The sequence below is a fragment of the Thermobia domestica genome, chromosome 7 (assembly GCF_964235325.1).
Source record: "Thermobia domestica chromosome 7, izTheDome1.hap1.1, whole genome shotgun sequence".
Lineage (NCBI taxonomy): Eukaryota > Metazoa > Arthropoda > Insecta > Zygentoma > Lepismatidae > Thermobia > Thermobia domestica.
The window spans coordinates 262,927,620-263,071,798 of record NC_137460.1 but is presented as its reverse complement, the minus strand read 5'-3'; the positions used below and the strand labels follow the sequence as shown (position 1 = coordinate 263,071,798).

General features: G+C 35.3%; 1 protein-coding gene across 1 annotated transcript; it reads left to right on the top strand.

Annotated features, from left to right (window-relative positions):
* The first annotated feature begins 79,604 nt into the window (after positions 1-79,604).
* Positions 79,605-127,166, top strand: LOC145690876 (uncharacterized). Its single transcript, XM_081766276.1, has 2 exons — positions 79,605-80,108; positions 124,505-127,166. The coding sequence occupies exons 1-2, from the start codon at positions 79,750-79,752 to the stop codon at positions 124,983-124,985; spliced, it is 840 nt and encodes a 279-aa protein (XP_081622402.1). The 5' UTR covers positions 79,605-79,749; the 3' UTR covers positions 124,986-127,166.
* The last annotated feature ends 17,013 nt before the right edge of the window (positions 127,167-144,179 follow it).

The following is a 144,179-nucleotide window of genomic DNA, read 5'->3' as shown; positions in this document are numbered from 1 at the left end:
CACAGCTGTTTGTGTTTGTTTTGGATTTAAACGTCTTTTGAGATTGTTATTAGGAATGAGTGTTTAGTTTTTCGAATTTTTTCCATCTAGTACGCAAACCCCACACATCTATGGTATCACTGTTTATTTCCCCATATTTCGGTAACCAAGAGGTGTAGCGAAATGTGGTTTTCGATTATCTAGTATTTGTAACGTTCTCTGAAAGATTTCGTAGACATATGTTTCAAAATATTTAAAAATTTATACATTTGGTACCCCATGATACCCCCGAACCCCATTGGGGTACCTACCAAATTTTGCATAATAATACATTTTCAATTGTTATTACGCCTGAATAAGTACTTTTTCGAAATTCATCGTTGTTCTACCCGAAACCCAAAAGTCCATACCCGACCTCGCTTTATTCATACTTGTTAACAATATTATTCAACGTCGCTCGTTCATTTCGGTGGTTCGTTCTAGTTTCTAAGTAGAAGTTTAGTAAACGTATGTAACAAATACTTCATTTTTGCCGTATTCTTGGACTAGCTAATTCATTCGTGGTTGCCTCCTATCAAAGTCGTCGTCAGACTACTGCACCCTTTCTTTCCGTCTCGTCTTGTTGCTAAGCAACAGTTCGTCTTGCCACGCAGTTAGGTGATGTCAAAAGCTAAAAATAACTATGACCACCCATGCATTGGAATTTTTAGAGACGACGTTTGTCCATTGTGCTGAATTTTGGCTCCTTATATGGGAAGGAGAGAGGAACTCTTGCGATCTCCGTCGCAGACAAAACGTACATACATATATGCACATTCGTTTGTTGGCTGAGAGAAAAATTCTTGTGAGCACTTTTATGCGAGGTTCATTTGAAAAGTTAAAAATTTCTTCTTAAAAATTGACTGAGCTGAACTGTATGGTTACACAGTGTTATTTTTATACCACCGTGATATTCATTAAATTCGTAAGAAGTACCACAGATATAATAACTCAATTACAATATAATATATCAATAGTGAAAAATAAAAACCCGGTTTCAAATTTAAAAAAAAAAACGAGGATTAAAACCCCAAAATGCCTAGGGGTCAAACCTATTCAAGCCATCAGGCTTCGGCGCCGGTACGTTTCGACGACACCGTTTCGGCGCCAGCTCAGTTCGTCGAAAATTTTATGTACGAGGGCACATATCCCACTTGATTAATATAAGCGCCGTGTTGAAACGGTGGCGCCGAAATGAGCGGGTCCGTCAGACTTTAACGCAGCACCTAGTCACAATTAACCACACACGCATTTAATACAAAAGAGAATGCTAAGACTGCGACTATTCGCCGGGAAAAGCAATCGCAGAAACCTTAAACGTGTTCACCTCTAGTGTTTGTGATTGTATTACGTGGTGAACTTTTTGGAGTTCCAATTCAAAATAGAATCAATTCCCAACAAACGTATTCATTGATTTTTCGCGTCTGAAATGTAAAATGGCGACGGTTCTCTACATGCTTTCAATTTATGCTTTAAATCATGTTCACTTTCATACGCGACCCCCTAAGAAAATGCAATGTTACCAAATAAGCGTTTTCACGAAAAGAATTTCATAACACTAGACATTTAACCTGATCAAAGAAAGCATTTAACCTGATCGATGTTTAAGAACACACCCCTAGAGTCAGCAGTGCATGAAAACGTGGCTTTCACGGCAGAGTCGCACGGTCCGTACTTACCATGATTTTTAGGCGGAAATATTGCAACGATTGTTAATACTGCTTGTAATTTTTTAAGTAAAACGAAAATTTTGTAAATAATAATAATCTCTTTTAATAAAAGATAAATAAATTTAAAATAATTCGAAAATCCTCTAGTAGAAGGCAGTAGCTGACTGGCGAGAATCAGCCAATAGCGATATGGAAGTAAGCCATGCAACTCTATATTGAAGGGCATGTATGTGTGAACTGGAAACGCCTTAACTGGTAGAGTTTGTTGGGACAGACATTTCAAATTGGGTCGTTCACGACAAGCCTGGACACATCTCATTTTGGGTCATTGAGGACAAGGTTGGCCAGCGACAAGCCTGGACACATTCCTGAATTTGTCCAGGCTTGTCGGGATCGACCCTGAGAAGCTTGGACATATCTCAGTAGTCACCAGATGCGCTCGCCCCCTTGCCCCTCTGGCGTCGTCCCTCCAGCAAGTTGCAGTTATAATGATATAACCCCTTCGGTTCCTACGTCCACATTTATGGAAGCACATTAACCTTCTATGGTCACTCTGGGTCACCCCAGATGAATTATTTTTTATTCTGATTTTCTTCTGTTGTTTTTTGAAAAGTTTTCCATCCAAGTAAATTCAATTGGTAACACTGCCTGTTGTTATGGCTGGTAAACTGCGTCAATTGCGAGCTTTGTGCTATACAAGACGCTCGTAAAGGTGTTTGGGATCCAACGCAGCCCAGTGTGACCGGCGCGTAAACGTTTGCTTCTTTTATTCGCTTTTTAATTCCACCTGTTTCCCTTTATTTCTGACATTTCTATTCATGAAATATGGCTCAGAGTAAGTTTAAAAAAGATGAAATACTTGAACTTTCGCTTGACAATAATGAGAGTGGTATACAAGATTTTAGTATTTTCTTGAAATACAAGGGCCAAAGCGTTGACTTTTTCAGGACCAACTGCTCGAATGCTGAGCCAACAATTTAAACCTCAGTAGTTCGGCTCCTCATTAACGTAGAAGGATGATTTAGATGTCTGTCTCTTCAGAAAGGATAAACCTTTCCAATGGTGTGCGTTTCATTCACATAAAGGTCTCACAACGAAAAAGTAGGGGGCAAATTGAATCATTTTGTTCCCCTCTCCCTCAGCATTTAGAGAAGAAATTCTCTCCCTAAAAGAGCTACAAGCATAAAACCATGTGTATAGCCATTGGGCTTGCGAGTAAGAATCAGAGGGATATTGAATTTACCCTTTTTTCAGTATATATTTTTATAAAAGTAAAACATATTACCTGAAAATTGTAGGACGCTTCCAACACTATTATTTGCAATACGCCAAAAGATAATACCACATTCACGCCAGACATTCGGAACAATCATATAAAAAATGAAAGATGAAGATACAATGGCAAAGGAAAAAAAATCGGAACAACGTACGTATGAGAATCATTCTGTACATATATATTGATGTCTACCCTGACTTTGGCAGCCCTAGCGACGTCCCTAGTTGTCACGAAGATATGAACAATACCTTGCTAAAAAATGTATGGGACACAAATTCTAACAAGGTAACTTTTGTGCCTCCTGTGCCCAACCCGTATATGAAGAAGAATGTAAAATTCGGGGAAAATACACTTTTTCAAAGTTTGTAAAGCTATGGCAACAACAGGGTCCGAAATCCCGGGGGACGGGGGGAATATTCCCCCTACGAAAATTGTTATGCTTGCATTTCCCCCCCACCAAAATCTGTAGGGGGAGACCTTAATATTAGACTAGAGAGAGCGATGGAAAGCAAATGTCATAAATGAATAAAAATGAAAAAAATATTGTCATGGTCACACCTTCTAAATTGTGCTAAAATAAATCTGTAGCTTATCTATGAAACAGATTTAATTGTCTTGTAAGGGGTTTCTTGCTAGCAATTAAGGTACAGACAGATAAAACTGTGGCGACTTTGGCTAGGTTTATTGCTGATCAGTTGCGTGCAGAATTGGTAAAATTTGTCAAAGACACAGATTGTTTTTCAATTTCAGTGGACGAATCCACACATAGGTTTGCAGATAAGCACTTGCTGTTATATGTGGCATATGTGAGCGAAGAAAATTGTTTTATTCTATGAAACTTGTTTTATTTATTTATTTATAAATTAGTGCCATTAGAAAATGCCGATGCAAAATTCTTGAAAAGAAAATTATTCAAGTATTTTCCGAAGATTGCATAGATTTTTTTAAAATCAAAGAAAAGTTTGTTGGATTTGCTTCGGAGAGGCTCCAACGTTTACCGGGAGAAATGAAGTGTTGCCGCTCGAATTAGCCGTTTTTTTATGACTAATACGTTAGACATTTCAATTTCAACTACTGCATCAAAGTCCCACTATACATGGTAGTCTACGAAACTAATTTAACCTTGACGGAAATTCTTATAGATGATAATTTTCATATTTTATCAGCCTTTGCAGTGACTGCTTTCAATACTTCTACAAGATAAACTTTCCTGGTAAGTAGAACTGAATTTATCCGCCAACATTATAGCCAAAATACAGTTACATGTTCTATCTTACCTTGGAAATTGAAACTTCCGCTTTACTGCTCATGGTTTTTACGACAGAAAACTGTGAAACTCTTTTCAAATTTTGTGCAAAGTAACGCCCGATGTGCCAAGTAACCCCGTGTTATTGTGCTTCAAAGTAGTTTTATGCAAGACATCATAGTTTTCAATAAAGAGTAGGTTATATATCAGTATTTGGTTTAACTTAACTGGGGAAAAGGAAGTGCTATGATGATGTTATTAATTTATTCTTGCTCTCTCTCTGTCATCACGTTAGGAATATGAAGCTCGATTCGTATACTAATTTATAACAGTAAGTTAATATACACTTATAACTAACATTATGGAAAAGAGCACTATAGATGTGAAAGACCCCAAAATATTATGAAGAGTAGAGATGAGAAAATGATCAAATAGGGCCGCTATCAGTATCAAATCCATAGTCTTCTGGCGCAGTAAATGTTGTTCCTTGGTATTTATTTTGCTTAATTTTTATAATAATAGTTATTATTATAATTACGATAAGGAATTGGAAATGTACCGGTAATAGACATTGAAATCGCAAGATTGTGTTTTTTTATTTATTCTCATCAGTTTCTTATTTCAAAATTTTTTCTATATGCGTTTTTTTTTGAAGTTAGTGTTATTTCGCCTGGCACCTGGTAAAATACAAGTTTGTACAGTATTCTAATAAGAATTTTTACCTAATACTGCGCAAAAAATTCGTATTGTGTATCATTTGTTTAACATAGTATACAAAAGATATAACAGAAAAATATATATTAAAATCATGACCTGTTGAGTAATCGAGGACAATACATAATGATTCCAATGATGTGTAAAAATATTTATAACAATCTTTGAAAGATTCACCACTCGAAATCGAAAATGGCATCAATAATCACTACAGTTTGGGAATACGTCTCAAATAAATAAAAAGCTAAGAAATTGTTTGTGATTATATATCTAGTCCCATTCATTGTGTAAGATCCTCGAAAATTTTAAGTCATTTCACTTGTCTTTTAAATGGTGTGATTTCAAATTATAACTTTTATGGTGAAAAGCTGAATGCACGCCATTAATAGATCCAAATTCAAAACATGTTACAAATAAAACGATTGAGCATATTTTTATAGCTCTTACCTACGATATTCTTATCCTTTCCTAGACTGTAGAAAATAATTAATTATTTCACTCATCGGATAGCGATAACGTGATCTGAAGTGAAACGCTTCCACGTTAGTTCCTCCGAGTGTTCTAATCAATGGAATAAATTTAGCTGTTAGAATAGACGTATCACGCAGCTACAGTTTCACTTGCAATCGATCAGGAAGGAGAAAATATCTGTTGACTGGCTTTACAAAATTTCATCTGAGCTGTAAACAATTCTATAGAAAGACCAGATTGAGAAATGGATGATCATTTCTTTTATCTCAAAAAATAGAAAGAAAGAATAGATGTTTCGATAATCTAGTTTGATCTACTTATCCTCCTAAATATGATTTTTTTTAACTATTAACTTTCAGAAAAAAATAACCTGCACAATGGTGCATGTTCGACTGGTATTGTATATATTGCTGATTCTATTTACCTGGACAGTTGTGCAGGTCAGGGCTAAAAGGGTTAGAAATGGTTATTAGCAGTCAGCAAAAAGACGTTACATCTTTAAAAACTTACTTAGCGTGAGATGAAGGAAAGAAAGTTTACATGTTATGTATATATAGTTAACACTTACAGTAAAAAGACATCACATTTTTTACATAAATAATGAAACCGATATGTCTACTATAGGCGGGTCACGTCGCTTGCGTCAGTAAGATGCATGTGAAATGTAAAACTTTCGTGAAAGGTTGGTGTATCAAAAACGATAAGATAATATTATACAATTTGACACTCTAAGAATGGGCTATAATAATACAAGTTGGCATGGTTTAGTATAGTATGATATCCAGTTGAGAAGTTAAATGTGTGAGATGTGGGACTTCGGTTAAGGTTAATCACTGAGTGAATGAGTTTCGTATATTCTTTAATGAATACGAAACTTTAAAGTGAAGTATATATTTTATTTTTAAGCTTTTAATATTTGCTGCTAAAATTACACAAGGAAAATTACTATGAAAACTTCAAATGAAGGTCACGTTTGTTGCAATCAATTGACTCTTTCGGCCTTCATTCACAATTTCGCGAACGTATGCTCACTACGTTGTACTTTCCTATAACCAGCGAAACAAACATCTGATCACGAATGTGCTACCTCTGCAAAAGAATGTGCAGAAAACCAATGCTTAATCTCAACTTTTAAATTTCACACATAGTACAGTAAATACAACCAGGACCAAGCTTATGCTTATTGTCCCTGGTTCATTATATACTTATGCTTATTGTCCCAGGTTCGATATTTTTTCCCAAGAAGTATGTAGATATACTTCCCCATATAAGTAGATTGCTCCATATAAGTAAAGAAGCACGTTCGGAAGGAGTAAATGCGTAGTTTGAAAGAGAAATGACAAAAATACTTTGTTTTCTAGTAAACAATTTTTAAGTCGTATACTACAAGCCTTTTTGCTGTTTGTGACGTTGCTCTTGTTAAAACATCTAAAGAAGTCTATAAGTTGATTTGAGGTTTACAGCTTAATTTCACAATATCCCCTTGAAAACGTAGTTTTTCTATAATTCTTTTAATGATAGCAAAATTGTGATCACTTGAGTGCATCAGGCAAGGTGTGATGAAGCTCTGTACATTGCATATTTTATATCATATGGTAAATTTATGTATTATGAAACCTGCGGAAATTGCCCGTTTTCTTCTTGTAAGTCGTAGATCACTTGCTCACTGTTATAGCGTAAGGACACCTCCCAAGCATAATCCACTCACCATTTTAAGCGTAAAATTTAAATGTGTTCTTTTACTCGTAGGATCTTCATTCTAGTGACAGTAACGTAAGAAAATATAAAAAAAGTTTTCTAAATGAGTTACATGTGTGGCTAACTGGAGACATGTAACATATAATTTCAAACGGTTCTGCCATTTTTGTAGCTAATACCAGATTAGGTTGATGCCAAATTTTTTGTACTTAGGTGTAGTATGCAAATTGTTCGTCTTCTCTCTCTTGAATATTTATTTCCGAAAACAATGCTGCACGTGACACTTTTTTTTTAAAAAAAAGCTAGTGTGCCAGCTGTCCTTTCTCTATCAAGAGAGACCACTGAAATTATAATATTTGAGGCACAATTTTAATCCTCTTCCCGCCTTTTGAAAGAACGTAACGTAATAAAATGTCACTTAAATGGACACGCTCAACATATTAAATATTTATTTCAAACAGTTCAGCTCCCTGTATTTTATAATGTGACGTATAACATATTGCTTCAATTTTTCGGTATTCAGAGTGTAGCATTTATCTTTACACTCCCTTTTTACTTTTAGCATAAAAAAGCAATAATGACTAGAGTGTTTCACGATGCTAATAACACTCGAGGACATTGTTTGCAAAAGTCCTGTAACAGCAGAATTTCAAACCTATTATATATTTCGATTTTTGCTAATGGCATTACAGCAGATTGTGATAAATTCTATGTTGAGAGCACAAACATAAAAGCACTAGTAATTATGTAAGAGTAACGAAGATGCTGTTGGGTGTCCATATTACCTTAACGTTGAATTCTGGAATCATTATATCATATATTTCAATTAAGTACATAATGATAACAATAATTTACAAACTCTATGCTTCTCAAATGTATTTTTTAATTAGAATGTATGAGTTGTAACTACGTCGCTACATATCAATATAAACAAAATTTTACTATCTCAAGGTATCAGACTATATAAAAACGCAACCTTAAATTGGTATACTTAATGAAATCACGTATCTTGTGCAAAATTTTAAAAGTTGTTATATCGTTTCTTTGTCTCTTTCTAATCATAGTGACAGTTTCTTGTAGCTGCAATTGCATAAGTTTCATCCGATTTTTAAATTTTCTGACACAAAGAGTAATAATGTTAGTGACAACGGATCTCTATTTTCACTTATAATAAATGTTTTTCCATATAGCACATAATAAGTATTTTGGTATGCACCTGAGTTAACTCTGATATCGTATGTATCGTGTCGGGCATAAGTCTTTGACCAGGTAATGGCGACTTCTTTGAAACAAATGCAGAGTGTGAGAATTCAACCTGCCATATCTGTAGTTTCGTGTGTGCAGAAGATACTTACTTCTTTGTCATTATCGTAGTGGGTAATGGTGAGTGGTGAGTTGTAGTGGGTCGCGTGCTGTTGACCCAGTATCGACTGCCCCACCGACTCAATGACCAACTCCAGCTGTGGCACTTTCCGGAATATCCGTACAGATTTTGGAAAAGTTCCAAAGGATATGTAATTGTTACATTTTAGGTTAAGGTATTGCTAGTCTGCTGTTTCATTTTTGAATGAAATTACGATTCGCCATGATTTTTTCTACATATTGTTTTTGTGAGAAAACGTTAATGAGCAATAGAAAATACTACTGTTTTTCGATTCGGATTGGTTTGGGTTAACAGCTTTAAAATGAAACCACTTAATGTCCAACGCTTATGCCTGTAAGGCTAAGGAGAACTATGATTGAAGCAAGTGATGATGGACGATTTGGTGGAATGAGGAATTGCGAGTGTCCCGAGAAAACCCACGACCACTATTTTGTCCCTTTCAACCTTACTTGCCTTGGAAACGAACCAGGCACCCCACCCATCTGATTGATTAGTAAGCGCGGTCTCACTTTCGATTCCCGATGGGAAAACCTTTGAAATATACAATGCCCTTGGTGTATCCCTGCCCTTCCTGGTTACTGAAATTACCTGGAGAACGAGAATAACCGAATAGAATAGAGACACATTTCAGAGATGCTTTCATTCTTTTTAAAATTTAATATTGAATTCTCTGGACTGCACTATTTTATCATGACCAAAATCAGTGATTCATGGTTAGTAAAACATTGGATTCGTAAACGTTTGCATTTCCTACATAGACGAGTGATTCTTCACTCTTACTTAAAAGAGCATTATTAGGGTAGTGGCTTGAGTATTCGCTTCGTGTATAATGTATCCGCGGTTCGATTCTCCGTGGACATTCAGAAAAGAAATTATAATTTAGAATGATCATATTTCTGATTTTTAATAAATTGTAGAATTGTCGATTTCTCTCGTTCTTGCAAATTACAGTTGTAACGGCTTCCTTCACAGGGAAAAAGTAATTACGTGACGCCACAGTCTACAATCTCGATTTCTACTGTCCGAAAACTTCGCTTGTTTCGCAAACAATTCATGAATAGAAATGGGTCATTTTTCAGGCCTAGTTTGAGTCATAAATTTTCCTAGAACGTCATTGTGTAATTGTTACTAAGTGTTTTTGAACGCTTACTAGAAATAATATTTTCGTTCGTCATTTACAAGAAGTTCCGTATATTCGGTCAAGAAAAATTGATAAATAATAATTATTCCTTTTTATATATATTTTGATTATATATCAATATTGCGCATACATAATCCAATGTCTTTAGTAGTGTAATAACCTAACTTCTGGGCCAAAACTCTGGCCAACCCATTTTGGAAATATCTTTTACCAGCACAGATTGAGTAGGGTGAGATTGAGCAGGTTGGTTTGCGCATAGGCTTTTATGCCATTTAAAATCATAAAAAACTTACATCTAAAACTGCATTACACTATACATAATTATATTTTTACTCTATCGCATAATGTCCTCCTGATTGTTTATAACTTCTAAACCATTTTTTGAGTGTCTATAACTTTCAGCACACCCGTTATCGCAGTGCTTTGACCAGAACATAAGGATAGCGTGAAGTATTTAATATATAGAATGCTAAAGTGCGTTGAGGTTAAAGCTAAATACTGTACATTGCGTCTATAACTCCTAATTAAATTTATCTATTTATATTGCTCCCTTTGATTAGCTAGACAGTTTTAGTTTCGTTCAAATTGGTTCACAGATGGCAGAGATGGTTATATAATGAGAAGTTGAAGTTTAGAATGTTGCACATTGAAGTTTAGAATGTTGCACGAATGTTGCACATTGATAGAATTGATAATTGTATATATTCTCTCATCTGACTTGCTGCTACATTTATATATACACTCTTGCATCCACTCTTCCTAAAACAAAGAGAAAAGATATGTTACTTGCTTGCATCATCATACTCTCGCCCACACTCGCATTCTCTCAAGTCAACCGGAGCAGATGTAATATGTTTTCTTTTTTTAGCAGCTCTTGGACTTCTGCCAAATGTATATCATGCTTCTCTTACTGCTAAGCTTGAGAAAAACTTCCGGCACTTTTCTCTGGCGGAGTGTCTGTCTGCTTATATTTGAATCGCAGTCGTCAGTCAACAAAATTTGCAAATATAACCGCTACCAGGTTATTGAAGTATTTTTTTGGACGCTCTGTATATTTCGTAAAGATAGTGATTAGTATTTTCGATTTATACTTTATTCTTCGACGCTGTAAGTTCTTTCTCCATATTTCAGTGCTTCTCTCTGAGTTATTATATGCAAAGTATATTGTCTATAGTTATTGGGAACTGAATTAAGTGCTTTCGTACATAAGACGTGTTACTAATAAGCTTGCATCTACTGTTGCGATTTTATTTACAACTTGAACCAACTCTTAAATTATACTTATATTTTTTCTGCTATTTTTTCTGCTACATTCGCTTGCGTTGTTTACATTTAGGGTTTGCTACGAACTATACTTTTAACAATTATTTAATTTTATTTCTATATTTGCCATTATTCGTTTTCCTAATCATATCTATTGTTAAGAAACCACGCTCTTCTTTCCAACACTTAATGCATATAGATTGTAATTTTTCAAACGACATATCAGATCCAACAAATTCATCATATATATTCACATTGTCCTGTCTAAGGACACAAAGAAAGTTCAAGTTACGTCTTATTAACTGTGTCGGTACTTTAGAATATGTTTGTCCGAGATAGAAACAGTTTAAATCCTTATGACGACCTCGAGTAAAATATTCTCTAACGTAGTTTTGTTGTTCTAAAATGAAATCATCAAACACTACCACAGAATCATTCTCACATTCATCTAATGGAATAATGTATTCGTTGTATCCTCTTACTACTGCTATTGTGTCTTTAATATTACATTATATATCTCGAAAAAGTTGTATTACCCGTCGGTATTTAGATTGATGTAGGCTTTTAGAATAGATATAAACATTTGCATATTTAATCATTCAGATGCTAACAAGAAATTATCAATCATTAGCGTTGTTTTTCCGCACCCCCTAGGTCCAACTATTAAACATCTTATATCATCAGGTAAAAACACACTGCTCCTTTTTTCTTTGTGGCTCTTTCTGTTAACCTTACTTTAATATCCAAATTATCCATTTTATTATTTATTATATAATAAATGAAAGTATTTAATTTAAATTGTTATCCATCTGTATTAAACATGTCTTTGCACTATCCATTTGGAAAAAACTTAGAAATAGCTCTTGCAGGATTTTATACCACATACTTCACTCCAAACATTACAGAAAGAAGTAATATATTAACATTTTGTAGTAACATTCCTGAGTATTCTCAATTTTCAGAACAACTCATAGTTCAACCTGCTCAATATAATATAAAAAAATTAGAAAAATATATTAAATTTTCCATACTCCACCGATGCTTTTAAAACTATTAAATTTACTGAGGGGCAAAGAGAAAAATAGAGTTAAAATTTTTAACGAGCATTGTAACATTATCTCAGATAGCAGTAATACCGTATTAGGTTTTAGTGAGGAAAACTTGGCCGAAAACACAGTACATGTTGAAGATAAGGTGCCAATGTTTCATCCATTCGATACTATAAATATTCACTGTGATTCAGCAGAAGGTGTGATTTTAGAACTTAATGATACAACGAAACAGGTTTAATTGCAACATTTAGAATACAGAATTTAGAGAACCAATTATATATGAGCCTGAAGAAAAGATATTTTTCCCAATACATCACAACAAATTTAATAATCCAAAGCTTTAATTCGATATGAGAATGGTGATTTGATTGATTTTGGTGGAGTTCGTATAACTGTTCTCGTCGCTGTTAAATATATATAAATTTTTATATAATAAATAATGGATATCTTTGGTAATTTTAAAAGTGGCGTAAGTGATATTAATATTAGTGAAGATAATTTAAAACAATTAGAGAATTTAAATAACGTTGTTAACGTAAAACAACTTAAGTCATTAGAAGCCAATATTAATAGTCAATTAGAGGACGATAGAAAACGTTATGGAGATGTATTAAAAAGTTACAAGACACATATATCACGAAAAATGCGGTTGATGCTAAGATTTATGCTACACAAGAAGACTTTCAAATGTTGAAGAAATACACCGAAAAATTAATAATGCAAAAAGAAACTATACCTCTATTATACCGGTTGAAATCTAAAACCGTCAAGGAGCCAATCTTTAATTCTTTTACCAATCTGTTTGTTCAAATTATATTACACGATGAAATTTCTTAAGCTTTAATCCAAGTTTTAAACATTGTTTTAAGTTTCGATTGTGAATTACATATTTTTCCTTATCGTATAAAAATGTTAACAGTTTTGGTTGTTTTGTACCAGATCGACGCATGTTTTGAGATGCTAATGGGTAGTCTTTGTGATAGTCATGCAATTCTTTAGGATATTCAAGATCAACTTCTAATATGTTACACGCATCAGAATCATCAGGTATATTTGTGAAATCTGTTTCTCTTATCTCCTCTTCACTTAACCATCAAAATCCCTTAAATGGCAAATATTGGCTCATTGCCCATCCATACAAGTTGTTAGCATCCAAGCACATTATGTATAAATCTTCTTTATTCTCACCGTAACTTTCCATATACTTATTGTTTGCTTTTATGTATCTTTTACTACATTGTGAAATTCCTCCTCTTATACCTTTCTCTATCATCAGCGCCATGCCATTATATGTTAATAATTCTAATTCTATATTTGTCATCTTTAACATTCCATCCCAAGCTAAACCAGGTGCTGTCATGTACCAAGCTGTATCAAGACCATAAGCTTTAAGACATGTTTCTCTAAAGTTCTCAAATACATCTGCTAATAACAACACATCAGTTTTACCATATAGGTCATGGTACTTTCCGAGATTATTAATTTTAAATGTTTTCCGCACTTTCTTCGTATGTTTATAATTCTCATCACTTATGTGTGTGTTGGTAAGCTTGTTTAAGAATGCTTCCTTTGGGCTTAATTGTCAATGTCTAAACTTTTTCCAGTCACTAACATAATCGTACGAGTAAACACCTTTTCTTGTTACAAGGTTAAATTGTTCTTCATGAGGGTAGAAGTGTTGTGTGAGAGTCATTTGTTCTCTTGTTAGGTTTGATGATAATTTGTCTAAACACGCCATAAATCTAAACGAATATATGAATTTTAATTTGATAGTTCCATCTTTATTACTGAATGAAATGTAGCTTTCCTTGTTATTAGGTATTAAATCAAATGTTTCTTTATTACATCCAAGCTCTTTAATGCATAAATGTGAGTCGTATCCTGTTGTGTATAATGATTGGTACAAACCTTTTGAACTATAACTTTAAATTACAATTATTACAGAAAGGAGCTATGAACTCTCCTGTTACATGATCATGACGTTTAACTTTATAATTCTTTTAGTGTATTTTTCTTTACAGTAATAACAAAATTCGGATCTTATTAAACTCACTTCTCTGTTTCTTTGTTAAAGGTAATTCATTATTTTGCTTATAAATGTTAGATATCATTTTAGCTTCTTTCTGTAATTTATTTAGGAACCTTTTATCTGCATTTTTACCTCTAAACAAATAGGTTCGGTTTTAGTTCCATCTTTTTTTTACAATGTAATACAAAATCCAGAAGATTTATGTTGTTGATATTTTTTGTATATGGTTTATTTTCTGGATAACATTCTTCACATCCCATAACCTTATGCAATAAGCATTCATAATCGTAGCATGAAATAAGCATAGATTACAAAAGCCATTCTCATTGTATACTGATAATTCTTAAATTTAGCAAATGTGTTTTCTTCAGGCTTTATTATTTTTATTGCTTTATTTGATGAACAATCTTGCTCATGTTTATCTAATGCACTTTGTTATTAAAAGTATATCAAACATCGATCACAAAAATTTTCGAGCTCTCCATTTACTTATTTGAGTACTAATTAATTTACTTAAGTCTTTAATCCAACAATAATGTGTTTTAACATTTTCTTCAACAAGTTTTTATATATATAATAAATTCACATGTTTTTCTTTTTTGGTCTGTGTGTGATGTAATATATAGATTGAATAGTCTATCATAAGCATAGAAATTTATTGAAATATTGAGTAATTTTTCGACTTTTGAAATATCGCTTAGTTTTACAGGAAAATGAATATTTTTTAGTATGGATTCTAAGTTTGACAATAGTTCATCATTTTTTGGTACTCGTTCAGGATGTGAATTTGTAGGACATAAGGCACTGCATAATGAGTATAAGAAGCATTTTTCGTCTTCATTTTTACATTAATTACTGCCTTTTTGTATTAAATCTGTTTAGGTAATTCTATGTGTGATGATCCTCTGTATGGTACATATTTAACGATTGCTACTTCTAAAAAGTTAATGTTTATAAGAGCCCAGCCAGAACTTCAAGCTTGAAACTCATCCATTCATGTTCTTAATGCTTTATTTCATATTAGTTAGTGGTTCATTTACATTGGTTGATTGAGATATTACTCGGTTTTCAGTATTAAAATAAAACTCTTGAATTTCTTTTCCTTTCTTATATTTAGAACTTAAACATAGATTAATTTTTAATGAGCCATGTTTTTGTATGCTGAGTTGAATTATTAATTTTCAATGAGCCATGTTTTTGTAAGCTGAGTTGTATTCTGTTTAATATAGCTTTAGATATTGTTTTAATATTGTGTTCTAATGGATCTTCTGGTTTGTATTGTGTTGTGAATCTCCATGTTTCTAATTTTGATTTAAATGTAGTATTTTGACGATTTACATCGATTAGCATTGATTCAGATTTGACTTTTGGTTCTTCAAATACTTCTTTTTTAAATGGAAACAGTTTTAAAGCTCTCTTCCTACCTAATCTCTTAGGTTTTTGTTTTTCCAATATGTCTTTTTTAAATGGGAAAGTTTTCCTAAAGTTTAATCTGTTTTATTCATCTTCATGTTCTTTAATACGGTCTATGAGTTCTCTTTTTCCTTAATCGGGAATAACTTTTGATCCCCTTTCCTTTACATAAGTTTTTTTTTTAATTCCACTACTGTGTGATCAATTAAATTCATAATTACTCTCTTGTTTTTATTATACAAAAATAATTTTTAATGATTTTCGTTATCTAATACAACAGCTAATATTCATGTGACGTAGGAAATCGTGATGTCTATTAGCATACTGTATTAGAACATGGCTTTTATGGGAATAACCCATGAAGGTTACTAATGATCTAATGAAAACTAATTAATTTTTATTATTCTTTTTTTCAAATCTGCCTCATCATCTTCATCACTAACATTTGTAGGCTCAAGTTCTTTGTCACTATCATTTGTGGTGCAGTGCTTTTCATCACTATCCCAATTTGATTCTGGTGTATATCTTTCTAGTACTCCACTCTTTTTCTTTTAAGAGCATTTCTTGTTCTTTTAATATTTGTTTTTCTAGTTGTACTGTTATGAGTTGAAGATCTTGATGAATAAGGTTAAGTTTATTCTGAATCAATTCACATTGCTTATCCATATTGTGGATGGATCCGATAATTAATCATTTTTAGTATCATTTTATTGTTCATTGTTTTGAGGTTAATCTGATTCGAAATCTCATTATAATAAAGTCATGTTGTGTTTAATGAAGAACCAGAGAAAAAGTAAACATTATCATGGAGTAAGAAATTACGCATGTGGTTGTTATTGTTTATATGTCGTCTAGACATAATGTGTATATTATGATGAAAAGACAGAAATTAAGAAAAGAGCTTGTAAGCTCTATGATGATGTAAAATATCTGTGTATTCAGCTTTGTTCACAGAATACATAATTTCGGATATGACGTAATATGCAGACTAGCAGAAATAAGCTGTCTGAGAATTTTGGACATGGCACAACAATGGAGAAACGAAAGTTTTCCAACAGCTATGACATTTTGACGTCACTCCAAAGTTGAGGGGACACATTCCATCGTCTGGAAGATGGAATAAAAAGCTATTCTTTGTTGGATTGTGATGGGAGTTTGGATAGAGCGATTCAAGCGTGAACATCCTAGAAAGAAGGTGAACGAGGTGCGTGAAACCTCGGTCTCAGGTTCGAGACCAGACGACCTCCAGTTGTCGGTTGACAGCCGGACACCAGACATCGAGTATCCACTTCCAAATCATCACCCATGGTGCAGGCTACAGGAGTATCCAGGTATGTCATCGGTGTGTTGTGGCCTATGTTTAGATTCTCAGAAGTGTGTAGGTACTGAGTCTGAGAGTGTCATGTCATATCCAAACGCTAAACAACACACATCACACTTAACTTATTAAATCAGAATATAGTTGTTATTTAAAGTTATTTAATGTTGGTCATTGACTATAACCTCTCGCCAAATTATGGTTTATTCCTGTCCATTCCGGATAGTGGACGGAAGCGACCTAACTGCATCACTTTAAGCATTTTTCATCCCCAATATTATAGGCACAGATGCAGGGAGGTTGTCAATATTTAATAAATACAGAAATGAACAAAAATGAATAACTATTTTCATATTATTATAAAAAAGGAGGTTATGGAAAATAAAACTATCCCCCAACTTAAGCAATAATGTAGAGAGAACGGAGTACATGGTTATTCAAAGCTTAGAAAAGCAGAAATAATAGCCTTAATCAACGAGCACAGAAATAAGTCTTTAGCAACAACTGCTGCAAATTCACAACAACCAAATAAACAAGATAAAACAATGATGAATAAAGATGAGCTTATAAAAGACATGATTCAAAAAAAAACCCTGAACATATTGTAAACTACTTTCAGAACCCGCTTTGTAGAAATATAGTTATAAATGCACTTATTAGTCGAAAATTCAAAGAATGGAAACAAATTTTAGAAATAAAGAACTTACCCGATGACTTTCTACTTACCTTCAAAAACAAGATACATTGGTGTTCAGTTACATCAACCCATAAACTGTCACTTCCTTTTATTGAACGCTATGAAGAACACATCAATTGGTCAGATTATCAAACCGGAAAGACTTAGTTAGATATGAAAACATTATTAATAAGTATAGCGATAAACTTTTCTGAGACAAATTGTGTGATTGAAGGTATGGTTCATGTTGTTATCATCATTTAAAACCAGAATTCGTACGAAACCATAAAGAACATACAAGACAACATATTCATTGGGAAGACTACACGTATGCATACGCTCTACAAATGAGTGAAGATTATGTTAATGAATTTAAAGAAGTTGATTGGCTCGTGTTTGTTGAAGAAAATAACTGGAAAAATATTCGCAAAAACAAGCTATCGAGGTTTGGACACAATTCCAAGAATACTTACTTTGGAGCAAACTCTAGCAAAACAGATTTGCTTAAACTTACATTCCTAAAAACCTTAAAAGACAAACTCTGTTGGGAGATGTAGTTTCCCAGGAAAAGAACTAACAGCCTTCTTGAGAGAATTTGATTTTGTTATCGATTGGGACGATATTACACCACTGCTAGATGAAACACATGTGAGAAATAACAAAATAAAATTTACTGGTCAAGTGTTAGTTTACACGATAAAAGCGAAAAATTCATTCTCGAGTTCGAAAGCAAAGGTAAAAAAATGAAATCTTTGAGTTTTACGTCCCACGGTTATGCCGGTTAGGCTAAAGGAGACGGTGATGATGAGTAATGAATGAAATGGTGGAATGAAGGGAGTGGGAGGAAACGGGCGAACCCCGAGAAAACCCACGCACACGGTGTTTGTCCAGTACAAAGTTAACTTGGAGGGGGCTGGGATCGAACCCGGGACCGCAAGTACCAGAGGTGAACGCTCTACCACTGAGCCACCGCGGCCCGTCGAAAGTAAAGGTTTAGAATAAAAACAGCATAATACGCACTTGTTGCGATAGGAAGTTCTCAGAAAACTTTCTAACGAAAATCACAGGTAAGATCGATGTATTTAAATTCTTAAGAGTAAATAAGCATGTTCACGAATCCCTCAGAAACAAACTAATGCTACTCTTAACAGGTTTACATTTAATAGAGAACTCAGAAGAATGCTCAGTATGAAAAGAAACAAAAACTGAATTGTGTAAAATGACGTGCAAGCATGTGTTCTGAGTTAAATATATGCTTACCTAGTTAAGAATTAATAACACTTGTCCTTTCTGTAGAACAGTTATTATACTTAACAACAACAACAACAACAACAACAACAACAATGAATATCCTGAAGAAAATCCTGATTTCGATAATCTTTTTTTTCTGTGGAAGATTGGAAATAATAACATCGAAGATTGATGTTAAGTTTTTATGCAATGATAATCATAAAAGTTATATCGAAAGTTTTTACATAGGATTAGATGTTAACCGATAATAGAAACAATCAATTTCTTTAACCAAATCTTCTTCTGATAGGGACGTCCAAACTCCTACGAATATCTAATTCTTTTTGCACTATGTTGAACAACTTAATACTGTTAGGATCTCTAAACTTTTCGTATATTATCTGATGATCTAGATATTTTTCTTCTGCCTCATTAGGAGGCTTATATAGACTTCTCTTTTGGCATCTGATAGCATAATAAGGAAAGGATCATTAAGCTTGTTCTTCTTGTATACGATTAGGCAGTTATCTTTTGAATCATCATCTGTATATGGTGCTGCTATTTTTTAAGCCCTTGTTCTTAAGACTTAACTTTTCCATCTATATTTCTATATCTTGCATTCGTGTTTGGAGTAATTCGTTGTTAACTCTATATTGCTTAAAGTCTTGGATGAAATACTCTTCGATAATATCATAACACTTATTGTAAAAATCTTTAGATAACAAAAAGGCAACAGCTAGAAATATTTCTTGTGTATATAAGTTCCACATATGATTGAAGTTGCTTCTTTGTTTCCTCCTTTCATTAGGTATGTGGAAGAGCAATTCCTATAATTAGAGAAGTTGGTTAATTCTAGCTCATAGTATCTTATTAACTCTTGTGACTATTTTTTAACCAATTATCAAACCTCTTACCACCATCTTGACACAACTTAGTAGCATTGAAGTATCTGTACTCTAATCCACAATCAGTTTAAAATCTCCAGAAATAGCATACCAATAATTGTCTTTAATCTGTTCGTAATAAATAACGTTTAAACAATCCATAGTACTCGTATTTATTGTTTAGAAAATATCTTTTAACATTATTTCGTTACCTGCTAGTTGTACTGTATAAGGTGAGTTTTTGAAGGGGCCCGAATTCGGTCCACTTAGTTTGTTATTGTAATATTCTAATATTTCATTTGGACCTTTATTTTCTAACGTTTTTTAAAATGTTCTACCTCCCATTGCACACAATTTAGCAGCATTGAAGTAACCTGTGTTCTTATCTATAATCAGTTTAAAATCACCAAAGATACCATACCAATAGTTATCTTTAGTCTGTTCGTAACATATCTCATTCAAACTTTGATCCATACTAACCTATTATGGTTATTATTCCATAAAAATAGTATTTAAATTTATACTACAACATTACTTTTATCTATCCAGCTATTATGTGAATCATCAAATACTAACCATTCAAGATATGCTTTGTCACCTTTCTTTCTCAACACCTCCACTAAGTATTCATCTTTATGTTTCGTCTTTAATAGTTCTGGTTCGTAAAATCTACCTTGCACATCCTCTACTTTTAAAGCTTTAATTCTATACGTAGGTGCATTAGATGGTATAACTTCGCTAATAACAAATACTTCTGTTGACCAATTAGGTGTATATCCTTTTTCAAATAACCCTTTCGATTTACTTATTTGCTCATTCTTTTTATTAACTTCTATATGCTTTAAACCAATGGTTCTATGCATACGATTATTATACTTGTTAAATAGTGTTGGTAATATTTCTATCCATTTATAATTTCCTTGTGTTGTAAATTTTTCCACATGTTTTGTTTGAGAGTTTTATTGAATCTCTCAACAACAGAAGCTTTCTTATCCCTATAGGTTGAGTATTGATTAATCTTATTTTCCTCCATCACCTTCTTAAATTCTTTATTGTAAAACTCTTTGCCTTGATCAGTTTGTAAGTTACTAGGTTTTCTGGTTCTTTATAGGGATTCAAATGCTTCTATAACATTTTTACCGCTCTTATCTTTAGCAGGAAGAGCTAAACCATATTTCGAAAACATATCTATAATCGTTAGCAAATACTTATAGCCTTTCTTTAACTTGGAGATACCTTTTAACATGCCACTATGTATTTCCACAAGATATGCTTGCCATAAATCATCTATACCTTTAACAATAACATTTAACCTAGGATAATTCTTTCCGGAAGGTTTGTGAATTTCTTCTATAATGTCTTCTCTAATACCTTTATCTTGCTTTAGTCAATCTTTCTTTTTAACGAATTACGATTTTGTAACACCACATGCTGAACCAATACCTTTCTTACTATATCTTCCATTCTGTTTTTTTTTCTATTCTAATAGTGTTTTCCTTCGTACCTGTTGATTTCTTACACTTAACACAATACATCCTGTTTATTATATAGATATTTAAAATTCATCATTACCTAATACTACCCTCATAACATTATCATTATCACTTGATTTGTTTTCGTATTCATCTTCATCCTCTCTTTCTACATACATAATAAGCATTAATGATTTGCCTTGTTTCAAATCAGAATCTTTGGATGGTCTAATTGTTAACTGATCTTTTATATTAAAGTGTAATGGAAAACTTTCAAATAGAATGTCATTTAAAAATGTGTCTATAAGTTATGAATTGAAACTTGATTCTCTATGCATTAACTACTTCTATAAAGAAATTTGTAGGCAGCAGCTAAATTATATACAAAAATGACTGGTTTCTCAACATCATCTTTTGCCAATCGACATGGTAATTCTACAGTTTCTTTTCGTGTAAACTCTTCGTTTACTTATTCAAGCTGCTCTAATGATACAACATATTGTTTATCGATAGCATTAGATACATTAACCAATCTTTTATTCTTAAAATCAACCCAGTATGTATAATTTGACGTAAAAATTTCTTTTTTACTTTTAATGTTAGATGTAAGTTTTAGATCTAAGTATTTTATGATTTTAAATGTCATAAAAGCCTATGCGCAAAGCACCCTGCCCAATCTCACCCTACTTAATCTGTGCTGGTCAAAGATATTTCCAAAATGGGTTGGCCCAGGAGTTAGGTTATTACACTAGTGTCCTTTACCCAAAGAAACAGTGTTACTTCGAAAGGGTGTTGTGATAAAGACAAATCCTTCTTAGGTTCTGTTCGATTTTCACATTATCCAGTAGCTGACAATTTTTTCCTATGTTTTCTTTGCATAGTATCTCATAACTAAATTCATCCTTATATAGGGTTAAAAGAAATTATTTTCATTTCCGTAACTTCAGTATGTTTATTTACATTGCTGTAGGACGTATTATTGTGGTCTCGAATATTCAGTAACAATAATATAGATAACAGTTTCTGTATGAGGACACATTGTATTAAAACCTGTAAAATCGCCCGTAGCGTTAGCCAGAAGTTACGAAATAGTCGTGATTGGAGAGAAGTGTCAGTACCAACAGGACATACTCTCTCCATACGTCCCTAAAACTAGCTAAATGTTATAACGGAAAGTTTCCCTAGAACTAGCTAAATATAACGGAAAGTTTCCCTAGAAGTAGTTAAATGTTATAACGGAAAGTTTCGAGGCAAATTACGTGTAGAAAGTATGGATTCTGAACTCACAAGAGCCGTAAGAAAAATATTTTTTTAAGTAATGGTTATGCCGGCTAAGCTACAGAACACGACGATGATGAGAATGAAAGAAATATTGAATAAAGAAAGTAAGAGGAAGCAGAACACGGAGAAAAAATATACTCACGTTGTTTGTTCAGCACAATGCATACTAGGCGGGAGCTGATTGGAACAGGTTGTACCATTAAATTTACAACACTTCAATAATAATAATAATAATGCTATAATAATAATAATAATAATAATAATAATAATAATAATAATAATAATAAATGCTATTAAAAGTTTTATAGTTGCACTAAAATTTGGCAAAACTTACTTACTTAAACGTAGGGGTTTCGAGGAAGGGGCTCCGTACCTTCATGAGACACCTGTACAGCTACTCTAATTTAAACGAAAGCTTTCTGCTAACATTTCGTGTAGAAAACATTCTACTTTGCGTCCAGGAAAATAACTGTAATAGAAAGATCTGAATATAATTGAACACTAAAGCTTGTAATAAACTAACGTGTGGAGTTTGCAGATGTAATTATAAAAGCTTTGCTACAAAAATATATACACAGACCATAATTCAGTGAGCTCTGAAGTACAAAGTAACAAAGTAATATATATGATTCAGTCTACATAGCCATTGTTGCTTAAAGAGTGGCATAGTCTATTTCTAGAATCGAGAAAAGACTAGAAATGTTTACGATACTTTTCGTCTCGTCTCGATTCTCATCTCCAAAGCATGACGATAGATTGAGTTAGCCTTTTCCCGTCCGGAATTAAAATGTTAAGTCTCATCCCGATTTTGTTTGGTTTCTTTCTAGAATCGAGATATGAAATTCGTCTTTTCATGGGCAACGACACAAAACCAATTTCTTTTGGCTAATATCAGGTTTCTGCTTGTAATGGTATGACCTGAGCGATAATAAATTTTTAATTTTTAAATATTTTTCCAGATTATATTTATTATCACTAGTATTATTCCTGAAAATTTGATAGTTCAAGTGTTGAAAGAAAGGAGTATTTATTTATTTATTTATTTATTTATTTATGTATTTATGACTTCTTTTACGTGGCGAAGTTAGGCTCTGCAGCCTTCTCCGAGCACTTAATCACGTGCCTACATTATATATATTTAAAAAAACACCAATATATAGAAAATATTAACAATTACAAAAGAAAAGTATTGAACCAGATAAAAAACAATATACTACTTAAGTAAAAAAAAAATGGTTAAGCACTTCAAAACAAAAATTGAAAAATAATATATAATAGGGGAAACAAAAATAACATGGAGAAACCAAAAATTGCATATTGCATATAGCGGTACTAGAAGTATGAATAAGCTGTACAAATTAACATAGGTTTCCTATTGGTTGTGTGTTCATATGTGGGTTATTAATAATCTTGTAAAACGAAGATGCCTCATGTGCTACCAGTGTCCTTATCTTTACTTAAGAAAAGGGAATATACCGATTTTTAAATTTGGCAACTGTGGAAACGTTTTGTATTAATTGAGGTAAACTGTTCCAGAGGCGTGTAGTACTTACTGTGAAGGATTTTGAGTATGAATCAGGGTTGTGACTGGGGATGGAGAGCAAGAAATTATCTTGTCATCTTGTGCTTCTAGTATGAAAGTCTGATAAATTTTAAAATCTACGGGCTAGATACGATAGTTCTGACGTAGTAAGTATTTTGTACAATAGGGTAAGATTATGTAAATTTCTTCTTGCGACTAACGTCAGCCATGACAGTTTTTCTATAAAAAGATGTGAGATGTTCCCTGTAAGTTATATTAAAAATAAATCTAATGCAGGCATTTTGCACTCTTTGCAAGCGCTTTCATTGATTTTCTGTTAGATCAGAATTTACTGAGTCGCAATAGTCAAAATGTGGGAACACCAATATCTTGACAAGTTTGATCTTCAAAAAAATTGGTAAGAAATTTCTTAGTCGATTTAACGTACGTGAGAAAACAAGAACAGAGAGTTAATTTCCGAAGCTATAATATTATTCATTGTTTGCAGTTTCATGGAGGCTGGTATCGTACAGCTTTGACAGAAAAAAAGTGTTCAACTCATCTGGCGTATAGTTAACTGCGTTCTTGACTATGTTTCTCCCAACACCTAATATTTTAGCCATTTCCGAAGAGCTGTTCCATTATTTTGGAATTCAAGTATTTAATAGGCAAAGCGCTGTTTTGCCTTCCTTACTTCTTGAGTGCAATGGTTTCTTAATATCCTATTGTTTTCGAATTTTGTATTAGGATTTATTGTGCTATCGCTGGAAGGATCACTATTTTTAACATGTCTCCTGTATGCTCTATAAGTATTATCTCTCCGCGCCATTAACGAACGTAATTCATCGGTTTAGCATGGTGATGGGGTTCGCGAAACACGCTTCTTAACTACAGGGGCGTGTCTATCATACAAATTTATTATTAAAGAATTATTATAGAAGTATTCAAATATTTGAATGTAATAAAGCGTGTGTTATCGCTGATCAATCGCCATCAACATTTCTAAAGTAAAAAAAAATGCTCGACGTGTACTCGATCGAAGAACTTCCAGATTACTGGCCAGCGCCTAGACCACTGAACTACAATCACTACGCTGTAAATAATTCATCTTTAGTCTGGTTACGTTAAGTTTCTCCGCCTCACCTTGGAAAGTTGTATATTATTTTGTTTCTTCGTTTCAAAATTCGTTTCGTATTCCTCTTATGATGACATAAGTGAATGATCTTCCGTAGAGTTTATATTAATAAGTTCAGTTGCTCTTAAACCTTTGGTAGGCAAGTTTGTTTTTTCTCCACATGAAACTACAGATAAGACAGATTTAATTCTCGTACTGTGCATTTGTTTTAGAGCAGCCACGGTCAAAGACTTATGACAGTCACGGTATAAATGATGGCTCAATATGATATAGCGAAATAAACTACAGCCTCTTATTTTTAGAATAGAAAGATATGGAAACTACTCAGTGGTACTCCATTTCATATTTGTACAATATTTCATGTAATAAAACAAATTGAGTGTAACTTTATCATGAAATATAGAGAATGATTAATTTTTTCTTTTTTTTCTTTTTTTTGCTACTTAATAATTATCTACATTCACATTTCCTTGTTTGTTGAATTTGTTACAGGCGCGATAACGTATTACCTTTCCACGGAGAAGACGATACGTGTATTACATTAAAGGAAGCCATTTCTCTTTCAGATGAGGAATCTCTTACTTCGATGCAGTTTGGCAAGGGGTTTAATCCATCACTTTTGTCAAGCCATATTCTAGCTCAGGAGACTGAAAAGCGTCATACCTACCGAAAGAGTGAAAAACTCTTTAGTCAAAGTTCAACTTTGTCAAGCAATAACTTGGTGCACACAGGTCAAAATCCCACATCTGCGGAGTATGTGGAATGGAATTTATTGTATGTTCATGTTTGGCTACGCACATGTTAAATCGTACAAGAGCAAGGTTACACACATGCCAAGAGTGTGGTTATGCGTTTAAGCAACGTTCATATTTGGCTAGACACATGTTAATCCACACAGGAGAAAAACCTCACACGTGCCTAGTGTGTGGTAAGGGATTTAAACGACGTTTACATTTGGCTACACACATGTTAATCCACACAGTAGTAAAGCATCACACGTGCCATCAGTGTGGTAAGGGATTTAAATATCGTTCAAGTTTGGCTACACACATGTTAATCCACACAGGAGAAAAACATCACACATGCCAAGTGTGTGGTAAGTCATTTACTCTTCGTTCATATTTGGCTACACACATGTTAATCCACACAGGTGAAAAACCTCACACATGCCAAGAGTGTGGTAAGTCGTTTACTCTACGTTCACATTTGGCTGCACACATATTAAACCACACAGGTGAAAAACCACACACATGCCAAGAGTGTGGCAAATCGTTTACTCTACGTTCAAGTTTGGCAACACACATGTTAATCCACAAAGGTGAAAAACATTTTACATGCCAAGAGTGTGTTAAGTCATTTACTCGACGTTCAAATTTAGCTAGACACATGTTAATCCACACAGGAGAGAAAGTTAGAGCTGTCAAAGGTGTGGTTGGGAATTAAGTCTACGTTGAAATTTGTCTAGTCAAATGTTAATCCCCACAGGAGAAAAATGCCACGAGTGTGGTAAGTCATTTAATCGACGTTCAAATTTGGCTTCACACATGTTAATCCAGACAGTAGTAAAGCATCACACGTCCCAAGAATGTGGTAAGGGATTTAAACATCGTTCAACTTTGGTTACACACGTTAATTCACATAACATATAAAGCTCACATTTGCCAAAGTGTGGTAACCATTTAAAAGACGTTCAAAGTTGGCTACACACATGTTAATCCACACAGCAGCCAAAATCTCACACGTGCCAAGAATCTGGAATGGAATTTATTCAACGTTCATACGTGTTAAGCCACACAGGACGAAAATCTCACGAATAAATGTTGACAATGATTTCGTCTACGCTCAATCCTTGCAAGGCATTTCAATACACAAGTGAAAAACCAAAGAAATGCATAGAACGTAGTCTGGCATTTATTCAAGGTTCACATATAGCAAGTAATCCACACAGAACAAGAGTCTTACACGCGCGGAAAATGTAGAAATACATTTACTGGCAGTTTCCATTTGGCAAATCGCATGGTAAAACACATAGTTCAATAACCACAAATATGCGAAGGAAGTTCAATAGGATTTAGTTTTGGATTAGCTTTGGCAAGTCACGTAACTAGACGTGGCATATAGGAAAGAATTTGCCGCTCTCACAAGTTAAGTTTTGGCAGAAATATTATGTGCACGATAAATACACTGTTAAAGAGGACTACAAGAGAATTAAATATTAAAGGACTCAGACCACACTAAGCTCTTCAAATGTACCTGCCTTTTGGAATGGATTATTAGTTGTAAAGGACAAATTGTTAAGTCCGTATTTTGGGGGCAGATGTTACGGGAAATTGGTTCCGCATCTACTCTACGAATGGCTCTTCTGCTTTGCCGCCACAGCGATTGCTGCATAGTGTAAAGGTGGCTGACGCCGACAAAGATTCAAGAGACGATTTCACAAAGGAACATTTGTCTAGAGATAAAAATTCTAAATATAATCCCTGAGAGTTCTTATATGTAAGGGAGATAAGAGCAACAAGTTTAGGCGATATCAATATTGAGGGTGCACCTTCCTTATCAGCTACAAGTGTAGATCCAGCTGAAAAACATGTCAATTCCAACACTACGACCTTCTGGACCATCTGCATTTTAGCTGCATCTTGCTGGCCGATAAATGGTTGTGCAGTTCCATTTTCACCGCATATATTTATATTTCCCGTTTCCACGACATTCTTTCATGCTTTTTGATAGAAACTATTAGGCGAATTGAAGATAAGAAGCGATCATAAACTTAAGTCTTCGTCCCTTCCACATGGGTTAAACTGATCAGATAAACTTTACGTTAAAATCGTATTAAGGTTGTATGTGTCAAAAAATGAATCACTAATAATATTGAACACGATTACATTCCAGTTGTTGTCGTCTTTGATTACTTTACCGGAATTCGTGGTGTTTGTGCGAAAAGTGGGTCTGTACCAAAATTTCGACACAAATATATTCTACTCTTTTTCGCCCACAGTCGTATCTGAAGCGCGGGATGATGATATAAAGTGAATGTGCATGTGGGTATTTAGAAATGAAGTTCGAAGCTATGTTTCGTATTCCTTACTTATTCTCTTGTATACTTAGAAGTTTTTGAGTATACTGACTTACCAACTTTACACTCGTTTGATAAGAAAAGTTGTTAAATCAAGTTTTAAAATTTATTGAAGAACGTTCTGTTTACCTTATAAAAATCTGGTACTGTAAGACAACGTCACACCTTTCAAAACGAACCAGCATACAAAATTTTACACCATTGTATTAATATATTGGTAATTCAACACATTTCTATAAAATTTAAAGCGTGATCCTGTAAAATCAAGCAATGATGAGTTAGCAACTTCTGATTTGAGTGCGTCATATAGTTCGCGTTCAAGATTGGCAAGACAAATTTTAATATACACCAGTGGGAAACTTCACATATACGAAGAGTTTGGAATACTACTTGGTCTATGTTCAAGTTTGGCAGGACATTTTAATACACAGATGAAACTCTCACACTCATGGCAACACACAGGCGAAAAGAAGATTTATATGAAGCTCACGTTTTACAATGCACATGTTAAAATGCACAGGAGAAAGTATATTATTAAATACTAAGGAGAAAACAAAAGCGTTCTACATGTGTAGAAAGCGCATAATTAAAGTTTATATTTCCCAACAGATATATTAATACAGATGGGGAGGAACTGCTCATGTCAAGACTATGAAGAACGGTATAATCGATGTTCAATTTTGGGGAAACATGCTATCTCATACAAGTAAAAGATGGCTTTGCATTATTGTGAAAAGCGTTTACATGAAGTCCATATTTTGTTAGTGGAAAGACATTGTAAGACATGTGAAACTAGTTACTAAAAAATCATGTTTGTACATAAAAATTATATTCAATTTACACACGTGATAAAATATACAAATGCGAAAAATCTTAGTTGTCAAAAGCGCGATAAAACTCGTTCAATATTACGTATCAATCTCACGCACTACCAATTCACGTTTCCGCTCGCGACTACGACAATTCGGCCGTGATTAATTATTCAACATTTCTCAGCATTGTGCATGATGCAAAAAGTATGTTTTGGAATATTTAGGTTTACTAAATTAAGACAAATCATTGTTGACCAAAAGTATAAGTTCAATTAAGCTACAACACTGCTAAATATGCGTGGAAACAGTGAACAAAACACAAAATAGCATATTCGAACCAAACCAATATCCATGTCACTCAGCTTGTTGTTATAATGCTGATATTTATTGCAGAGCAGTAATGATTGAGCGCTTTTGCATGTTTCTCCACAATATGTAGACTCAAGGCGGGTTCAAAGTTAATCAACATCCACTTCACTGCTCTCTTTCTGAGTTTGCTGGCATGTATTGCAAGTAGTGATAATTGTTGACTGCATTCTGAACATGTTTTTTTTCCACAATCATTACATTCAAGGCGAGGTCTGTTGCTTTCCCTTGACCCCCAGATGTAGCAAATATCTCTTCGGATTGGTTACACTGCTTCATCATCGGTAGTTAGTTTTCTGTATTGTGCCAAGCACACCAGCATTTTTTTTTTTTTTTTTTGCAAAGTTGATATTTTACGAGGAGCTTTCAGGTTTTCGTTTATTAATTCTAAAGCTAACACGTATAGATATGGGTTTGTATTACTTTTTATGTTAGGGCAGTCAAAAATGAATTAGCGGATGCAAAATAATGAAACTTTTATTTACAGTTTTATGTAAATGCGAAACAAAAAATCTCGTTTTGGCTCCCTCTGACGACAGAATGGCCGTCCACTCTCCACTACCAACTTTGGGATTGCACTGAACGGAAAGTAATGCATTTGATAATTTTCTCGCAGAGGATTGATATGTTTAGAGTAGCGAGATATTACTTTTGGATGACACATTACTTTCTAATCCACATTTACAAATGGAAGAGAATCGGGCTGTTTTCTAAAAACACGGAAAACAGGTTTCCCTGAAACATCTATTAAAAATGAGCGAAAGTGGAAAAGAAATAATATATGATTTCGAACACAGAAAGGTCCAGCTTATATTGTCCTGGCCAGAGGCTCTCAGGCCGGAGTGAAAATAAGTGTAACTCATCCTCTGGAGGAGTGATAGATAAATGAGATAAAGTGAACGACTAAACGGATTGTACAGGGAGGTACGTCGTATATGCAGTTGAGAATTTATTTCAAAAGAATTCATTAAAATTTCTGTTCTTCCCTCAATCTGTGCTCCTGATACAACATTGTACTTCAAAAGACGTATGCTAGAAGTTTTGGACCTAGATCTAATAAAATACCAAAATTGTTTAGTGTTGTTGATGCTGGTGTCTGTTTTTTTTTTTTTTTGTTGTTTGTTTGTTTTTTTAGACCTAATCTGGGTGTTTGCTGCATCTCAAAAGCTATTTTATATTAAGTCGTATGTCAGAAATTAATTTAAGATATGTATTCATTTGGAAATACACACCACAGTTCCCAAAGCTTTTTTTTATTTCGTAATGTGTAGCCACTCTGTTCGCCGTGCCTCATTGGAAATTTCATTGTTTTTACTTTATTGAACAGTACAAAGTATTTTTGTTGTATTAAAGACATGAGGGAAAGAATCCAGTGCCTCGTCTATTGTTCAATCTAATAAAAGTGTCCACTGTATTACCTGTTGCACTTTGCAAATTTCACCCAAAGGGGCCTTCCTTCAGTCAGGTACAAACTTTCTTTTTGAGTTGGATTGCTGGCTTCTGGGATTGGGAGTAAGATAGGGAACGGGCAACTCGCGGTCATGGGGAAGGAACTCTTTATATGAGATGACGGATTCTATCAGAAAAATATACATGATATAATTTAAGCTGCTATTTTTACGCGCGTTATGAAGATCGTACAATCCCAAGTCGAGTGCTTGAGTAGAATGTTCGACATAGGAATGTCATTTGTGTGATGTTATCCCATGTTTACTGTAGATCCATATGTAAGCCCAAGTTATAGTCACAAAAAATTAGAAATTTTGTCACCTTGTGACAACATTTGGAAATGATTCGTGGCATGTTTCAATTAAACTTTGAGGACTGTACGTATATGGTCTGCAGAAACACCGGACGAAGTTTGTTTTGGATAGACTTGCTTGGGCTCAAATAATTTCACACTCACGTACGAGATCATTCTGTGCTCTGCTGCCCTATTTATTTTAATACTACAAATAATCCGCCCCTGTGGTCTTGCGGTCGTTATTCTATGTAGAGAATTGGTTGAGAAAAGGCATTCCACTGTTCCTAACCAATACTTTCAGACACGTTTCAATTACCACTAAACAGCCATATTCCAGCAACTAACTAATATTCATACCGCAGTCCGCAAAATTGATTATAATGCATTGTACATTTAGATAGTATAGTTTAAACGTGGTTTTGTTCACTGCACTTTTGATGAGCATTCTTCTGTACATCACCACATTAAACGCAGGATATGGAGCACCTGGCGGCACACTTCTCTAGCGTGCGATCACGTTGTTCTAGTCACTCTTACTCTTTTCTTGACATCTGGGTTGAACATTGTAAATCATATTAATTGAGTGTTCTGAAGCAATAAGTGATAACGGTATTTCACTGCATTTCCAGCTGGAGATACTGTCAAACGCAGACTCTAGCCGTAAACTTACTACTACGTTCACAATGGAAATGAAAAAGCACAGAAATAGCACAAATATTTTTTCCCAAGCAGGAACAAGAACTTTAACTTTTCTACGGTTTGATGGCATCTTTTTGAACTTTATGCATAGACGATCCTAAGTACATACAAAGATTTCGTATTGCAAAATTTTACACACAGATTTACAGGGCGGATAGCCGCATCATCCATAATTTATTAAAATTATTTGATCCTCTAACCAAAAGTTTTCCAAAGAGCTATCCTTGTTCGACTACCTAGTCCTACCCTGGAGCTATACCAACGCATAACTTTCCCCATATTACAGTACTATATCGAAAAACTAAATCTCATCTATATCAACAAACGCTTCCAAACTCAGCACCCTTTATTCATGCAATATATAATACCTCACTTTAGACCCCACACCAAATTGCTATCACCATACCCCTTGTCCCTAATATTTACGCCCTGTTAGTACACTTTAACCTCGTGACATTCGTTGTTCTTGACCCTACAGTGGTAACGTGAAAGAAAATTTCATGAATGGTAACACTTTGCCTCCTGGACCCAGGACAATTTTTGCCTGATAAGATGTGAACTAGGATTTAAATTTCTATTATAGTTACAATATTAAATACAAACACCAGATAGTGGATACGCTTTAAGCGAAACTGTACATTCACTTTATTGAAGCAATATCTTTCTTGTTATAATTAAGCTCGATACCAATGTGACTATTTTATTGCCTAAATACCAGCACTCAAAATAAAATATTTAATAGCTAGAAAGAAGTAAACAAGGATTTCTTCTAATAGGGGTGTATTACACATAAGGAATCTCATTATGTTCCATATCGAAAAGGCGAGACTTCACGAGAAACTAATCAATTTCTTTATATTCATAAACTATTAGCATTTGGCAACCACACTTTTCGAAACGTTCATCTTTTGCACAACGATGAATATTACACGTTCAGCACACAGCTCGCAACATTCTTCACTCATTATATTCACTGTTGTCTCATTATGTTCCATATCGAAAAGGCGAGACTTCACGAGAAACTAATCAATTTCTTTATATTCATAAACTATTAGCATTTGGCAACCACACTCTTCAAATCGTTCAACTTTTGCACAACGATGAATATTACACATTCAGCACGCAGCTCGCAACATTCTTCACTTCGATTTTCATGCCACTTACAATGGTTCGTATGTGCAATTTCATGTATCTCCACTCGAAATCTCCACTATATTTAACTTCATAGTGATCATATATACCTAGATATTTGACTATGACTTTTATTTATAGTTCTCAACATTCCTTTCTACTTACTTCATAAACTCATATTTGAACAATTATTATACGAGGAACAATTTCACACATTGCTTATCAGTAAAACGCATCTCACTTCCAAATTTAATTGCAAATTTACCGGATATCAACTCATTCGACACGATAAGAAGCTTCCGGCTTGACGCGCCATCAGCGGCGTGACAATAGTATTTTATCCTTACACATGGTATAGTATTGACTCTCCATCTAATATTTCAGAACATCTAATCATAACTATTTATTACAGATCTTTATGTGTCACAATGACAGTCATCTATGTTCGACCAGGTCGTCCTATTCCCCTCCCATTCCAATATATTTCTAATAATTTCCGACATTACATGACCTCTTCCAGTATTAACATCCATAGCCGCTCAGACCGAGAGAAACAGCTTATAACAATTTTATTCCTGCCTCCACTACATGCTTCATTGACCCATTACCAAACCCAATCCGTTGCTGATCTAACACTACTCCTGAAATAGTGATCACATGATCTCTCGCCCGCAGTATTTTCATCTACATTCTAGATCCTCTGGGAAGTGAACATGTGCCCATTACACTCACTCAAAAAGTTTCAACTACTCCCTCCTCCGTCTCAGCACCCTCGACTAATACTTCGCTACTAAACTTACTAAACTCATACACTGTCAGCGGCTTATCCTCCTTTTACTAAAAGTGAATTTAACCCTTTGAATACCAAAACTGGGTCAATTTGACGCAGATTTTTATAAAGAAATGCCTCAATATCAAAAAGATGTAGTGGGCTAATATTTTTGGTATTCTTTCATTAGCAACCATTTTTACTTTTGGAAATCATTTCAGCAGAATTCATATATATAAAAAGAAAATACCCCCAAAAATGGCAGAAAGTGTAGCTAGGTCATTTTCACCCAGCCTTGGATACCTCGCGGCACGGCCTACAAAAATATCATTTTATTATTATTATTATTATTATTATTATTATTATTATTATTATTATTATTATTATTATTATTATTATTATTATTATTTTGCTGATTGAAATGAAACCTGGAATAATCACTTCCACGTTCTACCGAGCTTTGATTGGGGTAAGAGTAATAGTAAATATTATTTTATAAAACTCCTTTTTTCCCACGTCCACACACCACTACATATTTCCTTCTCACCAATTGTTATTATTTGGTTTAGTTCCCTAAAATATCTGGTTTTCTTTTCAGAAAGCAACTTGATTCTTCACCCCTTAAAGTATCTAATCCGTCACAAGCTTGTTTGCAAAGCGCATTGCAACAGCAAACCGCTCTGCAAGAACTGTCAGGTGTAATCAAAATACAATGTGTAACAGAATTTATTCCTAACAAAGCGTATTTCTATATAAATTTTTAATGTTACAGTACTATAATTTAAATATTGTTTGAAAGAATCAAGAGCCGCCACTGACAGTGTATACAGCGTATGAAATTTACTGTAAGAAGCACGAATGTGTCAAAATAACCCACGCTTAGTACTTTACCTAACATTTTAGGTTTGGTTCTCTAACGGTTAATCCACTCTAATCTCTAACACCAATCACTCAAATCGCAATTGAGCTTTTCATCCCTCAAACCGCATAAATATCACCTCATCATCCTAAAATTCCTCCGCGCTACTTTCGTCTAGTTAAATACTCACGTCAAATCTATACAGAATATGTTTGCACTGGCAACCACGAAGCTCTTCAGCATCATAGAACCCTCCACCGAAAAGTGTATAAATTACGACAGTGGATTAGATCCTGAAACACAATTTCTGCCTTATCACACCCTTCGCAATATTAGATGCGTTTCAACGCGTTAGCTGGTAAATTTACCCAAACCTCTTATCCTCTCTTACATCACGATCAGGAATTGTACAGAGACCAAGAAAAAGCTAAAACATTTGCTTCCTAATTATAGGAGATTTTTACACCTCTATCATTCACTTAGCATTTTAAGCCTAATTATAATCCTGTAGCCATTTCAACTTCAATTCACCACATATCCATCTTCAACGCAACGTATATACTCACAAAGCACTCACTACCTTAATTTCTACCACACAAATCACTAATTTCATCTATCATAAATGTTATAATGACCCTGAAATCAATAACATCTATCGACATGTAAGACAAAGTCCACGAATACTGCTCAATCTTAAAAATCATCCAAATTTCTCTTGTTTTTTAAAATCAACAATAACGTCCGATACAGCTCAACAGAATCTTCACCAAAATCCTAGGGAAAAAATATCGTCAAATGACTTTGTCGCAGTACGTTTACACCCGTAGGTGAGGACAATACTCAGTCGGTATCAAGAGAATAAAAACTAACCGGGTAGAAAAGAAGAAGAAGAAGAGAGGAATGGTAGGTGTTTTCGGCCGACTGATGTGCAAAAAGGCAAACTGAAAGTATTAAGTTCTCCGGGCTATAACGAAGGCTGTGTTATTGTGAAAAGTAAATATAGACAACGTAGATTGTGTCAGATATATAGTCTGTCAAATATATAGTAGTGTAAAGATTGTGAGTAAAACTTTTGTGACAGTGGGAACAGTGTGCAAGTAGTTCATAGAGCATGCACTTGTGTAAGCTAACTACGTAATTCCAATAAATCAAATGTGTAGAGGAATGTACATAGTTTATTACAACAAACAGTCATTAATTTATAACAAGGTAAGTTGTGTTTCTGCACTGAACTACCATAACAGATTATCACACGCTAATCACGCGCAAAAGGTGAGTATAACAGCGTGTACCTGCTGCAGTTTATTCATACGTTGATTTACTCATGTTGTTACACGTGACCTTCACGGGCTGTAACTTTCATCTACCGACGGCGACATAAAGATTATGTTCGACTCAAAACTCACACATATCCGCGTGTGAATTAGTGCTATAAGTGTGTTTACATCTGAACGGTATTAGTGTGACAGTGCATCGAAGTTACTAAAGCCAACATTAGGCTTAGAAGTGGTAAATTATACAGTGTAAGTATGGAGGCGAGTGCAGACAACCAAACAACGACAGAAAACATGGACGTTCTTCAAGTGTTGCTGAAAGATATGGCCGAACAGTTACACTCATTTCAACAAGACGCAACAGTAAAGTTGCAATCACTACAACAAGGTAATGAAAACATTCGCAAAGAAATTGGTGACCAGTTCAAGTCATTCCAAGAAGACACAGCAGTGAAGTTACAATCATTACAACAAGGTAATGAAAACATTCGCAAAGACATGGCTGACCAGTTCAAGTCATTCCAAGAAGACACAGCAGTGAAGTTACAGTCATTACAACAGGATTTGAGTACCGACATTATGTTAGTGCAGGCTGAATTAAATAGTAATCAAGAAGAGGTGAAAAATCAATTACAGACACTCCGTGAAGAGATATCTGATTGCCGTGACACTACAGAAGTGCAGATAGCAGGCTTACGCTCCGGATTAAACGAGGTAAGTCAGATTATGCAAACAGTGCAAGAAGGTGTCAGTCGATTGTATATTGAAGTGGAAACACTGAAGACTACTAGCAACGAGTTTCAGGATCAGCAGCAGACAATGAGGAAGGACATGGAAGAGATGCAAGTAAATCAGGTGGAAATTCAGAAACGTCAAGGTGAACAGGAACTATAAATCCAAAATTTGAAGCAGAAATTTGACCATATGGTTAATCACCAATTTGAACTACCCAAAACATCGAAAGCGACAGAGGGACCATTGAACCAAATCGTTTATCCAAGCCCAGACACTGACTCAGAGGGTTCTTCGAATCAAGATGGGTTAGTTTCACGATGTTGTAGAAATAGAAAACACCGAAGACAGGAATCATCACACCATAATATATCAGAAGTAAATTCAATAACCCAAGATGGACGACCGAGTATTTCTGTGTGGTCTAATGACGAATCGCCAAACATGCCCAATTGGAACAATGACCGACCATTTAATGGTACACCCAATAAAAAGAAAAGAGTCTATCCAGGAAAAGTCGTAGAAAATATTAACCATAAGGAACTACCGTGTTCAAAGGTTTCCAGTGGAAGTGTAACGCTATTGAGAATGAGTGATATCAAGCATCTTTCACGCTTCTCAGCTGAATTTAACGGTCCCTTGGTATCGTCATTTTTAAGCAAGATTGAAGAAGAAGCTAAAGTTATGAATATGTCCCATGCCCAGTTACTAAGTATCATCCCATTAGTACTTGACGAACCGGCACAGTCGTGGTTCAAATTACAACCCAAGCCATTTAAGACTTACCAACAATTCAAGATATCTCTTTTAGATACGTTTCAATCAACTCAGGTTATATCGAGTAAGTTAGCAGCTTATAAGAACACTAAGTTTGACCCAAGGGTGAACCAGTCTGTGAAGCAGTTTGCAATCGAACAGTTTCAGAAGTTGCGTGAATTGTGTCCTACGTTATCGGAAACGTATCTGTTATCAGACGTCACTGCGTTACTACCATGGAAATACCGTGAGGTGTTTGTGATTAAACCGGCACAGTCTTTCCCCGAATTTTTGTCTACTATCGAGCGTGTAGAGTCTTTACGAAATTGTGAGATGAAGAACCGTCAAGATAAGAGTTACCATAAAGCGAGTCCTAAACCTAGTGTACACCAAGTTGTGAAGAGCAAGCCTAGCAAGCGGACTGCACAAAGTGACGAGGAAGGAGGCTACCAACAGCAGAAGAAATCGACGCGGGGCAACAAACGCAAGGGGAAACGATTTCAGCGGAGAAGATACAAGAGTGACGGATCGGCATCCGAAGAAGGGATGAACGAAGAGATCAGGAACCAATTTGAAGTAAGATCCAGACAAAGTGATCCACCTGCGGTTAATAGCCTTTTGAGGGACAATAGTAATTTAACCCATCATGCACAATGGAATCAGACGGAACACATCAGAGGAAAAAACGGCAACCAACCGGGAAATGCATCGACCGTGGGTTGGTAGGCCCGCAACCCACGCCCACAGAAAGGCTTAGTGCCCCTCAGCAGAGATATCTAGTGTGCTTTTTACATGCTAGGAGTAACTCCGAAGAACGAAGTGATGTTGAAGATGATTATGATAAAGGACGGGTAGAAGAGGTGGTACACTCAAGTTCAAAGATTAAGGTTAAGGTAAACGGAGTGACATTAGTCTCTCTCTTAGACACCGGAAGTGAAGTGTCATTGATGACTCAAGAAGCGTGGCAAAAGGTGAGTTATGATGTGTCTCATCCTCGGTTATTTCCTGCATCGGATATCACTTTAGTAGATTACTCGCGTAAAGGTAGAAAAGTTCTTGGTCAAATTGAAATCTTGGCAAACATCGAAGATATTGAAATGAATATACGAGTCTTTGTTGTTAAAAAGATGAGCCAGGACTTGCTATTAGGATTAGATACCCTGGAGAAGTTAGGAGCCATTATAAATTTCCGAGATAAGACTGTAATGGTGAAGTCGTTGACAAATGACAGTATATGCAAGATGATACCTATATTACCAGATGAAGAGAACGCTGAAGAAGTCTACCTGTGTCATAATCAGAAGAAGGACAAGTCATGCCAGCCATTGTATGACATGCCCAATGAAGAAGAGCTGAAAGAAGTAGTTCGGAATGCAGACGCCTTAGATGAAGACCAAAAAGGAAGATTATTTAATTTACTTAGCGAATATCGTGATATATTTAAGGATCATCCAGGACGTTGCAGAGGTTATCAGTATAAGATGGAGGTAAAAACGGATGGTGCAATTGTACGCCGGCAATATCCCATCCCTTTGAAGTATCGCCCACAGATTAGACAAGAGATACAGAAACTTTTCGTAGCAGGGTTAATCCAGCCCAGTGAGTCTATACATTGCAATCCGATCCTTGTCGTCCCAAAGAAGGGAACGGACAATATAAGAATGTGCTTAGACCTCCGTGAAGTGAACAAGCACGTATCGTTGAAACCTATTAAAGCGGATCCTATCGAAGATATATTTGCTAAGATTCAGTATAAGCCCTACCAAACACAAATTGATCTCGTCCAAAGTTACCATGGGATACCATTACATCCCGAGTCCAGACAGTTTACCGCTTTCAATTTCGAAGGTGAAAATTGGGAATTTACCGTCGTGCCCTACGGTTATACTAATGGATCATCGGCTCTGGCTTTGGCTTTGCAACACGTGCTACCGATCCAACAACTTGGTTCATCGTTTGTCAGGTATATAGATGACCTTCAAATTGCAGACGACAGCTTCGATAAACATCTAAAACACCTCAGGATATTATTCCAAGCTATTCGTGAAGCCAATCTCAACCTGAATTTAAGGAAATCAAGTTTTTGTCGAATGGTTCGCCGTTTCCTAGGGTATCTTGTAACACCGAAAGGGATAAAGAAGGATCCGGAAGCCATCAAGCCAATACTTCAATATCCTCGGCCCACCAGTATAAAGATGCTACAACGCTTCTTGGGGTTCCTGCAGTACCAACATCGGTTCCTAGAGAATTTAGCTGAAGTAGCCGCACCTCTGTACACTCTCCTGAAGAAAGGCAAGAAATGGAGATGGAATGAAGAATGTGAGCAGTCTTTCGAGAAGTTGAAGCAGATGGTAGGCGAAGATGTCATGTTAGCCCATCCTGATTTGAATAGTGAATTTATTATTAGAACGGATGCTTCACATGTTTCGCTAGCAGCATCCCTCCAACAGGTTCAGTGTGGGAAAATGAAGGTGATACACTATGCTAGTCGTATACTAACACCGGCTGAAAAGAATTACTGCTCTTCGGAACTTGAATGCCTAGCAATAATATTTGCAGTTCGAAAGTGGTCCAAATTACTGCTAGGACATAAATTCAAAATTTTATGTGACAACCAAGCCCTGTCCTGGTTAAGAAATGCTAAGAAATGGAACTCGAGGTTGCTCAGATGGAGCGTGGAACTGCAGCAATATGATTATGAAGTTGTGCATGTGAAAGGGACACACAATATAGGACTAGATGCTCTCTCCCGAGTAGCAGCCAAAGATGAACAAGAATACCACATCCATACATACCAGACGTTTAGAAATGAAGTTCTTGCAGTCAAACCACGTGAACTACAGGATGCACAGAGAAAGGATGAACGACTCTTACCTATTATTCAGGCTTTGGAAGGACACAACGACTCGGAAGATAAACTCAGGAGATATAAAGAACACTATCAAATCGACCATGGAATACTAAGGATAAAGGACTATCACTTTCCTGACAAGTGGAGAATATGCATACCTAAGGTGTTGGTGCCATGTGTAGTGAAGGCATACCATGATAACGCTGGACATTGGGGATTTGATAGAACATTGGCCAAAATCCAAGAATCGTTCTACTGGAAGAGTTGCAGAGTTGACGTGAAGAACCATATAGCTAATTGTGATCATTGCATGAGGATAAAACCTGACTATCACCCTACGGCTCGTTTGTTGAAACCCATGCACCCTGACAGAGTGCGACAGTGGATTTGTTTAGATTTCTTAGGTCCTTGGCCTACAAGTCATAATGGCTATAAATACGTTCTAACTGTAACAGAAGGATTCACAGGTTATTTGGTAACTTATCCAGTTAGAAATGCAAACACGAACGCAGTCCTACGTAGTCTGGAAGATTACTTTAAACATTTAGATATCCCTGAAGCAGTAGTATGTGATAATGGCATGGTATTCAAAAGCAAGAAATTCGTAGATAGAATGGACCAATGGAACATCAAAGTTCACTATACCACTAGATACCATCCCCAAAGTAACTACGGTGAAAGGAACCACGGAGACCTGGTTAAGTTGATACGAAACTTGTGTAGCAGCCATCATGACAAGTGGTATTATCATCTCCAACAGTGCGTCAGGCTGATGAACCATGCGATTTCTAGTTCACTGGGAACGTCGCCAGCTGCCCTGATGCTGAATATAGATGACAATGCAGCAGCCAATCGCTACTTCGGAATGCAAGAACAGATTATTGATCACGAAGTGTATCAGAGAGACTGGAAAGGAAAGTTATTAATGGCCAGCATGAGAAAGAAGTATAAGATAAACCGGGACAACGATCGCCATAACAGCCAGCAAAAGCATAGACCCATAGTCCATAGAGGAGACCTTGTTTTTGTCCGGCAGCATAACTTAAGCAACTTACCTCAATTGAAGATCAAGAAATTCTTCAACATTTTCAAGGGTCCTTATATATGTAGAGATATTTTAAATGATAAAGTTCTTCTTCTGGAAGATCCACAGAATGGACAAACCTTACCACTTGAATCCATGGACAATGTGAAAATTTGGAACCCAACCCCAGAAGTTAAAAGGAAATGGTTGGAGCGGAGTGAGCAGAACCACAATGGACGTGTGTAAATAGTAATTATTCGGACAGTCCAGAAAGTAATAAGTTGTATGTAAAGTGTGTTATTAGTGATTTTTCGTGTATCTTGCTTGTCTTTTCTTTGCTTATTGTTCGTTTAAGTTAGTATGTTCATGTCTTAGTTTAGCAGTATTTAATTATGTTTCATACAGGGTGTCACTAAAGTAAAGATATTGAAAGATGTTTATCCACAGTAAGGAGTGTGGGTTCGAATCCACAAGGATTTATTGATCATCGTGGAATAGCCCCGCTGGGCACCATTTGTCGCAGTACGTTTACACCCGTAGGTGAGGACAATACTCAGTCGGTATCAAGAGAATAAAAACTAACCGGGTAGAAAAGAAGAAGAAGAAGAGAGGAATGGTAGGTGTTTTCGGCCGACTGATGTGCAAAAAGGCAAACTGAAAGTATTAAGTTCTCCGGGCTATAACGAAGGCTGTGTTATTGTGAAAAGTAAATATAGACAACGTAGATTGTGTCAGATATATAGTCTGTCAAATATATAGTAGTGTAAAGATTGTGAGTAAAACTTTTGTGACAGTGGGAACAGTGTGCAAGTAGTTCATAGAGCATGCACTTGTGTAAGCTAACTACGTAATTCCAATAAATCAAATGTGTAGAGGAATGTACATAGTTTTTTTACAACAAACAGTCATTAATTTATAACAAGGTAAGTTGTGTTTCTGCACTGAACTACCATAACAGATTATCACACGCTAATAACGCGCAAAAGGTGAGTATAACAGCGTGTACCTGCTGCAGTTTATTCATACGTTGATTTACTCATGTTGTAGCACGTGACCTTCACGGGCTGTAACTTTCATCTACCGACGGCGACAACTTCATGCTCATGTTTCTCATTACCATCTTTACCACACCATCAAGCAGGCTCCCGCCCACAAATTACCATCAACGATCAGCTTCTGCGTCTCCTCAGCTGCATCCGTAAGCAGTATAATACCACCAAGCCATTCTGCCTGGTACTCTTTAATTTAGAAAAGGCATTTAATTACGTGTAGCGTTAGGGTTTGCCTTCAAACCTGTTACACTTTCGCCTTATCGCATATATCCGTTTTATTTACAATTTCTTGTCTGGCCACCGTACTTACGAATACCTTGATCAACAGTCATATCAAATTATATTTATGCACTCAGCCGTATTTAAGGCTCTTTACTATCACCCTTATTATATCTGTTTTATGTTGTTGATATGCCTCTTTCCCCACAAAATATTCAGTTCTTTTAATACGCTGATGATACAGCTTTTCTTGCAATTTGCAGTATTATACACTAAGTAAACAACGTTTTACAACCAATAATACAGACGTTTGGTCTGTGGTGCAATAAATGGCTACTGAAATCCATTGCTGTTAAAACCCGAACTACAGTATTTCTGGCCCCTAAGAAACGCTCCAGATTTCACAGTAATTCACTTCCATCACTGTTAACGACAACTTTCTTAGAATCTCAAAAACTGTTAATACTTAAGACTGACCATAGATAGACACCTCAGATGGAAGACTTATGTCCAGGACATCAATAGACAGGCATACATTCGACTCAATCTATTAAAACGACTTACTGGCACAATCTGGAGTAGTTTTACAAACCTACTCTTAAACACTTATGTAGTCTTCCTTCGACCTGTGATTAGTTACGGCCATACCGTTACGTCTCGGCAACTACCCCCCTTTTTTTATCAAAAACTTAAGGTTCTCGAACATCACACACTCAGAATTCTATACCATATCAATCTCCTGAGCTCTATGCTCGCGTGACTTTTCCATACATTTGGTTCCATGTAGAAAAGCTTTGCCTCAAATACTTCCGGAACGTTCCATCCTCATCGTCCACTCCTCTCCGATTTCATCAATACCAATATCTGTTTTATATCGTTCACAGCATCAGTCATTCTACCTTTTCCTCGTCTTTACAATGTGTCATTATTCCGTACCACCGAATCATCAAGATCTTCCCCTTATCAGAAAGTTTCTTCTCTATCACCCTCCACACAATATCATACAATCATATTCTACACAATAATTCCTTTGTCACTAACAGAGCTACCCATCCCTTTGAATAATGCTTGAAGAAGTCCCCGAGGGAGAAGAATATCCTATATCCGTCATTTTACATTATATTATAGTTTGTCTCGTCCAAACGCACCTCGTCTCATAGATTTCACTCAACAACGCAATATGACTAAATGTAAATCCAAATATTTTCATCATGATGTCCATAATTCATTGTACAATTTCCTTTCTCCACCATCATTATGATTACGATTGTAAAAATCGTAATGTCCTATTTACTCACGTTGTTTATGACATAAAATTACAAAATTTTGAAAATCCCTTAGACCATCTCTAACTTCTTTCTCGAAATACCCTTCACTTCTCTTTCCCCCATGGAAGGCATAACCCTTGAGCGGGTGGTTATCTAAAACAAACATGCGCCATACCTTTACGTTATAATTTCAATTATTATGTTATTTCTAAAGGGTGTCTTATAGGTAATTTATGTCTTCAAGCAAAGTAAAGTTCTTTGTTTATACCTTTATCACAAGACTGAAGTTGCTGTAAGACCGAAAGTAAAATTTTGCCCAAATATGTACCCCGCTGGCACTTTCAGATAATGAAATGTTTATAAAATTTCGTATCAGGGAGCGAACACAAATATAGGGGAAAAGTGTTAGGTTTAGGACAGTTGGTTATGTGGGACAGTGATATACCTCTCTGGTGATTTGTGTTAAGCTATAGCGGTTGCTAGCAGATGTGGCGGCTACGTTTAAAGAGCATTGCTACCAGGTTCTGAACGTGCACAAGGTTTTAGAAGCAAAGACAGATTTTCCTTCATCGCTGATAACTATTATATCAGATGTATATTATAAACATATTTCACAATATGAGGAGGTAGTAGAGGATTTGATATAAAACTAGAGAGTTAGGTATTGAAAGTATATTTAGAACATTTTTATATGATTCTAATACCAGAGTTCATAGCTTTATAGTGACAGTAGTTAAAATGGGTATACAGGGAGGATTATGACATGATGAGTTGAGGAGGATTGGGACACTGTCCCACTCCTCTCTACTCACAAGTGTGAAAACATTGGGTACCTTTATTCTAATTCCTGTGTTTCCGCTTGGCTAACGCTATGTTTATTTAGTACTTTTTCACATCGGTGTTTCAGAAAAATGCCACGCAAGTGGAAGAAGATAAACCTAGACTAAATACAAACAACAAACAGTGATATTCTGCTAGCCGTAAAGATAGTAATATAGAAAAAGAAGAGTATTTGAGAGGTAGCAAGAGAACACAACATATTGAAAAGTACAAGCAAGACTCAAATGGAGATGCTGTAATATTTCAAGGAAATCTTTTTTGTGAGAAACTCTCGTTAGCTCAAGTAAGACGAACTATGGGCTTAGAACGAGGCACGGACGAACTTTGACTTACGCATATGAAAATGCCTTGAAGAAGAATATGCCAGAATTTTAAACTGTGCAGAAAAGTGCGGGATATAGCTGGCTTAAAGGTTTTATGGATCATCGCCCTCAGTTATCTCTGCAATCCCTGGAATCAAAAGTTTATCAAAAAGTACCAGCTTCAATAAGCAGAACGTGGACGACTTTTTAAATAATTTGAAATTAGCATATGGGAAATGTAACTTCGCTCTGAAGTGTACTTTTAACTGTGATCAAACTGGATTTAGTACCATACACACAACGCCACCTGTGATATCTTCACGAGGACAGAATCAATTCGGACAAGTAACTTGAGCGGAACGTGCTGAACAAGTGACAGTCCTATGTACCTTCAATGCAGTTAGGAATAGCATTCCTCAACTTTTGCTATATTCGAGAATAGGGTACAAGAATTTCTTCCTGACGAAAATACCACCTCATAGCTTGGTATTAACAAGGATCACTGGATGGATGATTGCTGAAATATTTGGTGTTTACTTAGAACACATTAACCAAATTTCAAAATATTCGAAAGAAAATCCAATCATATTGCTCCTCGAACACCACGAAAACCAAGTAAACATCATTGTGGGAGAGAATGCTTACCAAAATGGCGTGTTTATTAACATTTTAACCCGCATTGCAGTCAAACTGCAACTCCTGGATGTTTCGCTTCATGGACCTCTGAAGACTCATTACAATCGGGTGTGCAATGACTGGCTGATTAATAACCAAGGAAAAACTATTTCTCCTCATTCTATTGATGAGTATATAGGACGGGTATACCCCTGTGCTATGACACAATAGAATATCATATCTCGATTAAAAAGACTGTAATATACCCTTTCAACAGTGGTTCTTTTACAGAAGACTAATTTCTGATATCTTTAGTAAATGACCGTCCAAATCCCTCGTTGAACAGAAACACACCGTTTCACCAGCAAAATCTATAGACAACCTTACCACGCAGAATGTTGCTGTCATATCTGATGGTATGGACCATGGTTCATCAGAGCTTCTGCCTCAAAGCTCGCTTAAATTAGCTATCCAAGAAACTACATATGTTTTATTTTGCAGCAATATCTTCCACTGCGTTAGTATCCACTCAGAATATCCGTCGTTATCCGAAGGCTTAGGATAAATGAAACCAACCCCTCTTAATAAAAATAACCCCTCTTAATTAAACCGACCGTGGGAAAAAGAGGAGTGGTCGAACAAGAATACTAACAGCAACTCCAGGAAAGAATACTAACAGCAACTCCTAAATCCCTGGGGACAGCCGGAACTTCTCCCCTACCAAAATTGTTTTGCTTCCATTTCTCCCCACCAAAATCTGTAAGGGGGACACCTTAATATTAGACTAGAGCGAGAGATGGAAAGCAAATGCCATAAATGAACAAAAATTAAAAAAATATTATCATGGTCACATCTTCTAAATAGTGCTAAAGTAAATCTGTAGCTTATCCATGAAACAGATTTAACTGTCTTATAGGCTGTAAGGGATTTCTACTAGCAATTAAGGTATACACAGATAAAACTGTGGCAACTGTTGCTAGGTTTATTGCTGATGAGTTGCGTGGAGAATTGGCAAATCTTCTCAAACAAACAGAATGTTTTTTTCAATCTCAGTGGACGAATCCACAGACAGGTTTGCAGGTAAGCACTTACCGTTATATGTGGCATATGTGGGCGAAGAAAATAACCCTTATTTTATTTATTTATTTATAAATAAGTACCATTAGAAAATGCCGATGCAAAATTCTTGAAAAGGAAATTATTCAAGTATTTTCCGAAGATAGCATAGATTTTTTAAATCTTAAAAAAAGTTTGTTGAATTTGCTTCGGAGGGGCTGCAACGTTCACTGGGAGAAATGAAGGGTTGCCGCTCGAATTAGAAGAAGTGTCAATCCATGTCTAATTAGCGTACACTGCATAGCATATCGAATGAATCTTGTTTCTGAAAGAGATTGTGGTGTTGCGAATGCTGTTCACAACTTTTAATATTTGTTAGACGAACTTTACAAAGTGTTCAGTAAGCCATCTGCAGCTGAAAAAAAAAACTTAAAAGTATCGCATTAGTCACAGATGCTGCAAGACTGTTAACAATAAAAAGAAATATGTTTTACATACGTAGGATTTTAAATGAGAGGGTCGCATTACTGGCAGTCTTGACAGATTTTTCTTGTACAATGTAATTTGTACTTTCGAAGCGTGAAAATATTGACCATTTCATTAAAGACCGCTCTAAACTTTGTGCTATTTGAAAAAAAAACTTTCGGAGAAAAAAAAAACATTCTCTTCCTAGGTATCCTTCTGGATATTGCGTCCATTCTGTCTATTATTAGTAAAACGATGCAAAAGGAGACAGTTTCGTACAATGAAATAGAGAAAATAAATTCAATCCACAATCCACGTTCTTGAGAAATGCATGTGAAATATTATGCTTACAACAGTCTTTGTAAAGGAAAGCATTTAGTGCACTGTTGAAACCATCTGATACAGGGAGTGATAATAGTGAGTTTGATGAAATAAGGGGCCAGGGTTTAGTAGACAAATTGGAAAGCATATTTCCTTCAAATAATGTACTAAATGTTTTTAGTGTTTGAAAATAAAGATCGTAATAGCTTGAGTTGTTCACACGGTAACGTAGACATATATAAAGCAGCTCAACTGTTGGAATTTTTGCAGTATCAGAATGGAAAGAGTAGAAGTCAATTTCCACGTTGGTAAATGACTTTCCAGTTCTTAAAACCTTAGCGCCAAAGTTCCCTCAGTGCCATTATCAACTGCTGCCTGTGAATGTGGATTCAGTAATGCTGATAATATTAAAAATTCCGACAAAGACAGTATGTTGGCGAGTACCTTCCAATCTTTATTGACAATAATTAAACTTAATGGACCTCCTTTAAAATTCTGGGATGCTGTTATTGTGACTGATACGTGGCTTTCACCTGTATAACAAATGTCCAACTCACGTTACACACGGAAACAAAAAGTGAAGATAAGTTTAATTATTCTCTAACGTAAGATCACTGGCGCAAATCCTGGAGGGATAAGGGGGACATGTCCCCTCCAATCTTGGAACTGTGTGACTGTTCCCCAATAAACCGATTTGAAATGTCGTTTTTGCGAAAAACGTGATTTGTGGCCGTTTCCCACAAAGGAAAGTGAGATGAAATTGATGTCCCTCGAGAAAAAGCCTCAAATCAGCCCGTCTCCCAATGTTGAAGACACCTCTGCTCTCTGATCTTCCACAGGACTGGTTTTCAACTTCACAAATATTTTGAGCATCGCTTAACAATAAAAGAAAAAGAAACGATCTTACTTGTTCCCCCGATGTTGAAGACAGTTTTGCGCCGATGCGTAAGATACGTTATTGCAAACTATATTTTAGGTTTATAAATACATTACCACAATCATTCAATACTCGAATTATTGTGGCTCTCCCCGCTGGTCTAGTGGCTAGCACGTGCAACTTACAATATCTTGAACGATTACGGTGTTTAGAATTCCACATCTCATAGCGTCGCTCCTGAAAAGGGAAGTTAAACTTAAATCAGCAAATCAATCATATTATTGTGCTTGTGTTTTCATCTTATAAGTTAACGATCTACGAATACCCGCCAAGGCTAAGGAAGACGGTCACGATGAGGAGGGTTAAGAACGTGAAAGGAAACGGAAGGACCCCGATAAACCCCCACACAGTATTGGTATACCACAAGCAGAGCCTGGCGCGAGCTAGGACCCATCCAGGTATCCCACGCAACTGAAGTGAGCTCTATACCGCTGAGGAAACCCGGCTTTTCGTTGTGCTTTCAAGTACTTGTATTGAAAACATATCTGTTATTTATAATATAGTCTATTCTTGTTAATAATACAATATAGATACGTAGTATTTTTTAGACTTACATAGGTGACTGGATATCTGAACGATCAAACTGAAACAGTAAATACTTAGGGAAGAAACAGTAATTTCATAAAAGTAATAAAAACTTTACTCCGGCTCTATAGCTCATGGAGATATACGGCTCGCCAGGTGGAGAACTTCAACATCATTGGTTAGCACATCGGTTCTCAGGTGTTATTATTTCTGAATTTAGCTCTCATACTACTATTTTCGTGAATGAGTTCCTCAATATATGGTAAACACAAGGGGACTGTACTCCCACGGGAGTCTAACCCTGCACCATCCTCACCGAAGTGCAGTAGATATTGAATGCAGAAGATAAGTTTACCAATTTAGGTTAAAAGAATAAATAATATAACATTATTAAGGTATTTTAAATAACAATAACGACTTGTTGGAACATTTATTACTATTATCATTATTACTATTAGTAGTAATAATCATAAAAATAATAAAAATAATAATGACAATAGCAATAATAATAAAAATAACAACTTGTAAATAATAACAAGAAAGGTAGACAATAGCTGACTAAACTTTATCCACTAAAATGACATCGTAGTGCTGAGTTATATGCAGATTCAGAATTAAATAAGTCAATGGGTGTATGCGACATCTCGTTGTATTAGTTTAGGAAGCCGGTAGAACAGAGAACATTGAACTATTGAAAGTCTAGATCATACTATGTGTTACGTGTTTCTCTGAAGGGAATTCGGAAATACGTCTATAATATAATAATAAATAGAATACCACCAGCAGTGCACCCCGGAATATTTTTCTGAAGAAACGACTGATCTACATTCGTATGGTGAATTGAACATCAATACAGCCCACCGCCGTAACTTAGATTTTTTTCGGGAGGGGGATGGTAAGCATTAATATTTGTGCCCACTAGAAAAACATCCCGTGGGCCCTCCCTCAAAATTAGAAAATAGACCCTTTTTCCATCTTTATCTTGCTCTTTGTGGGCCTCCCGAAGCCTATGGACCCTCCTGCACGGCAAGGTCTGCGGGGCCGATAGTTATCCCTCTGGGCCTGTTCCATACATGACAAATTAATTAAGGGACAATATTGACATATCTCAAAGCCGTACGAATAAATATAACTTCTAGGGCTACTACTAATAGGGTGTTTTTTTTTTAACTGAAGTTGGCCCACGACTCATTTTTGTTTGTGCTGTTTTGTTTATGTAATATAGTGAACCTGTTTGATACTTCATTTATCATTTCATGTTCGTATCGTATATGGATTAAAAATATTTGTCTTTAATTGCATCCCCTTCGAACGGCGGGGAGCTACCCTGCGGAGAAATTACCCTCCTACCCCCACAAGTTAAGACCCTAATAGAATCCACTATTTATGAAAATTGTTTCTAGCATTTTCATCTCATTTAATGAAGGTATAACTAACACTACAATTTTTGTTCTTCTACATTACTCAAACATTTGTTCTTGCTTTTCACATGAGTTAAAAAAGTTTCCTGATAAATGTTCTGTGCTGCTGCGAAGACTACATTTAAGGTGTTTGTGTCGGTTTATATCTGGCGCAAGCACGTACGTTTAACAATAATCACGTTGCTGTGAGGGCGGACAGGCTATTGTATATAATATCAAACTTCGCAATTCCATTTCATAGGTGTATAAAAAAGAAGAAAAGCAGCACCTACAGGTTTCTTTCTTTTATTCTTCCTATCTCTGCGTAACATTTAATCATGACTGAATCATTGAAAGACTTTAGCGTCTTTTAAGGCAAAGATCTGCATAACCAGTTAACCAGAATAAACACCTTTGTTCAGGCTTTTGATCCAAATGAAGGCAGAAGCCGCGGGTGCTCAGAGATAGAGCGTTCACCTCTGGTGAATGGGGTCCCTGGTTGGATCCCAACTCGCGCCATATGAACTTTGTGGTGGACAAACACCGTGTGCATGTTTCTCTCGGGGTTCTTCCACTTTCTTCATTCCACCATTTCATTCATTTCTCATCATCATCGTCTCCTTTAGCCTAACCGGCATAAACGTACGACGTAAAACTCAAAGATTTCCAAATGAAGGCACTATCGAAGAAATGTGTGCACGCTTAAAACATCTAAATAGCATCTGGTCAAAGCAGGAGGAGGTGCAAGATACTATTGAAAGTAATCAAATTGAACCCGGAGCAGAAGAAAACGTCCATGCAGTAATTTAAAATACTGTATATACTGTATTTTTCTTTAGAGACCTCAATACAAGTACTTGTTTCAAAGCATGAAAATAAATTCTACTGTTTTGCAAAATTTGATCCGCCATATTGGATCCACTATTTTGAAGATTTCAATTAGGATATCAAGTTCGTGATCAGTGAGGTCAAAAACCACAGCATGCCCATTTTTGTACACTCTGAAAGTGATTTTGAATTTTGGCCACGTTTTTAGCATTTCGTAGCACTGTGCGTCTTCGCAACACACAGGACAGCTCTTTAAACAGGTAGGGAAAGCCATCAAATGCTGTTATGCCTTTTAAGACAATTCTTCACACTCACAGCGCACAAGCAACCAAAAGTTACAAAGTTCATTTTTTAAACGTTTCTCCATGAATTTCCAAGATAGTTCCAAAAGGCTGTTCTTTTCTGTGTTCGAGACATTCATACTTTGTACGTCACCGATGTACGTCTACTATCACCGACCCGAAGCTCATTTTGAAAATTTAAAAGAGATATTTGGAAAAGACAGACATAATTTCAAACTTTATTAACCAACCCTCGTATATAAAAGAAACAATCTCGAAGCTTTCTTCATCAGTTTTGTATTTCGTGCATCTGTGTTGGTAGGTCTATTTTGATTCTTACGGCCATATATGGTCGAGGAACAAGGAGTGTTCACGTCATAGTTACATGCTTGGTAAATGTCCTTTTGGATCTGATTTTGGGACAATCACTTTCCACCTACGCACTTTTAATACCAAAAGCTCATTGGACAATAATTCTGATCCCGACGCTAGCAGCGAAAATCGGGATTTCCTCGTTGACCATATACAAGCTTTGGTTTGCTAAATAGAACTCTCACTGTGTGTTTAGTACGCGTGCCTGTTTGTTGCTTCGAAGAGCACCCACCATAGCGAGTATGGTGCCGTCTTCTAAAGATAACACGCTCTCCCCTTGTATGGGTTGAGCTTCGCACGTTGAATCGCCGTTGCCATATGTGAGAGTTGATTTTCAGAGTTTATCAACAGTGATATGTTACACATCTGTGCAAAAAGGTCATCCTAAGAGTGTGTAGAAGTATCATGTAAAGTGGCTCGTAATACGTGTTAGCACTTTAACATTCGTTTGTGGCCTCAACTCGGATGGTCGTTTTATTCCTGGCAGTAGGGAATTACATTGAACCTTCAAGACTAGTTGACGCAGCTGCCAGCTTATTTCGGCTCTAGTACAGGAACTTTTGTAGATCTTCTTTACATCTAGCGAATTCGACGCCAGGACCCGAGCGGTATCAGCAGTGGAACAACTGACCGGTCGAAGATTTTTCAGTTGAGTAAGTGAAACATTAATTATTCGAGCCACTTTTTTATTGAAGGAAAGCAAATAGAAATGAAATGAAAGGTTGAAACAATCAAATAAAATTGAACAAAAGCTACTTGACCGCTTGTAATCTCTTAATGTTCTCTTAATTTGTGTAATTCATATTCAGCAACACATTCTTTGCACAGTTTAATTAGTTTTTTTTATTTGTATCGTAAAGTGGTTTCTTTTTTATTCGTTAATATTTGTTTTGAAATCAATTATTTTCACATATTTCTATTTTACGGTCAACCGTATGTGCCCAACTTCGGGTTTTCGATAAGATATAAGTGCGGATGTAATTGTGATTTGCCGTAGTAAAGCTGGGGTGAATGCTTAGGTTTATAGAATTTTAACAACGGGAAAAGAATACGATTACAAAGACATGGCGACCATGACAGGACAAAATCATCAATCTTCGGATGTAATTGTGCCCGAAGATACTACTGATTTACTTGGTAAACCCGACAGTATTTAGAACAGGTACTGTCTTGTTTGCGTGTAGAATCCAGAGTTTGAGTCACGTAGTATATGTAGCAGACTAGTTAAATTTAATTTCCTTGGAAATTGTTCAAACTTGTGAAAAAGGAAAGAGAGAGAAAAGAATAAGCAGGCTTTAAATAACATAAAATAAATTTAATTACTATAGGAATATTACTAGTATAAGTTTTTCTTAAGACATTAAAATATAACATTTTTATCTTTGTTCGCAAAATTTTTCTCCCGTCAACTTCCAATATTACGCACAGATGAATAAACACCAATCAGCTGATCACAGCCGACCACACACCAATATAGACATAACCTTCTGTTTGCACCTTTATTTATACTTATGCTAAGAATATTGTGAGAAAATAATTATAGAATACGTGTTAAGATATGTTAAAATAAATTAATAAGTTTTGAGAAGTGTCGAAAAAGAGAAGGCCTTGTGCAATTGAAATAACGACACATTAGTTTCAGAAAGTTGTTTGTTTACACTTTGTTGTTGAAGTTAGACATTCGTATTTTTCACTTTTATATTGTGAATTAGTTGTTTGTAACTTAAATAAATATAGAGAGTAGAATTACATTAGAACAAATTCAAGCATTGTTAGGGAAACAGTCTGCTGAATTACAGCAGAAACTAGAAAATAACAGTGAACGTTTAGAACATAAAATTGAAAGCAATAGCGAACGAGTAGATGAATTAATAGGCGAATGCAAACAGTCAATAACAGAACCATCAAATGAATGTTAACAGTGCATAACCAAATTAGCGAAAGAATGGACGTAGAATTGAGTTGAATTAGAAAGTAGACTTGATGGTTTGAGTAGTACGATTACTTATAACTGAATTCAATAATACGATTACTGAAATACGTTTGGAATTCGCTAGCCTAACCAAACGCGTTGAATCACTTAGGGAAGAATATAGGAAAGGTATTGAGCAATTGCAGGCATCCATACAAGCGGTAGAGATTGAGAGTAGAGAAACCACCGAGGCCCAACAGCGTGATATTGATACTTTGAAAGAGGAAGTGCAAGGGCTAAAAGGCCAAGTAGAGAAAATAGAAGAACCCCAGGTGCTCACAGACAGAAAATGCGAGATTGTTAGTTTTTGTATGAATAGACAGGAAAGTGCCGTACGCGAATTAAACGGACATGTAAAGGAACTCGCGGAAAAGACAGGTGAGATAGGTGAAGAAGTACAAGGGCAACGACAAATTCTAAAACTGAACAGTGAACGGTCAGATGGAACCGAACAAACCTTAGAAAGTTTCAGGGAACACCATAAAGCTACTGTTGAAATGATAATGGAGCATTTTGAGAAATTGCCAGCTGTTATCATAAAATCCGAACATGATCAAGATATTACTCAGGAAATGCATAGATTAGAAAGAGTAAATAGTGAGTTATTAGTACGACAGGAACATATTGATAAATTGCGACAATTGCATATTGATACACATACGTCACAAAGTAAAGAGAATCAGTTCGATCATGAGTACCACGCCTCAGATTATCAAAGTGAAGGATTCGAATCCGACGGCCCCCTCGTGTATTTATGAATATGTAATATTTGGCATAATTTGAATGAAATTTGTCTTAACATCCTCATATATATATATATACATATACCTTCTGCGTGTGAGTGCCGCCCATCCAAATATACAGAGAAATGGGCGCCCTTGCGTAGTACTATATACCTAGGTACTTGCTAGAAATTACAGAAGGCTATTCGCTTTGTACCCACCCATTTTCGATTCTGTGCTGCCACCTGGCGTATCATACTGGAATTATGGTTTCCTTACAAGGGCAGTGTTTGTCTGACCTGGTATACTAGCAGACAAAGTTACTGTGTGTTTCAGATGTAAAGCATCACGGGCAACAGCCAATGGTGCGCGATAATCAGCGCGGTGTTGCCGGATCATGGACTCCCCTTTCCCTTCTCGCTCTTCCTCCAGTTGAGATTATCATACATACATTGGCAACATTATTCGCAATGTAAATATACTATTCCAGCAAACTCAAGAATTTTGACTGTGCATCCTAGAAGTATATATAGCAATTAAATTACTTACCCATTAACTTTTCCAGTGGATATGCTAAACACTCGTCTTCAACACTACTTTCACTATCGTCTATGTCAGTTAATATTTCGTCATTGTCTGAACCTGAGTCTTGTAAATTTATTATCATGGGCTAAAAAAAATGTAAACACAAAAAATAATTCTTCGGGCCTGATTTCATAGCACTGTATTTTTTATTTTTTTATTTTTTTTTAAAGAAAGCTCCGCACTTGTACTCGGTTTGCTTAAAGACATTGTCAACTATAATTTTGGAGAATAAACGAACTACCACGAAAGAAAGGAACCCAGACACTGATGAATTCTGTTTGTGCTAGAAGAGGAGTTACGTTCCTACACATACACAACTAGCACCTTTCTTTTCTTCTCAGTTTTCATAACAAACAACATTCTTGAGCTTAGTCTAGGTCACACAAAAACAATCCGTCTGATTCCTAAGCAAGTCCATATGATCGAGTTTGTTTTGGGTTACGATAATTTACGACACCATTCAGACGCCTAGTGCTTTTGAATCCCTGCTGGAGGAGGAAAGAGGGAATAAGTGGTCGCATATATGTGAGGTAGTGAAACGTGAAGGGAAAAAATAAACAAAACATACTGCGTTTTTTCTGTCGAATAAGGAAGAATTTATCCCGAAGTAAATTTCAAAACAATATTACGAACTTCCCATACTTTGTTCTTACGATGTTAGGCATATATATTATAAGCGTGTGTCCTCCCTCACTCCCATTCCATTTTAATTTTTCCCAGTTACTCTTGTCTGAATTGGAATAAGGCTCCATGAACTGTACGTTGACGCAAACTTTGTGTTATAGTTTTATCTTTTCATTGAGTTGGCAATACTGTGTGTGGTGACTTGCAATGCCTTTTCAAAGCACAAAAGAAGAAAAAGCAGCAGTAACACTATAAATATATAGTTCAATTAACTCCAACATCATCGATGCTTATCTTTATCATTTTTAGTATTGTGATTATGTAACTTTGATAGCGAATAAAAATGATATTTGACAATATGTATATTGTCTATGAAAAGGTGCTATTCAATAATAAGCGTAGTTAGCATCTGGCGTAAGAATACAGACGCGTGATGCTAAACGCGCGAAGTGCACTCTGTGCCGCCATGGATGATTGAATGGACCAAGAAGTGCAGTCCGTGTTACAAAAGTCGTTTATTTAACGAATCATCGTTTAAAATGTTAGTGAATTAGTTATGCCCGAGAGAAGAAAGCAGAGATGTGCGTCTACGCGTAAAAAACGATAGTTTACGTTTACGTGTCAACAATGCGTAGACAATGTAAACAACGTAGACTATGTAGAATATGTCAACAACACGTAATTTAAAATGGCGTCGTGGACAATAAAGGAGCTTTCTTTTGTCGTTACCTTGCGAAATTGCGTACAAAATAAAATACCTAGACCAGCGAATAGTAACTTTCGAATACAGCAGCTTCAAGACTGAAAGTCCACAGGTGAGAATTAGTTTTGTACGTTTCATTATAAAAGCAGTGCTCGAAGTGGAAAATCTAAGGAAGTGGTATGCACAGACAAATGATATAGGATTCATTCTTCTACCTTTCTTAAACACTACAGCAGCATCGACAGCGCAACTCCCGCTTTGTCATCCGTATCACTTTCAGATCAGATAATTCCCTCTACTTTTTATGTTAGTCGTTTCCCTAATCTTTCGCTGCACCGAAGTAAAACAACTGAATGAGGAAATATGAACAAACGAGCAACGAAATTCTTCCTTACATTTGATCGTGGTTGTCTACATAGTCTACACGAGAAAAAGTGTAATGTAGATTACGTATAGATTACAGTAGACAATCGCGTAGACGTAAAATTATAGTTTACGGCACATCACTGGAAGAAAGGTAAATGCCCTTACTTAAACGTGAAATTTTAATGGGATTATCAACTATATTCCAGAGGAACGTTAATTACTTAAAGTCGTTTGAAACCACGTCGTAGAACTTATGAACGAAGAGGTTTTCATCAAGAAAAGAATCTTTAAGTTTCGCAAACAAGCCTCCCATCAATTATAGTAAGATTGCATGAGTTGCTTGCAAGTGTAATTCCATTTGCAGTACCATTAATTTATTTAATAAGTGGATTGTCACAAATTTCATCATGAGCCGAGGTGAGTCACTATAACCAGGATGAAGACAGGACTATCAGACAAGAAAGAAGGCGAGACCACAAGGAATTAATTTCAATCTCACCCTATTTCCCTCATTTTAATCCCCTGTTGGTGAAGTGAAGTGATAATAGTGAATTAACGTGTGTTAGATGGTTATGCGCCACTAAGCCGGCAATTCATAGGCAAAAATCTATTATTTCTATCAAAAATTTATTCCTCGTTACCTTTTTTTAAATTTTTTATTGAAATCCGCAATAGGCTAAAGATATTCAAAACGTACAAAAATTTATTAACAGAAATTTATTGAAAAAGGGTGTACGTAAGTAATTTCATACGTGAATTATTTTTAATCAAATAAATTCCATTTCATATATTTGTTTGTTTTATGTTGTTGTTTCAGCATGAATCACTACCGTATGAATTACTACCAAGATTGTGGGTGTAAAATTCAGGTATTTGTGTTCACTCTGAAAATGTTAACGGGCGTGCCGAAGACTGTGAGCACGCGCAAGTTCAACCTCAATCAGACTCCATGTTGGTTCACGATCCAATTAGAGGTTTGCCTCCCCTTTATTCTGGCCGTTACCAATAGTGGAGTGAAATGCTTGTTCCCTTTAACCACTAAAACCACAATAAAAAAGGCGTACCGGACAAGATACAAACCCAGGCTGGTTACAAAAATGTCTTCCCCAACAGGGACAGGCAGGAATCGAACCCGATCGGGTTACAATAATGGCGCCCGAACAGGGACCAACGAAAATCGAACCCCCTTCCGGCTATAATAATGGCGCACCGAACTAAGACCGAACCCCTAAATTGAAACTAGTGATTAATGTACTGGAACGTTTGGTAAAACTACATAAAACCGACGCTAATTGTATTTTTGATTAAGGAAAATCGTAGTGTCTTTTTAGTGCTATTTAATTTTGTTGTTTTGATAGTAAATCAGTCACCATGTACGGGAATGGAAAAATGATACCTGTCATGAAGGAAATGCCAATAATTTTAAAAGAAACAGAGTATTTAATGGTAGAAAGGCAATTCAGATATAGAATTGAACCATTTACATTGCTAGAAGTTGAAAATAATTTGAAGGTAGATCAGGAAGTATCTAAAGTTCGTAAAAGAGCTAAACAGGAAGCCGCAAAATTTCTTTTAGAAAGCAATATAGAACACAGGACTGAAATTGAAAATTAAATTGTTGCTAAAATGCGTGAATTACGCAAATCTGAGCTTTAAATCAAAATCTCTTTCTTTGTCAGATATTAAACCTAAGTTGAAGGTCCACTATGAAATTTCAGAAGTAGAAAGGCATTGCAAAAACAAGATTAGCTGAAAGGATTTATAAAAAGTATCTAAAGTATCATAATCTTAGTAGCAACAAGGATTCCAGTGATGACCAGAAGGTAAATTGTAAAATAGTACCACCAAAATGGGTTAAGATTGTCGATCCTCCTGAAACTGTAACATTTCCGTATCCCTCTGTAAATGTTAAAAGGTTAGAAAATATTTAAATTTACGAGAGGCGTAAAAGGAAAAGAGAACCATTGGAAATAAAATTTGCTAAAAATAACTTAGAATTGGTTAAACATGAGTTCGTAGGTACTTTGTTCCCTTAGTTCGAAAAATATACGCACGTACAGTGAAAAATGAATGTGTTGAAAGTTGAACTGTTTTGCCATGTGTTAGTTCTCAGTCACCACCTATTTTAAATCAAGCTAACATTGAATTTCTTGACAATAAATTTGGACAGGTCGAAGAAATATCTGATGGTAAATTAAAGGTAGAAAAAGAAATAATTCCTGTTGTTAATTACGTTAACGTCGAGTTAGGCCAAGCCAAAGAATTTGTTTTGTCTCTTTCAAATAGCGTTAGTATAAATAAGAGCAAAGAGAGAAAAGAAAAAATAATGAGCTCAACTCATCTGTTGGAAAGATTTCTCAATTGCAACCACCAACTATCGAGTTGGTCACGTCTAGTCCAACTGTGTGTGTGAGTCAGCGGTTGGCTGCTTCAGCTGTTGTTTGTTTTGTAAAGGAAAGAAAAGCATTTATGGGTGCAATGCGTGCTCCACTACTTAAAGGTATATGAGAGTGTTAATAAATTGCGTTGAAATGAAAGCGAGAATAGCCCATTCACGCAGCCTTGTAGTGTATTAGATTTATTAAAGCAAAATTGCGTCTACGACACCTTGCTAACCAGTAAATTAAAGTGCGTTCCCTTTAACAAAACTTGTTTATTTTTTGTGTCTGTCAGGGTTGATGAGATATGTAATGAGAAGAGTAGTTCTTTAAGCTGTGAGTTGAAAGTTAAAAACATACAGATAAAACAAATGAATTACGTTACCTTTTGCATAGTCACTTGCACTCAAATAGTGTATTTAGAAGATAGTAAAAATGGCTTTAAGTTAGGTAGGCTTAATGGTAATGATCATAACTCAGTAACGTGGGAAAAGAACCTAAAAACCTGTCAAGAAAATTTCAGTAGGTTACGAAACGTTATTTGTCAAATGGTAAGGAAATATAGTTTACAGATTCGATATGGCAAAAAGCACCGGCAATATAAAAAGAACGTACGTAAAGTCAGACGGAAACTAAAAAGAGTTAAACGTATGCTGTATTGTTTTTCTAAATTTTGCAAGTTTGTTCGTAAATATTCTTTGAAAATTAAATGTCACAGTCACACCAATGTTCAGACAAGTGATCGTAAATGTCAAGTTGTTTTGTCGCACCATGGTGATCAAAATTTCAAATCAAATCCTGCTGGTAACTTAGAAAGTAATAAGTTAGTAAAAGGATCAGGTGCTGACCACTCATCACCTGCAGTCAAAAATCACGAATCTTTTCATTAAGAATGTCGTAATTGGGCGAACAAACCCCTTACGTTTAAGCAATTTGAAAATGAATGTGATAGCAAAATTAAATGTCAATCACCAATTACTTTCAGTGATGTGCTATGAGTTGATCATACATCACAACTAAGGTCAAACATACAGGTAAAAGGAAAAACCTTGTGAAACAAAATAGGCAACTTAGTATTCATTTTGAATATAGTGAAATTGGTGCACATAGAAAAACATTACAAAAGAAAAGTAATTGTAAGTCAAGCAGTAACAAATTAGTTGATTTCTTTGCTATGCAGGAATCATACATGTTGAGAAACCAACTTTCTGTTTTGAGCTACTGCTTTCTAAGCTAACCAGAATTGGTGAAAACCACATAGTAGTTTATATATTTACATTAGTTGTTTATTGGCAAATGAAGTTTTTCTAAATTGTTTTTGTGTTGAAAAAGCCTCGAGTAGGTGTAGGATAAACCAAAAAAATTCGTTGTGCCGGACTGCTTGTATTTTATGAAATCGACGCTTGCAATGAGTTTGGTAATTCAGAAAAAAGTTATATGATATAAGTAGGCATCTGTGATCAGCGATGCGACTTCCAGATGGCCGTTGATGTTTTCTTTTCCAAAGAAATGGAAAAACCAATAAAAATGTATGCCAAGTTATTGAAATGTGGTTCCCTCCCACTTTTGGGTAATATTATATTTATGTAACGCCCGGAGTAGGCAATTTTCGTATTATACCCTTCTATATTCTTTTTAATATTAACTTTTGATTCTATCATGAACCCTCATCCCGGGGAGGAAAATAAATAATGATTTTATTGTGGGTAGGTATGTTCTAAATTTAGGAGGGCAGACACTTTAGAAAGTGTAATGGTCTGACAAACCATCCACTGCTCAGTCCATTCTTGGTCAAGTTTTAACCAGAATGTAATAAATGTAAAATATTATGATTAATTAGTATTGTTGTAGATTTAAGTAAAAATTTTTCATACCGTAACCAATATTTTGAAAATATTTACGTGTGTTTATACTTGAATTTAATTTGTGTGTTATATATTTGTTTCATAGTAGTAATGATAATTAAAATAATACTACTAATAATAAAAAATGAAAACAGATATACGTTTGTTGTCTCAGGTTTCCAATGTCTTTGAAGTTGTTTTCAATGAAAGTAAATATTGAAAATGAATGCTTTTTGATAATAGTAAGAAAATTAATTCATGTTATACTCAAGAGTACGAGGCACTACATTAGTAAATATTTTATGTTATAATAATCATTTAATATACTTATAAGTATAATATTTTTGTGTTTAATGGTATAATTATCAAATATACTATTTTGAAAGAAAACAACAATAACCTTGTTTGTTTTGATGTGTTTGATATTGTGGCAATTCAGTATTTTAAAACAACAAATATTAATATAATAAAAGACATTGATAAACTTTATTAAAATTTATTGCCCAATCGTAATCCGAAATTCGTTTTGTATGGCCCACGTGTTCGTTACCGTACTTCCGAATGGACTTTAAAATTTTTTCGTTATATCATTACAAGAAAACTTGATTGATGTTAACCCTTTGAAGACCAGTGGAAGAAATTTGGTGACAATAGTGATCAGTGTTGCAGGGTTCTGTTTGTTTTTCTGCTTCTCTCAAAACAAACGTCCTGTCAAGAGCCTATGTAACCATACGGTTCAGCTCAGTGAGTTTTTAAGAAGAAAATTTTTAATTTTCAAATGAACCTCGTATAAAAGTGCACTCAAGAATTTTTCTCTCAGCTTACAAATGAATATGCATATATGTATGTGCTTCTCGTCTGCGACGGAGATCGTAGTGTTCCTCTCGCCTTCCCAAATAAGGAGCTAAAATTCAGCACAGAGAACAAACGTCGTCTCTAAAAATTCCTACCTATAAGTTGTCATACCTATTTTTAACTTTTGACATCACCAAACAGCATAGCGAACCGAGCTGTTGGCTAGCAACGCGAGGAGACGGAGAGAAAAAGTGTCTTAGTCTGATAAGTGCTTTGGGTGCAACAACTGCTAATAACTACGATAGAAGATATTACGGACAAGTAAATACGCAATATTGCAATTAGTTTAATATTTTTAGTACGATGTAAGTGCGATACCACAGTACATTTTAAAGGTGCTTTTAGAACAATAAAAAATTAATTGCAAGAAGATTTAAGGTCCCAAATCATCTGTACATGATTATAAATTCAAGGATTGTTCAGCTACTAGGATCAGCAAAGCAGTGAAATACGTTCTATTCATTGCAAAAAAGATGAAAGGAAAGCAACCCGGAATCTTGAGGACATCCCCCCTGGAATCACCAAAATGATTAACCTTAGCCCCTAAGTGAGTGAACAGTGCCAGTGAAATTGTGGAAATCAACGATGTAACATAATACGACCAATAATTCGTGACGTCCGCGTCATCCGCGTTCATAATAATAAATGGATCTAAATTAAAATAATATCATAATAATCAGTTATCCAATTGAAGTGCCAAAAGCAATGTAATATTTGTTCGTGAAGTTTAAGTGTTAATTAAAATCAAAAGTGAAAATTTGAGTACCCTTTCAAAATTATTATCATGGTTTAAATTTATATTTGTTAATTTTAAGAAACAATCTAATTTACTTTTCTTTACAGCACGAGTGGTTAGCGCCTATGCAATGTAATAATTTGTACATTATTAAATTGCATCAGCGCTGAAAATACAATTAGAATCTACTTTTATGCTGGTTCTCTAAAACGCTTTAGTTCGAATTCCGAATCATGTGTCCAGTAGTTATATGGTAGATTTAGATGAATGATCCAAATTGTTGTCAAATACTAGGGGAGACATATAAGTTGTAGATGATCGAATCCCGGACCATTGTAAATGTCCAAGCCCACCTAAGGGTCTGTGGGATCCGAACCACGTACTGTTATAAAAGGCTTTACTCCGACAACGGACACATAAGGATCGAATCCAGTACTATCATAAGAAAGGCGTACCGGACAAGATACGAACCCAGGCGGGTCACAAATATGTATTCTCGAACAGGCATAGGTAAGAATCGAACCCCCTTCCGGTTATAATATATATATATATATATATATATATATATATATATATATATATATATATATATATATATATATATATATATAAATGAATCAGATTCCAAAGGCGTGTAGCCACGGGGGAAAAGGGAGTACTGTCTTTCCAAACTATTTCCAACTCCAAAATGAGGTTCGTGGTATGTGTTTAATAAATGTATATAATAGTTAATGCGAATGAGGGACGTTTATAATAAAATATGAAAATTAAAAAAAATCAAACATCATCAATACGATTTCTGTACCTAATTAAAACAACTAAAATTAACCATGTGCTTTATATTCTCATTTCCCTAATTGGTAGAACACCGTATGAACTCTCTATTAGATTATTGCATAATAATATTTGAGTTGATATTATTTCGAGTTTTTTTCCTTTACGATTTTAACCCATATAAATAGAAAGTCAGATAAACAGACTGCTATAAACAGCATTTGTTTTCTTATGAATAACTTATTGATTCATCTACAATCCGGTTGCAACTCAGTACTGTCAAGATCCGTCTTTTGATAAGGTAGCGTCGTGAAAATATAACATGTGTATAGTATGTATGGTGAGTTAAAATATGCTTTCGTATTCTGAAAGAGATCATTTGTTCTCTTTTAAATGTGTGAAAAGCTTTCCTCCTCCTGAAAGTAATGTTCCCCTACAACAACCTGCTGGTTACACCCATGATTATTCTGTAATAAAAGTTGAGTTCTATTTCCAAATTGAAGAAAAATCCACTGGAAATTAGACGCGGGACTCATCGCTCGTTTTACTAATTGTTTTATATGGAAACCTTTAAAAGCGTGTATCATAACAACCAGTTGACATAAAAAGATGTAGTTTTTCACGTATGTGTTCGTAATTCGTCGTAAAGTGAGCAGTTGAAGTGCTAATACAATATTTCTAATAAGCGCCTCTGGTATTGTCAAGATTCGCAGTAGCGTGAGAAGTCAGCGTGCAGGACTGCTTCTCGCGAATTGTCAACACCGCTCAAAGCCAATTGGACGCCGCGTGAAGCCAACTCAAGGCCATGCCGCTTATCATTTGAAATCTGCAATAAAGATGCTTTTATCATGGAATCTGGGAAGTCCTCAAAACTTTCCCTTCTGTTCTTTGAGATATTTGTTAGAGATTTATGACCCTGTTACCTGAAAATCAACGTTGCTACTTCCCTCTATTGTTCCTTTCTTTCTATCCTCCATTCATTGCTCTTTTTAAATGCTGAATTTTGTTGTCTATGAAAGGTTACGGAAGTACGGCAACATTGAAGATAATGACAGCGCACGTGCTGCTTAAGATCAGCCCTGGGTTGAGTGGGGGGAAATGTGTAGTGTTTGGGGCAAGAGATCTCTAAGTTTGTCTCCAATAGTTACTGTAGATGCGTGAGTGATGGTAGTGACTGTTATCAAATGGCACAGAAAATCAACGTCCTATTCCACGAGACGCTTACACATACACACAAAAGCCAGGACCAGTTATTGTTCTCAAGTGGAAAAATTTTGTTAAAATACTAAATTGTTCGCACTAAATATCTTACGTCGTGGAACAAATCACAATCAAAAGTAGCATTTGAAGCAAGAATAGGACGTATATTAAATAAAATTAGTATACGCAACGGGAGTTCGACAGTCAATCAAACCGCAATGGCATACAGAAATACAAAATTTGCTATTTCCGCTAAAACGATAAAGGGTAATAATTTAGTTTCCGGGGGCGGGGTATAATCAGCAACGAAACATATAAAATCTATATATCAATCGATTCAGGTTGACAAAACAAATCGATCGGTACTAAATTTAACTACTTCAGGTTAACCATTTCCGGTTTACATAGCCTAATTTAGTTTCCGGGAGTGGGGTATAATCAACAACGAAACATATATAATCTATATATCAATCGATTCAGCTTGACAAAACAAATCGATCGATATCAATTTTAACTACTTCCGGTTAACCATTTCCGGTTTACTTAGCCTAATTTAGTTTGCGGGAGTGGGGTATAATCAGCAACGAAACATATACAATCTATATGTCAATCGACTCAGGTTGACAAAACAAATCGATCGGTACCAAATTTAACTACTTCCGGTTACCGACTTCCGGTTTAATGAGCCCAATTTAGTTTCCGGGGGTAAGTTATAATCAGCAAAGAAAAATATACAATCTATATATCAATCGATTCCGCTTGACAAAACAAATCGATCGGTAAAAATTTATCTACTTCCGGTTAACCATTTCCCGTTTACTTAGCCTAATGTACTTTCCGGGAGTGGGATATAATCAGCAACGAAACATATATAATCTATATATCCATCGATTCAGTTTGACAAAATAAAACGATCGATACCAACTTTAACTACTTCTGGTTTGCTACTTCCGGTTTACTGAACCTAATTCAATTTCCAAGGATGAGATATAATCAGCAACGAAACATGTACAATCTATATGTCAATAGACTCAGGTTGACAGAACAAATCGATCGATTCCAAATTTAACTACTTTCGGTTAACCATTTCCGGTTAACTGAGCCTAATTTACTTCCCGGGAGTGGGGTATAATGAGCAGCGAAACATATAAAATCTATATATCAATCGATTCAGCTTGACAAAACAAATCGATCGATACCAAATTTAACTACTTCTGGTTTATTACTTCCGGTTTACTGAGCCTTATTTAGTTCCGGGGGTGGGGTATAATCAGCAACGAAACATATACAATCTATATGTCTATGGATTCAGCTTGACAAAACAAATCAATCGATACCAAATTTAACTACTTCCGGTTTACCACTTCCGGTTTGTTCATTTGGTCTATAAATTAGAATAAAACCTATACTCGTATTCAAGCCTAAAAACTGGCGATATTTTGTCGCTGAAGAAGAAAGCTTGACGTATAAAGGGCTCATTTTACTAGCTTAGTTCCCCATCAAACCTAAATCCGGCACTGATTGTGGCAATTCCACCTTGTTCCAGATAAGGAGATGAATGTGTAACCCTGGGATATCTGGTTCTACTGTGTAACTTTCCCTTCCTCCGCAATCATTAGTGGCAATTGTTCCGTCGGCTTTCTTTAATACAAAAGCGCGAGGCTGACAGTCTTTGTTAAATTCGTAGATGATCTTATACCTGTGTCGAATGTTTTTGTTTATATTGCTTTAACTTCTGCACTGCTTTAAAGTAAATATTTACCTGTAAATTTTTCACCTTTTTTTAGAAAATAAAATAACGCACTTTTTGCACACTGTGCACCTTTAAAAATCCGGTCTCTAGTAATTATCCATACATTGCATGTTACGATGCTACGCTCGTAATTTAACATCTAGATAAAATATGTTAAATGTGTTATCGCGATATATGGGCTGTGTTTCCGTTTTGTCGCTGATTTCTTGAGAATTCTTCTCTTAAAAATTTGAAGTATATCCCTTTCTCTTTGATATGTTTTATTTTGGCTACATTCCTGAGATCTCTAGCAAGCTTGTTCTTGTTGAACTTCGCTGTAGGTAAGTTATGGTTGATTTGGTGTCTGTTGTTTTCCATATAAAGATAAAAATGTATTAGATTGGTATTTGATGACGATTTGTACAAATCATAGGCTAAGGTTAGTCGTTTCGTCTGGCACGGATAATGGCTGTCTTTGCGGAATTTCTGGCATGTGCCTGACAAAATCTTAGATTTCTCTTCAGTTATCTGACTAAGGTCAATTTCGTGCTCATTCAAAATAAACAATAAAACTTGACACTTGGAAGAAAAATATAGTTGATGGATTGGATTTCAGAGGTTAAAATATAACGAATTTTAATATATATGAGACAATTAGTTATATTGAAATAAATACCGTATATCGGTATTAAATTAGCATATAATCAACTGTTCTAATTCTAATTCAAACATTTTATAAGAGAATTTATTTCCTACTTACATATAGCTCAGAAACAACTTTATTATTTATTACTACGTTGAAATTAAAATTCTCCCTTGGCAATCTGTATTGTCAATACTGGTGATAAATTAATCTTCAATAAACACGAAAGCTAATGTTACTAAGAATCCAAAGCAATTAGTTCTACTTGAATCATTTTCCTGTACAAAGGCATGTGTTGGTGGTCAAAAGTAAATTTGAAGTTTTTAATAATGCACTCGGCGTAAAGGAGCACAAACATCCCACAGTCGTATCCATTTGTTTGTCTAGGAATGTTTCGAATACGTGAATTAATTATATAACTTGCCATATCAGTTGTATTTCCCAATTTTTCAACAATGAACTGTAGATAGTTTCTAACTGCAATGCAATATTTTCTGCCGAGTCCACCTAAAGAGTCGTAGTACGAAATTGTTCTTTCCTCACTGTCAACAACAACTAATGCCCAATGGTTTCTATTTACATTTACCGGAAAGAAGACAAAACGCCGTGAAAGAAGATCACGTTCTAGAGTGAAATTTGTCCATACTCTTTCGTAGTTTTTAGCTCCGTAAGTGCCAGTTATCATGTCGATCACAGGACAAGCTTCAGCATATGTATTATCATGCGTCTCTTCACGATAGGAGAGAATAGTTTCAATTACATTATCATTCAACCAACATTTGTCTTCTAACAACTTTAGGTCTTTGACAAAACATTGCGATCTATTACCATTGTATATTAAATACTCGTCATCTTTTGACGTACATTGACTTATTTTTATCATGTCTTCTTTAGTTATTTCAGGAACTGGAAACGGCCTTACACTTGATATATCACTTTGATCACTTTCTTCAGTATCGCTTCCTACTGTAATATCTTCACTCACATCTTCTTCTTCGTCTACATCAGAATAAGGCCTTTCAAGACTTAATCCCTTTCTTCCGAAACCAGCATACACTTTCACAATATCGTCCAAAAAAATTCGGAAGTTAGGACCATCATCTAACTTATTATCTACAAAAATTTGTCTTTGGTAAAGATATTCAGCTATGTAGTTGTCAACCATCTTGATGTTCTTAAATGCTTGCTGGGGAATGCTTTGCTTCAGATATCGCCACATACTCTCGCAAGTATTAGTAAATACTTCTTTTCTAACCCATTCGCCTTTCGAATGGTTAACGGTGTCGTGTTTATATTCCTTTTCATACAAACGTTGACTAATTTTAGAATAGACTGTAGCTTTATTAGAGTAAATTGTTGACCTCGGAGCAATGTACTTTACAATCAAAGGATCTAAGGTTTCGGTTTTTCTGTTTCTGACCCTAATAATGAAAGCTCTACCTTTTTGCTTAGGATTCTTCCTACACCGCACTCCACCGAAGAAACAAATCTTTTTTTTTTCTGACTTTTTGAAAGCCTACCTCGGTTCCCTCCTTTGTTTCTTTTTCGTCTATATATGAAAGTCTCATCAATTTCAACAACTTCTCCATCTCCACCTATGGGACCATGAACTTCATAACTATTAAAAATACAAGCACTGGCCACATCACGACAAAAGTTCAACCAATCACACACAGTCGAAGATGAAAGTCCGTTATACTTAATGATCTCTGAGTTGGTGGATTTTACTACAAAACAAAACACAACTTTCAAAAACTGCAGAAAAGTAACATGTGATCCTTCAAATATAGTGTTCATAAGTGGATTGAACTTACGCTTGCACAGCTCATAATGGTAACGGAAGCCAAGTAATTTCGCAGGCTCGGACCATTCTATCATGTGACTGCTTGTGTTGCAATTGGGACATTCAGGCACTGAAGACGATCCTCTCCTAGGAATGATTCCAATCTCTTCACATATTATTTTTGCAAAGTTTTCTGTTGGAATTTTCCTTTCAAAGTTCATTAGGTGCAACCCCTCAAATACAGATTCCCAATGCCACACACTTCTTTCATTGCTTGACAGTCCTTTCTGTTTCAGTATCATAATGAAAAGACTTATTTTAGTACAATCGATCAAAATTTCTTTAACGAATTCACCAAATGAAAACACAGAAATGTGTGTAAACTCTTCTAAATATATGAACACACAAAAACTATTATGCTGACAACTAGACAATTTTCAATCTCAGTGTGTCTACTCAGAACGCCAAATTTCAAATGACTTCTGTTACACGAGACGAGAAAAATAAAAGAAAAGAATTTGTGTTCAAAGTTCTTTACAAGTATATTGTTGAGGTGTCATATTTCTTTCTATCTACAACGTAGCAAGTATTAAAAGGGCGACGCAGTTATCGGCTTTCCAGTTATTATTAAAGGAATGGAGAACAATCGTGCCCCTGCTGAACTTTCGCGTTTCATATATTGTAATACCGTAAGTGCTGTTTTACTTCTTTTTTGCCAATGAGAATGCCATATCATATTGCAAACCTACGGGAAATTGTTCATCTAAATATTTAATATTAATTTTAAAGAATAATGAAAATTTTCAAGGTTATTTCAGATGACGAATTACAACAGGAAATGTTATTTTCTTTAGAAATAAAAACAATCTGTATTATTTTAAATCTTCCAGAGTAATGAGTGAATACTGACAAGGAGACTTACGGAAGTGTCACTCACCGATTTGAATGAAACTTGCATACTTGTAGAACATCGAAAAATAATCGACATGTATTTTTTTTATTTGGGCAAAGGTGCTGGTTTAAGAGTAAGAATCACCCTTTGAACGGTAGGGGTTGTCTCAAGCATAGACAGAAAACAATCATTTAATGTAGAAGAAAACATACTACCAGGGGGATTTAGAACAGCTTATGCAGATTCTGACGTCAAAATTACAAAATTCAAAATCCCGGGTCCAATACGGTGGTTACAATTACAAAAGGTCATCTTGGTTTGAAATGCTCTGTAGTAAGAGAGGAACAATAATAGTTGGCAGGGTTTCCGCAAGAAGTTGCTGACCGATTTGAAACTCTTTTCTCTACGTACTTTAACGGGATGCTTGATTAAAATGCGTCTCTGCACCTCTCATTATTAGAGATGCTTATTTAAAGTGAGTCCCCTTGCCCAGTGGTGGATCTAGAAGGCAAGAACTGGGGGGCCTGCCAGACCCTAGACTATGTTAACTATATCATGAGTTTACTATAAACTTTCAAAAATATATACATAATAGCTTAAATTATTTTCGACACTCTGAAAACTGGGGGCGGCAGGCCCTGGGAAAATGGCTCTGGGATACATCCGCCTCTCACTACGCCAGAACTTCATATGTCCTCAATTGTTATAATTATGAATTTATCAAGAAAGCATTTTACAACAAGCATATTCCGCAAAAGAAATGTGTAATGTATAATCATCGTTTACATCACGTACGCTTATGACAGAAATAAAAGTAAACAAATCGTAAAATGCTGCAGAATCTTTGAAACAAAATGTTACGGGATTTTCAAACGCAGATGAATTTTCTTCCAAATAACCGCTTTTGTGAAACGCATACCTAACAAGGTTGGCAAATCTGGAGAGAAAACTATTATGAATCGGTGGTAGGTTCTTAAAGATATTATCACGGAGATGTAAATTTCTGTTACAGTTGTAGAGAAGGACAATGTCAGAAAAATGTCCCATGAAGTTTTTCCACGGCCTAAAGAAGAACAAATCAAAAGGTTGAATCCTATGTATAGAGACTGCAATATTTATGTATTTACATATTACATTTTTGGTTAATTTACGTACATAATAATATATTCGTATTTTGCATATTAAAGGAAAGGATACAAATATAGAATACAATTTACTAATTAAGTAATTACTCGTCACCAAAACTGAAAATATCAGCAAAATATACTTCAGAACGTCAAGTTGAATATTTACTACAACACTAAGAAGTTGCAATCGTCACATGAATTAGCCTAAGATAGATAGCAATGATTTACTGATAACATGTGATTTTTTATGTTTAAGTAAATGGGTCTAAATATAGAATACTTGTAATTATATATTTACAAAACTCACCAAGCTAACAACATCCTCGTTCATATCCAAAGCATTCGACGTGGCATCGTAATTCACACATGTAACACATCACTCATTGCTTTCTATGATTATCTTGTGGGAATTATCCACCGCAAAAAAACAAAAACAAAAAAAAAAAACATTCTGCATCAGGACTATTGGGATAACTTCATCGTATGGCTGAGAAAAGTCTAAAGATGAGTCTTCGAAATTGATATTACATTCTTTTGATCGATTGGAAGAACTCTCCCTGTGTCGTTTTAAAAGTGTGTTACCTTATTCACGATATGTTGAGGTAGCTGTGCGCTCATTTGTACTTTTTTCCTTGTCCTATACGTGTATTGTTTATTATTTGCATTTTATTTTTCTATTTGTTGTCTGTTGGGCTTCTTTCCTTCTGCTGAAGAGCATTTTTACATTTTAAAGATGTCAAAACTGCAACTGTTTCTGTTTCTCTTCCTCTGCTGCCTAACTGTTTCTAGGATTTCGAACTGGTATTACTTGCTCAGGACTTATCAGCCATTTAGTTTTAGACCTCTTCTACCATATTCTTAGCGTTAGTCTTCGTGAATATATAATATATTCTTTCCATTAGCAATAAATATTTCACTAATTTTAATTAGCGGATTTTCCAATTCTGTAGGTAATACAGTTTTGCGTCCAAGTTTTGTTTTTCCAGCTCCCTGAAGTATAACGTCCGGATTTTTATTTGAAGCCTAAATAGAGTAGATTTGGGAACAATAATATTTCGCCTATAATATCGTCTTTCGTTCTATATAATATTTCGCCTTTTTAGATTTGTCATTTTCTTAGGCCTACTTCTGACCTCTAAGATGGCTACTTGCCCATTGTTTCAGATGACAGTCTTTCACTTTGGATGTAGGCATATCTGTATGATACAAAAGAAAACGGAAAAAAATAGAAGAAAATCGTGAGAGATACAATTATGGATTACTATTCCATGTTTATCACCCCATTGGTATTCCATATATGTATTCGCGGCACCTTGGAATGTCACATGTTGTAGCAACATACAAAACACTTCAACTCTTTTGTGCTTTGTACGAAAATGATCATCGACATTTGCCAAAATTCAGAATGCAAAATGACAACAATTGAACTTCATTAAGAATAAAATTTACTCCACTGAAAACTTACTTACAGAAAACTCAGAAACCAAAGAAACTATCAACAGCTGTATCACACTGGTTCTTTCATCTGACACTTTCTACTCAGATATGGCGTAATATTTGTAGCTCTATAACTCTAAACGGGAAGTGGTTAACCGGAAGTAGTTAAATTTGGTATCGATCGATTTGTTTTCTCAAGCTGAATCGATTGACATATAAATTGTATCTGTTTCTTTGCTGATTATACAACATCTTCGGAAACTGAATAAGGCTCAGTAAACCGGAAGTGGTAAACCGGAAGTAATTAAATTTGGTACCGATCGATTTGTTTTTCCAAGCTGAATCGATTAATATATAGATTTTATGTGCTTCGTTTCTGATTATACCCCACCCCTGGAAACTAAACTAGGCACAGTAAACCGGAAGTTATTAACAAGATGTAGTTAAATTTGGTATCGATCGATTTGTTTTCTCAAGCTGAATTGACTGATATATAGATTGTATATGTTTAGTTGCTGATTATACCTCATCCCGGAAACTAAATTAAACTCAGTAAACCGGAAGTAGTTAAATTTGGTACAAATCGATTTGCTTTATCAAGCTGAATCGATTGATATATAGATTGTATTAAATATATGTTTTGTTGCTGATTATATGCCATCCCTGGAAAATAAATACGCTCAGTAAACCGGAAGTGGTTAACCGGAAGTAGTTAAATTTGGTACCGATCGATTTGTTTTCTCAAGCTGAATCGATTGATATATAGATTGTATATGTTTAGTTGCTGATTATACCCACCCCGGAAACTAAATTAAACTCAGTAAACCGGAAGTAGTTAAATTTGGTACAAATCGATTTGTTTTTTCAAGCTGAATCGATTGATATATAGATTGTATATGTTTTGTTGTTGATTATACCCCATCCCTGGAAACTAAATTAGGCTCAGTAAACCGGAAGTGGTTAACCGGAGTTAGTTAAATTTGGTACCGATCGATTTGCTTTTTCAAGCGGAATCGACTGATATATAGATTCTATATATTTCGTTGCTGATTATACCCCACCCACGGAAACTAAATAAGGCTCAGTAAACCGGAAGTAGCAAACCGGAAATAGTCAAATTTGGTATCGATCGATTTGCTTTGTCAAGCTGAATCGATTGATATAGAGATTGTATATGTTTTGTTGCTAATTATACCCCACCCTTGGAAACTAAATTTGGCTCAGTAAACCGGAAGTCGTAAACCCGATGCAGTTAAATTTGGAATCGATCGATTTGTTTTGTCAGCCTGAATCGATTGATGTATAGATTGTATATGTTTCGTTGCTGATTATACCCCACCACCGGAAACTAAATTGGGCTCAGTAAACTGGAAGAGGTTAAGTGGAAGTAGTTAAATTTGGTACCGATCGATATGTTTTGTGAAGCTGAATCGATTGATATTTGGTTTATATATGTTTCCTTGCTGATTATACCCCACCCCCGCGAAGTAAATTGGGCTCAGTAAACCGGAAGTGGTTAACCGGAAGTAGATAAATTTGGTATAGATCGATTTATTTTGTGAAGCTGGATCCATTGATATATATATTGCATATTTTCCGTTGCTGATTATACCCCACTCCCGGAAACTAAATTGGGCTCAGTAAACCGGAAGTAGTTAACTGGAAGTAGTTAAATTTGGTACCGGTCGATTTGTTTTGTCAAGCTGAATCGATTGATATATAGATTGTATATGTTTTGTTGCTGATTATACGCCATCCCTGGAAACTAAATTAGGCTCAGTAAACCGGAAGTCATTAAACGGAAATAGTTAAATTTAGTATCGATCGATTTTTTTTGTCAAGCTGAATCGATTGATATATAGATTGTATATGTTTCGTTGCTGATTATATCCCACCCGCTGAAATGAAATAAGCCTCAGTAAACCGGAAGTAGTTAAATTTGGTACCGATCGATTTGTCTTCTCAAGCTGAATCGATTGATATATACTTTGTATATGTTTCGTTGTTGATTATACCCCACTCCCCGGAAACTTAAAAAGGATCAGTAAACCGGAAGCCGTTAACCGAAAGCAGTTTTTTTGGTATCGATCGATTTGTTTTGTCAAGCTGAATCGATTGACGTATATATTGTATATGTTTCGTTGCTATTTATATTTCACCTCCGGAAACTAAATTAGGCTCAGTAAACCGGAAGTAGTTAAATTTGGTAACCATTGATTTGTTTTTTCAAGCTGAATCGATTGATATATAGATTGTATATGTTTCGTTGCTGATTATTATACCCCACTCCCGGAAACTAAATTAAGCTCAGTAAACCGGAAGTGGTTAACCGGAAGTAGTTAAATTTTGTACCGATCGATTTGTTTTGTCAAGCTGAATCGATTGATATATAGATTCTATGGGCCTTTTTCAGAGTCGTTTTGACGTGTGATTAGTGTCATACTAAAAACCTTGACTACTGTAGCAAACATTACTAGTCGAACTCTTTAGTATGGCTCTAATCAGGCATCAGAACGACTCTGCATAAGGCCCTATATGTTTCGTTGCTTATTATACCCCACTCCCGGAAACTAAATTAATCTCAGTAAACCGGAAGTGGTTAACCGGAAGTAGTTAAATTTGGTATCGATGGATTTGGTTTGTCAAGCTGAATCGATTGATATATAGATTATATATGTTTCGTTGCTTATTATACCCCACTCCCGGAAGCATTTTCGCCGATCCCAAGAGGTTCGTCCAGTACATGGCTGAAGTAGCACTCTTATTGGTCAGTACGGATGACGTCACAAAGATCCAAGTTCAACCTGCTACTATGCGTATTGCTTTCGTTTCTCTGTTTTGTGTGTGTACGTGCTTAAAAACAGAGAGAGGAGATTATTGCAATGTATTTCACAAGTAATAATATTATTATAATTCTTGATTTATGTTCACTTCTTACGCGTGACAAATAAATTATCATTAAATAAGTCTTCGTCCAAATAAAACTGTTATAAAACGCACTTCACATGAATGTTATTATTGACTACAATTTTAACATTTTTATTAAATCACAGAGACAATATTAGCTGATGGTGCTCACAATGAATACACTGGTTTCTTGCAGAAATCTTGCACTTTATTATGCAACATCTCCATGATTTCAAATTTACATACAGAACTTGGGTTCCACTCAATTGATGATGTCAAATTGAAAACGTCTTGGCCTTGTTATCATACTTTTATCATGTACGTACAAAAATGTTTCTCAGATTAACTTTACATTACACGCTCCAGTTCGTCTTTATTTGCATTCAAATGTAGGTTTGGTTTAGAAGTATTTTTCGGCAAATAACGTTGTAGTGTGGTTATTGATAAGTCATGCTCGGTTCAATTGCACGACAAATGCCCACCAAACTCAATACACGACCATTATTAGCTAGCATTCTTTATGAACCATATAAGGATACCAACTGGAACATACAATATGAATTGAATTATATTTCGTTGGAGTTTAGCATCCCTTTCAACTAAGGTTATAATGAGACATGGACCTACTGCTTCACGCGGATTCTGAACCACATGGGATTACGCCGGGAATCGAATCCGGATATCCTGGGTTAAAGACGCGTGTTAACGATATAGTCACTATATAGTTCCAGATAATGTAAAGTTAACCCTGCTTTTCTTTAGAATGAATATAGCAGGATCAATTTTTTATTGCCTTAAACTTTAAACCAGTAGTTCCCAAGGGCCAGCCTTCTGAAGAGGACTTGAAGAACAAGCGAGGGATCACAAGCTGACTACAGAAATAAACTATAAAATTGTCAAAAAAAAAAAAGGAATAAAACAGATATTACGTGTTTGATAATTTGTCTTTCTTATACTCCCATTCGAGACTTTTAAGTAATTAAACATTTAATAAATATAAACAAATAAAAACAAGGGGAGTGGTTTGAGGTTTGGAGACCCATTCAGCAGGAAAGCTATATGAGACGTTAAATTACAGCTTAACGTAAAATCCTAACTACATAAGTTCTCGCCGAAAATCAAACTAAGGTCTCTCGCGCCGAAGACGTCTATGCTAATCATATTGCTACGAGGAAACTAGAGATGAAAATATGGTTATGATTGCATTATCGGTATATGGTTATTATTATTATTATTATTATTATTATTATTATTGAAGACTTGAGATTTCAATGATGAATCTGAAATCAGACAAAAAAGCACATATGGCCAATGAGTGGTAGAGAGGTTAGCAAGAAGTATAGAAGGTTTAAGAAGGAGGCGCCAGGTAAACGGTTGGGAACCACTGCTTTAAACATTATCACACTTTATAATCTCGCACTTGTGCTTCTTGCTTCGCCCTGCCCTTGTGTGGATGTGATGCAAAACTAGCTTGTACGGACCAGTCAGCACATATTGACCTGTATTTTTCGCATTTGATGATATAATTGCATCAGGAAACCATTATCAATAAAGACACGACAATAACGACTGTTACAAAATATGTCTCCACGTCCAATGCACATACGAACTGCAGGAGTTATTTTTTAAAATTATCTCTATACGAAACTCGTAATGCTTAAATGGGCCTATTCCATCAGTGGATTTTCATTCTTCTACGAATGCTTTCTAAAAGGATTTGCTTCATAATCCACTGTGAAATGTAGGAAACCTAAGAAAACAGACACCTGAATAGCACATGGAGTGAAGTTAAGAGCAAGGATACCAGATCTGAAAACACTAGCTTTAAAAAACACTGTAGACAATTGTATGTTGCATTTACTGCAAATTTTGAAATCACATTCCAAAAACTGGCAATTTACAGGAAAGATGTAGTAATTTAGATCTGATTTTCAAATTAAATTTAGCGTTCCTTTCAGCAGAACCCTCACGAGCTTCTGCGGGGAGTCTAACACGGCCCTCCTGCGCCAAAGATGTGTACGCTATCCATCTACTCTTTAGGAAACTATATGTAGTAATTTAGAAATGGAAGAGAATATCTTAGGAAATAGCTTGTCTATAAACTGAACCATGTAAGTATAGTCTTACAAACTTATAAACAACAACGCTAGACGTCTTCGGTGTGGGAGACCTGAGTTTGATTTCCGGCGAGAACTTATGTAGTTAGGATTTTACGTTAAGCTGTAGTTTCCTAAATTACTAGCTCATATAGCTTTCCTGCTGAATGGGTCTCCAAACCTCAAACCACTCCCCTTGTTTTCATTTGTTTATATTTATTAAATGTTTAATTACTTAAAAGTCTCGAATGGGAGTATAAGAAAGACAAATTATCAAACACGTAATATCTGTTTTTTTCCTTTTTTTTTGGACAATTTTATAGTTTATTTCTGTAGTCAGCTTGTGATCCCTCGCTTGTTCTTCAAGTCCTCTTCAGAAGGCTGGCCCTTGGGAACTACTGGTTTAAAGTTTAAGGCAATGAAAAGTTGATCCTGCTATATTCATTCTTAAGAAAAGCAGGGTTAACTTTACATTGTCTGGAACTATATAGTGACCATATCGTTAACACGCGTCTTTAGCCCAGGATATCCGGATTCGATTCCCGGCGTAATCCCATGTGGTTCAGATTCCGCGTGAAGCAGTAGGTCCATGTCTCATTATAACCTTAGTTAAAGGGATGCTAAACTCCAACGAAATATAATGCAATTCATATTGTATGTTCTAGTTGGTATCCTTATATGGTTCATAAAGAATGCTAGCTAATAATGGTCGTGTATTGAGTTTGGTGGGCATTTGTCTTGCAATTGAACCGAGCATGACTTATCAATAACCACACTACAACGTTATTTCCCGAAAAATACTTCTAAACCAAACCTACATTTGAATGCAAATAAAGACGAACTGGAGCGTGTAATGTAAAGTTAATCTGAGAAACATTTTTGTACGTACATGATAAAAGTATGATAACAAGACCAAGACGTTTTCAATTTGACATCATCAATTGAGTGGAACCCAAGTTCTGTATGTAAATTTGAAATCAAAGGAGATGTTGCATAATAAAGTGCAAGATTTCTGCAAGAAACCAGTGTATTCATTGTGAGCACCATCAGCTAATATTGTCTCTGTGATTTAATAAAAATGTTAAAATTGTAGTCAATAATAACATTCATGTGAAGTGCGTTTTATAACAGTTTTATTTGGACGAAGACTTATTTAATGATAATTTATTTGTCACGCGTAAGAAGTGAACATAAATCAAGAATTATAATAATATTATTACTTGTGAAATACATTGCAATAATCTCCTCTCTCTGTTTTTAAGCACGTACACACACAAAACAGAGAAACGAAAGCAATACGCATAGTAGCAGGTTGAACTTGGATCTTTGTGACGTCATCCGTACTGACCAATAAGAGTGCTACTTCAGCCATGTACTGGACGAACCTCTTGGGATCGGCGAAAATGCCTCCCGGAAACAAAATTAAGCTCAGTAAACCGGAAGTGGTTAACCGGAAGTAGCTAAATTTGGTACCGATCGATTTGTTTTGTCAAGCTGAATCGAATGATATATAGATTGTATATGATTCGTTGCTGATTATATCCCACCCCCGGAAACTAAATCATTCCCCGATAAAGATGGATGGATAGCTTCTGAAACACGAGAATTGCGGTACGTTCGAGTGAGCTACACTGGCGACAAAAGATCTCACTTGAACGAAATCTGAACTAAAACAGTATACATCCGGGTTCCATTTACTTTCCTCTGGCTGCTATAAAAAAAACAAACAATTGCCGAGAGAGCGATCGTGACTAACAGTGATGCCAATTGAAGGGAAATTTCCCTTGGCGCAGGGAAATTTTGAGTAAATTTTGGAGAAAAGGGAAAAAGGGAAATTGCTTGTAATCTCTCAATATTGCAGGGAAATTTGAACCTCTCTTCAGTCATTTATAGATTGAATGGGCCTTATGCAGAGTCGTTTTGTAACGTGATTAACTAACTAACGTGATTAACTAACTAACGTGACTAACTAACGTGTGAGTTCGACTAACATATGTTTCCTGCAGTAGTCAGACCTTTAGAATGACGCTAATAATGCGTATGTGTATGTGTATGTGTGTGTGTGTAAGTTTACAAATTTTCTGGTGACTGTGCGCACAGAATTATAAATTCTTAAGAATTCCGCATCTCTAAACTTTGATTTAGTTTGTATTGTGCTTTCGAACATTCCTCGTGTACAGCCAAAGACAGTAGCAGCTAGAGTTTTCTTTGTAACTGTTCGTATTCGTTTCAGTAAATATGGGAATGCTGTTCTTAAGTAAGTACATACCAAACATATATTTAATATTTTCTATGTATCTTAGGTTACATTAATATTAAAATCTATAATGATATCTAGGATAAAAATTAAATTTACATTATTTATTTTATATTTTTGATGATTTATTTAGGTTGTCCGTCCTGATCGAGGTATTTATAGGGTTTTTCCTCAGTCACATCAGGCAAATGCAGAGATTGCACCTTTAACATAGGTCCTGACCTACACCTTTCCATATCCTTTCCCTCCTCCATCGCGACGCCTTAGATACCTAAACAATAAATCAAGTTCAAATTCTGTATAAGCTCAAAGGAAGGCTGTCAGGTATCTGCTTGTATGTGGTTATAATGTTGGGGTGAGAAGGTGGAAGCGAAAACGATTAAAAATACGTTTACTAAAAACAGTACTTGAACAGTTTGGATGAAGGGAAATTTTGTCCGGAAAAGGTAAATTCTAAAGCTTGTGAAGGGAAAACGGCTCTGAAGGAATTGGCATCACTGGTGACTAAGGAAATAAGCAACTACAGAAGAAGATTGGAAATATAAAGTTGATTTTGTGAACGATCTTGTAAATCTTTTCATTAACACTGGCAACATAAAATATACGGGAAGTATAAGAATAGTGTTAAATTCTTATTTTTCAATTCACAATGGCTGGTGAGGCGTCTGTTAAGTTGGAATTCTCGTGCAAAGAAGAAATTGCTTTTGACTTACCTCAGGAAGATCCACTCGAAGGGAAAGGGTGGACACACGAACTGATGACTGACAAGAAAGAGTTAATATTATCCACAACGGAAGGAGAGGAAACAATGGACAAGGATACAGCTATGTGTTCTTTGGATGTGGAACTAAACGTTGATAGAGTGAAATCAGAATTAGCAGTAGATCCTGAATTTGAAAGGGATATAGAAACGCCTAGAAAAATAGTGGTTCAGGAGACTTGCGCATCGTACTCTAATGACTCCCAACAATTAACAACAAAAAGTTTAAATTCATTTCGCCCAGAAAGGTAATGTTCAATTTTTCATATACTAATTTGCTCAGATTGATAATACGGTTACATGCGTTCGGAAAGTTTGTTTGTTAAAAGCAATACTTCACGAGAAATATTTAGGTATGGGGGATATCTCGAACGTAAGTTGGTAATCTACAATTTAGAAATTACATGGCACATATAAACAAGCTGTATACCAAATAAAAATAAGATCGGTACGACTCATACAAATCTTATATAGTTCATATCTTGATGAACTAATTATTTCTTTATTATTGATTACACATTTCTCCCTAATTCTTGCACGTATTTAAAATATGCGTGCTCGACAATATTGTTTTATTTATATAGAGACTTATGTAAAATAAGAAATCGTGAGAATGGTATTTATCCTAATATTTTCCAAATTTAATCGTGGAATGTATTATATTGGAACAAAAACTATGGACGTTTGTGTATTTACTTAGAATTTAGCTCAAAGGTGTCTAGCCTCATTTTTCCGGAGGGATTCCAAAGACATTAGCAAAATACAAGATATAAAATATTTTAACCATCAATGGATGTTCATTAATTGTAGAGGTCCATACATCAAACCATTCCATAGCTGCACACATTTCTTTCAAGGAAGTCGACTTTTTAGATTCCCAGGAATTATTTCTAGAGTATGGACCTAAATTTCTCAATATATAATCACTTTAGAAGCTTAGTGAACGTACATGATATGTGAATTATTGTACAAACAACGCTAACCAGCATGTGCTAGATGGCCGGTAAAAATAAAATTGCTATGCAGATTAGTGCATTACGCAGAATGTTGGTAAACGAGGATAGCGCAAAATTCTGTAATTAGGATAAACTTACATGTCTTACGTGTTGATTGTGTTCCTGTACGTTCCTAAGTATTTTATAGGTAACATCCTGAAATGCTTTCTTCGCTTGTATATTTGTGTTTCAAAATAACACAATATAATAGGGACGTAATTCCCTAATTATATGGATTACTTCCTTCCCAAACGTTTTTCTAGTTTTGTGTCATGTTTGCCACATTCAGTTTTCGCTTACAGTGGTAACTAGCTACCATAACACGGGGTTACTTTGCACATCGGGCATTACTTCCCACAAAATATGAAAAGCGATTCAGTACTCTGTTAGAAAAACCATGAACTGTAAACAGATTGGTGGTAGTTCATATTTTTCTCATTGGGTGTCTGTGTACAGTCATATGGTACTTTGTTACTGTGGCGTCATATATTCCGTCTGCTTGTATCTGTGTATTGCGGTGAGCGGGTAATTGAATTTTGGTTTCATGGCGACGATCGTGGCAACTATTCTACAATCAACTTTACTGAATAAATAACTTACTTCTTTTCATTTTTAGTAGTTTAACAAATTTGGATTTGTGCTTTTTACAATTTAGAAATTTATAAAAAAATCCCTAGGTGGAGACTACAAAGAAAGTTTCAATTCGTTCTATTTCAAGCCCTTTTCACTTCATTTTTTTTTCTTTTTATGGCGCTGCTCTGAGCCTATCCTAGAAGTATGTATTTGACATCCAGCTATTCCTAGTAGAAGAGGCATGTAGCTCGCGAGTATTTTTTTCTTTTTAAATGAAGAAGAAAGTATTAATGTCCGTACTGACAAACAATGAAAGAAATTTTGATTCGTAGCATTAAACTTGTTTCAAACTTCGTGATCAGAACGGCTCCTACTCTGCGGATGGTATAATTTGAGATCGTTTCATTTCTTTCAGGCGAGTGAAATGAATTGAGGTCTTATTTTAATTAATAAAGGAACGTAAGAATATCCCGGGTACAAACCATGAAAAATTTCCCAACCATTCTATTTTTAACATCTTTCAAACTTTAGCTCCTATTGCCAGTTATTTTGCTTCTAACTGCAGTGAATGTAATTTGAGATAACGTCTTTCTTATTAGGTGACCGAAATAAATTTTGTTACTCTGCTTTTAGATTTTAGATAGAAGTGAGAATGGCCATAGATACAAGTCCCGCAGGATTTTTTATTTTTTTTATTTTTATTTAAGAACAATTTTTGAATAGAAGATTAAGAATAGATTTATCAATACAAAATAACTATGCAAAGTATCTGTTTTGACAAAATAGAATCTTAATATATTTAAAAAATTTGCCCGACGTCGGTTTCTTCTTTTTGGGTTCCCTTTAAAGGGGGGTGGTCATTATAACTACAAATCGATTTCTAAGTAACGTTAGTTTCAATTTTTGTTATGGAGCAGCAGCATTTTATCAGATAATGTTCTCGTTGTACTGTTGAAAAGGGTATCTTATAAACGACTTTTCGTTCTTCTACAAAGAACTGTAGAACTTCTATATATATCATCATTATTATTTAAATTTATTTCAGAGCGATGTTAAATCAAATTTCATTGTGGGTTAATGAGATGTACACATAAAATGCCAGCGAAGCGTTATTTATTTATTGATAAATTAGCCCTGTACAGTCCAGATTAAGAATATCATAAATACGATATTATTAAGTACATCCCGCCTTTAGAACAAAATTTCTTATTATGATAGAAAACTACATCGTATAAGCTGCATTTCATTCTTGAATTTAGGTTTACATTAGTAAAGTACGATGATGGTTGAGTCCAAGTTTTTATGAGACATAGATTTAAACTGCTTTAAGAAAGATTATTTTAAACTTTTATTATCTTTATTACACGGGAGAATATATTCTGTGATCCAATCAAAAGTGCAGGAACGTGTGAGTACAACGAACGAAGACAGACGAAAAGGTTATGGAGCTAATGGTTTATAGTTTACTTGTGTATCAGTTTTCTGATATATGTTGTGTTTCCACGTATTTTTGCCTTTCTAGAATTTACACTTTTCTCAATTTTTAAGATCTTTTCACACCATTTTAGATTGAATTCCACCAAGATATGAGTTTTCTATTATTTTGTCAGTACTTGTGTGTATTTTATATTTCAAATGAAATTGACGTTTGTTCGATTTGCACTTGCTTATTTCTCAAAGCTCATAGGATACAGGCGTGGGTGTCGTTTTTAAGCTTGTGCATCACCCTTTATAAGAATTTCCATTAACAAACCTGGATTTCTTTAATTTGTACTCTGGTTTTCTTTTAAGATTTTAGCCTGAATTTTCCATTTTTTGTTGACTATTTACAGATTTGTCTAGGGCACTTGCCTCATGCCTTTTTCTTCCTTGTAATTGTCTATTTCCGTTGCTTTTCTTTTCTTGTTAGTTATAACTCAGTAGGTTACAAAAATGCATTTTAAATGTTGCATCGTCCTTGAAGATTAAACTCATTATTTTTCTCCTTCGTTTCCTTCTGCTTTTCAACCCTTAAGAGAAAATATGTGTCTGTGAGACACCTATGGTTTTTCTTTGTATTACATTGGCAACACTGATTCACTCAATGTATCGGTTCTCTTCATACCTACCCATTATTTTGTTGTATGTGTGTCACAGTAGTCCATTGTTGGCGTTAATGCCTGAGTGAACATTTATTGATGATCTTAGAAAACCTATGGTGTCTGAGAGGCACACATTTCCATTATCGTTTATATTTTTGCCTCATTATTGGACACACATTTCCTGAAGAGAGTTTTTCTTTCAAAAATTTTTGTGGTTAACTTTTATTCACCATGAAATAAAAGCTATAGAGCTCTTGAAACATACTATTTTGTTTGTATGAGATTTTATGTATTTGCAAAATATAGACCTAGTACCTCGAGAAAGAAATTTAAGAATGAAACTGTAAGATCAGCAGATACTTATTTCACGGCAAAAATTCCAAAAATTGCTGAAAGTAGAGAAGGAATTTATATTATTGTCTTCAGTAGATTCTGACTGAGACGCCTAATTTTTTCCTGAAAGTCTGGAATTACCTACTGACAGTTAGGTCGATACCAATTCTGATACAGTGCCAGGTGTGAGGTCAAGTAGTAACAGAAGTGTCAATGTGAGCAACCCTAGTGAAGTTTCATGTGATAACGAAGGCCTTAGATACAGAGGTAAAAACAGGCTTGTTTGGAATTGAAATGAACCACTAAGAAACCGAAGGGTTCTTCATCAAAACATAGTCAGAGGGATGCCTGGTATAGTCACTAATGTAAGAAATCTGGGGAAAAAAATCCTGTCTACTTTATGTGATGATGGTATAATTCAGGAGTTTTCAATATGAAGTTGAAAGAAAATTGAAACAAATTTGAAGTAAATTAGAGGAAAATCAAACTACAGATCTACTGACTTATCTGAAAATAAAGCCCTTATTGCTCTCCTAATATTGTGTTCTATTTGTAAATCAGGATACAAAGACACGTATTTACCATATTCAAGACACTTTGGGACGACCTCTATTTAAAGCTACCATGTTCGTTAAACGTTTCCAAGCTCTTTTGGACAAATAGCACATTTGAACAGGGTAGCTACATGTGGACAAATAGCATATTTGAAGGGTAGTAATGTGTAGAATTATAATAACTTAAAATTTGTCAGTTTTTAAATTTATGTACTATTTTTATTTAGATATTGAAATATTTTCCGAATTTATATTCCAATAAAACCGAGTTAATATATGTAATTCTTGTTTATCATATTTTGCTCGAAGTACAAAATATAAAGTTTCATTATTCTACATTACACATACGTTTTTTAAAAGAAATATTGCTTTATACATGTCCGTGTCCCACAGACACGCACTTCCTGTAAGCGAACAAAAATAACGTTTCCTGTTAAGGGTTAAGATATTTTCTGAATTTAAAAATTACTCTAATAGCATATATTTTACAAAAATGGAGATCCTAAAAGAGCTGGGAGTGAATCAAAAAACTAATCCTTCTTCTTTGTCTTCAGTTAAATATAATGTTACTATTTGGATGAATCCTTCGCGATTAATTCCAATCAGTATTGTCCTAAAATCGATAAGATAAAGCGCAAGTAAAATGGAATTAAAACAAGAAGAAACAGCTGGCAATCAACAAGGATATCATCTTAAAGTCTCTTTTTGGCTTTCTTTTCATTCTTCCGAATATCTCTTTTCCATTTTGTCTATTGCCAAACAACATCTGGAACTACAAACATGTATTATAACGAACATTAACAAAACGGAAGTGATGTTCACCTGTTCCAGGTTATTTCGAGAGAAGATAATTTTGTTTATAACAAATTTTCGTCTTCGTTTGTAAAGATTTATAATTTGTGCTGCAGTAATGTATGATTTTTTTTCTTGTTTTCCTTGTTTTTTTCTTCTCCCGATATTCTTTACTGTATATTGAGCTAAGTTCTGAAATTAATTTTCTATCCATTTGATATTATCCCATGTATCTGCATTAGCTGTTTCTAATATCAATAATGTTTTCGTTTTTACCAGGGTCATAATGAGAAGCTGTGAGGAGCGTAGACATAAAATCATTAATAATGCGCACTGACTGTAACATAGGGACGTTATTTCATATGCGTATTTTTTATTAAATAGGCTGATCAACAGTAGTATGTGGAGTATTATTACAAACTACTGTAATAAAACGCTGTGTTTAAACGCTCAAAATTGTAAGTGAAACGCAGCGAAATGATAACTATTACGTAATAAGTTACTAGGTTTGGAAACACCTGCTCGACACACAGGTACCGTAGTGAGTCATCAAAATTGCCAGAAGGCCATTTTATAACTTTTTCGTTTGTATAGAAAAGTTTAATCGAATATTTCTGATTCAGGCCTTCACATCCGCTCACTTTTCCATTTTTACGGTATCTATGTTTTGTCTACCGTTCTCCGCAGCTTCGGTTTATGACACAACGTTGGTACGGACGACATCGTGATTTGCCGTAGCAAAGCTGGGATAAACGCAACACACAAGTGAGAGAGAGAAAGCATGTGTAAACTTTTTGGAAAAACAGCGAAAATCATTATGAACGTTACGATTATATTTACAAGGTTCTAACAACGACAAAAGCCATGATTTTATGGCCACAGGAATAACCCACGCAGTTAAAAGAAAGAAATAGAAGTGTAAAGATATTTCACCAACACTAGCCTCCACTAAGCACTGGCCAATAAAATTTAAGATATCTACAAGAAAAGTAGAAAACAAATTATTATTAACAAAATAATGTGTTTTGAGAGTAAAATATAGCTTGTACCAGCCGATACTTGAACGCGGCTTATTTTAAAAAAATAGCATGACCTAGTTCCGACGTATTCATGCGAGAGCTTGTAAATGTTATTTTCGAAGTTTTATTTACGCTGTCAAAACATTACATAACAAAGCTAAGAAAAGTCATTTCCGCATATATTATTGGTGAGAACACCTTCTTCAAGAGGTGGAACTAGCTACGTAGAATTATGAAATCAAATATGTAAGCATCCTTAAAGAACTAGTGTGAGTACAGTAAATTTGGGAAATCACTCATTAAATCGTCGCTTCCACCATGTTCACCCCAACGATAGGTAGGTGGGCAACATGGAAATTTTGAAACTCTTCCCTACCTTGGGAGTTGAAGCAGATCAACAATACGAGAGGAGAAGACATGTAGACTTACTTGAGGGACCCGTTTTCCTATAAAAGATTTTTCCCATTATCTTTTCAATTAAATATTAAATTACACACCTTACAAATTTCGGGAGGACGTATGATAAGTGGCCCTGATGGACAAGCAGATGTGATTGTAAAAATTAAAACAACCAACATTTAATGAAACAAAGATTCAACCAGCAGAATTGATTGATAATAATGTTGATCACAATATTTTAAGAGAGAGAGAAAATATGTCAACACTTATAATATTCCTGAATTACATTATGAGCTTTTAAGCGTATTGTTGTAGTTACATCGTTAGCGTCAACCGTTGGGAAATGTCATTACAGCCAGGGGACACCCACAAAGAGGTCCACCGGACCCGAACCCTCAAAATATATATATATATATATATATATATATTTAATGATTGTGTTTTGTCTGTACCAGGGAGCACTCATGGAAAGTCCATCCAATTTGGATCGCATAAAATCTTAGTGACTTGACATACATATGTGCACTTCCTTAATAAAACTATACTTGACTTAGCAGTGAAATTATTATTCGTTTATTTCCGACGAACAAAGAAAAACTTAAATATTTATATTGGCTAATCAGTAAGCGCAAGAATTTCTCTAGATTAGGGAAATTTCCCTCAAACTACGAACACTGCTTGTTATTACTGCGATACCCATGTAACTTTTACAGCACGAAACTACAATATCAGGTTATAAGGAACATATTTTTTTCTTTAGCATAGGACGAATACACTCCCTTTTCGAAAGCAAAATATAAAAATTGTTCATGTGGTGCACAATTTACGCTACTTGGAAATTATTTATGGTTTACTCGGACGCAGAATAAGGTCATGTCTGTGTCTTGCAATATTGTACCCCTCCCAACTTTCGACACTCTGAACAAAAGTTTCTGGGTGCACACCTGATTACAGTTTATACCTTAAGAATGTAACTACAAACTTCAGTTCATAAATAATACTAATACTAAGAAGAAGGAGGAAAAGCAACAAACCATATTGAATAGTGACTTTTGAATGGGAATTATATGCGTAATTGTTTCAGTTTAGCAGTTCAAGAGTTCAGCTTCTTTTTTTCTTTCCTTTCTGCTTTTTAGTGTACCTTAATAATTTGCTCTGAAAATCGTAACTGTTCAAACATTACTACAGTATGCTATAAATAAAATAATAACAATAAGACTGATTTATCACACATATATAAACAAGAAAAAATTACTACGTCAATAAGTGAATTACTTGAAAGAATATAAAAATAATTTACGTTAATGAAGCTATCAAATAAAAAAAGTCGCATACAGCTCAGGTCGGGAGGTCACTATACTGCCCACTATCACATTAGTCCAGGTATTTTATTACATTCAGGCACGAGACCATAGACCCATATTAAAAAAAAAAAGTCGATAGGCGGACGAATATAGACATTATTAAACATGTCGAATGCAAGCATCATTAAAATTGTTATGTGTAAATTGAGGTAAATTAATAACATTATTTTCATCCAGTATAAAAATTCTGGGGAGGGCCAGCTTTGCTTCTAGGAGGAGCCGGCACCCCCTGGACCCTTTCTAGTTCCGCCTATGTCAATTCCTGATATATGCTTGTGCAATGTGGCAGTGGTGATGCCTTGAGTCGCTCTTTCTCGCTCGCTCGCTCACACTCTATTTATACAGAATATAAAAGTGGATGTATGTGTGTGTTTCAACATAATTCTGATATATCTAGAGGAATTTTAACTATATTTCTTACAGTCTGGAAAAGAGTACTGTCGGGATACATATCAAAAATGCTAGAAACGGGTCGAAATTAGTATCGAATCCATAGTTTCGTGGTCGCTTAGATGAATAGTTCTACTTTCAGTTCAAGTCCAATTAAGCTCCCATTAGCACCCAGGATGGTTACGTAGCGACATAAAAATATCGACGACAACCGATATTAGAATCCAATCGTAAGTTTTCAGCGCCGCTAACAGTGCCGCATTTCCCATTAGTCCACATTAGTCCCATTGCCTAGAGGGCAACATATTTGCAGCGTGCGAAGTTTAAAACTTGAATAATATCTTAATTTTTTCCTTATGAAAAAAGTTAAAAATCAAGAGCAAATATACTATTTCATGAACAATCCTCTTTTACTATTGTAATATGTTTAATATTAGCGTTAGAAACTTAAAAATAATTCAGAACATGTTTCAGATTTGTTATTTTTTGTTACGTAGTTGTAGCTGTATCTTCTAGTGACTGGTATTTAATTGTAATAAATTCACTAATTAAGCATATTCGAATTAAGTTTTATTTTTAAGTTAGGGTTGAAGGGGTGAGAAATATGTAGTTATTGGGGACGACGAGAGCAAAAGTGCGTATGTTTAGCCGTGAATTAGAGATCATCTTTTGTTGTAGTTATGTACACCTTGAATTCTTTTGCTGTTTTATTTCGGAAATCCCCGGGAGAATATTGGGATGAGACTGTGGTTTTGACAATATGTTTTTGGCAATACACGGGAGAGTATTGGGTTATATTAGTTAGCCGAATATGGTGTTGATTTTGAATAAACGGACAAATTGTTGGAAAATAGAAACAACAAATGAAGGATATCACTATCTAGAAATAAATAATGTGTAATCGTGTTGATGTAGAAATGAAGCCATATAAGTGGCTGAAGTCTTTTTTATGTTAAGGAAAGTTAGAGCCAGTGTGGCAATTGATATTTTAGGGTTTACGAGCCAAGCGTGGCTGTTGATAATAAGGTCGAAGAGCTGAGAGTGGACACTGTTATGGTAGGTTGATGAGCCAAGAGTGGCTTTTGATATTTTAGTGGCTTATGGTAACGCCAAGTGCGATCATAGTTATTGTTATAGTTTTTGGGATTCAGAAAGGCTCCTGTTTAATTGAGTGTATTGGTGTAAGTCATTTAAAGGTTGACAGTGAAAAGAAAATGGTATAATTCATTTGTAAGCTCTAGTAGATTTGAGAAGTTAATTAAAGTAATACTTTGCTTCACTGAAGGTACCAAAAATAAACAAACCTAACAATTATAATACATATCCTTAGGGGGCAGTAGAAGTCCGAATTTTTGCGAAAAATTGAATATCTCACAAGTCATTGAACTAAGAGCTGAAATTCAGCATATAACTCTTTATTAAAAATAAACAGCATATGTCCTGACATTTTTTATTTTTTATGAGCGGGGGGGGGGGCATTTTCTATATATTTTAAATTGGTAGTGGTTTGATTTGTAAAAATAATCGAAAACGTTTGATATTAGTTGAAAAAAAAATTGAGTAATGAAAACTTTACAGTTCTTCGAATTTTATACCCACTGCTTTCTATTTATAATTGCAGAAGCTGGTGTTTAATATATGGAGCGTTCAAAACATAAGGCAATCATGCCATAAAGTTGATAGAAAATGGCCATAAAATTGGTATTCTGAACTTAATTACATGGGAATTTTAATTAGTACGGCATGCTTAATTATAAAGAAAATTAGTTTTTCTTTCTTTTTTACGTTCGTCTACTTTTCCTTGATTTGAGACTTTTAAATTTCGTCCTATTTTCTACTGAAATATGTATGTAAGGCAACAATAAAATATATATATATGATAAACTTAAATTCATTTTAATTCGGAAGATGCGAAACACTTTACCATTGTATATCTAAAAGGTCAGATCCACCAATATTGTAATAGAGAGGTGCAATGAACCATTGACGGTAGAAATTCAAACTCCGATAAGTGATAATTTCATAGTCTTGTTTTATTACAAGTGTAACCTCTTTAGTCAATGGAGAGAAGGAGGTGGATCATGGATCGGAGTTGATGACGATGGGTTTTGGTCGGTCGGAGTTGGTCGCAATGGTTCAGAGTAGTTCATAGTTGGTGGTAGGCCAGAGTGGATCACGATGGATGATGGGTCAGAGTGGGTCAATGGGTCATTTGGGTGTTGGGTGATAGTAGGTCATGGTGAGTCGTGGATCAAATTTTCATTGACCCACACCGTCTCTGGTTAAAATTGCACTAAAGAGAAGAGGCACCGAAGATGTATGTCGGCTATTATGCTCAAATTTTGCACATAGATAGTACCCCACCAGAAAGCAACAAATCTGAAATGGTTCACGGTACCACCTCCTAGAACTCGAGATGTAGGGGTTTGTCTCATTGCCTAAATTAAGACCTCAATGATTTATCCTTCAACAAGCAACCTTTTTATTTTCGTTTCCGTGGGGAAGTCAGATGAACACGTGCCTAGTAATTGTAATATTGATAGTTCGCGTCCACCCTGGGGTATTTGTTTAGTGTTTTTTTGACTCGCCTAAATATAAACAAATCACAGATATAGCCAATTTAACATATTTTGGGAGAGTAATTTTGTGGTTCGTTGGCGTTCCATCGCGTCTCTGCCAATGGTAGTAAAGTTTTCAAAATGGAACTGGGGCCACAGCTGATCGTCACTGCGGGACCACCAATTTTTTGGCGACAGGTCAATAGTTGAGCATCTGTAGTCCACCGACGCTTACAGCTTAGAGTAATGAAGGATGTATTTGCCTTGTAGACTTCATGACTACCGAGTTATTATTATTATTATTATTATTATTATTATTATTATTTGTAGTAATAGTAGTATAATTGATAATAGAATAATTATATTGTCTATGTATTGTCTCGGTAGGACTACAGACAGGATTTTGCTCGTTTTGGTTCGACTCGACTCTAATCCGAGTCGAGTTGGAGGAAATTTTTCGCGCCGAGTCCTAGAGTAGACCTCAAAGATGTCTGTTTCGAGTCGAATCGAGTTTCAAAGAAAACTCGCTCGTGCCCATTCCAACTAATGAGAGATAATCGGAGTTAAGCGAAATCGAAAGTCACAATATTTCTCTAAGCGACTCCGAAAACTATGAATTCGACACTAATATCGATCATTTTTTATCATTCTTTTATATGTATCCCCCTCCCATTCGCCATAGGTAACCCAACAACACTCTTTTTCAGACTATAAGAAATGTGGTTAAAATTACTCTAGGCCAGTGGTTCTCAATCTAATTCCTATCACGATCCCCTTTTATCGCATCCTCTTGCCAGCGACACTTTTATAATTTGTGTTTTATAATAAGCTTGTATGGGATTTTTAACATACCTATTTCTATAATAGTAGAATCCATTTCTTGTTTATAGTGATCAGAGCCGTGGCATGGAAAATCAGCCCCCGGGGCAAGAGTATATGACGATGTCTCCGTACATATGAGTGAGGTCGACAGACTAACTGCGAAGCGCCACCATGGTTGGCACTAAGCTCAATACAATTTTCAAAAGTAAAACCTGCATTTCCTTGATTTTGAGCACATTTTATTACTTTTTCCTTCTATTTTATATATGTGCACGTGCACCTTCCTAACATGAGTAACACACTTCCTCCGAAATTTGTGCCCCCTTTTTTCGGCGCCCAGCATTGACAGTGGATTCAGTAACTGTAATATCTCTATTCCCAACGACGAAGGTGTTGGTTCAAGATGGACGTGAAACTCCTTCATTGAAGAGGTCATTAACGTATCTGATCTAAGCCCACAACTTCTTGACCAAATAATCGAGTGATCATGCGACAAGTCTTTGCAACTGATTTTCTGTAACGAAGACTTGGACAAGTTCTGCCTGATGAGGAGAAAAGAATATCCTGGTCTGGTATCTGCTGCTTTAAAAGTAATAATTCCATTTGCTATTTCGTACCTGTGGGAAAGTGGGTGTGTTTGTTTTATTTCATGGTAAACATTAAAACAAAGACAAGAGATCACTTATCAGTTTAAAATGGTTTGATAATGTTCGTCACGAAGATTGAACCGGGCATTGCTGTACTAGTGAAATTACAACATGCTTAGGTATCTCATTAGGTTTCAATTTTAATTGTATTTCAATGTGCAGGTTTTGTTCCTTGTGTGTTTTTCTAGCATTTCTATATACAATTCTCATTAGTTTCATATCATACCCCTTTAATTTAAATTCATTTTTAAACAACTCTGCACCTATGACAGTATTAGGGTTCGAGTCCTGGTACATTCCCGTGAGAGCAAACCATATATTACAGTCCTGGGTTCGATTCTCGTCTGTCCCTGTCTGTTTTCCATATATAACAGTACTGGGTTCGATCCAGGTACGTCTCACTCCCTATCGGGATAAACCCTTTTGTTACTGTACGTGGTTCGTGTCCTACGGTCCCAAAGTGGGCTTACGCTTTTACTATGGTCTGGGGTTCGACTCTCCACCGTTCGAATGTCTTCTTTAGCATTTACCAGTGGGTTAGATCGACCATTAAAACTGACCATATAGCCGCTGGACAACAGGTTCAGAGTTCGGTCAGAACGTTTCGGGAAACCGGCACAAAGTTAACTCCAATTGTATTCTTTAGCGCTGATGCAATTTATTAATGTATGAATTACTAAATTGCATAAGCGCTATTCGCTCGTGCTGTAAAGAAAAATGAATTAGATTGTTCCTTAAAAGTAACGCATGTAAATTTAAATTATTATTATTTTGAAAGGATACTCAACTTTTGGATTTTTCTTTTAATTAACACTTGAACTTCATGAATAAAAATTACATAAGCGGTAGCACTTCACTTTATATAACCAATATTTTAAGCCCATATAATACGTAAGACGCGGATGTCGCGGTTGACACGAATTATTCGTTATACTTCGTTACATTCCTGATTATACACCTTCATTAGCACTGTTCACTTACTTTGACACTAGAAGGGGAACTGTATTGGATTTTCAGGGGTGATGTCCTGTAGGTTGCGGGTTGCTCTCCTGTCCTCTTCCTTGCGGTGAATGGAATGGTATGCCGTTCTCCAGCTCCTTGCCGGAAGAACTTTGATTTACACTTCTAAACAAACGTTTCAAAACATTTCAAATCTTCATGACAATAACGTTAGTTTGATATTATTACATTTTGAATTTATTACGTTTCACACTTGACAAAATTCAATGTTGTTTAAGTTATTTCTTCATTTTAGTTGCGCGCACCATACTCAACGTGGTTGCTTCCCCGTAAGTGTAAGTCAGACTAAAACACCTTTTCCGTCCGTCTCGTCGTGTTGCTAGGCAAAAGAATCAGTTTGCTACGCAGTTTGGTGATGTCAAGAGCTAAAAATAACTATGACAAGCCGTACATTGGAATTTTTAGAGACGACGATTGTCCATTGTGCTGAATTTTAGCTCCTTATATGGGAAGGAGAGAGGAATTCTGCGATCTCCGTGGCAGTTGAGACGCACATACATATATGCACATTCGTTTGCTGGCTGAGAGAAAAATTCTTGAGAGTGCTTTTATGCGAGGTTCATTTAAAAAGTTAAAATTTTCTTCGTAAAAATTGACTGAGCTGAACCGTATGGTTACATTGGCGCTCGGCAGGACATTTGTTTTGAGAGAGAGGGAAAAACAAATAGAACCCTGCAACACTGATCACTTCACTAGTGTCACCAAATTTCTTCCACTGGTCTTCAAAGGGTTAACATCACTTAAGTCTTCTTGTGATGATGTAACGAAATATTTTTAAAGTTCATTCGGAAGTACGGTAACGAACACGTGGGCCATACGAAACGAATTTCGGATTACGGTTGGGCCATAATTCAAATAAAGTTCATCAATGTCTTTTATTATTTTAATATTTGTCGTTTTGAAACACTTAAGTGCCATGATTTTAAACACAACAAAACATGAACAAAATTATTGTTATTTTCTTTCAAAATATCACATTTAATAATTGAACAACTAATTACTGGCATTGTTTACCATTAAACACAAAAATGTTACAAGTATATTAAATAATAATTGTAACCTAAAATATTTACTAATGTAGTGCCTTGTACTTTTAATTGTAACATGAATTAATTTTCTTACTGTTATCGAAAACATTCATTTTCAATATTTACTTTCATTGAAAACCACTTCTAATATTCTTGAAAACTAACACAATAACTGTATATCTGTTTTCATTTATTATTATTATTATTAATAGTAGTATATTAATTATCATTACTACTATGAAACAAATATATAGTACACAAATTAAATTCAAGTACGAGCACACATAAATATTTTCGAAATATTGGTTACAGTATGAAAATTATGACTTAAATCTACAATAACACTCAATATCATGATATTCACATTTATTACATTCTGGTTAAAAATTAACCAAGAATGGACTGAGCAGTGGATGGTTTGTCGAACCATTACACTTTTCAAAGTGTCTGCTCTCCGAAATTTCGAAGATACCTACCCACATTAAAATGTCATTTATTTCCATCCCCGAAGCAAAGTGAAAAGATAGGATATTTGAGTAAAATTTAAAAATAATATAGAAGGGGAACTAATAAGAAAATTGCCTACTCCGGGCATTACATAATATGAATAACCCATAATATTGGAGGGAACTTTGCTTCCATGTTTTCAAGTTAAGACTTGAAATGTTTTCGTATTCAACGAAAAGATTAATACAAAGTGAATGCAACAATAGTTGCTAATAATTATCACATACACAACTTACTTGGTACATTCATAATAAGATGTCTCATTACATTTTCTTTTCATTAATCGACGCGTCATGAAGGTGGGTACAGGTGTAAAACCATACTACTACAATAACTTACTACACCAAAATTCAAGTATCCTCAGCTGATTAGTAATCCCAGAGGCATACTGATTGGTTAAAACAAATAAATTGATATTACACATCGTAAGTATACATTACTATTAATTGACGCATAGTTGTTATTTAGAAATTTCAGAGATTTAACTCATAAATTTAAAATGTGCTTATTTAGGTTTATTACCAAATGATTTCTCACCAAAATATTTAAATTTGTGATTCAAAACATTTTAATTTTGAAAAATTGCAAAACTGTGATGGAATACTCACTAGAGATTTTCCACATCTTCACTACGCAAATTTATTTCTTTTCACTATATTTGATAATTTTCATTACGCAAATGTACTCTTGCACTTCGAAAAGAAACACTATATTTTCTATGATTCAAAAAATTAAATTTCGTGGTGAAGCATTAACAAAAAAAAAAATATACTGTTACAAGTAATTTCATATTACGTATGCTTGAAATATCAAGATTTTTTTTTTTGTTTAAATATTAAAACCATTGCAAGTGTCGGTTTCATACAGTACAAGCAGTCCGGCTTAACAAAGTTTCGTTTATCCTACACCTACTCGAGGCTTTTTCAACACAAAAACAATTTTCAAAGGTTTCATTTGCCAATAAACAAATAATGTGAATGCATATACTAATACAAGATTTTCATCAATCCTGATTATATTAGAAAGCGGTAGCTCAAAACACAAAATCGGTTTCTCAACATGTATGACTGTTGCATAGCACAAGAAATTGACTAATTTATCACTGCTTGAGTTGCAATTACTTTTCTTTTGTGATAATTTTCGGTGTGCACCAATTTTACTATATTTAGGTTGCACACTAGACTGCTTTTTTCTTTTCACTAGGTTTTTCCATTTACCTGTATGCTTGACCTTTGTCATTACGTCACAATCAGCTGATAGCACATCACTGACAGTAGTTGGTGATTGACATTTAATTTTACCATTACGTTCACTTTCAGATCGCTTAGACGTAAAAAATACATTCACCTGATTACCACATTCTTCCTGAAAAGGTTCGTGATTTTTATTTGCAGGTGATGAGTGGTCAGCACCTGACCCCTTCACTACGTCATGGATCGCTAAGTTACTAGTGTGATTGGATTTTAAACTTCGGTCACTTGTCTGAGCATTGATGCGACTGTTACATTTATTCCTCAAAGAACATTTACGAACATACTTGGAAAATTTTGAAAAACAATACAGCATACGTTTAACTCTTTTTAGTTTCCGTCTGACTTTATGTGCTTTCTTTTTATATTGCCGGTGCTTTTTGCCATATTGAACCTGTGAACTATATTTTCTTGCCCTTTGACAAACAACATTTCGTAATTTAGTAAAATTATCTTGACAGGTTTTTAAGTTCTTTTCCCACGTTACAGAGTTACGTTCATTACATTAGGCCTACTTGGCATAAAGCCGTTTGTACTATCTTCTAAATACATAACTTGAGTGCAAGTAACGATACAAAAGATGATATAATTCATTTGTTCTATCTGTATATTTGTAACTTTCAACTCACAGCTTAAAGAATTACTCTTCACTTTACAAATCTTTACAACCCTAACAGACGCAAAAAATAAACAAGTTTTGTGAAACGGAACGCATTCTAATTTACTGGTTAGCAAGGTGCCATAGAGGCAATTTTCCTCTACTAAACATAATACACTACAAGATTGCGTGGACAGGCCGCTTTTGCCTTCATTCTCAACGCAATTTATTACCACTTTATTAAACCTTTCTGTAGTGAAGCACGCATTGCATCCCTGAATGCCAATTGTCCCTTTACAAAACAAACAAACAACATCTGGAACAGCTGACGGCTCGCTCACACACAGAGCTACGCTGGACGTGACCAACTTGGTGGTTGGTGGGGATTGTGAAGAAGCAGCTGGGTTGAGCTTATTATTCTTTTTTCCTTCTATAATACTATTCGACAGAGACAAAACAAACTCTTTGGCTTGGCCTAACTCAATGTTAACGTGACTGACAACAGAAATGCTTTCATTTTTTACCTTTAATTCACTCTCAGATATTTCTTCAACCTGTTCAAATTCATTGTCAAGAAATTCAATATTAGCTTGATTTATTACAATAGGCGGTGACTGAGACCTAACACATGGCAAAACAGTACAACTTTCAACACATTCATTTTTCACTGTTCGTGCGTATGCTTTCTGAGCTACGGGGGCAATGTCCCACAAAATACCTTCAAACTCACGTTTAACAAATTCTAAATTACTTTCAGCAAATTTTGTTTTTAAAGGTACTGTTTTCTCTTGACGATTTTCGTAATTTTGAGTATTTTCTAGCTCATTAACTTTTACAAAAGGATGCGCAAAAGTTACAGTTTCAAGAGGATCAGCAAACCTAACCCGTTTCGGTGGTACAACTTGACAATTTATTTTCTGATTATCACTGGAATCCTTGTTACGACTAACATTGTGTTGCTTTGAATATCTTTTATATATTCTTTCAGCCAACCTTTCTTTTGCAGTGCGTACAATGTCTGAATTTTCATAGTGAACTTTCAATTTATGTTTAATGTCTGACAAGGAAATAAATTCTGATTCAAAAACACATTCATCTTTGACCCTTCGATAGAAATCAGATTTGCGTATTTCATGCATTTTAGCAACAATTTTATCTTCAATTTCAGCCCTATATTCTATGTTCCTTTCCAAAAGAGATTTTGCAATTTCTTGTTTAGCTCTTTTACGAATTTTACAAACTTCCTGTTCTACTTTTAAGGCATTTTCGACTTCTAACAATGTAAAAGGTTCTTTTCTATATCTGAATTGACTTTCTACTATTAAGTACTCTGTTTCTTTCCATATTTTTCGCATTTCATGTAAGACAGGAATTATTTCTCTATTTACAGACATGATGATTGATTTACTAATGCCAGAACAACAAAATTAAATAGCACTAATGAGGCACTACAATTTACCTTAATCGAGGAAATACAATTAACGTCGCCCTTATGCGGTTTTACCGAACGTTCCTGTGCTATCGGGCGCCATTTTATGACAGTATTAGGGTTCGAGTCCTGGTACATTCCCGTGAGAGCAAACCATATATTACAGTCCTGGGTTCGATTCTCGTCTGTCCCTGTCTGTTTTCCATATATAACAGTACTGGGTTCGATCCAGGTACGTCTCACTCCCTATCGGGATAAACCCTTTTGTTACTGTACGTGGTTCGTGTCCTACGGTCCCAAAGTGGGCTTACGCTTTTACTATGGTCTGGGGTTCGACTCTCCACCGTTCGAATGTCTTCTTTAGCATTTACCAGTGGGTTAGATCGACCATTAAAACTGACCATATAGCCGCTGGACAACAGGTTCAGAGTTCGGTCAGAACGTTTCGGGAAACCGGCACAAAGTTAACTCCAATTGTATTCTTTAGCGCTGATGCAATTTATTAATGTATGAATTACTAAATTGCATAAGCGCTATTCGCTCGTGCTGTAAAGAAAAATGAATTAGATTGTTCCTTAAAAGTAACGCATGTAAATTTAAATTATTATTATTTTGAAAGGATACTCAACTTTTGGATTTTTCTTTTAATTAACACTTGAACTTCATGAATAAAAATTACATAAGCGGTAGCACTTCACTTTATATAACCAATATTTTAAGCCCATATAATACGTAAGACGCGGATGTCGCGGTTGACACGAATTATTCGTTATACTTCGTTACATTCCTGATTATACACCTTCACTAGCACTGTTCACTTACTTTGACACTAGAAGGGGAACTGTATTGGATTTTCAGGGGTGATGTCCTGTAGGTTGCGGGTTGCTCTCCTGTCCTCTTCCTTGCGGTGAATGGAATGGTATGCCGTTCTCCAGCTCCTTGCCGGAAGAACTTTGATTTACACTTCTAAACAAACGTTTCAAAACATTTCAAATCTTCATGACAATAACGTTAGTTTGATATTATTACATTTTGAATTTATTACGTTTCACACTTGACAAAATTCAATGTTGTTTAAGTTATTTCTTCATTTTAGTTGCGCGCACCATACTCAACGTGGTTGCTTCCCCGTAAGTGTAAGTCAGACTAAAACACCTTTTCCGTCCGTCTCGTCGTGTTGCTAGGCAAAAGAATCAGTTTGCTACGCAGTTTGGTGATGTCAAGAGCTAAAAATAACTATGACAAGCCGTACATTGGAATTTTTAGAGACGACGATTGTTCATTGTGCTGAATTTTAGCTCCTTATATGGGAAGGAGAGAGGAATTCTGCGATCTCCATGGCAGTTGAGACGCACATACATATATGCACATTCGTTTGCTGGATGAGAGAAAAATTCTTGAGAGTGCTTTTATGCGAGGTTCATTTAAAAAGTTAAAATTTTCTTCGTAAAAATTGACTGAGTTGAACCGTATGGTTACACACCCTTTGAAAATATTCAGTAGACTTATTTTTTATTGTGCTTTACAGTAGGCCTATGTATTAAAATAAAAGTATGCCTATCAGAACAAAATTCAAAATAATAATTAAAAATAAATTCCGGTATTAGATTCTAACTATATTTATCTCTTCCGCTTATCTTCGCGACACCCTAGGGGCCGCGACTCCCAGGTTGAGAAAGCCTGCTCTAGGCATACATGAGTTATGTTGGAACATACACACATACACTTTTATGTGTATAAATACAGATAAGAGAGGGTTGAGAGAGAGCGATTAAGGTATTACCGCTCTCAATCTCTTCACTTTACTTTTGCGATTCGTAACTTTCTTACGTGACAGTTTGGGGCTAGCTAGCTTTTTTGTCTTGAACCACGATCCGATTTTCGATATGCTCTACCTAAATGCTGTAATGCGAATATTGAGAAGTTACCTGCGTATGAAAATAGCTGCAAATAAATACATTATTATTTATTTATTGCTATTACACGATTTTCTTAATTTGTATTTAACATTCACATATAACATACCGACGTTCTGTCAATACCTCAGATGTTATATTTTAAAGATAAGAATTACTAATCTCGTGAAATGATATGAATATATATATTCAACTGGTATATATATACAACTGATGAATTGTAATGTAACTATTTTACATAATTTTCATGCATTGAGGAAAGTAGAATATCATAAAAGAATCTCACCTGAACGGGTATCGAACTCACGATTTAAACGCTCGGGGTGTACCACTGAGCTAACATTACCGCTTTTCGGAATCTGCTTCTGAAATATAACAGCTCATACGTAAATGCTCATTTCCGTATGGAAATCACAATGACGAAACAAGAGTGTGAATACATAGTTTCGAAATATTGTATCATTAAGTATTTCAATCAATGTTCTTTTTTTTTCTACACTTAATACCATTTCAACATGTCTTATTATATTTAACAGAAGGAAAAACATATCTCTACATTTTTTCCCGATTGCTAAGGTTGGCTTGGAGGTTCGAACCAGCAGCTTTAGTTTACTGTTTTCCGAAGATATTCGAAGTTGGACTTCGAAAGTGTTCGTCTCAAAACAGCTATCATCATATCGCTCAATCTGTTTGGTATATGGTATATGTTTTTATACGTATAAAGTCAGTATAACAATTTGTTCTTTAAACAGCTTTTCGTATGTATTAATATTCCTTTATAAAACTGTTTTTAATATTATTATTGCGGCGCACCATTTTCAGATTTCTTTTGCGAGTCGTTGACCAAGTCGTTCCCCACAATAGGCGTATCGTGCAAGTAACCAGTCACACGTCAGGTACTAGCTTTTACCTATTGCTTCCTGCTCACAGCTCAGAACATTCGTAACTATGGATAGACGTACAGCAGTAATTGCTTTATGGGAGTTGGAAGGCTATTCTGCAACTGCAGCTAGCAGGCGAGTAGGTGTCTCGGCCTCTTCAGGAAGGCGATGGATTCGGAAATATCCTGCTACAGGTCAGACTTGTAATTTACGATCTCCTGGTCGTCCGCATGTATCAACCGAAGCCGAAGATGCGAGATTAGTAAACGAAGCCCGGTTAGACCCACTAAGGACGTCTAGACAACTAAGTGAAGCTTCTCTCTTTCCTGGTAGTAAGCATACAGCTGTGCGAAGGCTTCGTCATGCTGGGTTACGCGGCTGTGTTGCTGCCGTGAAAGAAAAAACTCTCAGACTACCACAAAATTTACCGTCTCGCGTTTGCACAGGCGAATGTGGGTCGCAATTGGGAAAACGTAGTTTTCTCAGATGAATCCATATTCACAACATCAAATGAGGGACGCCGTTTTATGTATCGTCCGAGAGGCACCCGATATGACCCTGGATATGTAGCTGCTTCGAATCGCAGTGGCCATGTATCTATTTCATGTTGGGAATGGATTTCCAGTCGCGGAGCAGGACAGCTTCACAGAATTGAAGGACATCTGGACAGTTCTCAGTACTTAGACATTATGAGTAATATCATGGTGCCATCTGTTCGAGTATTTCAGCCTGATGGTGTAATTCAGTTCCAGCAAGACCAGCCGTCAATACATATATCCCGTGTGGTTCAGGAATGGTTCGCAGGGCAGCCTGAGATTGATTTAATTGACTGGCCGCCCCTTGGAGCAGACTTCAATCCCATAGAAAATATGTGGGCAGAAGTGAAGCGTACTCTATAGACAGTTGGTCTGAGGCAGATGACCAAGAACTCAGGATGACCTGTGGCATCTTGTTTCCGGAGCATGGCTGGAGGTAGGGGAAGGAGATAGATTTGTCACCCATTTAATAGATTCCATGCCCAGAAGAATGGAGCGTGTAATAAATTCAGAAGGGTCTTGGACACAATATTAATGTCCCCGCCTTAACTCCCGAAAACAGCCGTTTTCAGGGCTACCTAAACGCTTCTGAAAATATTTCTAGAAGTAAACCACTCCTTGTATCCGATTTCAGTGCAATTGTACTAAAAAAAAGAAACGATAAATCGCTGCAGGCTTTGAACTCAAGACCTCTTCATTACCAAGCCCGTACTCTACCAGTGAGCTAACATGAACAGGCAACCCAAACACGATTTTCAATTTCTGGTATTCGATGACAATGAAGCTCATATACTTTGCAAGTGGTGTATTCAACTTTGGATATTCCGCAACACACACACACACACACATAAACAAAGCGAGAGAGAGAGAGAGAGAGATGAATATACAAAAGCATATTCAACGTATTCGAATGAGACTCTAAGTAACGACATTCCGTTCTAAAGAGAATTTGTGTTTCTTCCCGTGACGTTAAGGGGATCGGGAAAAATTATGTGTCTTCAAGCAGGATCCGACTTTGAATACTTTGCTTATACACTTTCTATATGCGTAGGAATATACTGTATTTCACGAATGTAAAAACATGCTGTAATGAAAATATTGAGAAGTTACATCTGTATGACAAATAGCTGCAAATAAATACACTACATAATTTATTTATTGCTATTGAACGATTTTCATAACTTGTATTTAACATTCTCATATATAATACCGACCTACTGTGAACACCTACCTATCTCAGATGTTATATTTTAAACATAATAATTACTATGTTTTTCAATGATTATGTGATATATATATAACTCAGGTATTTTAATGTAATTATTTTATATAATTTTCTTGCATTGCGAAAATACAATTTCATAAAAAAATCACTGAGCCAGATGGGAATCGAACTCGTAACCTTAAGATTTGAAATCCGACAGCTTACCAGTGAGCTAACACAAGGATTTACGGAAACATGCTTCTAGCGAAACATGTATAACGATTCTCAAGATAATTATGACATTCATATCCAGTACAAACGCTGTTTTTGTTCTACTTTGACTTTTATTTTAGTACTCAGGCGATAATTATGTTCTATGTCTTAAATTTGAGCATTCTTTTACATATGGAAAGATTCCTCCATCTAAATGTTCCATTACGTATGTAGAGCTAAATGTCAAACAAGAATGTGCTGACATTAAAACAAGGTTTCGAAATATTGTATCATTTAGTATTTCAATCATTGTTGCTTTTTTTCTACACTTGCTAACAAGTCTTATTATATTTAAAAGAAGAAAAACACGTCTGCAAACTTTTTCCCGATTGCAAAGGCTGGCTTGGAGGTTCGAGCCTGGTTTACTTTTTTCCAAAGATACCCGAAGCTGGACTTTGAAAATTTGTGCCTCAAAACACCAAAAAAGGATGCGCTCAACCTTTTTCAGACAAGGTGTATGCCTTATGTTATACATACCTCTTTAAAATGTACAAGTTCCTCCTTACTATCCCTCTTACACATGTAGAAAGGAAGTTGTAAATATGCTTTTCTTGAAACTCAATATTATAAAATAAGGATTGAGAGCGAACCTCGGGAAAGAAAACCTTTAATCATTTATTATGATGCAGTATGAAAGTGATATACTAAATAAAATGAATAAAGATGTCTTAAATAATAAATTCTGTCATGATAATGCAGAATTGAAAAGATTTCTGATATAAGGTAAGGATATCCTTCCTTCTTGCCATGTAAACAGATCAATGTAATAAAAGTTAAATGCTATATATATATGATGCACTGCCACTATACATATATATAGTGGCAGTGCTTCAATAGTAATTAAGCTGTCTGAAAACAAAGTGAACTATCATAACTCCATTTTCGAGCTGTCAACAAGTATGTGTAAAACTGGAAACCCAGGATGTCAAATACCACAAAAAAGGTTGATTGCCACATAGTCCAAGACCCATAATATACCCCCGTAAAAAAATCGAGGTCCAGAGAATTTGATTTTTGATTTATGTTCTCGGATCATTATTGAATTAATTTAGCTTGCGTAGCCATTTCTAATCCGGGCCAATTAGGTTCTGAACGTCATTTTAACCCTTTCGATACGGTGTGCTTTTTGATGTTTTCGTCGACGAAGTTATGCAGGTGCTGCAGCTTCCCTAATTATTCTATTGAAATTTTCTATAGTGCGTTGTGTCGGCTAAAGAAAGGGTTTTCAGATGATGGTATATTTGTTTCAATCTAGATAATAAGAGGGAAATTATAGAGGGAAAAATGGGATTTTTTCTAAAATGTTCACCTAAAGTCGGGAATTAAAATTTTTCATGGCTGGAAACACTGCCACTAGATAGATGCAACTCATCTTAAAATAAACTTTGGTACACCACTAATATATCCTAGGAGTATGATGTTGATATCTAACAAGCTAAGCATGTAATTTTTTAAAAAAAATTATCATTCGGCAAAGAGTGTCTAAATTCATGAATAGAAATAATGAATACAATAAGATAAAATACATAGAAATAATGAATACAAGTAGATAAAATACATAAGTTTGCCTATGGGTACACAATTTTAAATTCAAATTATAAAGAATACTCATTATAAGTAATGAATACGTGTACATAAATTTCTTTCATTTACATTTGTATGAAATACGTCTGACATTTTTCTTAAGCTATATTAATTCAATAATGATGTAAAATTACAAATCTAAAATGAAATTTTGTGAAACACGATTCTTTTTACAGGTGTATATCATGGAGCCTGTATTTAATTATATCCATTTGCAATTACGCGTTTTACAGTCACTTGCATTACATTTGCAGCTTGATGAACATTTCAGAAGAGCGTATCGGCAGGAGCATCTTTTCGTAGCGCAAGTTTTGCAGTTGCATGTTCGTGTAAGTTCACTGGGTAGAGGCTTTAAAAATTTAATAGGTTTAAGAACACCATCAACGTTTTCCCATCCAAACTTACAGGGGTCTTTTGGAACATACGAACGATTCAAAACATTTACACATCTTCTGAGTAAATGGGGGGCGCGGTGGCTCAGTGGTAGAACGTTCACCTCTGGTGCTTGGGGTCCCGGGTTCGATCCCAGCTCCCGCCAAGTGAACTTTGTGGTGGACAAACCGTGCTCGTGGGTTTTCTCGGGGTTCTCCCGTTTCCTCCCACTTTCTTCATTCCACCATTTCACTCATCTCTCATCTTCACCGTCTCCTTTAGCCTAACCGGCATAATCGTGGGACGTAAAACTCAAAGATTTCATTTCATCTGAGTAAAAAAAATGCTCTTTTAATGTGTCCATGCACGGACGATGACGTTGGCGGAAGGTCACTTAGTGAAACTGATCTCTTAAACTCACTGTAGCGAAGTTTATCAAAAGTGTCAACATCACACTTTGTTTTCCACACTCGCACAAGATACTTTTCGACGTCTTTGAAGTCACATTCATCGTCATTTTCAGCAAATTCTTTTAGAAACTTCACTGGTTCAGCTCTTAAAGCTCCACGCTTAGTTCCTATTTTGCTCATAATGTCATCACCTGTGAGAATATGGGCCTTGATGAGAACATTGCAAATCTCTGAGTTGAGTCTATGGTACAAAATATGAAGAGGGATAAAGCGTCTTTTTTCACCTGTTCCATAACGTATCCATAATTCTTCCAATCCTTGACTTATGAAAAGTGAAACAAATCGAAGTAACAGAATAATTACATCTGTGTCATTCGATAGAACAATTATTCGCTTCAAAACTTTTCGAACTGCCCACTCTACATGTGGAATGACACGAAGGTCAGCTTCCTCCAATTTGTGGTTCAGTTCTTCCACAATATGGCCTGCACCGTTTGAATATATTTGTGCCGGCATCAATTCCTCATTAACAATCATTCCACTAGCAATAATTGGGAATTCTGAGTTTGCTGAAGCATCAGCAATATTTCGCCGCATTAGCATCTCCAGATTAAGCTTGTTTGATGTAGATGACCATAATTTATCATATTGCAAAGGTAGAGGTGTAGAATTTGTTATGCATGCAAGTTCGATCCACCCAGTTGTAGACATTCGCCTGATTCTCTCACATTCTTTGAGTGAAAGTTCAAGATAACTGTCAAGTATGATATGCAGTTCTTGCAGAGTGCATACTGATTTTGATATTTGTAGAACTCTCTGAACAGCCTCTCCAAAGTTTTTCATGGATGACAGCTTGACCGTTCGGAATTGGGACATAAAATCCATAATAACAGCAGTGTTTAGTGCAGAGACTGATTTGAAATAAAAACCGTCAGGTGAAAGATATTTTTCTAATTCTTTAACGAGTGTGTGTTTTACTGGTTTTGTCGCAGCATCTCCATCAAATAAGGCGTTTGTTGGAAGAAGGTCATGAGACAGAATGTTCTTGATAGATTCCTCCCTTTCTTTCGCCACATCTATCTCTCTGTGGGCTTGGGAAAGAATTTTATTTGAGATCACCAGTGGAGATTTTCAGGTTGCTGGTTCTGTTACACTGTTCCAATTAAAGCGTGGAAGGTTAGCTTTATTGATTACGTCAAACAACGATTTTACTTTCAATACAAACCTCTCCTGCTTCAGCTGTGTATATAATTCTGACCCATGTGAAAAGATATCTAATAGGCGTGTTTTTACATCATTATTCACATGTTGTTTTGTAACAAAGTTATGCAGCCGCACAGGCTCAATCATTTCAAACGGATTTCCTCGTTGCTGCACAAAATGAAAAAGGCTCTCAACATTTCTATTGAAACGTTCTCCTCTCTTTCCCATTAGCTCATGGTGAGGAACAATTTCACGGTGGTCCACTAATTTAGAATTGGTCACCTCTCTGAAAACGTTACAAATAGAAAGGACTTCGTGGTAAACTAGCTGCCATTGAGCAACATAGTCACTTTTACGTGTTTGACCGACAATTCCCTTGAAGCTTTTCTGTGATCTCTGAATGTTTTTTTCTAATTTCATATCAGGAGCTACAGCATTGAATCGTCCTTCTCTGTCTTTGATCACGAAGTGTCCTTGAACAAATTTGTTGTGAAGGTACTTGTTTTCTACTTCTAGTTTTTTTATTTTTTCCAAATACCAGGACCCATATCTCACATAGTTTATTCAATCGAATTCACGAAACACAGGAATGAGTGACTCCACAGTCTTCACGTGCAGCTCCCAGTCACCTTTTCTATCAGCATGTACTAAGTCCTTCACTAGACCGATTAAATTCACAACATTTCCCCAGTACTTGCAAAGCTCTGACTTAACCTCGCACTCTTTGATAAACTCTTCAAACTTGGCTCTTAAGGTTTGTGATATTGAACGAAGTGTAGTGAATGTTGCCTGGCTTTGCATTGTGTCCTTCAAATGAAGTGCGTCCTGTGCCTTGCACACTTCTTCCATAACATCTGCGAAATCTAATTTGTTATTCTTCTTCCAGAAGGCCATCCAACGCAATGTTTCTATAGCCTCAGAGATGGTGAGCATACCCTGTAAAGATCGAACATAATGAGTTCCGCTCAATACAGATTGCACAGTTTTGGTTCCAAAGATTTCAGTCTCAATGAGTGCATCTTCTATGCCACATCCACTTAGATAACTTCCTACACACCGCAGGGCAACCTTTGTCATGTAAAAAATGCCCATCATTGGATAAAGATCACTAAATTCTTCTGGATTGCTCATACAGATCTCAGCGACAATACGGAAGACACCTTCGTCACAGAATATTGGGAGGATTGGTTGATCTTCAAGCTGAGCACGCACATTTTGGAAATTTTTTAGAGCTGTATATACTGTTGAGTAGTTTGTAACAGGAGATGGTATTACTGGTAAAAAGCCAACCTTTTTCAATGAGACGGTACTCTGTGAGATTAGAGCATGAATTCCAGCCCATGGAGGAACAGGTTTGTGCTGATCTTTCAGTCCACACCGAATAAGAGTAATAACAAATTCAGTTTCCTTGGTTTTACAGACTGCAGTATCGGGCACTACATGATGCATATCCTCAGCTACTTTGAAACTTTCTGGTAAAGTGGGACGTGTTTTTGGCTTGTAGTAGTTTTGCACACACTGACAAGGCAATTGTGTTGTAAGTTTACAACTTCGTTTCTGTATATTTAATGCTGACACTGATTGCTTCCCTGCATCTAACTCATTGACACGGTCTTGAAAAAGCACCATTGCCGTGTCATGTGTGCCATATGTGCCAGACAAAGAAGAGCTGTCTTCAAAATCAACATTATCATAGGCCGCAATTGTAAATGCTTTGTTAGTAAATTGACTGGGGAGTGGTGTGCTGTTAATTTCACATGATTTCACAGCGTAAGCTGCTAACAAGTTCCTGCTCCGTATTATGTCGTTATAACTTGTTGATACACCTATCCTATTCATTGAAGTGATAAGCTCTTTACTTTTGCACTTGTCATAGATCGCGTGAGCGGTCATCATGTGTAGTGGAGTTTTCTTTTTTCCGTGATGTAGGTCATAAAACATAATTTGATAAATACAGTACATTTGTACAGCCAGTCGATTCATGGGATTGTTCTGCTCTTCTTCGCTTATATTTTCAAACCCATCATCAGTGTTGTTGTCATCTATTCCTAAGTCAAGGGAATTTGCTTGTAATAGTTTTCCTTTACTGATATTAAACAAAACGGAAAAAAATGTCAAGAAAACGTCTGGCATTCTTGTTGACTCCCAAGATTTGCGGAGCTCTGAGGCATCACAAAATTTGTCCGTAAGTCCAAAATCTATGTCTTGCAGGACTTCTCTTAAAATTCTTCCTGCTGATTTCACTGCATCCTGCGATCTTATTTTGGCTGCAAGATCTTCAGGAGTCAGATCTGCTGAGAATACCGTAAGTGGTTCATTTTTTTTTGTTAGACGGAAAGAAACGAATTTTGTCACCGTACACTCTCACTAGAAACAATTTAATCTCATTGTTAAAAACACATACTGTTTCATCACTGTTGGTCATTAATTCCCTGATATCACTGAGTGTGAATCCGTACCCAGCACTCAAGAGTGGTTCTAAAACCTCATTTGCTTTTTTCAAAAACCGCGAACTTATCAGAACGCTGAAAGCGATGCTTCTTTTCCTGGGAGCTCACGGCACGTTCGTACCTCCGAACATATGCACGCATACAGTTTCCGTGGGCATACAAATCTGCAGCAAACACGTGAACCTCACTATTAAGATCAGCAACACGACTGAAAACTTCATCTTGGAAGAAACTAGCTGCAGATAGAAACGCGTTTGCTCTTTGAGACTCACACACCCTGTATTTTACTCTTTCATCATTCCCTTTCGCCCTTATTCTGGCTAAACCACAGATAATACACGGAAGGTCCTCTGGTTTGTGATGAGATGTTGGAGGTGGGCGAGGGGTTGCCATAGATCTTTTAAGTTGATGGACACTGGATTTGGCCGAAGCTGCCTTCTCGGAACACTCAGAATCTTGTTGTGGTACACTGGTTTGTGCTAGTTGTTGATGAATTCTTTCCAGGCTTTTCTTCATTGTGTATGACTTGTAGCACTTGTTGTTACAGTGATAAAATATTGGCTCCTGTTCACCAATCAATTTCAATCTTTTGTGGACTTCATCTTGTCTTATTTCAGCTGCGTCTCGAATTCGCTTCTGTCCAGCCGTGGTAGATGTCAGTCTTTCGTCTGTATCACTTTGGCATATAACACATTTGTCTTTGTGGAGTGGGTTCACAGAGTCTATAGCTAACAAAAGTTTATCAGGAGATCTCAATCCGCTGCTATCATCTTTATCACTCATGTTTATGTCACCAAGTCAATAGAATACCTGCATCACACAAAAGATAGAATATGAATATTTTTAAAAGATAGAATGATATATATTCTAAATTACATGTTTAGCTTGTTAGATATCAACATGATACTTCTAGGATATATTAGTGGTGTACCAAAGTTTATTTTAAGATGAATTGCATCTATCTAGTGGCAGTGTTTCCAGCCATGAAAAATTTTAATTCCCGACTTTAGGTGAACATTTTTAAAAAAATCCCATCTTTCCCTCTATAATTTCCCTCTTATTATCTAGATTGAAACAAATATACCATCATCTGAAAACCTTTTCTTTAGCCGACACAACGCACTATAGAAAATTTCAATAGTATAATTAGGGAAGCTGCAGCACCTGCATAACTTCGTCGACGAAAACATCAAGAATCACACCGTATCGAAAGGGTTAAAATGACGTTCAGAACCTAATTGGCCCGGATTAGAAATGTCTACCCAAGCTAAATTAGTTCAATAATGATCCGAGAACACAAATCAAAAATCAAATTCTCTGGACCTCGATTTTTTTACGGGGGTATACTATGGGTCCAGGACTAACATCGTTACATCACCTTTTCTTGTGAGTTTATCCACCACTGTTTCCAAAGTGATAATTTATCACAAATTATGAAAAACTACAAAGTTTAATTTGGTTGCTGATAGTTTGAAAATGCATTTTGTTCACTGTTTTCAGACAGCTGAATTGAGGTCTCCATAATAAAAGGGATCCAAGTTATACGTGACGTTTCCAATAAGTTTTATTTTATTCGGAAAACGCTCTCCGGATCACAATATGCAAACTTCAAGAACCACATCGCATTCCACTCTACCAATGAGTGAATTGTGTCGTGGTTATCCTCCCAGCTATATACAGTATTTCACTATGGAGAGTCAAATTCCTAGGCATAAATTTACCTACTTCAAAAGTCACTTCCCCTGTCCTCCAAGGTTTTCACCTTATGTTTGATGTAGATGTATTATTGAGTGTAACGGAATAAAATTATGTGGTTTTGAAACTTACAATTTTGAGCGTTTAAACGGTCTGCGAGGATAGTTTGTAATAATACTCCACATACAACTGTGGATCAGCCAGTTAAATAAAAAATTCGCATATGCTATAACGTCCCTATTTTACATTCAGTGCCCCTTATTAATGGTTTTAAGTCCACGCCCCTCACAGCTTCTCATTATGATCCTGGTAGAAATAAGAACACTGTTGATATTAGAAAAATCCAGAGGCCAGACTAATCCAGAGGCATGTGATAACATCAAGTGGTAAAATAGAAAATTAATTTGAAAACTTAGCTCAATAAATAGTAAAGAATATCGCGAAAAGAAAAAAACAACGAAAACAAGAGAAAAAGCATACATTACTTTAGCACAAATTATAAATCTTTATAAACGAAGCCGAAAACTTGTTATAAGCAAAATTAACTTCTCTTGAAATAACCTGAAACAGGTGAACATCACTTCCGTTTTGTTAATGTTCGTTATAATACATGTTTGTAATTCCAGATATTGTTTGGCAATAGACCAAATAGAAAAGAGAAACAAACATAACAAAATGATATTCAGAAGAATGAAAAGAAAGCCAAGAACAAACTTTTAGATGATATCCCTGTTGATTGCCAGCAGTTTCTTCTTGTTTCACTTCCAGTTTACTCGCGCTTTATCCTATCGATTTTAAGACAATACTGATGAGAATTAATCGCGAAGGTTTCACCCAAATAGTAACATCATATTTAACTGAAGACAAAGAAGAGAAAGCAGCTTTTTGATTCACTCCCAGCTCTTTTAGGATTTCCATTTTTGTAAGGTATATGCTATTAGGGTAGTCTTTAAATTCAGAAAATATTTTAGAAAACAGAAGGAAACGAAGGAGAAAGGGATTGAGTTTAAACTTCAGAGACGATGCAATATTCAAAATGCATAATCGTAACCTACACAGTTATAACTAACCAGAAAAGAGAGGCAACGAAAATAGACAATTACAAGGAAGAAAAAGGCATGAGGCAAGTGTCCTAGACAACATTGTAAGTAGTCTACAAAGAAACGGATAATGCAGGCTATAATCTTAAAAGAAAACAATAGTACAAATTAAAGAAATCTAGCTTGTATTCTATGAGCTTTGGGTCATCAGCCAGTTCTAATCGAACAAACGTCAATTTCATTTGTAATGAAAATCTAACTTTAATTTTTAAGGCTTCACTCGTGAACTTCCTCATTTTATATGAAATAACTCAGCGTTTACAGCTTGAAATGCAAAAAAAAAAAAAAAAAAAAAAAAAAATGGACCTGTCCAAAAAGGCAGTATGAAGTATGGGAAAATCTATCAATACACACAAGTACTGACAAAATAATAGAAAACTCATATCTTGGTGGAATTCAAACGAAAATAGTGTGAAAATAATCTTAAAAATTGAGAAAATGTAAATAAAAGAAAGGGAAAAATACGTGGAAACACAAAATATATCAGAAAACTGATACACAAGTAAACTATAAACCATTAGCTTCATAACATTTTCGTCTGTCTTGGTTCGTTGTACTCTCCTGTTTCTGCACTTTCGATTGGATCATAGAATATATTCCCCCGTGTAAGAAATATAATAAAAGTGGAAAATAATTTTTCTTAAAGCAGTTTAAATCTTTGTCTCATAAAAACTTGGACTCAACCATCATCGTGCTCTACTAATGTAAACCTACATTCAAGAATAAAATGCAGCTTATACGGTGCAGTTTTCTATCCTACTAAGAAATTTTGTTCGAAAATCGGGATGTACTTAATAAATTCGTATTTAGGATAATATTCTTAATGTGAACTTTACAACGCTAATTTATAAATAAATAAATAACGCTTCGCTGGCATTTTATGAGTACATATCAGTAACCCACAAAGAAATTTGACCTAACATTGCTCTGAAATGAACTTAATTAATAATGATGATGTCAGCCTACACGAGTTGTATATAGAAGAACGAAAAGTCGTTTGTAAAATACCCTTTCTAAAAGTACAACGAAAACATTATCTGATAAAATGCTGCTGCCCCATAACAGAAATTGAAACTAACGTTACTCAGAAATCGATTTACAGTTATAATGACCACCCCCTTTTAAAGGGAACCCAAAAAGAAGAAGCTGACGTCGGGCACATTTTTTAAATATAATAAGATTCTATTTTGTCAAAAAAGATACTTTGCATATATATTTTGTATTGATAAATCTATTCTTAATCTTCTATCCTAAAGCTGTTCTTAAATTTAAAAAAATACAAAATCCTGCGAGATTTGTATCTATGCCCATTCTCACTTATGTCTAAAATCTAAAAGCAGAATAACAAAATTTACTTCACTCACCTAATAAGAAGGACGTGATCTCAAATTACGTTCTCTCCAGCTAGAAGCAAAGTAACTGGCAATAGCTCTTAAAGTTCCAAACATGTTTCAGATAGAATGGTTGGGAAATTTTTCATGGTTTTTACCTGGGATATTCTTACATTCTTTTATATTCTCAAATAAGATCTCAATTCATTTCACTCGCCTAAAAGAAATCAAACGGTCTCAAATTATACCATCCGCAGAGTAGGAGGCGTTCTGATCACGAAGTTTGAAACAAGTTTAACACTACGATCAAAATTTCTTTGATTGTTTGTCAGCACAGACATTAATACTTCCTTCTTCATAAAAAAAATACTAACGAGTTACTTGCCTCTTCTACCAGGAATAGCAGGATGTCAAATATATACTTCTACGATAGGCTCAGAGCAGCGCTAACAAAAATTCGAATTGGAAACCGATTGAAATAGAACGAATTGGAACTTCCTTTGTAGTTTCAAGCTAGGGATATTCTTACAAATTTCTAAATTGTATAAAGCACAAACTCCTTATTTGTTAAACTTAACTACTAAAAATGAAAAGAAATAAGTTTTTTATTCCGTAACGTTGGTTGTAGAATAGTTGCAAGTAAAAGGTACAAATCCGATTCAAGTTAGGAAAATATTTCCAATCCTTATTCTTCAAATATACTCGAACTTTTGTTTGGGAATAACTGTTTTTCCGCTTCTGAACACAAAGGATATAATATGAATTTGACTTACCCGTAATAAGTGAGGGAAACACATTTGTTACTATGTGATACAATATAAAATATACAATTATGTTCGTAGATAACAGAAACTAAAATTATCCATCTCTTCTACTCTTTACGTACTCTAAATTTTGGCCACTCATTTACGCGCTCTCAGGAACTAACGTGGAAGTGTTTCACTTCAGATCACGTTATCGCTATCCGATGAGTGAAATAATTAGTTATTTTCTACAACCTATTAAAGGATAAGAATATATGGTAAGGTAATATGGTCAACCACTTGCTCTTTCGTTACTTTTTGATTATTGCTAGTGCTCCTATGTTTGTTCTCTCAACATCGAGCTTATCATAACCTGCTCTAATGCTATTCGCAAAAATCTAAATATGTAGCCTACTAAATTTGCAATTCTGCTTTTACGGAAGTTTTCAAACAAGGTCTCTCGTGTGTTACTAGCATCGTGAATCATTCTTCATTTTTGTTTTTTACGCTAAAAGTAAAAAGGGCATGCGAAGATAAATACTACACTCTGAGTACCGAAAAATTGAAGAAATATGTTATACATCACATTCTAAAATACAGGGAGCTGAACTGTTTGAAATAAATATTTAATATATTGAGCGTGTTCATTTAAGTGGCATTTTATTACGTTATGTTCATTCAAATGGGTATCATAAAGACGGTAACAGGATTAAAATTGTACGTCAAATATTATAATCTGAGTGGTCTCTCTTGTTAGAGAAAGGACATTTGGCACACTAGCCCTTTTACTTTTAAATAAGTGTCGCGTGCAGCAGTGTTTTCGGAAAGAAACATTCAAGAAAGAGAAGACGAACAATCTGCATACTATACTTCAGTACAAAAAATTTGACATCAACCTAATCTGGTATTAGCTACAGAAATGGCTGAATCGATTGATATTCAATTGTACATGTCTGCAGTTAGCCAGACATGGAATTCATTTAGAAAACTTTTTTTTTCTTACGTTACTGTCACTAGAATGAAGATCCTACGAGTAAAAGAACAGATTTAAATTTTACGCTAAAAATGGTGAGTGTGTTTTGCTTAGGAGGTTTCTTTACGCTATACCAGTGAGCAAGTGATCTACGACTTACGAGTTGAAAACGGGCAATTTCCGCAGATTCCGCCTTAATATGCATTGATGACTAACAGACAATGTTTTGTATATGGTACCAGATTATATCTGTGTTAATTTTATATTGAAGCACTTCGAAAAGTGTAATCTGAGTTGTGAATAAAACAAGGATTTTTTGTTAATGGTCGTAATATCAAAATTATTAGTGTTTCATGTTTTAAGTGCATGTTTCTTATTTTCGTATTAAACTGAGACATTTATATTTTTGTACTTTGAAATAGTTGCTTTTAACTCATATCAATATGGAGGCTAGTGTTTTAGAACAGTTTCAAGCAATGTTGACAGAGGAATTAGAGAAACAATTAGAAACCATTGCTCAGAAAATGGAATTGCATATTGGACGTCCAGGACAAAAAATAGATGAATCTTTAAATGAATTCCAGCAGTCTGTAACAGAAGCGATTTGGGAGCGTAGGAAATAGCGAATTGAATGCCGAAGCTTTACGTAATAATATCAAAGAAAGCCAATAACTCATTAACTGAGGTACGCTGTGAATTTAGTTAACACTGCCAATCATATTGATTCAATAACTGCCGAGTTTAAAAATAGTGTAGTGGAATGAAAGAAACGTCTCACTGAGAATTGTGAATACATGCGAACGGCACAGGTTGTGTTTTTTCAAGCCACTAAAATACAACTGTGCAAGGAAGTGCAAGGCGAAAAAGAAACCGCAAATATTCTTGAATTCGTGCCGGCCCACGTTGTGGAAGATATGTGCCAAATAAACCAGAAATTTGATTTCAGTCAAGAAAAAAATATGCAGTGTAGAGATAGCGACATAGGAAGAATCGTTATGTGTAACTGTAGACAATTATGTTTCTAATGTAATTGTTTAGCCGGCAAGTGATGCCTATGTTTCACACATGATGAACGGTGGAGCTGAGGTTGCGCGTACCCATCCTCTCGAAGAAGCCAGGGAAGGCTTGAGAATTCAATTGTTGGTTTTGTGTGGTAACGAATTTACAGTGTTGTCGTTTTTGTCTCGCATGCAAATGGTTTTGCGCGACTTAACAAATTCAAATTGGTCTTCGTAGCCGTGTATGTCGAACGTGAGTTGCATTTTAGTGCTGCAAATCCATTCCGACTTCATCAAATTTGAGTATTGTACGAGGAAACGACTTCAAATTCACAGTTTAGAGTGTAGGCGTGCGAAGAAAATTGTGTTTGACGTAGTGAACGTCTCGTACATAATCAATCGGTCGGAAATGTTTACCATAAACAAGGGTAAAAATAACACTTCCAATAAAGCACGATGTCGAAAATATGTTTCCGATATAGAGCCGAAATGTAACACCAAGGTTAAGAAGAAAAATAAGATAGCCAATGATACCCAGTGTAATTTTGGTAATACATCAGTTAACATAAACTCTGTTTGGAGGAGCACTATTAGCAGAATTAAAATGAGCAGACATAGTCATATCAGTACATCAGATTCAACATTTATTAATTTTCAGTTGCCGAAATGTGCGAATTTTCAAGCTAGTACTTCACTATTGCGAAATTGTAAAGAGCGAAAATATAAGTGTAGGGCTACTCAGATGTAGAACAGTTGATTCCTCGTGATGATAACTATATTCGTCGACCTCCGTGTACAGCGTACTCTCAGCGGGCGTGCAGTAGGAAATAAGTTGAGAATAATTGAAAAGTACTTTGGTAAGCGTAATTCGGAACGAACTCAACTTGGTGCAACACCGGATCTGTACTTATTAACACAAATGTGTAATATACCAAACTGCTGGAAAAAGCTTGAAAATTGCTCCTCCATATACGAGCCTTGGTTAATAAAGTTTAAAATTAACATTGTTTTATTTCTTTTAAATTCCAAAAAGTGAGCCTCACGTCGGTGATATCCTATTGTTCCCGAACAAGCGAGCGAACAAATAGATTCAATTGTGAAGAGAACCGCGGCCGCCAGAGGGTTAATGGTCTTTGTTAAGTATCACTGAAGAAATCACTATATTGTGGAACATCCTGTATATAGGTTCAATTCACTGGAAGATCACCATGGAAATCGGTACACTGGTACATCACTGTACATAGTGGATCACTTTTCACTTGTTAACTATAAGGTTATTCAACCTATGTGACGATAAGCCAACTGTTGCTAAAGCCACCTGTTATATTTATGATCCCTCATTTAAGCCAGCATTATACCACCATTAATAAAAATGCTCATATTACTCATTTAAATTTGCAGTTTATAAGTTCTTTTCTTTCATTCACTTATTTATTTATTTATCTATTTATTTTCAACTGTGGGTTTCTCACCATGAATGGATGTATCAATTGATTTTCCAATCTTTTTCACTGAACATGTAACATATTTGAAGTCATAGTAAACACTTGAAACTAAATGAATATACAGGTAGACATTAACACAAAAATACTTAATTACTAAACAATAACAGAAAATGTGTATATTTCGAGAGTGTTGCCTAACAACGGTGTAAACGCTAAAGCCGAAATTCCTAATATGTGTATCTAGTGTAGTGTAATGTGTGTATATGCACCTTTTTTACAACAAACTTATTCAATACCCAAACCTTTTTATTCAAAAATATTTTGTAACATTCAACTACTAAATATAAACACATAATGTAGAATAAAAATCATAATATAAATTAATATATATATATTCATACCCAAAAAACCTTAATAAAGCAAAACAATTTTCAAAACAAGCATTTCGTAAAATAGTTATAACATTACTTGTATACTGATTATTTAAAATACTGTATTACAACTTACTAAGTATCAAAAATTCTAAAGGAATGCAAAAACATTTAAAGTCTCAAGTTTCAATAATCATATTGCTCATACGGCAAGACGAAAGACTCATTAAAATGTTTCAAATAAATTTAGAATCACAGGTCAACTCACAAAACAATTTCTCTTGTCTTGCTGTTATTTAAACACATATATATGAAAACTTACATTTTTTTTTAATTATCAGTAGTACTCGCAAACTTCTATTTTTACCAAATCATCAACTATAACAGGTACATAGCCATCAAGACTAATGCACGGATCTTTACAACATTAGCGAACACGCGATTTTTAGCTGATACAATCATTACTTCTTTTCAACAAACATATTATTGACTACGGCAAAGAAAAACTCTACTAGCACATTTATGGGCATTGATCACAAACACACATCACAAGAGGGATATTCTATCCACCTTCAAAATACTAAAGATGCACAACAAACGGTTCCTACTCATCTATCATTCACAAGCTAGGCATTCGGGAAGCAAGAAGGAGTAACTATCTACTGAGTGAGCCGCCCTCTAATGGCCTTTGGCATCACGTTAAAATACGCATACATTATAACAGTAAATTCATGTAAGGATGCCACTCTAAATCAGACTTGGCATCTTGAAAATAGCCCTAAATCATTTAAAATGCTCAATTGCCATTTAGTAGAACTCAATCGTACACAGCTCTAAAATACTTTATATGCAATCACTTTGTTCGCTTGACGAACGTTATCAATTTTCACATGCCTAGTTGGCTCATGCATTACTCCCTCAACATACCACGAACAACCTGACCTACCCATCACTAGATTCCACAACGAATCAAAAAATTTTCTTATGTCGTTTTTTAAATATCAGAATTCTCAAATTCAATTTAAAATCCGTTACATAGTATTACTGTTGTGTGAATATCATTCGAACCGTAACTAGTGGAAGATTTACGGGGTTTGTAATTTTCAGGCTAAGGCCACCCAAAATTGCATGATTTCTTCTTCTTTTTTTTTTTAAAAAGGAAAATACTTAATTAGACTCAAACAATGACTTTAATATGTTCTTATTGTTTGAATCACTTTTTGGAACTGTTTCTGCGTGAGTCACTTGCTGGAAGTGTTGGTGCCTTTTGAGTGACGTCTTTTTTGAAAGATTGGTGGTAGTTCATATTTTTCTCACTATATGTCTCTGTACAGTCATATGGTAGTTTGTTACTGTAACGTCACATGTTCTTTCTGTTTGTATGCGTGGAATGCGGTGAGCGGGTAATTGAATTTTCGTATCACAGTGACAATCGAGTTAACAAGTGCGATTGAGAAACCGTAACATGAATTTAATACAAAGAATTTGAACTTGTCCTTTTAAATAAGTTTGTATTAGATTCGGATATTAACTCATATCATAACTCATAACTCATATGCTAGGTTGACTAACTTAATACTGTTAGGATCTCTAAACTTTTCGTATATTATTTCAGGATCTGGATATTTTTCTTCTGCCTCATTAAAAGGCTTATATACACTTCTCTTTTGGCATCTGATAGCATAATAAGAGAAAGAATCATTAAGTTTGTTCTTCTTGTATATGATTAGGCAATTATCTTCTGAATCATCGACTGTATATGGTGCTGCTATTTTTTTAAGCACTTGTTCTTAAGACTTAACTTTTCCATCTATATTTCTATATCTTGCATTTGTGTTTGGAGTAATTCGTTGTTAACTCCATATTGCTTAAAGTCTTGGATGAAATAGTCTTCGATAATATCATAACACTTATTGTAAAAATCTTTAGATAACAAAAAGGCAACAGCTAAAAATATTTCTTGTGTACATAAGTTCCTCATATGATTGAGGTTGCTTCTTTGCCTTCTCCTTTTATTAGGTATGTGGAAGAGCAATTCCTATAATTAGAGAGTTGGTTAATTCTAGCTCATAGTATCTTATTAACTCTTGTGACTTTATTTTTTAACCAATTATCAAACCTCTTACCACCATCTTAACACAACTTAGTAGCATTGAAGTATCCTGTACTCTTATCCATAATCAGTTTAAAATCTCCAAAAATAGCATACCAATAATTGTCTTTAATCTGTTCGTAACAAATAACCTTTAAACTATCCATAGTACTCGTATTTATTGTTTAGAAAATATTTTTTAACATTATTTCGTTACCAGCTAGTTGTACTGTATAAGGCGAGTTTTTGAAGTGGCCCGAATTCGGTCCACTTAGTTTGTTATTGTAATATTCTAATATTTCATTTGAACCTTTATTTTCTAACGTTTTTTAAATCTTCTACCTCCCATTGCACACAATTTAGTAGTATTGAAGTAACCGGTAGCGTTAGCAAGAAGTAAAAAAAAAAATAGTCTGGATTGGAGAGAAGTGTCAGGACCAACAAGACATACCCTCTCCATACGTTTCTACAACTAGCTAAATGTTATAACGGAAAGTTTCCCTACAACTAGCTAAATATTATAACGGAAAGTTTCCCTAGAAGTAGTTAAATGTTATAACGGAAAATTTCGAGGCAAATTTTGTGTAGAAAGTATGGATTCTGAACTCACAAGAGCCGTAAGAAAATTTGTTTTTAAGTAATGGTATTGCCGGCTAAGGTACAGAACACGTCGATGATGAGAATGAAAGAAATATTGAAATAAAGAAAGTAAGAGGAATCAGAACACGGAGAAAACCTATACACACGTTGTTTGTTCAGCACAATGCGTACTAGGCGGGAGCTGGGTGGAACAGGTTGTACCATTAAATTTACAACACTTCAATAATAATAATAATAATAATAATAATAATAATAATAATGCTATTAAAAGTTTTATAGTTGCACTAAAGTTTGGCAAAACTTACTTAAACGTAGGGGTTTCGAGGAAGGGGTTCCGTACCTTCATGAGACACCTCTACAGCTACTTTAATTTAAACGAAAGCTTTCTGCTATTATTTCGTGTAGAAAATATTCTACTTTACCTTTTTAGGAAAATAACTGTAATAGAAAGACCTGAATATAATTGAACACTAAAGCTTGTAATAAACTAACGTGTGGAGTTTGCAGATGTAATTATAAAAGCTTTGCTACAAAACATATACACAGACCATAATTCAGTGAGCTCTGAAGTACAAAGTAACAAAATAATATATGATTCAGTCTATATAGCAATTGTTGCTTAAAGAGTGGCATACACTATTTCTAGAATCGAGATAAGACGAGAAATGTTTACGATACTTTTCGTCTCGTCTCGATTCTCATCTCCAAAGCATGACGATAAAGTGAGTTAGCTTTGTCCTGTCTGCAATTAAAATGTTAAGTCTCATCCCGATTTTGTTTGGTTTGTTTTTAGAATCGAGATGAGAAATTCGTCTTTTCATGGGCAACGTTACACAAAACCAATTTCTTTAGGCTAATATCAGGTTTCTGCTTGTAATGGTATGACCTGAGCGATAATAAATTTTTAATTTTTAAATATTTTTCCAGATAATATTTATTATCACAAGTATTATTCCTGAAAATTTGATAGTTCAAGTGTTGAAACAAACGAGTATTTATTTATTTATTTATTTATTTATGACTTCTTTTACGTGGCGAAGTTAAGGCTCTGCAGCCTTCTCCGAGCACTTAACCACGTGCATACATTATATATATTTAAAAAAACACCAATATATAGAAACTATTAAGAATTACAAAAGAAAAGTATTAAGCCACATAAAAAACAATATACTACTTAAGTAAAAAAATGGTTAAGCACTTCAAAAACAAAAATTGAAAAATAATATACAATAGGGGAAACAAAATAACATGGAGAAACCAAAAATTGCGTATTGCATATAGCGGTACTAGAAGTATGAATAAGGTGTACAAATTAACATAGGTTACCTATTGGTTGTGTGTTCATATGTGGGTTATTAATAATCTGGTAAAACGAAGATGCTTCATGTGCTACCAGTGTCCTTATCTTTACTTAAGAGAACGGAATATACACATTTTTTAAATTTGGCAACTGTGGAAACGTTGTGCATTAATTGAGGTAAACTGTTCCAGGGGCGTGTAGTACTTACTGTGAAGGATTTTGAGTATGAATCAGAATTGTGACTGGAGATGGAGAGCAAGAAATTATCTTTTGATCTTGTGCTTCTAGTATGAGAGTCTGATAAATATAAAAATCTACGGGCTAGATACGATGGGTCTGACGTAGTAAGTGTTTTGTACAATAGGGTAATATTATGTAAATTTCTTCTTCCGACTAACGTCAGCCATGACAGTTTTTTTATAAAAAGATGTGAGATGTTCCCTGTACTTTATATTGAAAATAAATCTAATGCAGGCATTTTGCACTCTTTGCAAGCGCTTTGGTTGATTTTCTGTTAGATCAGAATAGACTTAGTCGCAATAGTCAAGATGTGGGAAAACCAGTACCTTGACAAGTTTGATCTTCAAAGATATTGGTAAGAAATTTTTTAGTCGATTTAACGTATGTAGGGCACCAAATGCTCTCTTACAAACTCCATTTATTGGATCTGACCAGGAGAGATTTTGATCTATTATGACTCCCAAATTTTTGGCAGCTGTAGAGAATGGAATAACAGTATTGGACAATATTATATTTGGGAGCTGATAGATATTAATAGAAGAAAGAATTCTTGGGGAGCGAATTAAGATGTACTGCGATTTTGTTGCATTTAATTTTAACCCATGAGCCGTAGACCAGTCGCTGATTCTGTTTAACTCAGTATTTATTTTCTGAATCGCAGTATTAATATCTTGTTGGGGAAAAGAAGCATATAACTGAAAATCGTCAGCGTAAATATGGTATTTACAATAGGTGGGAATTTTTGGGAGATCATTAATGTAAAGGGCAAAGAGTAGGGGACCTAGTACGCTACCCCGCGGCACTCCACTGTTGATACAACGTCATGTCGATCTGTGATCTTGATTGATCACTACTCTTTGTTTACGTTCGTAAAGGTAAGAATGAACCCATTTAACCACTGATTTAGAAAAATTAAACAATAATGATAATTTCTGAAGTAATATGTCAAAATCAATCCTTTGAATCGCCTTACTATACTCACGTAGAGTAAGGAGCGTCCGTTTTCTGTTATTAGTAGCCAATCTTATATCCTCCGTTAAGTTTACTAGTGCAGTGCATGTGCTATGATTACTTCGAAAACCAGATTGAAATGTATCCAATAAATTATTTGTTGTTAGATATTCCCGAATTTGATCATTTACAATATATTCAAAAACTTTTGAAAGCTCGGGAAGGACACTGATAGGACGATAGTCTGCAATATTATCAGCGTTGTTGTTTTTTAGAAGTGGGGGGACCTTAGCGATTTTCCATACTGTGGGAAAAGTACCTGTGGCAAGAGAGTAATTAAAAATGTCAGTGATAGGATTAAGTACATGCGGTAGGATTTTCCTGATCATGGTTATTGAAATATCATCTGTACCAGTGGCTTTAGATTTAATTTTTTGGATCGCTTTTAATATATGTACAGGCTGTACGTGAGAAAACGAAAACAGAGAGTTAATTTCCGAAGCTACAATATTATTCATTGTTTGCAGTTTCATGGATGCTGGTATCATACAGCTTTGACACAAAAAAGTGTTCAATTCATCTGGCGTATAATTAACTGCGTTCTTGGCTATGTTTTTCCCAACACCTAATACTTTAGCCATTTCCGAAGAACTGCTCTATTATTTTGGAATTCGAGTATTTAATAGTCAAAGCGCCGGTTTACTTTCCTTACTTTTTGAGTGCAACGGTTTCTTAATATCCTATTGTTTTCGAATTTTGTATTAGGATTTCTTGTGCTCTCAGTGGAAGGATCACTATTTTGAACATGTCTCCTGTATGCTCTATAAGCTTTATCTCTCCGCGCCATTTACGAACTTAATTCATCGGTTTAGCATGGTGATGGAGGTCGCGAAACACGTTTCTTAAGTACAGGGGCGTGTCTATCATACAAATTTATTATTAAAGAATTATTATAGAAGTATTCAAATATTTGAATGTAATAAAGCGTGTGTTATCGCTGATCAATCGCCATCAACATTCCTAAAGTAAAAAAAAAAAAAAAATTCTCGACGTGTATTCGATCGAAGAACCTCCAGATTACTGGTCAAGCGCCTAGACCACAGAACTACAATTACTACGCTGTAAATGATTCGTCTTTAGTCTGGTTACGTTAAGTTTCTCTGCCTCACCTTGGAAAGTTGTATATTATTTTTTTTTCTTCGTCTCAAAATGTCTTTCGTATTCCTCTTCTGATGATAAAGTGAATGATTTTCGGTAGAGTTTATATTAATAAGTTCAGTTGTTGTTAAAACTTTGGTACGCAAGTTTTCTTTTTTTTTTCACATGAAACTACAGATAAGACAGATTTAATTCTCGTACTGTGCATTTGTTTCAAAGCAGCCACGGTATAAATGATGGCTCAATTTGATATAGTGAAACAAACTACAGCCTCTTATTTTGCGAATAGAAAGATATGGAAACTACTCAGTGGTACTCCATTTCATATTTGTACAATATTTCAAGTAATAAAACAAATTGAGTGTAATTTTATCATCAAATATAGAGAATGATTACTTTTTGGTTGCTACTTAATCATTATCTACATTCACATTTCCTTGTTTGCTGAATTTGTTACAGGCGCGATAACGTATTACCTTTCCACGGAGAAGACGATACGTGTATTACTTTAAAGGAAGCAATTTCTCATTCAGATGAGGAATCTCATACTTCGATGCAGTTTGGCAAGGGGTTTCATCCATCGCTTTTGTCAAAGCATATTCTAGCTCAGGAGAGTGAAAAGCGTCATACCTACCGAAAGAGAGAAAAACACCTTAGTCAAATTTCAACTTTGTCAAGCAATAACTTAGTGCATACAGGTGAAAAATCCCTCATCTGCGGAGTATGTGCAATGGAATTTAGTTTATGTTCATGTTTGGCTACGCACATGTTAAATCGTTCAAGAGCAACGTTACACACATGCCAAGAGTGTGGTAATGTATTTAATCAACGGTCAACTTTGGCGACACACATGTTAATCCACTCAGGAGAAAAAGATAGCATATGCCAAGAGTGTGGTTTGTCATTTACTCGACGTTCAAGTTTGGCTACACACATTTGAATCCACACAGCAGCAAAAGATTACACATGCCAAGAGTGTGGTAAGGTATTTAGTCTACGTTTATATTTGGCTAGACACATGTTAATCCACACAGGAGAAAAACGTCACACATGCCAAGAGTGTCGGCAGGCATTTAATCAACAATCAATTTTGGCTAACCACATGTTAATCCACACAGGAGAAAAACGTCACACATGCCAAGAGTGTGGTAAGGCTTTTAAACGACGTTCAAATTTGACTAGACACACGTTAATCCACACAGGTGAAAAAAATCACTTATGCCAAGAGTGTGGTAAGGCATTTAATGAACGTTCAAATTTGGCTAAACACCTGTTAATCCACACAGGAGAAAAAGTTACACGTGCCAAGAATGTGGTAAAGGATTTAGTCTACGCTACGATTTGGCTGCACACATGTTAAAGCACAAAGGAGAAAAACCTTACTCGTGCCAAGAGTGTGGTAAAAGATTTAGGTTACGTTCATATTTGGCTACACACATGTTAATCCACACAGGTGAAAAACATCACACCTGCCAAGAGTGTGGTAAGTCATTTAATCGACGTTCAATTTTGGCTAACCACATGTTAATCCACACAGGAGAAAAACGTCACACATGCCAAGAGTGTGGTAAGGCTTTTAAACGACGTTCAACTTTGACTAGACACACGTTAATCCACACAGGTGAAAAAAAATCACTTATGCCAAGAGTGTGGTAAGGCATTTAATGAACGTTCAAATTTGGCTAAACACCTGTTAATCCACACAGGAGAAAAAAGTTACACGTGCCAAGAATGTGGTAAAGGATTTAGTCTACGTTCACATTTGGGTACACACATGTTAATCCACACAGGAGAAAAACGTCACACATTCTAAGAGTGTGGTTACAAATTTTGACTACGTTCACATTTGGCTACACATGTTAATCCACAAAAGATATAAAGCTCTTTTGCCAAAGTGTGGTAAAGCTTTTATATGACGTTCAGAGTCGGCTACAAACATGTTAATCCACACCCGAGCCAAATTCTCACACGTGCCAAGACCCTGGAATGGAATTTATTCAACGTCCATACTTGCTAAGCCACACAGGACGAAAATCAAACACACAAATAAATATTCAAAACGATTTAGTCTAGTGCTCAATCCTTGCAAGGCATTTCAATACACAAGTGACAAACAAGAGAGATGCATAAAACGTAGCCTGGCATTTACTAAAAATTTACATATAGCAAGTTAAATGTTAATCCACACACAACAAGAATCTTACACGCGCGGAGAGTGTAGAAATACATTTACTGGCAGTTCCCGTTTGGCAAATCGCATGGTAAAACACATAGTTCAATTACCACAGATACGAGAAGGAAGTTCAATAGGATTTTGTTTAGAATCAGTTTGGCAAGACACGTAACTAGACATGACATATAGAAAAGAATTTGCCGCTCTCACAAGTTAAGTTTTGGCAGAACTATTATGTGCACGATAAATACACTGCTAAAGAGGACTACAACATAATTAAACATTAAAGGAAGCAGACCACATTAATCCCTTCAAATGTACGTGTCCTTTGGAATGGAATGTTAGTTGTGAAGGACAAATTAAATCCGTATTTTGGGGGCAGATGTTACGGGAAATTAGTTCCGCATCTACTCTACGAATGGCTCTTCTGCTTTTCCGCCACAGCGATTGCTGCATAGTGTAAAGGTGGCTGACGCCGACGAAGATTCAAGTGACGATTTCACAAAGGAACATTTATCTAGAGATTAAAATTCCAAATATAGTCCGTGAGAGTTCTCGTATGTAAGGGAGTTAAGGGCAACAAGTTTAAGTGACATCTATAGTGAGGGTGCACCTTCCTCATCAGCTACAAGTGTAGATCCAACGGAGAAACATGTCAATTCGAACACTAGGACTTTCCGGACCATCTGCATTTTAGTTGCATTTTGCTGGCCGACACATAGTTGCGCAGGTCCATTTTCACCGCATATATTTATATTTCCCGTTTCCACGACATTCTTTCATGTTCTTTGATAGAAACTTTTAGGCAAATAGAAGATAAGCGATCATAAAGTCAAGTCTTTGTCCCTTCCACATGGGTTAAACTGATCAGATAAACTTTACGTTAAAATCGTATTAAGGTTGTATGTTTAAAAAAATGAGTCACTAATTATATTGAACACGATTGCATTCCAGTTGTTGTCGTTGATTTCAATTGATTTCCAGTTGATTTCAAAGCGTGATTAATAGCATTTTTTTCCAAAGTGTTAATAACTTTACCGGAATTCGTGGTGTTTGTTCGAAAAGAGAGTCTGTATCAAAATTTCGACACCAATATCTTCTACTCTTTTTCGCCCACAGTCGTTCCTCAAGCGCGGGATGATGATATAAAGTGAATCTGCATGTGGGTTGTTAAAAATGAAGTTCGAAGCTATGTTTCGTATTCCTTACTTATTCACTTGTATACTTAGAAGTTTTTGAGTATACTGACTTACCAACTTTTCACTCGTTTTATAAGAAAAGTTGTTAAATCAGGTTTTAAACTTTATTCAAAAACGTTCTGTTTACCTTATACAAATCTGGTACTGTAAGACAACGTGACACCTGTCAAAACGAACCAGCATACAAAATTTTACAACATTGTATTATTATATCGGTATTTCAACACATTTCTATAAAATTTAAAGCGTGATCCTGTAAAATCAACCAATAATGAGTTAGAAACTTCTGATTTGAGCGCGTCATATAGTTTGCGTTCAAGCTTGGCAAGACAAATTTTAATATCCACAAGTGGAAAACTTCACATATACGAAGAGTTTGGAATAGTACTTGGTCTATACTCAAGTTTGGCAGGACATTTCAATACACAGATGAAACTCTCGCACTCATGACAACACACAAGCGAAAAGAAGATTTATATGGAGCTCACGTTCTACAATGCACATGTTAAAACGCACAGGAGAAAACATTTTATTAAATACTAAGGAAAAAACTAAATCGTTCTACGTGTGCAGAAAGCGCTTAATTAAAGTTTATATTTCCCAACAGATATATAAATACAGATGGGGATGAACTGCTCATGTCAAGACTATGAAGAACGGTATAATCGAAGTTCAATTTTGGGGAAACATGCTATCTCATACAAGTAAAAGATGGCTGTGCATAATTGTGAAAAGCGTTTACATAAAGTCCATATTTTGTTAGTGGAAAGACATTGTAAGATATGTGAAACTAGTTAGTAAAAAATCATGTTTGTACATAAAAAGTATATTCAATTTACACACGTGATAAAATACACAAATGCGAAACATCTTAGTAGTCAAAAGTGCGATAAAATTCCTTCAATATTACGTATCAATCTCACGTACTACTAATTCACGTTTCCGCTCGCGACGACGACAATTCGGCCGTGATTGATTATTCACATTTTTCAGCATTGTGCATGATGCAAAAAGTATATTTTGGAGCATTTAAATTTAGTAAATTAACACAAATCATTGTTGACCAAAAGTATAAGTTTAATTTAACTACAACACAGCTAAATATGAGTGGAAACACTGAACAAAACACAAAATAACAGATTCGAACCAAACCAATATCCATGTCACTGAGCTTGTTCTTATAATGCTGATATTTATTGCAGAGAGCAGTAATGATTGAGTGCTTTTTGCATATGTTTTTCCACAATATGTAGACTCAAGGCGGATTCAAAGTTAATCAACATCCACTTCACTGCTCTCTTTCTGAGATTGCTGGCATGTATTGCAAGTAGTGATAATTGTTGACTGCATTCTGAACATGTTTTTTTCCACAATCATTACATTCAAGGCGAGTTCTGTTGCTTTCCCATGACCCGCAGATGTAGCAAATATCTCTTCGTATTGGTTACACTGCTTCATCACCGGTAGTTAGTTTTCTGTATTTTGTCAAGCACACCAGTAATTTTTTTGCAAAGTTGATATTTTACGACGAGCTTTCAGGTTTTCGTTTATTAATTCTAATGCTAACACGTATAGATATCGGTTTGTATTATTTTTTATGTTAGGGCAGTTAAAAATGAAACAGCGGATGAAAAATAATGAAACTTTTATTTACAGTTTTATGTAAATTCGAAACAAAATATCACGTTTTGGCTCCCTCTGACGGCAGATTGGCCGTCCACCCTCCACTACCAACTTTGGGATTGTACTGAAAGGGAAGTAATGCATTTGATAATTTTCTCGCAGAGGATTGATACGTTTAGAGTAGCGAGATATTACTTTTGTATGACACATTACTTTCAAATCCACATTTACAAATGGAAGAGAATCGGGCTGTTTTCCAAGAACAGGGAAAGCAGGTTTCCCTGAAACATCTATTAAAAATGAGCGAAAATGGAAAAGAAATAATATATAATTTCGAACACAGAAAGGTCCAACTTATATTGTCCTGGCCAGAGGCTCCCAGGCCGGAGTGAAAATAAGAGTAACTCATCCTCTGGAGGAGTGATACATATATGAGATGAAGTGGACGAGTAAACGGATTGAACAGGGAGGTACGTCAATTATGCAGTTGAGAATTTATTTCAAAAGAATTCATTAAAATTTTCTGTTCTTCCCTCAATTTGTGCACCTGATATAACATTGTACTTTAAAAGACGTATGCTAGAAGTTTTAGACCTAGATCTGATAAGATACCAAATTGTTTAGTGTTGTTGATGCTGGTGTCTGTTTTTTTTTTTTCAGATATAATCTAGGTGTTTGCTGCATCTCAATAGCTTTTTTATATTAAGTCTTATATCAGAAATTATTTTAAGATATGTATTCGTTTGGAAATGCACACTACAGTTCCCAATGCTTTTTTTATTTCGTAATGTGTAGCGACTCTGTTCGCCGTGCCTCACTGGAAATTTCATTGTTTTTACTTTTTTGAACAGTACAAAGTATTTATTGTTGCATTAAAAACACGAGGGAAAGAATCCAGTGCGTCTTCTATTGTTCAGCCTAGTAAAAGTGTCCACTGTATCACCTGTTGCACTTTGCAAATTTCACCCAAAGGGCCCTTCCTTCAGTCAGGTACAAACTTTCTTTTTGATTTGGATTGCTGGCTTCTGGGGTTGGGAGTAAGATAGGGAACGGGCAACTCGCGGTCTGGGAGAAGGAACTCTTTAAATGAGATGACGGATTCTATCGGAAAAATAGACATGGCATAATTTAAGCTGCTATTTTTACGCGCGTTATGAAAATCGTACAATCCCAAGTCGAGTGCTTGAGTAGAATGTTCGACAAAGGAATGTCATTTGTGTGATGTTATCCCATGTTTACTGTAGATCCATATGTAAGTTCAAGTTATAGTCACCAAAATGAGCAATTTTGTCATCTTGTGACAACATTTGGAAATGATTCGTGGCATGATTCAATTAAACTTTGAGGACTGTTCGTATATGGTCTGCAGAAACACCGGACGAAGTTTGTTTTGGATAGACCTACTTGGGCTCAAATAATTTCACACTCACGTACGAGATCATTCTGTGCTCTGCTGCCCTATTTATTTTAATACTACAAACAATCCGCCCCTGTGGTCTTGAGGTCGTTTATCTATGTAGAGAATTGGTTGAGAAAAGGCATTCCACTGTTCCTTACCAATACTTTCAGACACGTTTCAATTACCACTAAACAGCCATATTCCAGCAACTAACTAATATTCATACCACAGTCCGTAAAATTGATCATAATGCATTGTAAATTTAGATAGTATAGTTTAAACGTGGTTTTGTTCACTGCACTTTTGATCAGCATTCTTCTGTACATCACCACATTAACCGCAGAATATGGAGCACCTGACGGCACACTTCTCTAGCGTGGGATCACGTTGTTCTAGTCACTCTCACTCTTTACTTGCCATCTCGGTTGAACATTGTAAATTATATTAATTGAGTGTTCTCTAGCAATAAGTGATAACGGTATTTCACTGCATTACCAGCTGAAGATACTGTCAAACGCAGACTCTAGGAGTAAACTTACTACTGGGTTCACAATGGAAATGAAAAAGCACAGAAATAGCACAAATATTTTTCCCGAAGAAGGAGCACGAACTCTAACTTTTCTACGGTTTGATGCCATTTTTTGAACTTTAAGCATAGACTATCCTAAGTACATACTAAGATTACGTATTGCAAAATTTAACACACAAATTTACGGTGCGGATAGCCGCATCATCCATAATTTGTCAAAATCTTTTGATCATCTAACCAAAAGTTTTCCAAAGATTTTTCCTTGTTCGATTACCTAGTCCTACTCTGGAGCTATACCAACGCATAACTTTCCCCATATTGCAGTACTATATCGAAAACTAAATCTCACCTATATCAACAAACGCTTCCAAACTCAGCACCCTTTATTCATGCAATATATAGTACCTCACTTTGCACCCCACACCAAATCGCTATCAGCATACCCCTTGTCACTAATGTTTACGCCCTGTTAGTACACTTTACCCTCGTGACATTCATTGTTATTGACCCTACAGTGGTAACATGAAAGAAAATTTCATGAATGATAACACTTTGCCTCCTGGACCCAGGACCATTTTTGCCTGATAAGATGTGAACTAGGATTTAAATTTCTATTATAGTTACAATATTAAATACAAACACCAGATAGTGGATACGCTTTAAGCGAAACTGTACATTCACTTTATTGAAGCAATATCTTTCTTGTTATAATTAAGCTCGATACCTATGTGACTATTTTATTGCCTAAATACCAGCACTCAAAATAAAATATTAATTAACTAGAAAGAAGTAAACAAGGATTTCTTCTAATAGGGGTGTATACACATAAGGAAATTCATTATGTTCACTGTTGACTCATTATGTTCCATATCGAAAAGACGAGACTTCACGAGAAACTAATCAATTCCTTTATATTCATAAACTACTAGCATTTGGCAACCACACTCTTCAAAACGTTCATCTTTTGCACAACCATGAATATTACACCTTCAGCACGCAGCTCGCAACATTCTTCACTTCGATTTTCATGCCACTTACAATGGTTCGTACGTGCAATTTCATGTATCTTCACTCGAAACAAATATTTAACTTCATAGTGACCTAGTTATTTGACTATGACTTATATTTCTATTTCTCAACATTCTCTTCTACTTACTACATAAACTCATATTTGAACAATTATTATAAGAGGAACAATTTCACACATTGCTTATCAGTAAAACGCATCTCACTTCCAAATTTAATTGCAAATTTACCGGCTATCAACTCATTCGACACGATAAGAAGCTTCCGGCTCGACGCGCCACCAGCGCCGTGACAATAGTATTTCATCCTTACACGTGGTATAGTATTGACACTCCATCTAATATTCCAGAACATCTAATCATAACTATTTATTACAGATCTTCATGTATCACAATGACAGTCATCTATGTTCGACCAGGTCGTCCTATTCCCCTCCCATTCCAATATATTTCTAATAATTTCCGGCATTACCAGCTTCCAATATTAACATCCATAGCCGCTCAGACCGAGAGAAACAGCTTATAACAATTTTATCCCTGCCTCCACTACATGCTTCATTAACCCATTACCAAAACCAATCCGTTCCTGATCTAACACTACTCCTGAATAGTGATCACATGATCTCTTGCCCACAGTATTTTCATGTACATTCTAGATCCTCTGGGTAGTTAACATGTGCCCATTACACTCACTCAAAAACTTTCCACTACTTCTTCCTTCGTCTGAGCACCTCCTTGGCTAATACTTCGCTACTAAAGTTACTAAACTCATACACTGTCAGCGGCCTCTTTTCCTTTTACTAAAAATGAATTTAACCCTTTGAATACCAAAACTGGGTCAATTTGGCCCAGATGATCTTTTATAAAAAATATGAAAAAGAGGTAGTGGGCTAATATTTTTAGTATTCTTCCATTAGCAACCATTTTTACTTTTGGAAATCATTTCAGTAGAATTCATATATAAAAAAAGAAAATACCCCCAAAAATGGCAGAAAGTGTAGCTAGGTCATTTTCACCCAGCCTTGGATACCTCGCGGCACGGCCCAGAAAAATATCATTTTATTATTATTATTATTATTTGGCTGATTGAAATGAAACCTGGAATAATACTTCCCCGTTCTACCGAGCTTTGATTGGGGTAAGAGTAATAGTAAATATTATTTTATCAAACTCCTTTTTTCCCACTCTTTCCCACGTCCACACACCACTACATATTTCCTTCTCAGCAATTGTTATATTTTGATTTAGTTCCCTAAAATATCTGGTTTTCTTTTTAGCAAGCCACGTGATTCTTCACCCCTTAAAACTATGTAATCTGTCACAAGCTTGTTTGCAAAGCGCATTGCACCAGCAAACCGCTCTGCAAGGACTGTCAGGTGTAATCAAAATACAACCTGTGACAGAGTTTATTCCTAACAAAGCGTATTTCATGTATAAATTCCAATGTTACAGTACTATATATCAGGTCCCACACAGCAATGAAATATTTTCAAAACGTTTCTAAAACGTACCATCATTTTCCTTCAGAAAATGTATCCTACTTCCCTTAAGGAAATATATTCCATATGTTGTTGAAAACATTTTCCAAATAATACTAAAAATATTTTCGCAAAATACACAAAAACGTTGTAGAAATATTTTATACGCCGTTAGAAAAGTTTTCCAAAAAAAGTTTTCTGTATCATTTCCACACATTACTGAAAATGTATTTGAAACGTTCGGATGTCCACAGTCGAGGTGTCTTAATTGTGCTCTTCGTTGTATGTTTTACACAACACTAAAACAGCTATTGTAATGCGTAGAATAAATGAGAGAGCACAAGGAAGACATCCCAGTTATGAACATGTGAGTGGTTCATGTCGTCCTTGTGTTGAAAGTCATGATGAAATACCTCGAGTATAAAGAAATCAGGTCTACTAAGCTAATACAAAAGGAAAGAAAATGCAAGACTGGACTAAGATTTGAACATGTAACTTCAACTTACCGTGTCGATGCATTAACCACTAGGCTACTCACTGTTTCCGAATAGTCATTCATTCTACCACTCCTGAAGTCAGTGCTCAAGCAACCAGTGTCTATACTACAGAACACCACTGGTGGTAAGATTTATACATGATAAATGGGGAAAATAACCTATTTTATATCATGTAAATATTTAATGCGATATACAATCGATTATTTCTTTGAGTTATCGTATATAATAGAGAAATTATCCTTAAAATGATCTAAATTCCACCATCCTACATTACTTATGATTACAGAACAAACCGAAAGCCAAATAAAGGAAAACCTTTAAAAGACAATACATAAAATAAAATCCTGTAGATTTATTGAGAATAATTACAGTAATAATTTATTAAATTTTACATTAAGTATACATTTGTAGTACACAATATATTTAATGTGAATACATAAACAAAAAGTCTATATTAATTTAAGTCTACTAATTGCATACCGTACATTATAATAGTTTGAAATGTATATACACCTCATCAGTGTATCAATGTTAACAAGTTTTATTTAACATTAAAAAAAAACACTTACTTTGTAAGAAAAGTTTGAACAGAGTTGCATCTTACAAACTCTTTCCCACACCCTAGTGTTGTAGTTCAGAAGATGACTGTACCAATCACCGAAAACCAAGCAGCAGAATCATGCGTTTACTTACGTCCCCACTCCCCTCAACACACACAAAATAAGTTAAACTATTTCTTGAAAAGTTCTCTGTCATCTTCATTAAGAATATATTTAACGATATGAATTAGGTATATTATACATTACTTTAGAATCTGAAGTGTGATTTAACTGCCATAAGATAAAACAGCAGAATATGCACGCAAATTAGCTTAAATGAGTACCATACACATCACACGAAGCGAGCTACGCCAATAAAAAAATCACAGTCAATAAGAATTAATTAGATCTTCAGTCTATATTTTTAAATTGGTGTTATGTTGACGCTATGAATTTTGGGCTTCCTATACTAAATGTCTCTATGCCAAACTCTCTATATATAAAACGTTTTTCGTCGATCTGCAAATTGAGCAAGCCGCGCGCTAATGATGGGAGGCTGATGATAGTTCATCACATAGGAAGACACTTTGAAATGCTAGGTGAGTCACAACACTTTCTTCCTTTTTCTGAGATTCATCCTTACTTACGGTCAAATTTGGTACCGCCTATGTAGTATCTGTGTGCGGCGTACCTTGAAATCATCTCGGTTGATAGCCTCCAAGCACAGTAGACTCCTCAAATAAAGCAATTGTTGTAAAATTACTATTTGTAGCATGTGTGGCAAAATTTAAAAACGAAAGATATCTCAGAATCAAGGTTAAGTCAAACGAAGCGTTTTATGCGTTTTTTTTTATCTTACCTCAGGCTATCCAAAATACTAAAACATTGTTTCCTATACTTTTGGAAGTTATATACTAAATATCTTAATAACTATCACTCAAATTTGGTACGCTGAATAAAGTTATAGTCTAGATATAAAATTGAAACTATGATCCAACTTAAAATAATGATATTACAGAACACAATAAAATTAACTTAGGATGAAATTGGAAACTGTAGATGCATGAGTATTACTGAGCGAAGGAAGGAAAGTAACTCAGCTGGGTTACGAGTTTGACAGAGTTCATACACAGAAATCGTTCGGTGGTTTATATTTCCTCCTTCGACTTAAAAGATAAAGAAGATAAGCTCGCTTTAAAAAGAGTTAAAAAGAAAAAAATTTTTTAAAAGATTTAATTTATTCTGAATTTTTGTTCAGTATTTGTAAATAAATAATGTAGAAAACCGACACAGAGCTTGCCCGCTGGACTCTGGCGCCTAAATCCCAACTCCGCTATATGCATGCCTGCCATAAAGTAATAGAGATATAAACTTTACTTAAAAAGTGCAGATTAAGCCTTGCTTAATATTTACATTTTTTAACGATACCTACAGTATGGCGCTAAATTCGTCGTACAAAAGCAGAGGAGTGTTTCCTGAGAGTAAAACAAACAAAAAAGTTCCAATAAACTTAAGGGGAAAAGCCCATCGTTCACGTGTTATAGGCTGCCGAAAACATGAAAAAATCAATTCTAAAGGTCCATAGCTCCAAAACTATTGGATCTACCAAAATCGGGTCAAGACTTCACTTAGGAACTAATGTGTGCTCTATCCAAAAATACATGTTTTAGAAACCTAAGGTACTCACGGAACAAATTTTATGGAGGTAGTTGGAGAGTACTTTATATCATAGGCCCGTAGTCAAACTCCCTCTATAAACATTGTTGTGGAAGCACCTCAGGATTCTGAAACACGCATTTTTGGATAGGGAACATATTAGGTTCTAAGTGAAGTCTTGACCGGACCAAGGTAGGTCCCAAAGTTTTGGAGCTATGAACCTTTAAAGTTCATTTTTTCATGATTTCAGCAGCCTATAACACATAAACGCCCTATGTTTATTGGAACTTTTTTTTTTTACTCTCAGGAATCACCCTCTGCTTTTGTACACCGAATTTAGCTTCATACTGTATAAATTAATAAGGTAGAAGTATATGTGGTCCTTCTCACTATGCTCACTTATATATATATATATATATATATATATATATATATATATATATATATCTTAAAGACTAGTGCTAAATAACACCAGCCCTCTGCTCCTATACTACTCTGTGATACCGGAGCTGGACGTTTGGGCGCGAGACGTTTGGACGCAAAGCCGTATATCTAAATAGGTTAATCTACTTAAATGGGTTATAATGTACTTCAAAAATAGAAACCGGATGATTACGTACTAAAAGCCTTAAAAATAGGCATTAATATCACTAAAACTCAAAAAATAACTGCACAACCTAAAATTAAGAAGTTCGGAAAGGTTAAATTTGATCCACATTTTCTTTAAAATGCCATGGCAAACAGTCACTGAAAGTCTCAGTTGCAACAAATGCTTAATTTTGTTTTAATATTTTTTTGTATAATGCAGAAAAAAATTGGTCTAATTATTTTGTTTTTAGAATGATATATCCTAATTTCAGGAAAATCGGAGACAATGACCTACAGAATTTTTTTTCAGCATGAATTTATATTGGGCTGAAATAAAATTTGCTGCAGGCATCCTACAACACCCCAAAGTAAACTTCTGTGAAATTATCTTTACAATATCTCTAACGTAAAGGATATTCATAACTTCACAGCCATTCATAACACTGCATTACTGGATGCAACACAGATAATTGGAAAGGAAACAACAGTGAAATCTAATATACCTATTGAATAGTTTACTTTGTCTTATGTTACAATGACCATGACATTAACATTCCATGACAGAATTATGGGCAAATCCAGCATTATTCTGCAATGTCAACCGTTTCAAAATTCTGTACGGCGAATTCTTTCATCAGCTTGAATCTATTTTATTCTTTCAGTTCAGTTGAATTTGAGTTTAACGTCCCGTGAACAGCGAGGCTATACAAAACGTGAACCTACTGATTAACGTGGAATCCGAACCACGACGTGAGCTCTCGTCGGGAGTTTTCTTCTTTTCTTGGGCGGATCGTCTTGTCGAAGCATTGCCTCGTGTCCTGCTTCTCTTTTTTCCTTCGAAATGCATCAATAAAGCGCCAAATCAACTAATGTCGTTTCTTTACGTTCGATATATTATAAGAACAGAAGTTTGTTTACTTTGGGGTGTCATTGGCTGCCTACATTAAATTTTATTTTACACATTCTTCCTATTTAAATGTATAGTTAGTGTCTATTTCTATGAAAATTTATTAATATTATAGTGTTTCAACTTTCTATCAATACAATAAAGTCTCAACTATATGGTTTAATGGGCATATCTAATAATAATAATAAAACATTCAATAAATACTCACTTCCTAAACTACCCAATACATAGCATAAAGAACACCATTTTCATTCCAAAACCAGCTCGTATTCATCTTTTCTGATCTCTTGGAACAGGTCAGTACTTAATAAACATTTCTTATGTTTTATGTCATGTGTTTTAATAATCTATTATAGAAAAAGAAAATGCAAACAATTAAAATATGTACAATATTTTACAAATTTTAAGTCACATCTTTATAGTAACTAAAAATTATTGAGAAACGTACATTGTTTTTAACTTAAATTAGATATCTGGTGCCTTTCATTTCAATTGAGGCAAAAATAAAAAATAAAAAATAAAATTGTACCATCACCATCTCAGATATTGTTCAAACTTTTTTTTAATAGGAACTAGACTTGTTTTTAAGGGATCCGTATTTTTTTTTTCGGAAAAAAATTCCCACCAAGCAATACAATTCATGAATTGTAGAAAACGTGGAAAATTGTCAAATTCGGAGCCTCACAATTCAGCAATGGAGACATGTAGAGCTATAATTCTTGTTGTGGTATGCACATAGGGATATGAATAAACTATATTTTATTATAGTTTGGTTTGCGTATCTTTTTGTACATAAATTAAAAATGAAATGAAATTTTTGAGTTTTACGTCCCACGGTTATGCCGCGTTATGCTAAAGGAGACGGTGATGATGAGTAATGAATGAAATGGTGGAATGAAGAAAGTGGGAGGAAACGGGAGAACCCCGAGAAAACCCACGCACACGGTGTTTGTCCACCACAAAGTTCACTTGTCGGGAGCAGGGTTTGAACCCGAGACCCCTAGCACCAGAGGTGAACGCTCTACCACTGAGCCACCGCGGCCCCGTACATAAATTAATAAATGAACGCAAGTTCAGGTGAAAAGTCGAAGTTTATATTTTCTTTCGAGCACTTCCGGTTCGAATTTTAAATTCCGTTTTCAAGGTTGGTAAGACCTAGTTACCCGCAACCCCCCCTCCAAAAAAAGTATCGCTTCTGTGTGCAACCGTTTTATCGCAAAAAATTCGAAAAATCGTCAAATTTTCAAAAATCGTCATTTTCTCGAAAACATCATAATTTAAAATTATTAAATTTTGTCAGATGGTTCAAGTGTACATGAATAATGAACACCAAATAGCATTCTCGACCAATGCTTCGTGAATGAACTACAGCCTTTTTAAGTTAGCGAACTTTCGTTAGCTTTGAAGTTACAGTTGGCAACAATGAAAACAATGAAAGTGTAAAAAAATGTTACCGCAAAGCATCGTGTAAAATTTCAAGATACAAATTCTATTTTACTGTATGCGGACTTCGCTTAAATTGGACTGTTATTCTGAAAAAGGGAAGTTCAGAATGATCACTGGAGAAACGAGCAATTGTCCTTCTTTACGGGAGTGATATATTATTATGAAACAACTGACAGTTTTGCCGTAATAAGCGATGACAAAACACACGATTCGGCTCGTATTCATAGCCATGAATAAGATTCTAAAAATAATCGAAGAAAAGCGATAATATACGTTATACAAAAAGATTCGAACACGTGAAAATAAGTGTCTACAATTTAATAAACCGTTTCAGTGATTTCTGATGGTGCTGCATTCCACTTTAAAATTGCTTTCAGATGTCCAAGATGCAGACAGGTCCGATAAAGCAGTGGCTTTTCAGTGAAACCGGTCGTGGTAAGGGTCTCTGCGACGTATTGGGGAGAGGGGGGATAAGAATGTGGCAACCCGGGAAAACGAAAAACAGATCCAGAGTATTAAACCTGCAGAAAAAATCGTGAGTATAGTGCAAGTACCAACTCCGGGTATTACTCTCGTCTTGTTGCCAAAAACCGAATTCGACAATTTAAAAAAAGTGGGAAAGTGTGCGACCGGTAACTGCTATTTACCGAAGTCATCTTTGGCTTTTATGACAGTACGGGTCACCATGGACTAACTTCATGCTTTCCCCAAAATCGAGCTTTTGCAATTGAAAGTGTAAATTTAAGAAATCTGCAAAAATGAACTTTTGTTACATGCGTATATGATAACCAGTGATGGATAGCAGAAATATTATCAATAAATCATAAATTACATGAAATTGCAGTGTTCTTTGTGTTTTCAGGAGGCGCGGTAGCTCAGTGGTAGAGCGTTCACCTCTGGTGCTTAGGGTTCTTGGTTCGATCCCAGCTCGCGCCGTGTGGACTTTGTGGTGAACAAACACCGTGCTGGTGGGTTTTTCGGAGTTCTCCCGTTTCCTCCCACTTTCTTCATTCTACCATTTCACTCATTTTTCATAATCACTGTCTCCTTTAGCCTAACCGGCATAAACGTGGGACGTAAAACTCCCAAGATTTCATTTCATTTTTTTCTTTGTTTCCACATGTACCTTCAAGAGGTACAGGTTTCCAGAAGAGAATAAGAGAAGATAATATAAGTGTTTTGTGACTATCGACAACGTGCTACGAGTTGTGAGTGCACCAACACCTATTGGAGCATCTGCCATGGTGACATGCTATTAGCGAAGAAGAAACTAAGGAAATAATTACTTTGGAGTGGAAAAAATCAGTGAAACTTTGTTTCCGAAAACCATTTTAAGTAAGTTTAAAATTTGTTTCGTAATCGTAATTTTCACCTCAGGTTACATCGGTTTAAGAAAACTGAGTAGGGGGGAGGCTCATCTTATTATTTCAGAGAGCCTTTTTGATCAAAATAATAAAAAGGAGCCAGGAAAAACTTTTATTCTTTATTTAATGAATGTGAACCACAAACATCATCAAATTGTTGCACTTTCATTGTTTTCAGTGTTGCCAACGTTGATATTGAAGTTAATGAAACTTCGCTAACTTTAAGAGGCTGTAGTTCATTCATGAAACACTGGTCGACAATGCTATTTGGTGTGTTTATTATTCATGTAAAGTTGGACAATTTGACAATATTTCAGGATTTTAAATTATGGTGATTTCGAGAAAGGTGATTTTTGAAAATTTGACGGTTTCTCGAATTTTTGCGACAAAACGGTTGCAGACACAAGCAATACAATTTTTTTTTTCGAGAAGCGGGTAACTAGGTCTTACCAACCGTAAAATAGAATTTTAAAATTCGAACCGGAAGTGCTCGACGCAAAATTGGACTTTTCAGATAAACTTACGTTCATTTGTTAATTTATGTACCAAAAGATACGCATGCGCAAACCAAACTATAATAAAATATATTTTATTTATATCCCTATGTACACTCATGTCCAAAATGATTGTCGCATATCTATAACTTTCTTCTTGTAAGAATATAATTTGATAATGATTTTGCAGGGTACTATTGATACTGATACTACATGTATAATCGGGAAATGTATATTCGTAGTAAATTTCAGAAGAAAAGAATTACAAACACGAAAATTAGAATGAGTAAAACAAAATGATGCCAAATGGACAAGAAAGTTTTATTTTCGTTTTATTGTTCTTATTTACTGCTCTTTTGACATGAAATTTGCCACATACATCGTCTTTCCCGATTATACACATACTACATTATAAGAAATAGCGGACGAATTCGTTATCAAATTCTATTCCTACAACAACATATTTATAGACATGCGACAATAATTTTTGTCATGAGTGTACATACCACAACAAGAATTATAACTATCTGTCTCCATAGCTGAATGGTGAGGCTACGAAGTTGACCATTTTCCACGTCTTCTAAAATTCGTAAATTGTACTTCCGGTTTTGATGCCCCATTACTTGGCGGGAAAATTTTTCCGAAAACAAAATATACGGGTCATTTAAAATACATGTCTAGTTGCTATAAAAATAAGTTCCAACAATATCTGAGATGGTGATGGTACTTTTTTTTTTTTTTTTTGGCTGAGTTGAAATGGAAAGCGCAAACCATTATTTATGTTATTTATATGTTGATTCATTTTGCAATAGCAATCTACATGTAACTATATATCGGAACCTTATATCTATTTTAATATTTATCATAGGTAGAAATACGTAATACGTAATGCATAGTACTCCGTAAGGAAGCTATTATGAACTCAAGGCATTATGTAAAGTGATGATGCAGAACCACAGGAGTGAAGTAAAGCTATATTAGATGTAAGGCATGGTTGTATGGGATAAAAATTTTTTACACTACCCTCGGTTACATGCATATCCACCGTCGCTGACATGCCCGCTCCATACGGAAGCACCCTCAGCTCATCCTGCTACGCCCTTGTGCTCACTCTGTTAATCATATTCGTGCTTTTCAGTGGCTATCTAGCACTGTTGGTTCGTATTTATCGCACTGTCGTTCTATCATTGCTTTTTTTTTTCATGGTAATCTTTACTTTCAATTTTCACCTACATATATATTTGCGCCTGATTTACATAAGAGTTGTACTTCTGCACTTCCGATGCACAGAGTTAAGTTGTTCTAAAGGAGAATATACTTTCGGAAAGAAGAACAGGTTACAAATACAAAACATACCTAAAATATAAAAACTTACTTTTTTCTTTATCATAGCACTATCGTATTCTAGATTCTTCACCCAACTAAATGAGGATTTCACTTACGAAGTATCAATAACACTAAAAATTGTATTATGTAACCATAGTCGCGCGCGGCAGGGAGCACTTGCTTTAACAATGGATTTTCCTAATTAGTAATAAAATATGCTAATTTTTTTTATTCACACACAACAGTTAGTGAAGTTAGCAGTGAGTTGTAATAATTGTTTTTTTTACATTAAATATTATGTGGTTCTAGGTATTTGTATCCTTGACTTTGCTTGTATGTCCGTCCTTTTGCCCACTCCCCCCTGTAAAAAAAATCCTGTGGGAGTTACTATGTCTACATTTCCCTTTAAAATTCGCTTATATACTACATATACATCTATATGGCAACTAATTTTTAATAAAGATGAATATATTTCTGATTATGCCAACCACACGATTAAATTATTCGAGAGCCGTAATTAGCAGACACTACTTTAATTAGTTAGTGCATCGCATACACGACAATGACAACTAGCATATCTGAGGACGTTTCATACTGTGACCAGAAAAATTTACTTCGAAATATCCTATACTGCAGCTAATTTATTATTATATAAGAATTTCGATACTTGAAAAGAAAGATCAATTGAGACGTGTTAATTTATCCTGAAAAACTGAGTCCTGCAACCAAGGAAGAGGGGTTAAAATAACTAATTGTCTATAACAGCCCAAGTACCGGCAATAATTAAGTGCAATGAGCAATTACAAAGACGAGACGGCTATTTTTACCGCAAAAGTGTACAGCTGTTATTACTTTTGCTTAATGTAACCAAGTAAGTTGGTTAACACCTTTTGAAAATTTTCTTGGTAACTAAATGTCAGAAGGTATAGCGTCGTTGGCTTCCCGCACTTGGACCTGCTCGTCACTGGGGGTGTGGTAAGAGAATAGCAAATCTCCAGCCACCATTCACTGCGCTCAGCGAGCCACGAGTAACCAAGCTGGCAACTCCCCATAAACGCCACTACAACTTTTCACGGGAAAGCAACGACGTTATACCTTTCGTACTATAGTAATCCAGGAAAAGGCAAAGTGTAGTTTCACTGAGTACTGCTCGGTTACTATTCGGCTACACGACTTCTAGCGTAGTTTTAACCAAAATTCGACTACCAGCAGCTAAGTTATCATTTAATTCTTACTCTGCACACGAAAAGAGAAGAAAAGTTCATATGGACCCGCGGTCAAACGTCTATAGTTACAGGCTGCCGTAAACGTGGGAAAAGGAAATTTAGAGGTCCAGAGTTCCACTACTGTGAGGTCGATCCCAGTCGAGTCAACACATTTCTTAAGAGCTAGTACGTGCCCTATCCAAATATCCACATTTCAGAATCTTACGGCACTTACACATTAATTTTTATAGAGCCAGTTGAGGAATACTCAGAAAAGTTGAAGTGCTCATAAACTGTCCATTGATACGCAAGCACCGCAGAATTCTGAAACATGGGTATTTGAATAGGGCACATACTAGTTCTTAAGTGATGTCTTCCTTGACTGCGCTCGGTCCCACACTGAAGCTATAGATTTTTAAAGTTTATTTTCTTATGTCTTCGACAGCCTATAGCTTCGAAAGTATGGACTTCTGACCACAGGTCCATATGAACTATTTCTTTGCTCTGTTGTGACAAATCACCTCTGTAGGCTTAATGCTTTAAATTTTCTTATATCCTATATATATACCAGGGTTGTCTGGTTTAAACCAAGGTGGTTTAATCCAGCTGTTTTTTTTTTAAAAAAAAAACTAGTTTAAACCAGAAAACGGAAAATGTTCGTAAAAGTGTAAGTGTTTGTAAAATCT

Bases quoted from the DNA above. Each gene is read 5' to 3' on its own strand.
- LOC145690876 (XM_081766276.1), top strand. From the start codon at position 79,750: ATGGCTGGTGAGGCGTCTGTTAAGTTGGAATTCTCGTGCAAAGAAGAA. The intron at 80,109-124,504 runs GTAATGTTCAAT...AATTTGTTACAG, and splicing joins AATTCATTTCGCCCAGAAAG to GCGCGATAACGTATTACCTT.